The 144,179-nt window shown below is 34.3% G+C and overlaps 1 long non-coding RNA gene, 1 other non-coding gene and 1 pseudogene across 3 annotated transcripts; 1 reads left to right on the top strand and 2 right to left on the bottom strand.

Moving 5' to 3' along the window:
* The first annotated feature begins 25,819 nt into the window (after nucleotides 1–25,819).
* Nucleotides 25,820–77,163, top strand: LOC122237735. 2 transcript variants are annotated; one of them, XR_006216357.1, is made up of 3 exons: nucleotides 25,820–26,005; nucleotides 75,530–75,679; nucleotides 77,000–77,163. It is a non-coding gene; the product is annotated as an uncharacterized LOC122237735 (long non-coding RNA). The 2 variants fall into 2 exon arrangements; XR_006216356.1 differs by lacking the exon at nucleotides 25,820–26,005 and adding an exon at nucleotides 73,281–73,330.
* A 19,295-nt stretch (nucleotides 77,164–96,458) lies between these two features.
* LOC102948596 lies at nucleotides 96,459–97,108 on the bottom strand (annotated as a pseudogene).
* Nucleotides 97,109–107,571: 10,463 nt separating this feature from the next.
* LOC122238164 lies at nucleotides 107,572–107,687 on the bottom strand. Its single transcript, XR_006217126.1, has one exon. It is a non-coding gene; the product is annotated as a U5 spliceosomal RNA (small nuclear RNA).
* Between the last annotated feature and the right edge of the window lie 36,492 nt (nucleotides 107,688–144,179).

Here is a 144,179-nt window from a genome sequence, read left to right as displayed (position 1 = left end):
TTCAACACTGCTTAGAAAATCCTTTAGTTATATTATCCTGTTAATAAGGCACATTTTCTACCTTATTCGTTCCTGTAGACAAGAGGGTGGCTAAACTTTCTGATACTATCTAACAATGATACCCTTCCTCCAGTTTTTAAGATGATTTTCTTTACTTTCTGGAAAGCCCATACTGGCAAACTTATCAAAGACTATCAGGCTCCTAGTAACAATTTTTTTCAAGGTACTATAGGCTTTAACTTACACTGCTCTCACATGGCTGTCAGTTGCAAAGGGACACCAACATTTTAGTTTTAATTATGAGAACACACCAAATTTTATATCAGTTATTTATTTCTAAATTTAAAAATTACTCTACAACTTGGTGGCATAAACAACAAACATTTATCATTTTACAGTTTAAGTGGGTTAGAAATCTGGGCACAGCTTCCCTGGGCATGTTTGGCTCAAGGCCTCTCGGGTAGTAGGGCAGTAGCATTCAGAATTTTAGCTGAGACTAGTTCCATGTGAAGGGTTGACCGGGAGAGCATACTTCCAAAATCATTCATACAACTGTTTGCTGGACTTGGTCACTTGCCATAGGGGCCTCTCAGCAGACCGACTTACAACATGGGACCTGGGTTCTACTAGGGCAAAAGATTTCAAAAGAAGATGAGAACATTCAGGGTAGGAGACATGGGGTTTTTTAATAAATTAATTTCGGAAGTTACATCCATTCCCTTCTGGTATATATTATTCATAAAAGTCAGTCAATAAGCCAAGCTTTTACTCAGTGGAAGGTATTTCACCTAGTTGTGAAAAACAGGAAGGGGTATCCTTGGGAGCCATCTTAGAGACTGCCTATCACAGAACCTATCCAGTTAAACCATGGTCTAGGAAGAGGTACAAACAAGATATCCATAGTCCAATAAGGGATAAGAATGAAAAGCTGCATATTTGAAGTAGGGAGAATTTTCCTTTTTGTCTACACATATGATTTTAAAAAGTCTTTGTTTTAAACTTATGTTGTGATGATGTCTTTATTTGCATGAGACATGTAAGTAACCTAGGGATAACTACTGCAGTTAGCCATGAAAGCAATCTAATATATCCTGGGAAGTCAAATACAGAGGTGGTCTTTATAATTTTTGGTTGTGTTAGCACCTAAAAATGTAGTTTCTATTGTCATTATCATTTATTTAAGGTCAATAATGTGTATTTCTACTGCATATTTAAAGACACTTCCAAGCTTTATATCTTTACATTTTACTCTCTGGGATTTAAGACTAAATATGAAAGGTACACCTCTGACTTTTTTGCATTCTAGTAGATTTACTTTTTGTTCACAGCATGACCTATGACATTCTACCCCTTTTCTATATTGGTCCCACAGCCTGGAATTCTCTCTGTATATATCCACATCCTGTTACATGACCTGCCTGCCCCCAAACATTGTATATAAGTAACCCTACTAATCTAACTTCTGCTCATTGTTCAATCTTTATCTCAAACATGATTTACTCTGAATCCTAATCTGTGGGAACATTGCTAAAGAGCCCTATAAAATGCTTCCTTAGTGATGACTGAAAAGGCTTTGAAATGTTTTTCTCAAATGAGTTTATAAATGCATACTAGCCACTTCTTTGGAATCTACCACAACCCTGGAGAACTTGATTACTTTTTGATTGGTATCATATTTCTTTTCCCACCTTGGTGGCTCATGTATTTCCTCAACTTACAAAAAGCAATTATTCTTTGTGCTTCATTTTCTAATATTAGAAATATGGAAACACCATGTTGTTTGCTTTTATCCCATTTGAATGCCATTGTTTGTGCAAATTGTAGGCAAACAAGAAAGACTTCACTGTTAATTTGCATTCAAATAAGCTAATATCCAAATATTTGCTTATTCTGAAAATTACCAAAAATCTGTGTCAATTAAATGAAATGGAATTTCAAGAAAGCAATGAAGAAAAGAACTGCAATTTCCCATTAGACATAAATCCAGACTTAAACGTAGTATATACTCATGAAAGCACTAAACTCACCTGGACAAGCTTTTTCACACACAGTATGGATACACTGAAAGCATATGTACATATTACTATGGTTTATCTAACAAAGTCTGAGAATTTAAGCATAGTGACCATTTAGAAATATTTTCTTTTACAGAAGAATCTGTGTAGGAAGACTTCCCCAAAGTTCCAGTTATTGCAGAAACTCCTCCTCATCATGAAAACTATTACTAAATCTACATAAAGATTAAAATGTGAGAATACCATGTTTCCCAAGAAATGGATAAACATTTAACTTTTTTTTTTTTTTTTGAGAGATAGCAAGAGCACAAGTGGGGGAGGGGCAGAGGAAGAGAGAGAGAATTTTCTTTTTTTTAAGTTCCTATTTGAGAGAGATAGTGCATGAGTGAGGGAGGGGCAGAGAGAGTGGGAGAGAATCCCAAGCAGGCTGTGCACTGTCAGCATGGAGCCCGATGCGGGGCTTGAACTCATGAACCATGAGATCATGACCTGAGCCAAAACCAAGAGTCAGAGGCTTAACTGACTGAGCCACCCAGGCACCCCATAGAGAGAGAGAATGTTAAGCAGTCTCCACTCTCATTCCTGAGCCCACCATGGAGCCCATTCCATTACCCTGCAATCATGACCTGAGCCAAAATCATTGGATACTTAAATGACTGAGTTGGATACTTAAATGACTGAGCCATCCAGGTGCCTCAACATTTGACTAATTGTGAACATGGATGACCTGATGTGAATAAATGAAGTTGGATTACACCCATTCACTCATATCTACTGTTAGAAAAAGTGACAGGGAGCTGATAATCTGATAATTTATTACAACTAGTAAATGCAAGCAATAGTTCTTTACCCAACATCAAAATATATTAAAACACAGGTTGAGCTAATTAAGTATGGTGGCCATAGGGATAGAACGCATTTAAATCTTCGTCAAAGTAGGCTAGCAAATGAAGCATTCAATTATAGTAATGTGAGAGAGAAGGAATTTAATTGTCCCCAAAGTTTCATATTGTGTGAGTTCTAGGAATGAGGGCTGGGGGAAGGAGATAGGGAGGGGTTGGGATTTCTGAAAATGCTAACAACATCTGCAAATAGGCTGAAAAATAGTATAATTCTTACATTCCAAATACACTCATATACTGTGTAATTATAAGCATCTGCAGTGAATGGTCATATGCCACTCATCAATGAACTGGAATTTATTAATCATTTGCTGTGTTGTTTTCAAGAGAGCATGATTTTTTCCCCATAGTTGTACCTAAGAATATCTCAAATCATAATTTATAACACTCGAGTCTTGGGAAGCAGATTAAAATAAGTCAATATGTTGTGGATAAACTTCAGAATTATTTTAAGTTATTTATAGCCTCTAATACAATGAATTGACCAGTGCTTGTCAAAACAGGATAATTATTAAGGAAATTAAATATGATATAAGAAGACTAATGAAAACAGCAAGAATATAACTATTGGGATGAAGTAAGCAGTATCAGATTCAAGTCGTCAGCACATCACATATCTTTTTGGAAGAATACCATAAATCAGTGGTTCATACTATGATATCAGTTAAAACCAGAGACTGATGAAAAAACCACTCCCTCCAGGCCTTGTAGGCCCTGTCAGAAAATCAGAGGATGAACTCAGACAAAACCAGACAGGTAGTGCTTCAACTATTTATAAGATAATATCAATATGAATAATGAAATCAGATGTGGGATGTAGCAAGTTTCCATGATTTCAAATTCTTAATTTTTCCTTTACCTGTGTGTGTATATATGTTTTAACTTTAGTGCAAAAGTCTCTTTTTATAGGAAAATTTAAAATGATATTTAAATAGAATTTTGAAACGTTCAGTGCTTCTTTGAAAATAAGTATACTATATTATTCTCCTTCCATATCACTTTCCCATGTTATTTACTTTACATATTAGTTTGTTTAAAAATTCCTATAATTTATGTTTTATAGTTGTAATTATTGTATGTGAATACATTAAGTAATCACATAAAGTTATAAAACTGACTTTTACATTTTTAATTAAATTATTTCGTGTTTGTTTGTTTATTTATTTATTTATTTATTTATTTATTTATTTATTTATTTTAAATGTTTATTTTATTTTTGAGAGACAGAGACAGAGTGTGAGTCAGGAGGGGCAGAGAAAGAGGGAAACACAGATTCTGAAGCAGGCTCCAGGCTCTGAGCTGTCAGCACAGAGCCTGACATGGGGCTAGAACCCTTGGACTGTAAGACCATGACCTGAGCAAAAGTTGGACACTCAACTGACTAAGTCACCTCATGTTTATTTATTTTGAGAGAGAGAGAGCACAAGCAGAGGAAGAGCAGAGAGAGAGAGAGTAAAAGAAAGAATCCCAAGTAGGTTCTGTACTGTCAGCACAGAGCCTGATGCAGGGCTCGATCCCACAAACTGAGAGATCATGACCTGAGATGAAATCAAGAGGCAGACACTTAACCAACTGAGCCCCTAGGAGCCTCTAAAACTTACTTTTTAAATTTATATTAACTCTTTTTTTCCCCAGTGAATTTTATAAAAAAGTAGCTCACACTTAAACTTTACAAGTCATATATTAAAGCAAGCTAAAATGATACAACTTAAGTATTAGATGGTCATTCTGTTACAGCAATGAACACATATGACCCAGAGATAGTGGAAATTTTTTGTCATTCAATAATTAATAAGACAGCCAAGTAATACCTCTATAGTATTCCATAAATTTAGAAATAGCTGATCTTATAGAAATCTGTTGATTATATTATTGAGGAAGCACCTTCGAAGTAAATGAAAGAAATTGAGGTTGAGGGGAGATCATTGTTTTAATTAGTATGGAAAGAAATCTTTGAGATAGGAAAATGCAAAATTAAATGGAAGCAGTTGTCAGTGCTGCTTAAATTCCACAAACGTCTCTATGCTACCCATGAGTGTTCTAATTGTGATTGGGTAAAAGAATCTTAGTGTTATGGGTTAGGGGACATTTTTGGTTGGACCATGAGGTATGCCATATGTTAACTAGGTTTTCATTATCTGTTTCTTTCATATTCACCAGAAGCACTTTCTTTAAACATATTCTTGGCTTGCAAAGTATATATTTCCAGTTAGTTGTCAATTTTGTGGCTCACTGGAGTGGGAGTTTTTTCTAACTGCAGTGTGCATCAAGGCAAATTGACATGGACCAAGTGTACAAACAGAACGAATGAGCATAGATCTACACATTAGTCTTCTACCTCCATTAAAAACAAAAAGAGAGAAAAGATCATTAAACATTTCAATATTTTTTTAGTATCTTAGGAGTCTTTGGCTTATGGAAATGTATATTCTAATATAAAAACATTTTTTATTTTGCTTGATATCTTAGGAATTTTAAGCTGGTGGAAATATGTAATATGAGATAAAGAATACAAATTATTTTATGGGGTGCCTGGGTGGCTCAGTCGGTTAAGTTTCTGACTTCTGCTCAGGTCATTATCTCAGGCTCGTGGGTTTAAACCCCGCGTCGGGCTCTATGCTGACAGCTCAGAGCCTGGAGCCTGCTTCAGATTCTGTGTCACCCTCTCGCTCTCTGCCCCTCCCCCACTCATGCTCTGTCTCTCTCTGTCTCAAAAAAATAATAATAAACATTAAAAAAAGAAAAAAAAAAGAATACAAATTATTTTGCTTAACTGAAAAGTGACCATGTGGTCTTCTGACATCGGGAGAAATCCATTAATCAAAATGAAGTCATGTACAGAGAAAAAAACTTAATTTAAACATAATTTAAAATTGAGGAACATTGGAGACTAATAAGGGCATAATAATTTATACTATATGCATGAAATAATTCCATTTCAATCTATTCCAAGTACATTGAATGTGTGAAAAGGTTGAAACTAAATAAGAAATGGTTAAATTTTGCTCACTGAGATTAAATTACATTTATTTGCAGTTTAGGAAAATATTTTAAGAAATTAGTAACTTTTCAGTGATACAACAGACACTATTCATGACTTTCCCAAGAGCCATACCTCCTTGGCCCCATTTCTAAGCTTGCAGAAACTCAAGTGTTGCTCAGGTATCAGGCACAAATAAGTTCAGAGAAGATTAGATTTTTTCCCCAGCCTTGGGGAAGAAATCATAATTATCTAAGACAGTCATTTCAATATCACACCTTTTGGAGAAAGTTTCTCATCTTCCAACTCTACTTATTTGGTGTAATAGCAAGTTTGCTGGAGGGCAAGTATTATTTGAGATTCGTCTAACCAAAGTAACCACATAAAGAAATACTAAATGAGCTTGCTCACTTAGGCACATTATCTCTACCACCTCTCAGACTTATATATTACTTTTCCCATTTCAAATGCATTCTAGCTGGCTTCCCAGTATCTTTCTTATTCCACTCAAATTCATTGTCTTTACAGTTGGCAGAATAAGATATTAAAAATGCAAATCTGATCATGTCAATTCCCTGCTAGAATTCACTCAGTCATTCTCCAATTATCTACAAGATCCCATCTTTACCTTTTAAAAGGAAATCTTCTAATATCCCACCTTCTTTTTCCTCTGTATGGTTAAAACACCCATTTCCTACTATAAATATCAATGTATGTGACTTCTCAAGAAAATGAGTCTCTTGACCACTGTGCTAATTTTTTATTTCTCTGTGCTCAGTACGCAGGACAACACGTACAGCATAAAAGAAAGGTTATTAATATTTGCAGAATAGTGGAATTAATGATGTAGCTATAAATATTTAAAAGGAGCTACTAACTTCCATTGTGAAGGTTTAAATAGATCTCCAATCGAAAAGAAAAACAAATTTTGTGACACATCATTTGTCACAGCATGCAGTATCACCCATGTCTGTGGTACGGTACCTTAAAATCATTTCACACTCGATTCTGGAGACAATTTGTGTATTATCCAATCTGTTGTGAAACTGGGGAGAGATCTTGAACTTCAGAAATTTTAACTCCCTTAAGGGACATGAGAATCAGAAAGGAAATGGCTACCTTTCATTGTACTTTTTAATGCTCTCTTTGCTAACATAAATGTCTCATAAATATTAGTTTCTTAGCATATTTTTGGTCACTTTTTGTCGAATCTTTGAGCTATTTGTACAGTGCTTCATTTTATCTTGTGCACCCTAACCTGAAATATATTTTAAATTCCAAAGAAATGACATCATCTATACTACTCTTTCTCCTATCTCACAAGAAAAAATTATCTTCAAGTTCTCCATAGATTGTGCAGATCACTGAAAAAAGATGTAGAAAAATACTAACACAAGTCACTGTTTTCAGAGAATATGGTTGAAGAAACCAAAGTAATTCTCTGTCTTCAGAAAGATCAATTATTAACTGTATTACTATATTCATCTTTTAGTATCAGGTTATTCATTTTTCATGTACTTCTGCTAATTGTTTTTCAAGATTGTCTTATTGTTTCTAAGTAAAACTCAGTGATATTTTATTTTAGTCTAATTATAAGTGTAAATTTCAGTGAATTTTTACAAAGAAAACACACCAAGGAAACCACGACTATGATATAGTATTTGAATATTGATAGCTCTCAAGAAGTCCTCTTGTGTTACTGCTGAGTTATTACTACATGCAAAAGTAAATGTTTTCTTGACTTTTATCATCATGAATTAGCTCACATATTTTTGAACTATAGATAAATGGACTCCTATATTATGTCATACTTTATGTTTGATATCCATAGCATAATATTTAAAGATAGCAATATTTTTCTCATTTCTATATAGTATTAGTTGTTGGACAATAACACAACTTATTTATGCATTTCACTTTGAATGGCTATTTCAGTTGTATCTAGATTGAAGCTAATATGGATAATCTGATTATAAACATTCCAGAGCATTCTATAAACACATATGCATTTTAGCTTAAGATTTGACTTATTGGGCCATTGGGAATTCATAAATCTAGTGTAACAGAAAAAAGATAAAGAATTATCCAAAGTAGTTTATATCAATTTTAACCCCTGAAGTATATGATGTTCAATTTATTCTACGTTGTTGCCAACAATGAATAAACTTCCTCTTAAAATTGTAGCCATTCCTTTTAAGATTGTAGCACAACATGGTTTTAATTTGCATTTCCCTGGTGATAAATAAGGTTGAACAAAACGTCACATGTTTATTAGCCATTTGAATATTATTTTCAAATAGAAAGTGCCTGTTCAAACTTTTGCCCATTTTTATTGAATTCTCTTTTTGATACTGATATGTATTGGTCTCTTACGTTTTCTGTATTTGAATCATTTGTCAGATATGTTTTAGAAATTATTTTTGTGACTCTTTGACTTGCATTTTCACACTCAGTGGTATCTTCTGATAAAAACAATCATATGTTAAATATATTCCAATGTATCAATCTTTTTCTTTATAGTCAATTCTATTTTATCCTGTTTAAGAAATCTTTGCCTTCTCAAGGACAAAAGATATACACCTGTGTTATATTATCAGTTTTTTTCTTCTCAATTTATACATACTACCTATTTAATATATATGTATTTATGGTGCAAAGTAGAAGAGAGGCAATCAATATGGTATCCACAGTCACTATGCTTATTTAAATAAAAGTTAAAATGAAACATTCAGTTTTTGTGTTACATTATTCTCACGTATCAAGTGCTCAACAACCATATGTGGCTAATGGCTATAATATCGAAGACATTTGGCATATTTCCATCATCAGAAATTTTGGACTGTGTTGGTCCAGAGTCACTTTCCTCCCTCATAAATATTTAATTGACCCAACACCATTTGTTAAAAATAATATTCTTCCCAAATTCACTTAGGAAGAATATTTGTCATAAAACAAATGTCAGTACACATGTTAGTTTATTCTTGGTTTCTCTATTGTGTTGCACTAAATTATTGCTTATTCTTGTGATAAAACTACATTCTGTTTATTGTGTAACTTATATTAAATTAGATGTGTTTGTTTTCAAGCCCACTGCATTTCCACAAAAACTACACAATATATTTGCCTCTTTCTACCACCACCCATACACAAACAGCTTGGGTTTTGTTTTGAGACTACAGTTAATGTAAAGATCAGTTTGAGAATAATTAACATTTCACAGTATTTGATTTCTCCAACCTATGAACTTGGATTCATTTTGTTTATTTAGTTTTTTTTTTAATATTTATTTATTTTTGAAAGAGAGAGAGAGAGAGAGAGAGCGAGGTGAGGCAGAGAGAGAGAGACAGAGGATCCAAAGTGGGCTCCATGCTGACAGCAGAGAGCCTGATACTTGAACTCATGAACCCTGAGATCATAACCTGAGGCAGAGCTGGATGCTTAACCAACTGAGGTTTTTTTGTTTTTTTTTTTTTTTAATCTCTCAGTATTATTCTTTAATTGTCTTTATAGATGTCCTTCATATCTTTTTTAGAAATTACATTCTCAGGTAGTTGATGTTTATATATTATTTTAAATGGTATCACCCAAGATGTTGTTTATTGCTCATTTATAGAAAAGTGACTAATTTTGAAAACATTGACATTGTATTCTGCCACCTTAGACTCATATTAATTCTAAAAATGTGTAATTTAAAAATATTTCTTATTAAATAATCAGGTTATCAGCAAATAATAAAGTTTTTACTTGATCTTTTTCTGTTTTAGATTTTATTGTTGTTTTTTGGGTTTTGGTTTGGTTTCATTTATTGCTTTGTTTCCATGAAATGCACATCCAGTTCAGTGCTGAATGAAAATGTAGGTAGTGAAGATGTTTTTCTTGCTCCTGATTTTGTAAAACAGTTCAGTGTTTTTGCCATAAAACTCTGAGACCAACACTGCAAATGCTCTATTCTTACCCCACAATCCTTACCTTAGCATTGTGGTCCATTAGAATTCCAACAGCCAATATCTGTATAATTAATAGGGAGGATTTTTCTATTAAAAGTTGCCAAGCCTTGCCATTTGGTAGGCTTCCAAATGCCAGGAAATTAACACCTCAAGGAAGAAGCCCTTAACTACTTACTGAATCACAGTGGTATATAAAAACTCCTTTTCCCTCAGGCATGTGTTTTCAAGCATTTTCCAGAGTCTCCCCATTAAATTGAGTTTCAAATTCCCATGTAGTAGCCAGTTTAAAAGCCTCCCCTTTATGGAGTTCCTTTCCTGTATTAACCTTCCTCATTCTTGCAGGTGTTCCCTACAACACCTAAATAAATCCTTGCCATTTACTCTTGGATCTTTACCTTTGTGTTAGCTTCTGAAGCAATGTAAACCAGAAGTACTATTTTTTCTTCTACTTTTTACAGATGAAGAAATTTCCTTTCTTTTTTACTTGTTAAAGTTTTTTTTTCATGAATAGATGTTAAAATTAAGTGTTTTTTCTCCTTTTTTTTCCTATAAATCTTATAATTACATCAATTACTTTTCAAATAACCAGATAAATTTGTATGTCTGGAATAAATGCAAGCTGGCCATCAGGCATGCATTATTGACTTAAGTAGATCACATATCTGGTTTGCTAATGTTTTCTTAGAGACTTTTGCATCTGTGTTTAAAAGAGATCACTCTGTAACTTTTCCTTCTTGCAACGTTTGTGATTGTCAAAAATTACACCAAATGGAATTAAAAAGCAAGGAAGACTTTCTTTGTTCAAGGCCACTGTCATAGGGAAGACTGTACTCGACTCCAGGAAAACAAAAGGTGGAAGAATTTCTAAGCCCTGAGTGACTTAGTGGAAAAGTACTGGAAGCCATTAACGAAGCTGGTCAATGTGATTAGACTATCTTGTTTGCTAAATTGGTGTTGAAGACAGGCCCTTACAGAATCTGAAAGATAGGGGCATTATCTTCTCTTGATGATTTCATTTTAAAGAGATGTCTCCCAGGTCCATTGGAAAGAACTTCCAGTGCTATAAAGTGACAATAGGCTGGGAGAAGATTTGCATCTCAAAGGGACAGAGAAAGAACTAGCAATTACAAGTTTTCTAAAGTCAATTCTCTAAGGGAGAGACCTTTCAAGAAAAAAACTATCTAATATTTAGTCAGGCTGAAGGGACGACGAAAACTTGTTTAGAAACTTCTCAGATTCTTGCTCTATGCATCTCTTCTATTGGTTAGTTCTAATTTGTATCCTTTTGCTATAATAAAACCATAATTATTAGCATATCATATTCCTCTGTTCTCTGAGTCACTAGTCAATTATCAAAATGGAAACTGGTTTTGGTTCCCTCAAATTTGCAATTGGTGTCAGAAGTCTTGTTGCCTTACTTAAACTTGAGTTTGGCTAGTTCCAAATACTCAGATTAATCAAGTATTTTCATTCTACCCACCTTTATTAATATATTTATTTTCATTCTTTTACTTTTCTTTTAGTGATTATCCTAGACTTTATAATGCACATGACTATTCTTTTTATTTCAGGTCTGTTAGTGATAAGTACTTCATTTCTGCTTCACATTTGAATATATCTTCAGAATGTAGAAATATAGGTTTATCTTATTTTCTTACAGTATTTGAAACATTGATATATTGATTGTCACCTGGATTACATTTTTTTTCCGTTGAGAAATCAAATAAATTATAATTACTGCTTATTTGATCATAGTATGTTTTTACCTCTGGCTTCACTTAAATGTTGGCTCTTGTCTTTCATTTTCACATTTCATGGTTTATTAGATATGCCTCAATCCAGTTATGTACTAAAAGTGCAGTAGGTGACTGATATCAGCTTCTGTGACCATCTCAAGTGGCCTCAAGGAGATATCAAACACAGAAAGAATCAGAATATAGTTAAGCAGAGGCATGCAAGAGATATTTTTAAACAATCAGATATGATAGAAGCATAATGTATTAAGAAAATCTAGAGTCTTTCTTGAGTCTACATGCAAATCAGAAAACCTTACTTTTTACAAATATAACAAATTATACCTTGTGATGTGCCGGTATTTGGAGAACTGTTTGCAAGCATTCATACTATTTTTTCCCCTTTTGTATATGTCATCAATCCCCTGTAGCTAATAAGCTTTGGAGTAGTTTTTCAGAGCAATCTGCAATATTGTCTGCCAAGCTAGTCTTCCGTAAGACAATGAATAAAGGATTTACTAACCTACTTTGAGGTTGGCTTTCTTTCAGTCAGCACTGTTTTTCTTGTAATTTTGTTGCTCAGATTTTTAGTTCTTTTTTGAAACTGTAGGTTGATATTTTTGTCTACTCTGAACTATTATCAGCTATCACTTCAAATATTGTTAATGCCTCCTTTTTCTATTGTTCTTCCCTATTTGGGACCCCAAATACATACAAACTTTTTTTTCAAATTCCTATTTATCGCTAACATTTTCTTTTTGTGTGTGTTTCCTATGCTTTCTGCGCTCCATGGTGGAATCAGGTTTTTTCCTGATGTATCTTTCAATTCATTGATTTTCTCCAGAAAAGGTAAAATACACAGCCAATTAAGGAAATAATTTTACTCAAGCTATGAGACAGGGAGAACATTCATTAATTAGGATTATCTCAATTTAAGGAGAAGGAACTAGAGATTTTTGAGGCAAATTTACAAGGGAGTCATCAGGAAGAATAGTGGTGGGTCTTATTTGAGCCAATGAGAAAAACTGAGGTTGGGTTTTGGGATATATGAAAACACTGTTTTTGTGGTGGTGGTGGTTATTGTTGTTGCTGTTGTTTTGGTTAGGCTTTCGCAGAGCACAAAAGTGTAGTGAGATTTCTCAACTTTCATTACTTTCTGGGAACACTGGGCTTCCAAAAACTTCAACATTGTCATCTCTATTTTTAATACTTTATAAACTCATATATTAAATTGTGGACTTTACTTATTTTGTTTCCAATGCTTAGTATATGTATTTGGTTTTAAGTAGATTCTACTTCCCTAGTGAAATATGACATTTTTGTCATTTGTTTCTTGAATATTTGAAACATAGTAAATTCAAAGTGTCTGTATCATATTAAAGGAGACCAAAATTGATCACCCCAAAATATGTCTCTTTGGTATATTGATTATTTTAAGTTGTTGCTTTTAAGAAAGAGCAGACACAGGTGAAGCTCTGAAAACTGAATAGAAGTTATCTTTTTATAAGAAACATTTGTATTTACAAAATAAATCTCCATTTGCAAGGGTATCGATCTCTTTCCCTATACCAAGAAGAGAAGGATGACTCAATCCCTGTGGAGTGTTATCAACAGAGAAGACATGGGACTTAACTCTGGTTAAAAACCTTACCCTGAAAAAAAAAAAAAAAAAAAAACACTAAAAAAGGGGCGCCTGGGTGGCGCAGTCGGTTAAGCGTCCGACTTCAGCCAGGTCACGATCTCGCGGTCCGTGAGTTCGAGCCCCGCGTCGGGCTCTGGGCTGATGGCTCGGAGCCTGGAGCCTGTTTCCGATTCTGTGTCTCCCTCTCTCTCTGCCCCTCCCCCGTTCATGCTTTGTCTCTCTCTGTCCCAAAAATAAATAAAAAACATTGAAAAAAAAAAAAATTAAAAAAAAAAAAAAAAAAAAAAAAAAAAAAAAAAAAACCTTACCCTGATAACTGTACTTTTCCTGGTAACTTCCATAACTGACTCCCAATCCCCGATATCTTCTTTTGCCTTTAGCTGAAGATGGTATTTAAGGAGATGGTTTTGGCCATTTTGGAGAGGTACTCAGTTTTCCTGGGTGTCTCCCATGTGTGCAGGAGGTATACATATTTAAACTTTTGCTTTTATCCTGTTAATCTTATATCAGTCTAATTATTAGACCAAAGAACCTAGAAGGGAGAAAGGGAAATATTTTCCACCTCTACATTATCTATGGCTATCTTTCTTTACTTTCTTCTCTCTCTCTCTCTGTTTTTTTTTTTTTTTTTCCTTCATGGTAGGTACTTTCTTGGTGTAGTTGGTAATTTTTTATTGATTTTAGAAAAAAAAAACTAAAGGTCTTTAAGAAGATATTGTCATCCCTATGCTCTCTCAGGCAGCAAGTGTAGAGAAAATCACATCTAGCCCATCAGTGACTGCCTGTATCAAGAAAGGTGTGTGGTCTTTATAAGGCTCAATGTACATTTATTTTTAGTCTCTTCAAAAAGCTCCAGGTTTTTATGATGGCCCCTCTTTCTTGACCTCCTGATCAAACCAGAAGACTCCCCCAAACTTCTCAGTACATTTAATTTACTTTCTCTTCAGATCTTTCACCTTCAGTCTTTCACAGATTCTCTATTCCTGCCTTCCTTAAGCCTCCTGTCTTGCAAGGATCTTGCTTGTGATGCATTGTCATCTTACGATGCTTTCGAACCAAACCTTTTTCTAAATTAATTTATGACATTTTTTATTACTCTTGGCAGAAGCAATGCCTACCACAAGCTACTCCATCATAGCCAGCAGAGGAAATCTGCTCTCATATTTTTTGCTACTTTCCTCAAACTGAAACAAAATTGTTTTAAAAATATTTCAGAGATATATTGACCTACAGTTTGTTTTCATTGTAGTGGTGAGTAACTCTTGATGATTGTGCTTAGGCATGTCTGTTAAAAATTCAAGTTGTAGTCAATCTTAAAAAATAATCTACAGAATCACAATGAGATGACTTTTTTCATAAGATGATTTTTTAAAAAGCAAACCAACTGGGCTGAGAACAACACTGTCTTTTTATAGTATGTAGTTATTTTCGTTAGGTTAGTACTGCTTCCACCCATGAGTAGAACTATTATGTGTTTTGAATAATTAAAAAAAGATCTGTTGCTTATTGATTTTGGATTTGTTTGCCTGACATATTGAATTAAATATTCAGTTGGTGAATGACATATGGCATTTCTTCACTGAAACATGGCAAATATGGCTTTCTTTCGGTGCGCAGACCTTGTTTTCAACCAATTTTATAAGCTGTGCAGGATGAGTGAATTCAAGAATAGATTGTTCAAGATTTATAAATCATATACATTCAACGATTGTCTTAAGCCACAAAGTAAATCTAGACTCATGGATAATAAATATTTATGAAGATGAAACCTTTTCAGAATTCTAAATTTAGAAGGCATATGTTGGCTACCTCTGTCATTGTAACTTTCTTCTGTTTTTGTTAGTTTGATATTTCCAGTTTGAAACATTTTTATGGCTCCTCACTGGCTCAATTTTATCTCTTGCTGTCAACAAGACCTGACATATGAAAAATGCACACTACTGTGATATTCAACAAGGCATTAACTAATCAAATCATGCAATGTTAAATAAAATTTTGTGTGTGATTCCTATTCTTAGAAAATTTAGCATGAAACTTCATGTTGTATCACTTGGGTATTTCCCCAATTTTCAGCACCTCAAAAAAAAAGAAGAAAAATCAATAGAATCATTTAATGTCATTTCATGTAAATAGGTGGAAACTGGTTAAGAGTGATGATAATTAAAACACTTTTTACACTGGTAAGGATGAGAAACACTAGATAGAGTACAAAAATAATTCTGAGGATGGGGCAAAGATGTACATTTTAAGTTTTTTGAAGGTAAGGATTTTGGTCTACATACTTTCCTCATGTAATTTTCATGTAGTCCTATGCTTTGTGCATACCACAAACTCAAATGTATGTTTCATATTTATAAACTGGTATTTCATAAGCTTTCTTTAAAACTTAGCTATAACTGAGACACAGTAAAGACAAGTGGTCTTCCAATACTCCTCACCAAAAGGGAAATAATTTTTATGTGCTTACTTGGTTTCTGTTCTTCCTGACTTACTCATAGGAATCTTACTCCCAATGTGGTGACTTTGTATTGTGTCAATTTTGCTAATTTCATTTCTCAGATTTCCCTTTCCCATATGGTTCTGGGTAAAGTCAGCCAGAAGAGAAACTTGTATCATATCTAGAAGGTTTAAATGAGTAGATGGTTTTTCTTTTCTTTTCTTTTTTTTCTTTTCTTTTCTCTTCTTTTCTTCTCTTTTCTTTTCTTTTCTTTTCTTTTCTTTTCTTTTCTTTTCTTTTCTTTTCTTTTCTTTTCAACACTGAAAGTCCAAGGAGACTCAAGACCTTTGCAGCTTATGCAAATTTTCATCAATGCACTAGCTTACCTTGTTGGTGTGGGGAAGTAGTTGGGTTCTTAGTTTCTAAGATTCAGAAGATCTTCTGCTTCATCCTCTGCACATCATGGCCAAAGCACATGTGCAGCTCTTTGGTGAAGGGTGCCCAGATTACAGCACAGATTTCTCACATCATTAAAACTGGAGGCAATGAGAAACAGATGTGGGTTCTATTTTGTTTTTATAGGTTTCATTTTGTCTCCATGGATTCCTGTTTATCTCATAGGTTCATACTTATCAATTCCAGTTTGTTATTCCTCACAAATTAACATCCAATATTTCTTTCCATATCCTGACTCTGACTTCAAATCCAACATCACATGCAGAAGCAACAGCCTTAAATCAACTGCTTAATCTTCTCTGATAATTATGTAAGGCCTAATCCCTATAACAAGGACCTATATCACTCATTGTGGTTCTTATTCTTTGATCAACCCTGAAATAATACAGAACTGGGTACCACAAGTGATTTCAGGGTATCAGGACCTTAAGAATTGTTTCTTGGAATTGGTTCTAGGTTATATAGAATTGTTTCTTTGGTCTTATTAGTTTTGAAAACATTAATGACTATTTTCAGTAGAAATTGGGTTAGTGGTAGGTCATGGAATGTACTGACAAAAGAGTTATTTAAATTATCATCTGGACAAATCTGTAATCGAATGCTATAGAAGGCAAGTCTTTGGATGACTATATAGTTGCCGCCACAGAATCTAGTAGTGAAAATAATGGAGTGCAAGGAGGTTGGGTTGGTTGGTTTCTAAATAGGCTAGTGGCTTGGGGAAATAAACTCATAAGCTTAGTACTAAAATCTCTTCTCAATTTTGGATCCAGGTAAGAGATCATAACACTTCTATAATCTCCTAAGATGAAACCCTTGCCTCCTCTATCAATAGAATTCAGATTTTTTAAAGTCACACTTAAGTCTTATCCCACGAGTAAATAACAATGTGAATTACATTTGTAACATCATGGGTGTCTTCTGCTAAAATTAGGGCATTGATATGGAAGGATAGGGACCCTTAAAATTGTAGTGATCCTTATGAGCATAGTCTGTTAAAAGTGGGGACTTTGACCTCATAAATTATCTTGAAATGCTTTTAGCATTAAAAATGGATTTACCTTCCTTATGAAGAAGTTAGTCTTTCTTTGCTTGAATAACCTGTAATGGCCTCCTCTAAAGTATTTGGCTTATAGAGAACTGCTGATACTCCTTAATAACTATTCTATCACCTCTTATTGTTTCTGAACTTATAATTAGATTCTAGTCCTGGCAGGCCAAAAGAGGTAAACCCAAAAGTATGACACATGGGAAGATGCATCAAAAGAATTACAAGATTTTAGGTCATTTATATTAGCAGAGTTTGAGAATATGCATGGGAATGAATCCTAACAGTATTAGAACAGAGTGGAACAAATATAATGTTGGACTGGGCTGAAATCTTTCATATGATAACACTAAGCAGAGATTTTGGATTCAACACATTATCATGATAGTCTGAGGACAGCTTTAGCATTTTGCTTGGGTGCCCAAAGCACAGACCACAGACAGAGACCAATGGAGATGAAATACTACAATGTCCTTAGTAATTTATAGTTGAAGGCATCTAAAGGCTTAGGATGTCTGAAAAGCTATCATGTTTGAAAAACTTATAAGACTTACCAAAACTTCTCCAACCTTATACTAACTACATTCATGGAGAGGATAAGAGACAGTAAGAAGTAGCAATTGTAAATGTATATGTATATGTGTATATACATATGGATATATATATGCGTATATATATTTATGTATATATATATATATATGTTTATATATGTGTATACACATATATACGTCTTGATATATATATCAAGACAGTAAGATGTATATATATATATATGAAAGCAACTTCAGAATTCTTAGGTGTTCGTTGGTGTCTGTTCTTTGTAAGCAGGAGCCAGAAGAGCTGCAACTCCTCTGAAGGTTTGTCAGAGCCAGATGCTATTACAGTTCCACATATTACTGTGGTTTTGCTGGCTCACCTTGTTGCCATGGAACTGTAGCCAGGCCTGAAGTTCCTCCAGTTCCCACTGAATCACATCATTCAATTTCTCCAAATCCTGAGCCAGGTGGGCACGTCATTTCATGGTGAAGCTGTTTCTGCTGATCATTAATATTACTGAGATTTGGATTAGTCAGAAAAAGGTGTGGTTTCCAGTTTGAACTTCTGAGTTCCAAAGTGTCAGTGTTTTCCCTGGTCCTCCTCACTTTGTGTCCGTCTTTGCTGTCCAGCTGCCAGCTTGCTCAATTCAGGCCTCATACCAGACACAAAAGCATCAGTCTTACATACAGACTTTAACTAGCTTCAAAGTTTGTATTAAGATCTCATTTCTACTATAAATTTCTTATTCTACATCATTCCTAGTGGTTCTGATTCTCTGATATACCATTACCGTACCTCCTTCTATAACTCTGAAATACAGGGATTATATAACAACTCCTCTTAAACATCATTATGATGTTAAATTTTAATATTATCTAATTATTGTGCCTAAATAATCAGTGCTTTATTTGCATCTCTGTGAATGTGGTCTAATAGAAAATTTATTGTGTCTGAATACAATAGGAAAACGTGGCTGAGCCTATACCAAAAAAAGAAATATAATTAGGAGGAGTTGCTGTGCATTTTAGAGTAAAATGTCTGTTTAGGTCAAGAATAATTAATAAGATGTCTTGATCACTGTTAGTTTTATGGGCAGTGACATTACAAGTCATCTTAAAGATATAGTTGTCCATTTAATGGTTCTGTAAGTATGTATGAAGTATCATATGTAAAAGCAATTTGATAAAGATATAAACAGCATTTCCATGTTGAAAGTCTAATGAAATAACAGAAATATAACCAAGTATATATTTGGATATGGCACAATTGATGATTATTGTTCCTCGTCTTTTGCCCATATTCATATTCCAAGTGATGACAGGCTAAAGGTCTTACAACTACTGAAATTGGGAAGGCAAAGGAGGGGACTGTTAGGGTGCAGACTGGAAGGCAATGCTGTTTGGGGAATTGCAGGAAACCTATTGTCAGGAAACAGGGAAACCAAGTGTGGATTCCTGTTTCCTCAATATTCACCTAGTCAATTCTCCTTGGATAGGCTGACAAAATTGGCACCAACTAAATGGGAACTCCTAGAATTTGTTTCTACTATTTAGAAGTTCTAACTACTTACAGGACCAAAATTGTCCTCACTCCTATTGAAGCCATATAAGGTAACTACCATGAAGTGTTGCCAAAACACAGCCAGGACGAGGATAGATTTGGATTGTTCAGTTGTTCTTCCCTACTTACCTCCTAGCAAGCTACCTCACTACCTCCAGAGACTTATGCAAGTTAATTAATTAAGCACCAGTATTCTGAACCCACATTTTCAAACCACATTTGTGTGTGTGTGTGTGTGTGTGTGTGTGTGTGTGTGTGTCTGTGTGTCTGTGTTAGGACTGTGTTTCTTCCTGGTTCACTGATCTTTTCTCTTGGGCATAACACTTTGGCAATCTCTTGGGATTACCAAAGGGCTTGATCATTTAATATTTTCAGTCAAAAGAAAAAAGAACAAAATAGTGAATGCTAAAACTTCTCTCATCCCATCTCACTCCTCTCCCTGGGAAAAAGATGATATTTATATGCACAAAGGTAAAAATGGGCTTGCTCCAAAGGCACCACTGGTTACTGAATAATAATTTCAGTAAGTGGTTTCAGAACCTACTTGAAGTTTCCTGACCACAGAAGACTTTAGCTGGGGAAATAAAAAGGTTTAACATTAAATCATGTTAAATTTTTAGAATCACTTCAGGGGGCTGCACATTTTAAATTACACAATTGAGATAATGTTTTCAACTTAAAATTGCTGTTAAGACTTTCTTTTCCTTTAAAATCACAAGATAATCACTGATGCCCTCTGAGATTTTAGCCAAACGTAGGGAAAAATAATTCCCTGCAGTAAATATTTTTTAATCTCCCCCAAGCCATTCTTACTCAAAGTCCTGGTTAAATGTTAAATATAAACCCATTTTAATTTAAAAATGTATATATGTAATTATACATATATGTGTATATCTATATCTATATGCATATAGACAGAGATTTACATATTCACAAATAGATCTATCTATATGTAAATATATATATATATGGTTTCATATATATACATGTACACACACAATCTTTCTCTCTATATATATTTATATATTCTCAGTTAAATAAGTATTCCTTGAAATCTTTTCCAATTTATTTAAAACCGCATAGTGTTTAAAAGCTCAGATTCTAAATACAGAGATTCTGGATTTGCATCCTAACTGAATTGAGTGAAATCACTCAAGTTACTTAACTTCCCCATGCCTCAGTTTACTCATCTGCATATTGGGAATAATAACAGTGACTATTCCATAAAGTAATTATGTCACATATTAAACATATTAAACTCTGTATGTGCAACACTGTTTTATCTGAATTTTTGTTTTTTTTCTACAAAAATACAATCAATTGAATATACATATATATTTTTAAATCAGGGATTATAGATTTGGTTCACAAAAGAAAAATGTAATGAAACTTCTTTGCAATGTCTAATACTCACTATATCTCTACTGATCAAAATTGCAAGAAATACTTCCTAAACCGTGGGTACCTATTTGACATCCTATTCTGCAACATTGGCTATGGTAATAAACCAACTGGTCTTTCAGCTGATAGGATGTTGAGTTTGAATGACATTTTAGGAATTTGACTTTTCCCAGTGATATATCTAGATAAAGAAGTTATTTTGACAGTGTATAAATTAGAAGTAAAACAAGTACACAACTCAAAAGACAAAAGTTAAGACAAATTGCTTCTGGATGAGAAGATAGTAGCAACCTGAAAGATGTTTTATCCCTTAATAGATTTAACAGTGAATGACTATTTTGGAAAGGAAAGATACAAGTTATTAGTTCCACTTTGAATGCTTTCTGCCAAGAGGAATAAAACAAGATAGAAAAAGAATAAGTTTAAAAAATTAGAAGAAATGCCCTTTTTGGATATTGTATCTTTGAAATTAAATTACCCTTTAGTATTGGTTGCCAGTATAAATAAAGTTGCTACAAGAAAAATAATATGATGGGCGCCTGGGTGGCTCAGTCAGTTAAATGTCTGACTTTGGCTCAGGTCATGATCTCACAGTTTATGAGTTTGAGCCCCGCATCAGGCTCTGTGCTGACAGCTTAGAGCCTGGAGCCTACTTCCAATTCTGTGTCTCCCTCTCTCTCTGCTCCTCCCCCACTCATGTTCTGTCTCTCTCTCTCCTTCAAAAATAAATAAAAAACATTAAAAAAATAAAAATAACATGAATAATTTAAAAACATAGGGGCACTTGGGTGGCTCAGTCAGTTAAGCGTCAGACTTGATTTTGGCTCAGGTCATGATCCCACAATTTCATGAGTTCAGACTCCACTTGGGGCTCTGCACTGACAGCACAGGGCCTGCTTGGGATTCTCTCTATCTCTCTCTGGTCCTCTCCTGCTCACGTTTTCCCTGTCTCTCTCAAAATAAAAAAAAAAAAAAATTAAATTAAAAAATTAAACTAAAAATTAAAAAATATGGAGATATTTGTTATAGTTATATATTTGTAGATTTCTTAATATTATTTTATCTCTTCCTATATAGTCGATTAATTGAAATCCATAATATTACATTACAAAGGTAGATGCTGTTAATTACAAATTCATGTACAAACAGAACGTATCTGTTGAATCCTATTTGAGATATACACACACACATTATTAAGCTACATAGTAAGGGAAAGAAAGGATAAAAAATAATGAAGTTCTCTACATACAAGAGTGTTTTTTTTTTTTCAGAAAAAAAATGAGAAAATCAGGTCCGTATGTGTGTCTATGTGTGTGTGTGTTTCAACTACATAATCCCATACACTCTAGGTAGGAGCATTTTATTTAAAATTCCCTGTCCATATAATAAAAACTATAACACATTCTCCTCTTTCTCAGGATAAATGCAACGTGCTATGTGAAATCTCTTTTATTCACTGGAAGGAGAGAGATGTAATTTACAATATGCATCAGCCAGTTGGTTTCCATTGTAGGAAGGAGTAGACCCTCTTTTTATTTGCCAGGAAAAGTTATAGTCAAATTCTTCTCCTTCCATATTATTTGTGTTAATAAACATGATTATTTTAGAACACTTTACTCATTTTTTCTAAAGAAAAATAATTTTAAATGAGATTAAAATTGTGATTCGAAATATTACAAAAAACAATACAAAGACTGTAACCCATAGCTTCATTATGTAATACAAGGAGAACAGAAGTCAGTAAAATTAAATGACAGTTTTGTCTTAAGATTAAATGAGTTCCTGACATTAATCTTTATTACCATGGCTGATGGTAAATTATCAACTCCAAGGACTCTTTTTATTGGGCATAATTATTCAGATTTACCAAGTGTCTCTAAAGAAGATGTTATCAAATAACGTATTCAACTTCACTGTTGTAAATAATTGGGACAGGATGGTTTTCAGCCAAGGTAGTATAAAAAATAAATAGCGCACACAGGAATGTCCAACAAGGTAATATGCCCATAAAATCTATCAAGTTTCCTGAGGCCCTGAAAAAGTCTATTGTCAGCATGATATTCTCTATTATGTCTATATGTGGATACAACATTACTTTCAAAATGAATAGATCAAAACATATCTAAGATATGTTTTCTTAATAGTGGAATTAGAGCTAACAGAAGTAAAATATTTTTGAAGTAAATAGTGTTAAAATGGACAACTCAATAGAATGTAAATAGGAAAAATACATTCTTTTCTTCTCGTCTTGACCATAAAAATACATTTCAACTTTTTTTGGAAAATTCATCTTTGAAAAAAAGTTTATTGTTGAAAAGAGTTCTGGTAACAACATGCCTTCTTGCATTCATGCCTATTTACCACAACCTAAGAAAGAACAGATCTGACTTTTTGCCTACCTCTACAGAAACATCATGATCTTTAGTATAAAAGCATGAATATACACATGCAATATGAAAATTTGTGGCAGATGAAAACAAAACGACCCAAGAAAAGTTAAGAGCTTCATTCAAATTACTAAATAAAAGTGATTAATTTTGATGAGGTTAATTTTAATGATTGGATATTACTAACAAAGTACATTTTAAGACAGGATAATTGATACTCAAATCATTCATAATGTGTTGTTAACTTACACAAACAAAAGCATTCATAGACGCAAATAACTTTTCAAGGTCTTGCTGAGGATTCCTTTGAGATTCTGTTTCTCCAGTAAACTCTACCTCATCTCTAGTCAGCTGTGATTTCTTAGTCCTCTGAATTCCCAAAACACTTTTTATCTTTCCCATTCACTTGTAAATGAATCATAGATGACAGGATGGCATTTATTTAAATCATGCCACACTAATTTAATTTCCTGTGTGTTTTGTTTTGCCTACTAGATATTAAACTTCCAGATGGCAATGAGTCGTCTCTTATCTTTTCTATTAGGGTACCATAGCACATATTTTGTTGCTCATAATGTTGCAGTACTTTTTACCTCAATACCTGGGATTTCTTGTCTTGCTGCTTTGAAGAATGAAGAGGTGGACATAGACTAAAGTGAGCAGTAGGCAAAAGTTTATTAAAGTGTAAGATCAGAAAGTAAGAATAGTATGGAAGCTCTCTTTACAAAGAGGGGGGATTCAACAGTGAATACCCCTGACTATAGGCAAGGGATTTTGTTTTACAGGATTTGTTTTTAATCCACAAGGGTTTATTTTATTTTTATTTTTTAAATATAATTTATTGCCAAGTTAGCTAATACATAGTGTATACAGTGTGCTCTTGGCTTCGGGAGTAGATTCCCATGATTCATCGCTTATATACAACACCCAGTGCTCATGCCAACAAGTACTCAGTGCTTATAACCTCAATGCTTATAACCCATTTTCCCCTTCCCCCCAACCCTATCAACCCTCAGTTTGTTCTCTATATTTAAGAGTCTCTCATGGTTTGCCTCCCTCTCTGTTTGAAACTATTTTCCCCCTCCTATTCCCCCATGATCTTCCATTAAGTTTCTCAAATTCCACATAAGTGAAAACATATGATATCTGTCTTTCTCTGCCTGATTTATTTCACTTAGCATAATACCCTCCAGTTACATTCACGTTGTTGCAAATGGCAAGATTTTATTCTTTCTCAATGGAATACTATTTGGCAAAGAGAAAGAATAAAATATCGCCATTTATTTTACAGGATTTTGGTTGGCCCCCATGCCTTCCTCCTTGTTCCTTCTCAGGTTCTACCATTATTGGCTTGATAACTCTAGGTGCTCGGTTGTTCACTCCTGATTGGCCCTATTCCATTGTGTGAGGAGTCAGACTATGATCATACTGTCTGTCTCGTATAGCGTAAGTTTTATGGTTTACTTATTTTAGTTAGGCATTTTGTTTGTCAAATTCTTGAGGGGAACTGTAGGGGAGTAGGTGGCGTCTGTAAAATTCTTAAGAGGAACCTTAACCTTGAGAGAATTTGCTCTTGGTCAGCAGCTCCCAACATTATTTCAAAATACGTATTTGTCCCCACCCAGGGAACTTAGGTCCTAACCGTTCCCTCTCTTTCTACTGAGTCCTATCTTTCTCTATCATAGTAATACTTTCCTACTTTGTCATTATACACACACACTAGCTTTTTTCTGTTTTCATTCAAAGAGTAACATAAAATACAATTTGTAATTAACTACTACCTCACTAATCTCAATAAATACTAATTCATCTTAGTCCCAATTTCTTCAGAAAATAAAGCCTGTCAAATGCATATGTGTGAAAATTATTGGCCTTAAATTTTAAGACAACTTGCACACAATTGGTCTCTCCATTTAGCATCTCCTATCATACCCTATAAATGTGGGGAAGGTAGCTCAGATATTATCATCCAGAAAGCCTTTACTAGTAATCATTCCCCTTCCCCAGCCTCTCAGATACACTCCCATAGTTGCTGCCTATTTGATAGCATGCATCATTCTGTAATGTACAGTCTCTTACCTGTTCAGTCTCTTACCCACTGCGCTGGATTACTCTTCATGCAAGACTTTCATACCATGCTATCCCTGGCATGACACATAGTATTTAGCACATCAGGGACTATGACATGCACCTCAAATGTGACTAGGGATTTAATTCATTCATTCAATGGTCTTGACATGTGTCTATCTACCTGTACCCAGCACAGTGCTGGATTATTAGAATTTCTTCCATTGATGCTGAATGGTCTACTGTAATAATTTTTATATATTTCATGATGTTTAGAAAAATACCTAACACATTGTGAGATATCTAAAGCAACACATTCTGAATCAATGGGTATTTGAGGAGGTTCATTAAATAACACTATGAAAAACAATACAAGGGTTAAAACTGGGTTATAATATCAATAATAATGAGGATGCTAAAGTACTGGAGAAAGTCTTATTATGTGAGTAAATGGCTACAACAGACTACAACTATGTAAATTCACCCACAAAACCACAGGGACTGCTAGACCAGTGAAGTCTCCTGTGTGTGAGGGTAGGTGGGCAGGGCAGGTAAGGGTTTTCCTGAAAGAAGCAGAAAAGTTGTCTTCTCTGCAGACAGACTGGTTCCACAGAGAGGAAAGGAGGAAGGTAGGCTGAATGTGACCAAATTGTTTTCCCAAAGTTACTAATCTAGCACATTTTGCATTTCCTTTTGTGTAGACTGAGACAAGGTAGAGAGAGTTACTGAACTTTCTGCATATGCAAAAAGATGTCAGAAGCAGGGAAGAGACATCTTTTAGACCTATTGAATGGATATAACAAGTAAACAGTGCATTTTTATCAGACTTCTGCATCAAGAGGAAGAATCTATGGCGACATCCATGGAAATTTTCCACAATTTTTTTTCTCTCTCAAGTGAGTAAACAGTGGCAACTAAAAATGGGAACAAAGAAATAAATAAACAAAAAGTAGCTCTAGCAAGTATCAAAAGGTGGGAAAACAATAAAACCAGGAGTCATTCTTCAAATCTAATGGTGGCTTTAATACAGCCACAAATTTTCTTTTTTTATTGAATTAATGTTGACACAATATTACATTAGTTTTAGGTGTACAACATAGTGATTTGACAACTCTTTACCTTATGTTATGCTCACCACAAGTGTAGTTACCATCTGTCACCATACAACACTATTATAGTACCTTTGACTGTATTCCCTGTGCTGTACCTTTTATCTCCATGACTGATTCATTCTGTAACTGGAAGCCTCTGTCTCCCACTCCCCTTCACTCCTTTGCCCATACCCCACTTCCTTCCCCCTGGAAATCATTAATTTTTTTGTTAGATTCCACATGCAAATGAAATCATGCGGTATTTTTCTTTCTCTGTCTGACTTATTTCACTTAGCATAATACACTCAAGGTCCATACATGTTGTGACAAATGGCAAGATTCAATTCTTTTTTATGGCTGAGTAGTAGTATTCCAGTGTGTACTCAGTGTGTGTATGTGTGTGTATGTGCGTGTGTGTGTGTGTGTGTGTGTGTGTGTGTTTACCACATCTTAAATCCATTCATCCATCAATTGACATTGGTTGTTTCTGTATCTGGGGTACTGTAAATAATTCTGCAATAAGCATAGGAGTGTATATATATTTTCAAATTATTGTTTCCTTTCCTTTAGATAAATAATCAGAAGTAGAATTGCTGGATCATATGGTAGTTCTATTTTTTAATTTTTTTTTTGAGAAACATCTATTCTGTTTTTCATAGTGGCTGTACCAATTTATAGTCACACCAACAATTCAACCAGGGTTCCCTTTTTTCCACATCCTCGCCAAAATTTGTTATTTTTTACATTTTTATAGTAGCAATTCTGACTGGTGTGTGTTTATATATCATTGTAGTTTTGATTTGTATTCCCTTGATGATTAGTAACACTGAATATGTTTTTATGTGTCTGTTGACCACCTTTATGACTTCTTTGAAGAAATACCTATTATTTACTGAGTCTAGTAAAAGGTTTGTCAATTGTCTATTTTTTCAAAGAGCTAATGTCATTGATTATTATTATATTGATAATTGATCATTATATTTTTAGTCTCAATCCCATTTATTTCATTCTGATCTTTCTTCCTTCATTTAACTAACTTTGAGGTTTGTTTCTTCCTGTTTTTCTAGTTCCTTTATGTGTAAAGTTAGATTGTTTATTTGAGATTTTTCTTGTTTCTTGAGGTAGGCCTATATTGCTATGAACTTCCCTCTTAGAACTGCTTTTGCTGCATCCCATAGATTTTGGTATATTATATTTTCATTTCCATCTGTCTCAAGGCATTTTCTGATTTCTCCTTTGATTTCTTCATTGACACTTTGATTGTTTAGTAGCATGTTGTTTAACCTCACATATTATGATTTTCCAGTTTCCTTTGATGTGAATGATTTCCAATTTCATACCATTGTGGTCTGAAAATATGTTTGATATGATTTCAATATTCTTAAAGTTATTGAGACTTATTTTCTGATCTAACTAACATGTGATCTATCCTGAAGGATATTTCATGGTTACTTAAGAATGTGTATTCTGCTCCTTTGGTATGGAATGTTCTGTATAGATCTATTAAGTCCATCTGATTATTGTCTCATTTAAGGTCTATGTTTCCTTACTGATTTTCTGTCTAGATAATCTATCTATTTATGTAACAGGGAAGGGTCTTCCTACGCTGCCATCTTGAACCACCCTCCCCAGTTATGTTTTGACCTTCAATATTATTTTCATAAATATATGACACTATCTACTTTCCCTCTTCTCTAAATCCTGTTTTATGTTGAGGCAGATGTGCATATGCATATGTAATACATTTTGGACTAAGTTTCCTTGATAGTATTTTTTTCTTACAGCTCAATAACCTTATATTGCTCTATTTTATAGGAAGCAGAAAATTTTATGAGTTCAGTTTAGTTTGTATTCCAAACCAGTAAGTGAAATTGTGAATTTGCTGCATTTTCTTACAAATAAGCAATTTATGGCTTGAATGAACTCTTTGAGTGATTACAGTCTTCAGCAGGAAGACATGGTATTTAATATCTTTAAAAATAAACATACCTCTAGTAAATTTAGGGAACCATAGGATGAATAACATGAGAATATTCATGCTGCAAAAGGACAAAGTAAATTTGCATTTACACAGGAATAATTTCTACAGAAGAATGGACCAGTTGTGGTGATATTATTACCAATGACAGTATCCTGTGTTACCCAGGTACCTCCCTGAAAAAATAAGTGCACATTCTACCCAATTAATGGGAATTCTGAAATATGTGATGACAGCATGAGTAAACTCTGCTTTCAACTCTCTGTGAGAAAAGCATTATTTAAATACAGCATCACAATTTAATGTTCAAATAGAGACTAATTCCTCATTTTCTTTTTGAACATAGTAACCAGTCCTGTTTTTACTTTCTAATCATTAAGAGATATATGATTTTGGTGACCCATTGCATAATTTGTATCTTGATGCATGAGTTTAAAGAGAAACTTAAATACCACAACCTATCTATATTTTTTAGCCTTTTATTTCTTTTCTAATTGTAAGTGATGCATTTAGCCTTTAGATGTGAATTTAATATAATATCTCTTAGGTTAAAAACGTGTTTCTCTGTTTATTTAAAATATATTGGTTATTTTCTATAGTCTCAATGCAACTACAAACTGCTATTGCTTTAATATAAATTTTATAAAGTAGTTAAAATGCTTCAGAAGATTCCATAATTTTTAGTAATTTAAATTTAGTCCAGGATTCTGAAAGCCTCTACATTACTATTTTATAAATTATCAAAGAACTACAATGATTAAAAAATTCTATAATGGAATCTCCATTGACGGGATTATTTAAGTGAAATTTACTGGATGATATTGTTATTCCTAAATTAATGTTGGTGGAGATGTAGCTGATATATTGGCAATCATAAAAAATATGTAATTTACATGTTTTTGAGTTACTTGTTACACGATGCTATCAAATGTCTAAATAATTCAGTATATGGCAGAAATATGAATTAATTCATTTCTCTTTTTTTACCAGTTGGAGTACTTTAAATGTTTTAGCTTAAATGTATGTACAGCCATAAAGATAGGTCAAGAAAAAGTTGTTTTTTCCATGCAATAATTTTGAAGCACTGATGAATTTAGATATCAGATTATTTAATTGCAATATAACACCACCCTCCTCATATACCTGCACATTATTTATTTATCCACTCTAACAATATTTATGATTCTTGGTAACAGACACATTGTCACTTTATTTTTTAATTGTGGCCATTTTAAATCTAGAAACACATTACAATTAAACCCAACCTGGCATTTGTTAATGTAGATGGTTTTCTTTTCCTTCTACAGCAATAGACCTTCAGAGAACATAGGCAATCCAGGGTTCTACACTTGTCTCAACTGTATGTGTGAGTTTTGTTTCTTGTTGTTGCTGTTGTTGTTGTTGTTGTTGATGCTTTTCTTGTTTTTTTTTTGTTTTTTTTGTGTTTTTGTTTTGTTTTGTTTTGTTTTTTGTCCTACAAAAGAGTCTCTCATTTTAGCCTTGTCAGCTTTATTGGCAGTTTACTACCTTTAGAAATGGCTGAAAAGCACTCAAGATTCTGGTGCATGGATTCCTCTCACTAGTCCAGAATGGTATTAGGAACATGGAGAGGCAAGTAAAAAGATAAACAATATTTTGAATCAAGGAGAAAATCACTTAGCATTGGGGAGAGGTGTGGTTCAAGGAAAATTAAGCTGGAAACCTTAAAGCAGCATGATAGTAGTAAAAACAATGTCTTCCTCAACCACCATTGTTTATGTGAGGGCCCTAAAATATTACTCTCATTTTTGTAATAACCACCCTGTCCTTCATAATTTAGCTCTCAAAAAGAAAAGAAAAAAACAAGAAAAGAGGAAAAGAAAAGAAATGTGATCAACCACTGTTTGAAAGGCATTGTGGTAATAAATTTAAACTTACCAACAATAATACTTGATACAAGCCCTCAAGGAACTATTCATTACAATTATGTAAAGGAGATTCAGAATACACGAAGAGAAATGTAATAATTAAGACATATTTATGAAGTTAAAGATGAGCACTGTAGCAGTAAGTCGTGTCTATTTTAGGTTTCTAGCATTATTTGTGCTTGATCTCACTAACGTGTAATATAATTAATATTCGAAGTACTTGGACACTGTAAAATGATTTCTACCTACTACAGTCTTTTGTGTAGCTGAGAAAATATATACCATCAATAAAAGTAGAGTCTTAATTTATCTAATGTTAAAATAGATATAAAACTTAATTAACTTGAAGCCTATTGATATCATCTAGCAAATTTTGTGAGTTAGCATGAAGGGAAATTATGATGTAAGGACTGTAATGAGTGCTCATATTTGTCAATAATCCAAAAAAAATCACTCAACTTAGTACTGACAATGTAGAACTCAACAAATGGTAACAGACACATGTGACTCTCCTTGCACTATTGTGCTCATGAAGCTGATTGATTCATATGACTTGAAATCTTTCTTCTTTAGAGATAGCTTTATGCCATTCCCCAGTTTTATATTTTACCTGAGTACCTTAGGATCACCTAACAGTCAAATGGTCATATTCCATAATTCAAATTTTATGCTGATATGACCATTACTAATTACTCAGCCTGAAAAGGATAAATTATTTTTATTTCCCACACCCTAATACACAATAAGGCATCATCTCTCATTCAGTGAATCTATGAGTTACTTTGTCTTCCTCACTGCCAAAGACTTCTGTCATCATCTATAAGCCTACTTTAATGACTTAGTCTTGACTCCAACTTTTCCCATCCAATTCATCTATCATCCTTTTCTTATACACATTTTTTTTAAATTTTAGAATAGTTTTCTCATATCACACCCTTTTAAAAAAGTATTTTCTCTAAGACATTACTTGACTCATGTCAATTATTTAATGTATATTTGTTTGTTTATTTTAGAGAGAGAGAGGGAGAGAGCATGAGCAAGGGAGAGGGGCAGAGGGAGAGAGGGGAGAGAGAGAGTGAGAGAGAGAGAGAGAGAGAGAGAGAGAGAGAGAGAATATTAAGCAGGCTCCACACTCTGTGAGGACATGACATGGGGCTCAATCTCATAACCCTGAGATCATGACCTGAGCCTAAATCAAGAGTCAGATGCTCAACCAACTCAGCTACGCAGGTGCCCCAACTCATGTCAATCTTTGAATTAATTTTTTTCAATACATTACAAAGTATTTTTTTAATATGCATATATTTTTAATTTTCCTTATTTACCTTTCCAATCTTATCTCTCTCTATATACTACTCTGAAGTTTATTATATCAAAATTGATATTCATACTTTTGTCAGTATATACTGAGAAACAGTACATACTTGTCTTTGTGGGTTTTATCATGTCATTCTTCTAGCCTAAAATAAATTCTTCCCTGTTTTTTTTTTTTTTTACATCTCCTTTTCTAACAGAGTAGAAAAACTCATCATTGATATCACCTAGACCACCAGCATCATGGCAAGCTCATTACTGTTTTCACTTATGCTTAGCATAGGCACATCTATATGGATCATTTTGGTTTATTTAATGCACATAATCTGTTTCTTTTTGTTCATTTTTCTGCTCAGATTTTGAGAGAAGGAACCATGTGTCTCTCAAAGTTGTGTTCCTAGGGTTTAAACGCTGTGCCCCATAATATGTAGACAGTGAAAGTGGTTTTACATTAGGAATGACTATTGAAAATGAATACAGGACAGTCATCTGGACTTAATCATTGAGCATTCTGTAAATTATAAAACTCTGTAATTTACTCTGAAAATATGTGGATAATATTTTTCTCTTCTTAAGGATATGTGGGTGTACACTCTATTTAGATTAGGTATACTTTAAGGTAAACATTAAGCACAGCCTTCCATGTATGAAAGCCTGGTATTTTAATCATATTCCTTTACTGAAATATTCTGTAATTCTGGCTAAGTCATAAAACTGTTTAAACACTGCCAGTAGTAAGCTATAGATAATAACACTACACTTCCTTGCTAGCTGAAGAAAAAAAATGAGAAGAAATGTGTAATGTCCTAAATTTGTCAAAAGATAGCATACTCTGAATACATTTTTAAAAAACTATAACTATGGTTAACATTTATTTTTTCAAAACTAAATTTACTAACATAAAAGTATTTATATAAATGATGTCAACATATTACTCAATATGTTATAGCTCATTTTGTTATTTTAAAAATGTTAAATTAATTCATGTGGCTTATATGAGTTTACATTTTCTATGAAAAAAATCTGCTCAAAAATGCTGCCAATATATTTTTTTATTGAATTCAGATTTGTTTATAAATTTTGACATGAATACTTATTATCAAATGCAATAACTGCAGATGGCAACTTACATGAAAAAGCAGCAGAGTAAAGTGAAAGAATTAATGGTGGGCTGTAGAATTTAGTACACATATGAGATCCACACCTTTAAAAGGTTTCAATTCAATTCCTATTTTATTATGGATAGGAATTAATAACTGGAGAAAAAACAGTTCTGCTTACTAATACAATTCCCAAAATTTAATGAACGTCTACTGCACATATGGTATACTTATCAATATTTCAGGGTATCCAAAGCTGGATAGAACATCAATAGCAATCATGGTAAGCCCAGGAGTGGAAAGTTCAGACTGATATAATAGAACTGAAACAACACATTCTTATTTAGAAGATTATATGAGGACTTTCCTCACTGTATCTCTCCGTCCTGACCTTTTGCTTAACTTCTTTTCAGAATTAAGTATTTATTAATATGGTCTTCAATTTCAAAATTGATACTTTTTTTCTAAATTGGACCTATTCTGAATGCCATTTATCTCTTTAACTTTTTTCATCCTACCTGTCAGGATTTCTCCGGTCCTGCCTGATGGGCCTATCAATGAAGTTGCTAGTTATATGTGTTACAAAACTGCAAAGCTATGCAACTGAACTGGTTGAAGTCAGACTTTCTACCTTCAAGGTTTTTCATATCTAGTGGGGAATCTGATAAATAAACAGATAACTGCAATGGAGCATGAAAAAGGTAATTTCTGAGTGTCGTGAGAGCCTATCAGGGGACTATTTTATAAGACATGGCCAAGATACACAAGGTTGAAGTAAAACACTGGGAACTAAGAAAACAAAAAAAAAAAAAGAAAGAAAGAAAAGAAAAAGAAATGGTGTCTGGTAACTATAAATAAATATAGGCAACACTCATTTAACATTTACTATGTACACTGAGCACTATATGTTTTACATGGATTCATTTATAAAGATGTAAAGGACAGTTACAGACACTTAATAGGAGGCATAGTCAGGACCTCAACTTAAGACAATGTAACTACTGGCAATACGCTCTGAATTATTATATCACATTAGAAAATTGATGAGAATAAATTAATCTTGATTTCCCCCAAATTAAACATCTTGAAGACTAATATACAAACACATCAAATAACAAATATAGGAAATGTTTTCATTCCTTTCAAAAAACTTTGATATTGCCTGTTGCCTTTCTGTGGTACCCACAGCTTACCTATTGGATAATGGGACACTAGGTGAAAAGTATGTGAAGCATTTCTTGATACTTAGTGTACTTAGTAAAGTGAAAGTAAAGTAATGAGGTCTGAACTAAGACAATGACAGAGAGAAGGTAAGAAATGAAACATATAAGACAGTAAGAATGATGAATCAGTAAGTATTAAAGTCCTAAAATCAGAAGGTAAGTAAGGAGAGGTCATGGAACTTATGGCTTCATCAAGTGGATAGATTGTAAGTTTACAGTATATGAAGAAAAAAAAATAAGGTTGAGAAGAGTTTGGATGCATTCATTCTTTCAGCAAATATTTGCAAATAGAATGTATTTCCGTCATTGTGTATAACTCTAGATTTGTAATTAACCAGAAAAAAATTATTTTTAACTCCATGAAAACTATATTAAACTTTGAGAAAATATATACAAGAAGATTTAGAAATAGATGCAATTACAACTTAGGATAAATGTAAAGACAGAGTTTAATAAGAAAGTATGAATTTGAGTGGCAGGATATTTAAATCTGTGCTTAAAAAGGATATATTAGAAGAATGATATTTTTCATAGTCCCAAAATTTGAGAAGTCAGTCAGTCAAGTCAACTGTCATGTCAAGAGCCCTTCCAGTCATGTGGGAGTAAAACCCGGAAGTGAAAAGCCTAAAGTAGGTGAAAGAAGGGTTCATTTATCTTTGTTCAGAAATGTTTTATGATTTTTTTCAGTGCAGAGGACCTGAAAACATTTGAGTATATATTAAATAATTCCTTTATCACTTTTAAAAAAATCTCCTTTCCCTGCCTGCTAACATGAGGTATTAATAGTAGTCAACCTTATATCTGAGTATTTTTGGTACAATATATTGAAGGAGAATGCAACTCAGGTAAAAGAAGACTGATCATTACTAAATATGGATAAAAAGACTATGTGTTTATTTTGGGGAAACTGTATTTTCATTTTATTTGGGATCACTACATGACATTATGCAGAAGCAGGATTTTGCTATTTTCTTTATTTGTAAGTAAAATTAGAAGTGATGGTTATGAATTTCAGATTGCCAAGAGGTGGACGGTATTGGCTTTGTTCTGTGCCTATACTCATAAACTTGAGCTCCATTTTCCAGAATGCCCGTCCCTATAGGCTTCTGGATTAAAGTTAGCTAAGTTGACTAAGGCCATAACGCACTGAGGGTTAATATAGGGTACCAGATGCTATTGCAATTTGTACATGTTGTTGCTAATCTGCTGGCTCACTTTGTTGATGTGTAACAGCTGAGTCTGAAATTTTTTGGCTATTGTAAATAATGTTGCTATAAACAGAAGGGTGTGTATATCTTTCAGACTAGTGTTTTGTTTTGTTTGCTTCATATAAATATCCAAACGTTGAATGGCTGGATCATGTGGTACTTCTATTTTTAACTTTTTGAGGACACTCAGTATTGCTGTTCATAGTGGCTGTACCATTTTGCATTTCCACTTACAGTGAACCAAGTTTCCTTTTCTCTACATTACAATAACACATGTTATTTTCTGTATTTCTGATACTACCATTGTGATTGGCATGTGGAGATGCTTCATTGTGGTTTTGATTTGTATTTCCCTAATGATCAGTGATGTTGAGTGTCTTTCCATGTACCTCTTGGCCATCTTTATGTCTTCTTTGGAGACATGTCTATTCAGGTCCTCTGCTCATTTTAAATTAGATTGCTTATTTTCTGATATTTAGTTGTATGTGTTTTTATATATTTTAGATATAAACATCTTATTGGTTATATTATTTGCAAATATCTTCTTCCATTAAATACATTGTCTTTTGTTTTGTTAATGGCTTCTGTCATGTTATACAAAAGTTTTTGTTTTTGTTTTTGTTTTTGTTTTCAGTTTGATGTAGTCCCATTTGCTTATTTTTGCTTTTATTGCCTCACCTGAGGAGACAGATCCAAAAACTATTGCTGAAACCAATATCTAAGAGCTTACTGTCTATGTTTCCTGCTAGTAATGTCATGGTTTATGGCCTCACATGTAAGTCTTTAATCTATTTTGAGGTTTTTTTTGTATATGGTGTAAGAAAATGGTCTAGTTTCATTGTTTTTCATGCAGTTGTCCGATTTTCCCAACACCATTTGTTGAAGAGACTGTTTTTCACATTTCATGCTATGGCCTACTTTCTTGAAGATTAATTTGCATATAAGCATGGTTTATTTCTGGACTGTATTCTGTTCCATTGCTATATGCATCTGATTTTGTGTCAGTACCATACTGTTTTGATTACTGTAACTTTGTTGGAAATCAGGGAGCATGATACCTCCAGCTTTGCTCTCCTTTCTTAAGATTTCTTTGGCTATTTGGGGTTATTTTTTTTTTAAGTTTATTCGTTTTGAGAGAGAGAGAGCAAGGAAACAAGGGAGGGGCAGAGAGAGAAGGAGAGAGAGAACCCCAAGAGGGCTCTGCACTAAGAGTGCAGAACCCGATACGAGGCTCAAACTCGTAAACTGTGAGATCATGACCTGAGCTGAAATCAAGAGTCAGAAGTTTAACCGACAAAGCCACCCAGGCACCCCTATTTGGAGTCTTTTTTAGTTCCATACAAACTTTGGGATTATTTCTTCCAGTTCTGTGAAAAACACCAATAGTGTTTCGATATAAATTACATTGAACCTGTAGATTGCTTTGGGTCATTTTTTGTATTTATTTTGGCTTCATTTTTCATATATTTTCTAGCTTCTACAGGTAGAAACTTAGGTCATTGATCTTACACCTTAGTCCATTTTTTATATAGTCATTGTTTGAAGTAAAACACTTCCTTTAAGCTCTGCTTTAGCTGCATACTATAATTTTGATATATTTAATTTTTGATATTATTATTGACTTTAAAACATTTCATGCTTTCCATTGTGCTTGGGTAATTATCCCCAGGTCAAGGGCTGTGACAATATGGGTTTTACCTCATAAGTGCTATTCTCTCAGGAATCATTGTCTTACCCTGTTAGATGTTCAAAGTCTAAAAACAGAGCCCCATATGCATTTTATTCAAGATTATAGCTGTTTATGACACCATGAATAGTTTTTTTACTAGTTATCCTATCATATGAGAAAGGATTAATCCCCTGATGAATGACTTTTCACCATGAAGAAAAAAAGTATTCATAGGGCAATTTGAAAAGACAGAAGAGGCACTTTTGGCAAGTTGAGAGAATAAACAAGCAGTGAAACTTCTGCAAGATAGTTTTCAGATATATAGAGTATAAAGCTTTTTCTATTGATTTTGAAAATAGCAAGCAGTATCTTGTGATAGGTGGCTTTATTGTGCTGAGGTATGTTTCCTCTATACCCAGTTTTTTTTAGTTTCTAGCAATTTTGATCCTTGTTTTTAAAAATGCAATATAGAAAGGCAGTTTGAGGACATCAGAGAAAATTTGAATGTATTAAAACTATTAAATTATATTAAATATTAATTCTATTAAAATATTATGGAATTCTTGTTAACTTTTTAGACATTGGTATGTTGCTGAATTTTTAGGTAATGAATATGGAAAAATGAGTGACAAGTCTATCTGTAAGCTACTTTCAAAGTGATTCACATATACGTGTACATGTGTACGTATGTGTATGTATATGTGTATATAAATCAGCTGTGGAATAATGCTAACACATTTTTATTCAAGATAGAGGACAAATGAGCACTGGTTGTAATTTTGTGCACATTATAAAAAAATTAATAAAATATTGGGAAAAGCCATCATGAAAAATCTAAGACTTCAATTTTGTTTCTAATAATGACTAATCTATCTCACTGCCTACTATAGTGTCTGAAACACAGTAGGTTCTCAGTAAATATTCAATGAACAAAAAATAATTACTAAATCAATTAATAGTTATTTGCTCATATGGCTGGAAGAGTAAATTATTATGAAAATAAATTGTTTTCACCACCTAAAATTATTTAATAAGCCAAAATTTTAAGATATAAGGATATTTGCTACACATATAAAATTTATGAGTATTTTTATTATAAATTTCACTGTTGATTATTGTTACAATAACAGCTGCTTTATTTCCATCATATCATTTGGTCTCTACAAAAATTTGTAATATATTTAGATTCATTCCTTACATTTGAAGAAACTAAGGTAAAGAAAGATTAAATGACTTATGTTAATGCCCCTTAACTAATAAATGGCAAATCTAAGGCTTGATCAAAACAATTTTTACCTTGTTGATATGGACCTTTTTATCACGTCATGTTGCTTCTTTCTAATGTCTCTGGCTATTTAGCAAACCAGGTAAATGCAACTCTCAAACTTGACTTGAAACTTACAGAAAAAAAAAAGTGTCTTATTTACTCTTGATAGGGGAAATGTGTTTGAGTATTTAAGATACAAATCATTATTTAGTTGGACTCCTAAGTTACCAGTAATCATTTTTAACAGAGTCTCCATTACTTTTCCCTTTTGTCTCATGTAACTGAACAATAATTGAGTTTGCTAAAGCTTAGAAATACTGTATCACTGTAAGGGGGCGCCTCTCATTCTACTTTGCCTGAAGTCGCCACTCCTTGCCTGAAGTTAAAGGAGTTTTTATTGTTGTTGTTCTTGTTCTATCACATGTAAATTTTACTTTTGATCCATTGGAGTTTAAGGAAATTAATAGCACTTACAGGGAAACTATTATAAGTGGACCACCAACACTATAATTATTCATTTTAAATTGGTAATGAAAAATAATGTAATTCTCCAACAATTCTTATATGCATGTTGTATTACATGATATAGATTCAAGAATTGTAACTAAAAGAAAAAACAATATAGAACATCTTAAAAATGAAAAAGTCTCCTCTCACCAAGTGAGCATGACTTGTGGATTTACAGCAATAAGAATTTCAGTGTATTATAGTGCAGATTTTTTTTCTTCTGTGGACAGAGAACTGTATTTTATAGAACAGTGAATAAATTCATTTTCCATTGACACATTCATAGTTAAATGACAACTGCAAATGCTTTTTTCATGAGTTACTTTCTGTCATCAGCTTTTATACCCATCACTCCGCGAAGGGTAACACCTCAACAATGTCTACTCAAAGTTAAAGGAGTCAGACTACATCACAAGCTTAAAGGGAGCTTAGATATACTAATCCCACTACTTAAAGACCATCTAAAGGACCTTGAAATACCAAGGAGATTGGAAGTGTAACTATACATTTAAATGTGGGTATACATTTTTCCTGTCTTTTATAATTTCTCAAAATGTATGATGTAATGAGTGGTATAAAATTAGGTAATGAGTGAAGGATGTCATTCTAATGAATGGTAGCATAAATAAAACAATGGATATATCATATTGCTTCTATTTCCTAATCATTTATGCTATAGAAAAGTCTGTATACATTTCCTAATCATTTATGCTATAGAAAAGTCTGTATACAAATATAGTTTATATGAAACAAGAGCCCAGGGTTTCACATAATTATGTCATTATTAACTCACACTGATTCCTAAACTAAATAGGGCCCTTGTTACTTATTCCCATACAATTTTGTACGTCTTCATAGTTCATGAATATCAACTGTTAATAAATTATATTTGTTAATTTCTAAATGTGTATTTATATCTCCCTAGACTATTCAGCTCTATGTGGGTAGAGACTGTGAATGGGTTATTCACAGATCTCAATGTTCAACAGAGGGCTTAAAACAAATTGAAAGCTTGGTAAATGTTTGTTGAATGAATGAACAAGTGAATACATGAATCTACAGAAATCACACTCAATAAGAAAAAGAGAAAATAATTTTAGGGAAAATAACTAAAATTATGAATGCTTTTTTATGCCAAAATATTTTCCATTTATAATAAATTAAAATCTATTTTCCCCTTCATCTCATAAAAATGTTCAAAAGTAACAGATCTCTTCCAACTGGATATTCCTTTATTGGGAGCTGGCAAAATACACTCTGCTATGTTTGTATACAAAGTTTTATTGGCAAAGAACTGTGCCCATGTGTTTACTTATTATCTACAGCTGCTTTCAATGGTAGCTGCAACAGAACCTGTCTTTCCCTCAAAATCAGGAATATTTATTATATGATCTCTTACAAAAAAAGTTTTTTGACCCTTATAGTAATGCAAGCTACCTGTTGAGATACTATTTAAAAGCTAAGTTTTGCCAAACTCTCCCAGGTTCTTCCTAAGAACTATGAATTATTTAATTTTACTATTAGGTCTTTTGGAATAAACACTATTCCTAAATAACTTTCTCAATGCAGTGTTCTATATGTTAATTCATTAGGCTAATATCATAATTCTAAGCAATTTGTTAAAAGGTGTGAATCATTTGCAAGAAACTATCATTTTACTTGACTTACTTAGTTATAAAAATAACAAAACTGGAAAAAGTGACAATTACATGCATAAAGATGTTTGTTATAATAACACTAATAACCATCATATATTAAAGTATGCAGTGCATACAGCTATGATGCATTTACTTAATCAAATATTGTGTAATGAAAAATATGAAAATCACATAACCAACTGGGTGACAACGTTGAATAACCTCATAACTGAAGGGAGGAAGACAATAAATATCTATACTAACTATGCGTGCTGAGGGACGAGAATGGAAAACGTATTATAGGATGATGGATAGTTTTTTTTCTCATTGGCATTTAGTGTTTTTACTTGCCATTCTGTTTTGTTCTAATATAGTTATATTTTTTTTCCTATGGATCAAAATATACAACTTTATGTTAATGTACCTCTAAAAGGTGATATGAAAGGAAATGAAATCTACACAAAATTATTCTTATGGTGGAGCTTGAAAACTACCTGGGTATGAATTATTGGAAGATCTCAAACACAATAAAAAATCACAGAATATTAGGGCTGAAAGAGAGTTGATCCCATTCATATTATAGAAGAAAAAAATTAAAACATAAATATGGTCAAGTGACCACATGAAAATGCATTACTTATTAGTAGCTAAATTTGAACTTATATCTGAAGTTTCTTATACCCTAGTCAGGTGTTCTTAAATCTAACATTATTCGCTATTGTTCTTATTTTAGAAAATACATATAGTAGAGGGAAAATGTTTCATAACTTCTTATATAATCTTACTGATAATGTAGAAGAAACTTTTTTCGGTTTCTAAGTTTAATAGAAGAATGTGCATGCTCTTGGTTTTATATAAATTATTTAAAAAATAAGCACAGAGATTTACTCATATAAGCAAAATAAAACCATATGACCTTTTTATTTCAATTTCCATATATGACTTTCAGTTGTTTTGGCTTTGGAAGACACACATAACCTTTCAATACCTCATTTCTCCATCTACAAAACAGAAAAGAACACTTGCTCCCAAAGGACTGTATTCAAGAATGTACAGTCATATGCTATGCAATACTATCAAAACTTAATCATTTGGGGTGCCTGGAGAGCTCAGTCGGTTAATGTGTTCCACTCTTTGATTTCGGCTTGGGTCATGATCTCATGGTTTGTGAATCGGAGCCCTGAGCTGGGTTTTGCGCTGACAGTGTGGCAGAGTCAGCTTGGGATTCTCTCTTTCTCCCTCTCTCTCCGCCCCTCCCCCACTTGTGCTTTCTTTTTCTCTCTCTCTCAAAATAAACAAATAAACTTAAGAAAAATCTCAATCATTTAAATGCTTCTAAACTTTTAATTCTTTACGGCACTAACACTGAATTAGATTCCTTGAAATGAAGAATTAAGATATTGTAAAGATAAAATTTAAATATCTTATATTTTAAACATAGTCATATTTATGACTTTAATAACTCTATATTAAATATAATGAATATAGGGTACATTTAAATTTTAAATTAGTACTATTTTTGATGTCCTACATATGTATTTATTCATAATATTCATTGATCCAAAAACAGTTTAGGACAGTTTGCAAGAACATGTGCACAAAAAGGAAAAAAAAAAAACAAAAAACAAAAACATAATGTATGAAGTAAGGTAAAGGGAAAATAGAAGCCAGAAATGACATTAGAACAAAAAATATGGCAAAGAGTAATAGATCATAAATTTGGTTCTAAGTTCATGAATAGCCACTGCAAAGTAGGAAATAGTTCGGTTACATAAGCTAAAAATAAGCAGTTGTTAACAAATACAATCGTTCCTTGTGTGGATACCAGAATGATTCTTGTGAAAAATCTAATAGAAATGGTAGTCTCAATAAGCATCATTAAAATAAATATAACAAATAGTCACAAAAGGTTAATTCTTAATCAACTCCTAAGTGTAAGCCATGGTTTAATGGAAGATGCCAAAAAAGTAGATCTGATTCTAATCTTTATGACAATCTGAATTATCTATAGAGATATTTTAGACTGTCCGGAATCACAGATACTTAATTAGAAAATTGATATTGTTGGGCCACCTGGGTGGCTCAGTCATTTGAGCCTCTGTCTCTTGGTTTCCACTCAGGTCCTAATTTCATGGTTCCTGAGTTCCAACCCTGAGTCAGGCTCTGCGATGAATGTGCAGAGCCTGGCTGGGATTTTCTCTCCCTATCTCTCTGCCTTTCCCCTCCTCATACTCCCTCCCTCACGCTCTCTCAAAATAAATACATAAACTAAAAAAAAAAAAAAAAAAAAAGAAAACCAAAAAACCAAAAAACCTATATTGTTTCTCTTACTTGAAATTTCTATTGTACAAAGTGGCAGTAAATTTGAGATTGTATTCTGACAGATTCTTGAAGTTCAGATAATATCAGTTGCTAATAAATATTATTACTATGTGCCTTGAAAATGAACTAAACTGACAAAGACTTTGGCATTCTCTTACAAAATTGATCCAATGAGGGCTTGTGACTTAATCGAAGTTCACACCAACTTCTCTGAGAAGTGAATGGGTGAAATAGTCACAGGAAATCATAAGTTTATCTTGAAGAATTTTTTGTAACTTTTGTTTTTAAAATAAAAAAAATTGTTTTTAAAATTAAAAAAATAGATGACAGCACTCATTTCACACAAAAATTATATGTGTAAATACATTAATAAAATCTCTCTTGGAAAAATAAAACTTTCTAATTATTCCAGAAGGTTGTCTGGTTGTAAATGTATGTGTGGTCACAGAAAAAAATTGTTATGCAGAATTATTGGCTATTAGCAATTAAAACTTGTAGTATGTATAGGGTAGGTTGGGGAAAGGATATCATAAAACTTATGTTCAGGCAAATGAATGAATCAATACATTGTGCTTTAAATTTACAACTTTTACTCACCAAAGATTTTTTTAAAAAAACCGTAACAGAGTTCACAAAATGAAAATCACCTTTCCTGAGCCTAACTATACCAGAGAAAATTTTTGTCTACTTATTGTTAGGATTTCTTAATATTGCAAGGATTCATGTTGTTGAAATTTCTCCAGTATTTAGCAGAAAAATATATTACTCAAAACCTAGAGAGACAGGTTTGTAAAATACCTCAAGGTTAGGAAATGGATTCAGAGAGTAAAAATATCTCTCTCATAAATTAATAAGTTTTGTCCCTGATTTGAAAGCTCAAGTAAAAAATACATATGACTGAAGACGATGTATAAAAAAGTGAGATTACCTAAGTGCACAATGTTTTTCAGATCTAAAAATATCATCAATGCAATAAAAGTTTCATTTTGCAGATTCAAATTGCTGTGCCTACCTATTTGCAAACTCCTTCAGGTTAAAATTCAAAAAGAGTGACTCTGAATGGAAACTTAATGTGTGCTGAGTAGGTTCCATTATTGAGAACATAATTACCATATACAGTGCCTTGCCCAGCTAATAATGCAAGCAAACTAAGTGGCAGGGCTGTGGTGAGAGGTGGTCTCCGTTTTAATGACTACCTGCAAGAGGTTTCATAAATCTCCACTGAAATAAAAGACTAACTCCTGGAAGAAAGTGCCATTAAAGTTGGAAAGTGCTGGCAGAACTGATTATAAATGGATTGAACCAGAATATTCATGCACATCCCCTTTCAGTATTTTTTTTCCTTGATATTTAGAAAGATAGCTATTATATTATTTGGCCCATAACTCAGAAAGATGCAGATTCAATTGTCATTTTACATTAGGTATACCCATTATCTATACATCTTTAGCTCTATCAGTCTGTACATCTGTATTATATATTAAATCTATATATATTATTCTATATTATGCTACTATAGCTATATTATTCTATATTTAATTATATCAATATTTTATATATCTATATTGATAAATTGATATAAAGATGGATATATATACATATATATATCACTACATAATATATAATATGCCTTATTCCTATATACATGTATATGTATCCATTTTGTGATTTTTCTCCCCGGTATATAAACAGATGACACTTTATGCATTGTTGAATAATTATCATTTTTTCATTTAATATATTATTTAGAATGATGACAGGCATATGTATAATCCTTGCCCCAGAAATGAATATACATATTCAAATTCTAGGAAAAATTATGTTCATGAATTTATAGATGCAGATGTCTGGTAATTAAGGTGCTGTAATTGCCTTACAATTAATTATCCATTTAATAACAGAGAAGACTTCAACTTTTTGTCACAAATAACATAGCAATTTTCTATGGATACTATATCTTTAGATCTCCTGAATGGACTTTTCTACCAAAGATCCATGCAGGAAACAGAAACCACTGTAGGCAGTTTTAAACATGAAGAAATTTCATACAGGAAATTATGTGGTTACCAAAGCATTGCCAGGGCTGAAGGAACAGTTCCTAAACTGGGGTGTCCCAGAATAACTCCCGGAGCTACAGAACTGATCTACTCCTAGAGCACTAACTCTGAGGTCACAAATGAAAATATGCCAGAAACAAGAACCTTTGCCTTTTGCCAACACAGCCCAACACTCAGGAAGCTGGAAAATGTATTCCTGGGGCTGCTGTCCTGGAATGAGACACCAGATTAAGGCACTGCACCCCTCTGCTTGTTAACAAGGAAGAAAGCCAGGGTTTGGACCCTGCAACATTATTGTTGGGAACCCTCGCTTCTCCTGAGTAATAACAGTCAAAAGCCACAAAAGGAGTAGTTTCTGCTTAATTCTTGCCTTTCACATATCACTACAACTACACAGCATTCAAATGGTGGAATCTAATTTGCATTCAGAATCTTAGCTAAAAGAGTCTGGGAAATGTAGGTTTTCAATTTCAACCTTACAGTAAATGAAGGTTTACATTAAGATATTAGATTGAAAGCCTAATATGATTTACCTATAACCAGTATAATCTTTGCATAGGGAATAAAATAGATCCTAAATATAATGTAATAGGATACTATATTAATATTTACCCCATAAAAACATATATATTCCCAACCTTACAGGGTTCTGTCAGGAAGAACAATTATCCCAGTGTGTGTGTGAGGGGAGACATTTAAAAAAGAAGTTGGGGGCACCTGGGTGGCTGGGTTGGCTAAGCATCTGGTTCTTGATTTCAGGTCCAGTCATAATCTTGGTTTTCATGAGTTTGAGCCCCACATAGGGCTCTGTGGCACTAACCACACAGAGCCTGCTTGGGATTGTCTCTCTCTCTCGCCTTCTTACTCTGTCTCTCCCTGCTTGTCCTCTGTTTCTCTCAAAATAAATAAATAAACTTAAAAAAAAAAAAGAAATTTAGTAAATCTGGCAAAGAGAAGTTAAAATAGGGACGGTGAATCCTAAAGGACTGTTAAGAGTTTGATAGAGACAAATACTCAATACTCAATACTCATGTATTTTGAGACCAGCAGCAATTGGCCATGTGAAAATGAAAAGTCAAACTGAGACCACTCATTATTAAGATCATTTCCCAAAGTCCACCTTTTTAAACTTGGAAGGTAGTGACATTCATGGAGGTATGGGGAGCATATTTTTATTAGATATGTACTATATGATAATAATGGTAATAATGATAATATTTTTTCTGCTGCTGCTATAGCAATTTATCACAATTCAGTGGCTCAACATCAAATGCATCTACTGTCTTACAGTTTTTGTAAGTTAGAAGTCAAACACTGCAGATGAAGGTGAAATCAGGGCTATGTTCCTTTCTGGAGGTTTCTAACATCTAGAGAATTCCAGAATTCTTTGGTGTCATTCATGTGTTGTTGTTTTTTTTTAATGTTTAATTATGTGTATGAGAGAGAGAGAGAGAGAGAATTGGTGTGGAAGGAGCAGAGAGAGAAGGAGACACAGAACTCCAAGCAAGCTACAGGCTCTGAGCTGTCACCACAGAGTTCACCCTGGGGCCCCATCTCAAGAACAGTGACATAATGACTTAAGCCAAAGTTGGAAGCTTAACCTACTAGGCCACCCAGGTACCCCAGCATTCATCTGTCTTTAAAGCCAACAATTTTACATTTCTCTGTGACTGTTTTTTTCTACAGTCTCATCTCTGTCTATTCTGCCTCTCTCTTCCACTTTGTGTGATAACATTGGTTTCACCTATAAAATCAAGGATAATGTCCCCATCATAAAGCCCATACACATAATCTCATTTATAAAGTCCTTTGCCAAGTAAAGAAACATAATCACAAGTTCTGGAAATTAATAAATGCACATTTTTCGGTTCCTGTTATTCTACCACATCTGCTGAGAGTAAGAATAACAATGATAAAATTTCCTATGCAGAGAAAATTTCAGCTGTGATATCTTAACTTTCATATTACATGTTATATATATATATATATATATACATATTATATATGTATATACATATGTATACATATTGTATATGTATATATATATATATATATATATGATTAAAGAGACACATTTTAATAGATCTTTTGGAAATATCTGAAAGTTCATATCCTATTTGGTTGTTTTGCACCAAATATATGCAGTTTAGACCGATCTAGTTGGAATTCAGAAAAAGCAAGTTTACTTCATAGAAATAACTGCATATGAAAATAATCTTTAATTTCAAAATGATTTTATCAATATAAGATTATACATATGCTCTGAAAGTCATTTTAGAAAATATCGGAGCACCTAAATTGTTTTTTTAACATGCAACTGTAGATTAAACCTAACACTTGGATCTATTACTTACTACCTACGTTATAAAATGTCATATTTAGAAATATGCCTATTATCTATGTCAGTATTATTGTGTCCATTTGAGGATAATTATTTAGTTAAAACCAACCTGAAAGTGATTTCAATTTGGAAGAAATGAATACAAGAGGTACAATGTGCAGTTTAGAGGTTATATTTTTTGGAGTAAAAAAAAAAAAGGCTTTACTGTTGACAGAAACATAACATGGGAATGTGAAGGAAGAGATTAAACAGGTACATGGAATAAGGCCTGCTTAGTATGTGTAAACTGATAAAATACAGATGTGTGACCAAAAAAAAAAAGAAAAGAAAAATAGTTATGGATACAAAGTATCCACACACAGTGTGTAATTCTCAGAGGACGGGAAGTATATGTATCTATTCATATTTCTGTCAAAACAGATTAAGAATAGCACCACTGCCATGAATAGAGGTTCCACAGGCCTTACCAGCCTATAGGGTACCATTAACAGAAATAATTTATATTTCTCAGGCTCTTTCTGCATGGGCTAATGTAGAACATCAGCCTTCCTTCTGGTCCCTGCTCTTTCCACCTAAATTTCTTGGATTTCCCAAGTTGTCTCACTGGTGAAATAAGTCCAGACGATAGCATTCTCTGCCTGCTACTGCCACTTTCATTGGGTACTGTTACTTCTGTCACTCAGTGAGTTTCAGTTCACAGCATAGAAGCCCTCCAGAGACACTTCTGCCTGCTGAACATGCAGTTTCTTTCAGTGGACGCTACTCCATTCATAGTCTCCCAGTCCACACCATGGATGCACCAGAAGTACCCATAAGCTCTTTGGTACAACACATGAGAGAGTGAGCGTCTTACTATTTCTTCAGAGTCAGAATCTGTTCATAACCTACCAAATTGTTGTTCTCAGGTCCTGAAATGTAGCATTTTGTGGAAACACATTTCTCTATTTGCTAATGGCGGTCTTCCCTTTCTTTGGATTTAGAGGGAAGATGTCCAAATGACTAATCTCTTCAAATTCATGTTTCCTCTTTTCCCTTTGTGTATTCAGACATTCTTTTTTTTTTCCTTTTTTTCTTCTTGTAAGTTCTCTTATGAGAGCCTCAAACCTCCACAGAAATGGACTTCTGCTTATCCTTCCCCACCAACTTGCCAGCTAGGCACGGACTCTTCTTTGTGAAAAAGACAAAGCTTATATCTGAACTGAAAGCAACATGTATTCATAATATGTATGACCTTTAATATTAGATTTGTTTTAGGGTACTGGAATTTTCAAGCAGCACAGAAATGTAAAAAAAAAATAGTAAGTAAACCCCATTGATCTGAAACTGAAAATACACTACTAAATATCAAGTTGATCTCACTAGTGCTGGGGAAACTTTTAATCCAATCATATAAAAATGATAAATCTCCTTTACCCAAGTTTGGAGGTGTAAATATCTGCAACATGGTTCTAGGATATATTGGGTATATCGATGTCTGAAAGAGGAAAGAACAAATTCTAAACTTAGCCTCACTTCAACCAGACTTGAGACATGTGCTGTTTTGTGATCATCCTGTATTCTGCAGAATCTGTGGACCTATTCCCAGAGAAGTACTATAGTGTAGGGATTTTGTGGAATTCATTTATCTCTGTGAAACATTCCTGCAATGACATTTCCCACCTGACAATCTAGTCTCTCTGCTGAAGAAAATGTTCTATTCATTTAAATTGAATACAAATTTTCTCTTGCACATGAATTTAAAAATATCAAGACTTAGGGCTGACATCACCTCTCTATTCTCATAGGAAGGGGATATATTTTGAAAATAATCGAAAAGTTGATTATCTGTTTAATTTTAACATTTGACATACTAAATTTATGTGTAGTTATATACAGATATGTGAAAAGTTATATCAGTGGTGTAAAAAGTTATATCAGGTATTGAGGAAAAAATAAAAGTTATCCTAAATATCCCAGAACCTAACACCAAATTTTATATATAGTAAGGTAACTTGAAAAAAGTTTTTGTTGAGGGGAGCCTGGTTGGCTCAGTTGGTTAAGTGGCCAACTCTTGATTTCAGCTCAGGTCATGATCTCATGGTAAGATCAAGCCCCTCTTGGGTTCCATGCTGATAGCACAGAGGCTGCTTGGGATTCTCTCTTGCTCTCTCCCTGCCCCTCCCCTACTGGTGTGCACTCACTTTCTCTCAAAATAAATAAAACTAAAAAAAAAAAAGTTTTGTTTATTGTGTTGCTTTCTCTTTAAACGTTTTTCAGTACTTTTGTTAACATGTTACTTTAGTATGTTTACAGGCCAGGCCAGAAACCATTATTCACTTAAAATATAGTTAAATTGTTAAACTTTTATTGAAAATTAACAGGAAATGTTTGCTATTAACATTCTATATTTTATAATGTCTTATATGATATATTTTCACTTAATGGTACTCTAAAGCTTTAAAAAAAGGCAAATTTAACTCATGAATGTGGTGAAAGTAGATACAGATTAAAGGATCTTACCAATAAATCCTATCGCAATCTCTACATAATACAAAAAAATAAATCTCAGTTGCAGTGAAACTCATTTGTCAGTATGCCTCATTTCAATATGAAATTATTTTATTGCTTTATTTGGAGAGTTTATCAAGAATGAAGAATAGGTCAAACTGAACCCAAGTTCCATCAACATTTTGAAATAGGAAAACAGGGAAAAACAATGGAAGAATCTGTATGAAACAAAACAAATACAAAAAAGAAAAAGAAAAGAAAAATAAAGCTGCAAGTATAGGCCAAGTATATATGTTCTATATGCAATCTATAAGGCAATTATTTTTCCCACTTTGATCCATGGTTAATATAGAGTACTAGGTCATTCTATCATGACTGCAGAAAATAAAGGGAAATGTTATTTTTATACCTACTTATATAAAAATATATTCTTTTTTAACATATATTCAGGCATAACATCCATGTTCTTTGTTATTTCTCTTATGTTTTAGCTCTTTACATGGTGATATTATCAGCCTAGTCTTGGTAATTGTTAAAATAGACATCAAGCCAGTGCATAGCTTTGAAAGGTATGTAGGTGATTAGGTACAAAGTCATGGCAAATATAACATCTCTAGTATGTTCTGATGACATTTAGCTAACAAGAAAATTCAATGAAAATAAGAAATATAATACTAGATATATATTTATATCTAAATAGATATTTTAGCATTAATCCTTTTTATGAAAAAGTAAAGTAGATGTGGAAGAGAGACTATCCATACTGAAGCGTGAAAAAATCCTACATTTCAGCCAAAGAACTAGGACTTCTCACAGAACTACTGTGAAAAACCTATTCATTTCTAAATGTTGGGGCATTACTTGAAGTTTATCCATTATCTCCGTTTATTCTTTTTATTATCTGCCTTCTGGTGTGCATTGTTTCTGATTAGAAATGAGCTGTAATCTTACTGGGGTTTACTTGTGCCTGATGAATCCTGAATGAGACCTTTCAGTCTTGATAATTTCATGATTTTTCTTTTTCTCTCAACTTCATTTTGGTGTGTCTAGGGCTGAATCTCTTTGAGTCTAACTCACTGAGGTTTTCAGATGTGTAGATGACTTTTTTGTTATCAAATTTGGGGAGTTTTTGGCCATTATTTCTTCAAAGATATCATCTGCCCCCTTTTCTCTCTTTGTTTCCTTCTGGAAACAAGCATCCCAGTTTCATAGTTTCTCCTAAGTATCTGAGCCTTTATTCTGTTTTTCTTTACTTTTTCTTGTTTCTTTTTTTCCTTTCTTTCTTTTCTTTTTTTACCAAACTGAATTAGGTCTAATGATCTGGTTTCAAGATTGTTAATTCTTTCTTTCTTTTGGACTGAATCTTATACTGAACCTCTCTAGTGAATTTTTTTTTTATCATAGTTATTGTGCTTCTCCACTCCATTATTTCTATTTTCCTTTTCTTTTTTAAACTTTCTGTCTCTTTATTTATGTTTTGTGTTTGATGGGGCATTGCCACGTATGCTCTAATTCCTTAAACATAGTTTCCTTTGATTATTTGAACATATATATGGTAGCTGTTTTAAAGTTTTAATAACTCTACAGTTTTGAGTAACTGTATGCTCTTATTCTTATGATTCACTGTTTTTGTTTTTGTTTTTCCTATGTATGACCACACTCTCCTGTTTCTCTGCATGTAGTTATTTTGTTGGTGGTATTGATGATAACCAGATATTTTAGATAATATAATATAGCAACACTGGATTCTGATTTCCCCTTCCCAAAATTGTTCTTTGTTTTTTATTTGTTTAGTGACTTTTCTGAATGAATTCTGCAGAAATCATGTACTTTACAATGTACAGTCATTAATGTTTTTGCTCATTGAATTCCTTTTTTTTTTTAATGTTTAGAGTAGCTGCTTTGACTGGCTAGTGGTTAGTCGGTGACTGGTCAGTAGTTGGACTTAAACACTTTGAGCCAGCAAGTCTTGGGTTTGAAGCATGCATTTATATTTCAGACAGTTTACAAGTGTGACCCAGCTTTTACTTTCTGCTTGTGCAGGATTTCATATTCAGCTAAGGATAAGTATATAACGAGGACACTTTTCAGTGTTCCTGAATAGTACGGAGTCTTTTGAACATTCAGATGGCTATGCTGTTGGCCTTCCCCAATTACCGCTGATATTCCTATTACTTTCAGTAATGATTCTGAGCATGAGACTTTTCCTTGGAGTTCTATATCAGAAAAGTCAGCTCTTTCTGGTGGCAGTGAGGCTGCCGGTCCTTTTGGCTACTGTCACAGAATCGGTAGAGTGTGATAGGGCATGGGAAGATTTTTGTGTAAAAATGCTGTAGACACCCATTGCTCTGAGCAAGGTTTAGTAGTTTTTCTTGAATAACTGGGTTTTTTTTTAATTTATTTATTGTATAGATTAATTTCCAGAGTTGTGAACTGGTGGATTTTGATGTTTGTCCAGATTTCATCATTCCTTTTTGGTAAGAGGATTTGCTGGCTCCCCACATCACCATTCAAACACTTTCTATCACATCTATTTGCTTTTAAGTACTAGAAAATTTTATCGCATATTATATCTTTATGTCCTCACATCTCTTTTAAAAAATTGTTTAAATTAGAATACTTGTTCATTTTAAAACATTTTTAAGTTTATTTATTTATTTTGAGAGAGACGGAGAGAGCATGAAGGGGGGAGGGTCAGAGTGAGAGGGAGAGAGAGAATCTAAAGCAGGTTCTGTGCTGGCAGCACACAACCTGATTTGGGGCTTGAACTCATGAAACCTCATGACCATGACCTGAGCCAAAACCAAGAGTCGCCACTTAACTGACCGAGCCACCCAGATGCCCCATATTTGTCAATTTTAAATTAAAATGTGTAGACTTTTCACATCAAGGCACTTTATGATTAGCATTGCAAGCACATTTATTTTGTTGTTTGCTTTGTTAATCTCATATACATATCTTTGCTATATAGGTGGTTTTCATTTTATGTAGTCAGGTATTTAGTGACTGGTTAATGGATATTTAATTTTGTGATATTCTTCTTTACATTAATATCAACAATATGTCTAACTCACATTATCCTATTTTTAACTGAAACTTAAAAATATATATATCCATAATCTTGCTAGACTATCTTTTTAATGTATGACATGTAGTGAAAATTTATTCTATTGTTAAATGCCCAGTCAGTGGTACCATTATTTATTGATAATTTGAACTTATTCTAATGACATAAAATGACCTTTTTGGTCATTTTAAAAACTGGGTCTCTTTTCTTTTACATTAATTTTTTTCCTCCATTCCTCATAGTATTTTAAGATACATCACTACACTTCGCTAATTCTTTAAGATTTCTCATCTTAAAGACCTCAGAAACATATACAAAATAAATTTATTTCAATAATTCAGCCATCGTATATACATTGCAGCTTGCTCTCTTCAGTGCATATCTTTCCACATCGATAAATATATAATGATATGATTTGAATCGCTGCATAGTGCTACATTGAATGAATTGTGATAATTCAGTCAACTGTTTCCTTCTGTCAGAAATTTAGGTTGTTTTTCAAAATTTCATTCATACAAAGATCAGCGTATCAATTTTTTTTATTAAAAAAAAGTGGACACTCTTCCAGTCATCTCCTTGTCCATTTAACATAATTATCCTTTTACTTCCAAAATGTTTGAGACGTGTGGCTTTTGTAAAATTTATTTATAGGTAATCATACCTAAAATACCCATAATTGTATCTCATTTGCTATTCCAATGTTATCAAAGTGACTAAAAATGTCCCAAACAATGTAGAGTGATAATGGTTATAGCAGTCAGACATGTTTTGTTTATGAATTTTATGGAATTGATCAAATATTGCTTGATTATGGATTGATTACACTTTGGTGATTAATTTTACTAAATACACAAAGAAAACGTAGTTCTATTCTTAAGTCAAAGAGTATTTTTGTCAAGAACATCACACTTCTTTTTAAGTGTATTTATTTATTTATTTTGAGAGAGAGAGAGGCACAGAAAGAGAAGGAGAGAGAGAATCCCAAGCAGGTTTTACACTGTCAGTGCAGAGCTGGAAGCAGGGCCTGAACCCACAAACTGTGAAATCATGACCTGAGTCAAAGTCAGACGTTAACTAACTGAGCCACCTAGGAGCCCCAAGCACGTTATGCTCTTAATGATTAGTGTCTATTGGAATGGTAATTTCCTTTCTCTTCCTCTGTTTCCTATTTATCACCCTAAATATGATGTTAAATTTGAAATGATATAATTATTTACATTCAAACATTTTAAGTCACTTTGTATGGATATTCCAAGTATGAATAAGTTTGCCTGTATTTGTGTTTGTGCATGTTGGAGTGCATTCAGTTGTGCAGTTTCTGATGTTTTTAAAGTTTGTTACTGCTATTATGTTAGCTATATGAATGGGTCTAGTACAAGAGGCTTATTATACTCTTTAACAATGCTTGACTGCTTTAAAACTGATTACACTGCATATTTTTGGAAGATGATTTCTGCCATTTTTCCCATAAGAAGTTATCTACCCTTTTGTGAGTCAATGTTAATTAGATATGCTTATGAAAGCATGTATTTTGTAATCTTTCAATTTTATAGATTTAAATTGTATCTTATATTCACTATTTTTAAAAATATAACATTGTTAGTGGTATTTCTATTCATGTTATTTATGCTGTGTTTTTACATTTACTTTACTCTTTCCAAATGCTTGTATATTTGGTTGGTATTAAAAACAACTCTTCTAAGTTATTTTGTGATGCTACTCATTTTATATATTTGAAACTTAATTTGTTATATTATAGGACATTCATCAATTTTATTCTTAATGATGAGAATTGTGACAGTGATGTTTCACCCATTAAAATTAAGTCTATCATATTCATACTTAATTTCTCATTATTTAGCACTTATGTAGGACACAGCGATGACTTAAAAAATAGTTTAATCATGTATATATTTGGTCATTGGAAAACCAGGTGGGAAAATAATTGGAAGAATTTATAATGATAAGGATATTGGAAACTGATCTGGAAGTGGGGAGGACTATGTCTGTGAAAAGCATTTAAATGCTGAAATGTTTTTGTTTAATATCATATATGTGAATGTTTATGGTTAAAAGCATTAGTGTTTTGCAAAAAAAGAAAAAGATTTTGCAAGATAAAAAGTAAATAATGTTTTCAAACTCTGAAAATTCAAAGCATTACCTCACTTATTCCTTAATATGTTTCTGCTGTTCTTTACTGCAAATTTTAATTGACATAATTGGATTTTAGAAGCAGATAATTAATTTTACATTCTGTGTATCCTTGCTCAATATTTTTTTTTAGTTTATTTGCTTGTAACCATATTAAATAAAGGACATTTAAACACTTTTACTTTATTGATTTCATTTATTATTCTACTTCTTTCCTGTTGTTTAGTTATTGATTTTGATTATCCTTTGTTTATCAAGATTGCTTTTTAAATTCCTTTTGGCTTTTCAAATGTTGTTATTCTGACTCATTATATGTCTGAGACTATATTTTTGTTCTCAACAAAGACACCAATTCTGTGTCAGGTATGAAATTCCAAACAAATTTTTGCCTTTAAAATTGTGTACATATTTTGGCAAGGACTTTCACATATGTACTACAGCAAAATTTGATGTGTGATATTTTTCTTAGAGTTCCATTTATCGTGTACATATGTGTGACTAGGGAGGACTGTATTACTCATGTATATGGTTATATAACAGGGGTTGGGGGAATATCTTCAGTGGAAAGCAGAAACTGTATACTCTCTCCCAGTTATACTAAAGTTCACTGTAAGGTAAATCAGAAATCAACGCCAGCTGGGGCGCCTGGGTGACTCAGTGGGTTAAGCGTCTGATTCTTGATTTCAGCTTAAGTCGTGATCTCATGGTTTGTGAGTTTGAGCTCTGGATTGGGCCCTGCATTGATAGCATGGAGCCTGCTTGGGATTCTCTTTCTCCACCCCCCTGCCCCTCCCCCACTTGCTCTCTCTTAAAATAAATAAAAATAAACTAACTAAATAAATACATAAATAAAATAATACCAAGTTTCCTTAGTTTGAGTGGCAGGAAGAATTTGAAGATGGTTTCCGTGATTTTAGCTGCTGGTTTTCACATCTTTATTCCATCCCATTTCATACCAGCTCTCAACCATGTTTATTTCTGTTTTTTGGGTTGTTTGTTTCTTTGTTTTAGTATGCTATTGCTCAGCTTTTTTGGGAGGGGACATTTTTCTGTTTATGCAGCTTATCTCTCTGGCAGTCTAAACATTTATCATGCAAGTTATCAGCTCTGTGCCTGGGCCCAAGAGTTTCTCAAACCTTCCCCATCCCCATGCATTGTGTATCTTGTGATTCTATATTTCCTTGGGTTATATGCATAAATGCTAGCCATATTCTACTTATGACACTGCCATTCTATGGGAGTTGGTGTCTCTGAATGAATGTATTGGAAGCAGCAAGTGCAATTTGACAGGTTATATAATTCAATAATTAATAGGGCAAATCTTTCTTAATTTTCTAGATGATGTACTTCATACAATTTTGAAACATGAGGCATCTATTTGGGGTAAAATTAAGGACACTTCATTTGCTTTTAGGCAGGAATGTTGATTTGTTTCAGATTTATGGATCATCTACTAATTATACTATTCAATTTGCTTTTTAAAATCTAGTTTTCATTTGAAAATTTTCCAGATATAGTTAATATATGTCGATTTATTTTATTAATGCATTCAAAAACAATGAAAGTGTCCTCCTATGTACAAAAACTTGATATCTGGATAAGATTAATACACTCATGAAAGCCCTTCTGGCTTGGCTTCTGTGCAAAGGCCCTGCCTACTGCCAGTATCAGGAGCCTTATCTGCAATGTGTGGCTGGGAGACCCCGATGCTTAACTAGTAAGAGGTTTTGCTCCCTTCACCACTGCTGCCCCAGCTGAGAAAAAGTGGAAACAAAGAAAGGTCATCTGAGGAGTCCCCTGATGACATGGGTTTTGGTCTTTTTTTAATAAATCCCTTCTGTAAGATGTTCAATGAAAAGCTGAAACTTAAAAAAAATAAATAAGTTGAATGAGGCTTGAAGAAGTAGAGGGTGAGTGATAACATCTAGTTATAGCAAAGACTCTTTACAAAAGCTTAATGATATAAGTGAATAGGATCTATTCATATTATTACAGTTAAAGGGCACAAAAGGGAAAGACTAGAAAGACAGGGACCATATTGTAAAACTCAAATAGATTTACATGTTCTGTATATATTGTAAATGCATTACATATATGTAAAATAAGATTTTAGGATTTATAAAGAAGTTATTCATATAATTTATTTAGTTCCTGACTCCTGGTAAATACATTGAACAGTTCAATAAATCCTAATGACGTCCTATTTAGTGACCAGGCAGAGAAAAAAATTAAGTTAGTTTGGCTGAAAATTAACCAAAAAGGGATATAACTTATTAGATGAGTCAGCATTTATATGTGTGTGTGGTACATGAACGTGTTTGTGTACATATATATGTGTGGTCACACATGTATGTACATATGCCAGTGTATGTATCTCTATACATGTATCTTTATGTATATTTGCATATAGACACTTACATATAAATACATATAATTATGCATATATGTATACATATAATACAAATACATATATATCTAAATAAATATACATGTATAAATAAATTTTAGTGGACTCTTTCACCAGTGATCATGTATCGCTCACACCAATGATCATGGATAGTCGTTCTTCTGGAAACACGTTACAAATAAAAATTATCAGTTCCCACCCACATCTGATCTACTAAATCAGAAACTGTAAGGATTGGTCCAATTATCTTTTAATAAGGCTTCCAACTGATAATATGCATACTAATTTTAAGAACTACGGATCTCAAAAATAGCATTTGTAGTATATTTTTTATATAAGTGAAATATTGATAAAATCTTTCAAATGTGTTTTCAAAAGAGGACAAAATTAAGTATTTCAAGATTATGTTTCTTGCCATTTCTAGATGAGGGACACTGGAATGTGAGAGTACCTCTGTCTTTTTATTAAAAACAAAAACCAAGAACTAACTTCACTCTAAAATTATCAATGACTTGTGTTTATTTGTGTATTCTAGATTTTAAAAAAAAGCAGAATCTTCTCCACTTTTCAAAAGTAGAGAAGTTATTTCCTAAGGACTTATGTAAGATAGAAAGTTAAATGTTAGCATGAATAAAATAGAAAACTAGGATTCTGATATTTACCATCAGTGGCATCAATATATTATTTTTGGACATATATCCTATAAAGCAAATTATAATACTGTTTAAAGAATATTAGTAAATATATGCTATGAACCCATAATCTGTCTCAAGACACAAAACTGTAGAGTCATTAAAGACCCATATGCCCCTCCTGATCTGTTTTTCTTTTCCTGAGCATAGTCTTTTTTATATTATAGAAAGTGGATTTTATTATTTTTGAAAACAGATTTTAAAAACACATTTTCCAAATGTTTGCTGCTAATATACAAACATTTAACTGATTTTCATATATTGGTATTGTATTCTACAACCTTGCTACATTTATTTTTAAGGTAAATTGTATTTGGAGAAAATTATAAATTCATATGCAATTATAGGAAATAATTCAGAGAGCTTCCCTGTATGCTTTATCCAGTTTCCCCAATGGTTCCATTTTGTAAAACTGTGATAAAATATCACAACAGTATACTGACATTGATAGAGCCAAGATACACTTACATCTCCACAAGGATTCTTCATGTTGTGCTTGCCGCCCCCCGCCCCAAGTATCCTACCCCCATTTCCTTAATCCCTAGACATCACTAATTGCTTCTCCATTCTTATAATTTTGTCATTTCAACAATGTTATATTAATGGAATCATACAGTATTTAATCTTTACAGATTTCTTCTCTCAACATAAAGTTATCCAAGTTGTTGTCCATCACAATGGTTTGTTCCTTTTTATTGCTGAATAGCATGTCATGGTATGGATGTTCCAAGATTTGCTTAATCATTCACCTTTTGAAAGACATCTGAACGTGTTCCCATTTTTTGCTTATTAGGAATAAATCTGCTTTGCCTATTTGTGTACAGCTTTTGTGAACATATGTTTCCACTTATCTGGATAAATGCCCAAGAATGCAAATACTGTGACATATGGCAGTTTCAGGTGCAGTTTATAAAAAAACTGCCAAAATATTTTCCAGAGTCATTGTACCATTTTACATTCCCACCAGCAATGTATGAGTGATTCAGTTTCTCTATATTTTTACCAGAATTTTCTATTGTTACTTTCTCCCCCTATTTAAAAAAAAATAGCTATTTGGTTTTCTATAGAATGTTATCTCATTGTGGTTTTGTTTCGAATTTCTCTAGTGATTAATAATGTTGAACATTTTCTCAAATGCTTATTTACCATCTTCAGTGAAAAGTCTTCTCATGCATTTTTTTCTATTTCCTAATTGGATAGGTTTTGTTTATTGTTTAATTTTACTGTTGATTTGTGGGGAGTTTTATATATATTCTGGCTTCTACTCCTTTGTCAGGTATGTTATTTGCAAGCAAGTTTTCAAATTTGTAAGGTTTTTTTTGAGTCTATTCATAGAGCAAAATTTTTTTAATTTTAATGAAGTTCATATTGCAATTGTTTCATTTTTTGGATTGTTCTTTTGGTGTCAAGACTAAGAACTCTTTGTGTAATTCTAGATTCTGATTATTTTCTCCTTTTTTCCCCCCTAAATATTTTATTTTTTTACATGTTGTATTCAAGTCACTAATCCATTTTGAGTGACTATTTCTATAATATGTAATTTTTAAGGTCAACATTTATTTTTTTTTGTCTTTGTTGTCCAATTTCTTTAGTATCATTTATTGAGAGGATCATCCTTGACCACTTAATTGCATTTGCACCTTAATAAAAAATCAGATGGATATATATATATATATATATATACACATATATATATACATATATACACACACATATATATATACATATATACATATGTATATATATACATATATATATATACATATACATATATATGTATATACATATATACATATATATACACATATATATATGTATATATATATACACACACACACATATACACACACATATATATATACACATGTGTGTGTATATATATATATATACTTTTTATTTTTATTCTACTCTATTAGTATATAATATGTGTGTATAAAATATGAGATATATCTATCATATTGCCTTATGAAATACCATACTGTCCTCATTGTTGTAGCTTCATAGTGAATCTAAATATATTAGTGTGAATTCTCTAGCTTTATTCTTACTCAAATCTGTTTGGAATATTATAGGTTCTTTGTCTACTGACATATATTTTAGAAACAGTTGTCAATTTAAATTAAATAGCTGCTAGAATCTTGATAGGGTCTGTGTAGAATCTATAAATCTACTTATCCCCTTGGGGAGGATTGGCTCTTCAACAACATTGAGCATTTTAGTCCAGAGACATGATATATGTGTGTATGTATGTATGTATGTATGTATGTATATATGTATGTGTGAATGTACATCTATTTATTTAGATCTTGTTTTGTTTCTTTTAATGATATTTAGTAACTTTCACACATATTTTGCGAATGTTGTCCTTGATATTTCTTGGGTTTTGGTGCTATTAAAATTAGCATTTTAAATTTCTGTTTCCAGTTGTCCTTTAAAAGTACAGAGAAACAAAACTGATTTTGTATGTTGAACATTTCCCATGTGATCTTGATTAATTAACTTATTAGTGTTAGTATCATTTTTTACTGATTCTTTAGGATTTTCAATAGTCATGATCTTGTCATATAAGAGTAATTCCATTTTGACTTCTAGTCTGTTGGTCTGTAGGTTTTTATGTAATGTTACTTTGAAATTAGTTGAAACACTATGTTTGATAATTTATATTTCCATTTCAGTTTAAAATTTTTACCTTCTGTTTATTCATTAGTATGTGAAACATTTAGAAAGTTAAAAAATATATCCGTACTTTTAGTTTTAATTTATATTTATGTATATGATTTATAAATAATATATTCAGTGTTAGATACGATTGCATTTTTAAAACTTGCTTGAAGCTTGCATCATAGTTTAATACTCATTCTTTTTTTAATGCTCAGTCTACGTTCTGAAAGACGTGCAATCTCCATTCACTTGTGCACTATGTCCATTATATTGAGCAGTTTAATGTGCTTGTAAGTTTGTGATATTGTTACTGTTTTTTTAAATTGATTTGATCTAGATATCTGTGGAAAAACTTACTTAAGTCTCTTATTTTGCGGAAGCATTGGTTATTTACCTTTCCTTTGGAGAAATGACAAATTTTGCTTTATTGCACTGAAACTTTTGGTGAATAAAATTAGTTTTCACATTCTAGTTAGTTGATAAAAGCTTTTAACAGTAAGTGGTGATGTATACTATTTCTAGCTGTGTTGAAATTCTCATGTTGTTAGTATAGATAGACCAGGTATCTTTACATCATTTCCTTCCACTCTTTCTTACAATATTTAAAATGTCTTATTTTGTTTGTGCATTCTATGTGTGTAACTTTCACTCTTTAATGTCTTTGGGGTAAAGTATTGTTTTTTCTCTCCCCTCATTCCATTTATTTCTTTCTACTAGCTTACCTAATGTATATTTATTTCTATTTTACAGGTTAGGCTAGAAATTTCCCTCTATTATATAATAAGTAAGCATACAAAATACAGACCTGTGAATGCTTAAAATCCGATGACCTTCTTTTCAAAGTTTTTGGCCTTTAAAAAAAATACATAGTTTGGAGCTTTGTTTAAATGTACTCATATCTTTGCTATTTTATGTAATCATTAATATTTCTTGCAGCTTAGACCTTCCATCATGGATTACTTTCCAATTATCTAAAGCATATTCTATATGTATTCCTTCAGTAAAATTCAGTTACTAGAAACATTACTCAATTTTTTTCCTAAAGTATTTTATTTGATCACAAATTCATACTGTTATCAAAGCTTGATTTTATTCAGATATCCATGCTAATGGCCATTTTCATCCAGAAATTTAATTTAATTTTGTTTTATTTTATTATATTTTTATATAATTTTATATATATATATATATATATATATATATATATATATATATATATATATATATATAGGCTGCTGCTGTGGGTGGTGTTTTAGAAAGAATTTAGTTGATGTTCTTACTGTTCTTTGTAAATACTTGTTTGGTTTTTTTTTGTTTTGTTTTTGTTTGTTTGTTTTTGCCTAGGGTCTTTTAGAATACTTTTTTCTGTCTTAGGCACTCTATTAATTTACCTAAGTGTTCCTAGATATTAATTACCTTTTATTTCACCTGTCTAGTACATACTGTGTGTCTTCTATGTGTGGATTCATAGCTTTCATCGTATTTGGATAATTCTAGTCATTTTGTAATTAAATATTCCTTGTACTTTATGTTCTTTATATCTTTCTTGCATTTTATATATTCTTACTTTTCCCACCATTTTACTTTCTTTTCAGGTTTTGATTTCTAATGTTTTATGATACCTTCTAGATAATTTATTTAATTTAGTCTTATTTACCAATTGTCTCTTTAGTTATTACTTATCTTTCGTCTGATATATTCAATTCCAAATATTAATTAATATAGATTCCAGTTTTAGAACTATTATTTGCCTTCTTCAAATCTGACTTAATGTTTTTTAACAAGAAACTAACATAAGAATTCTCTAGCACTAACATAAGAATTCTCACTAAGTGCCTTATGTATATATCCAATGTGGTAGAATGTAGGTTTCTGTCAATTATACAGTTAGTTTTAAAGATAAAACAATTTACAGCTAACAGAGAAAAACAGGAAACATTTATATCCTTCCTCTATGTTTATAGATAAACGCATGTAAGTTGTACTTATTCTCAGAAATCTATATTTTCTAAAATCATTATTCTACAAAGTAAAAAAGAAAAAAAAAGTAGTTTGTTTCTAAAATTAAAGATAGACATTTTTTCTAATTTTTAGACAGCATTGGTTTAATGGCCAGAATGGTCACAATATAACTCTTTACCCCAGCTTTCAAAATAGAGAGCTAGCAAAATTAATGCAAAATAAGCAAATGAACAGTAAATACAGAAACGCAGTAAATGACAATTCTGTAGAGCCCTATGACTTTCTTCATAGAGACATGTGCTTTCACATTTCATATAAATGATTGCTACTTACTTGGTGGAGTCAAACCAATCCTAATTTTTGAAATTTTAGAGAATTTTAAATCATCCTGTGTGATACAGTAACAGTAATGGCCTCTATAGTGATACCAACTCATAGTATAATGAATCCTAAGTTGTTGTTGTTGTTGTTATTTTGAAACATTTAAGTATGGTTATGAACTATTTCACTGTATGGTCTCTAGAACAAATGAGTTTTGAATTTGAAATTTCGTGATACCACATACTGGCTGAATGACCTCGAACATACATAAATAGACTTAACTTTCTCTCTGCTGCTGCTCTCTCTCTCTCCCATTTCCCCTCTCTCATTTCTCTCATTTCATATATTTAAAACATATATCTAAAGTTAATTTTATTCAATTGTTATAAAAATATATTATTTAACAACATAATGCCATTTACATTAGCACCCTCTCTAATGAAATACTTAGGGATTTATCCAACAAAATATGTGCAAGATCTATATGAGATAAAGTACAACACTGTGGTGAATGAAAAAAAAAGTCCTCTATAAATGGAGAAATACTCCATGTTCATGGATAAGAAGACACAGTATTGCCAAGTTGTCAGTTCTTATCAAACTGATCTATAGAGTCAGTGCAATCCCAATCCAAATCCCATGAAGATATTTTGTGGACATTGACAAACTGATTCTGAGGTTTATATGGAGAAGAAAAAAAAAAGAGCCTGACTAGCCAACACAGTATTGAAGGAGAAGAACAAAATTGGAGGACTTCGACACTGTCTGACTTCAAAACTTATTATAAAGCTACGATAATCAGGACAGTGTGGAATTAGCAACAATAAAAAATAGACAAAAAGGTCGATGGAACCAATAGAATGACCAGAAATAGGCCCACAAAATAGAGTCAACTGATCTTTTATAAAAGAGTAAAGATAATACCAGGGAGCAAAAATAATTTTTTTCTTTTTTTTTAAATGTCTATTTTTGAGAGAGTGAGAGAGACAGAGCATGAGCGGGGGAGGTGCAGAGAGCGAGAGAGACACAGAATCTGAAGCAGGCTCCAGGCTCCAAGCTGTCCCGCAGTGAGCACAGAACCTGATGCCTGGCTTGAAGCCATGAACTGTAAGATCATGACATGAGCTAAAGTTGGATGTTCAACTGACTGAGCCACCTAGGCGCACCAGCCCACTTTTATTTAAAGATTCAATGCAGGGGACACCTGGGTGGCTCAGTTGGTTAAGCATCTGACATCAGCTCAGGTTATGATCTTGTGGTTTGTGGGTTCAAGCCCCACATCAGGCTCTGTGCTGACAGCTCAGAGCCTGAAGCCTGCTTCACATTCTCTCTCTCTCTCTCTCTCTCTCTCTCTCTCTGCCCCTACCCTGCTCATACTCTGTCTCCTGTCTCTCTCAAAAATAAATAAACATTAAAAAAAAGAGTCAATGCACACCCAACAAAAAAATCTCACCATTGTATTTTTGAACAAGTTGATTCTAAAATTTACGTGGAAAGGCCAAAGTACTATAGTAGTGAAATCAATTCTGAGAGAAAGAACAAAGTCAGAAGACTCACATTGCCTTGTTTGGAGAATTACCACGAAGATGCAGTAATCAGGACAGTGTGTTTTTGGGGAGAGGATAGACGGAGATGAATGCAATAGAATAGAGAGCCCAGGAATAGAGTCACATAAATACAGTCAATTGATTTTTGACAAAGATGCAAAGTCATTTCTGTGAAGACACATCTGATAAATAACTCATCCAAAATATATAAGAATTCTTAAAAATCATTAATAAGAAAATATCCATATTTTTTAAAACGGGCCAAAAAACACACACCTCAGTGAAAAAGATATAAATATGGCAAATAAGCATATGAAAAGATGCTCCACATCATCTGTCGTCAGGAAAATGCAAATTAAAACAATAAAAAGATAGCATTCCATACCTATTAGAATGGTTGAAATCCAAAACACTGACAACACCAAATGTTGGTCAGGATGTTGGCAAGAGGAACACTTGTTCATAGTTGGTGGGAATGGAAAATTGTACAGTCACTTTGGAAGACGTTTTGGTGCTTTCCTATAAAACTAAACATACTTTGTGCATATGTATAGCTATTTTGCTCCTTGGTATTTATCCAAAGGAGTTGAAAATGTATGTGCATACAAGAACGCACATGGGTGTATGTAGCAGCACCCAAACTTGGAAGCAATACAGATGTCTTTCACTAGAGGACTGTATAAAATATATTATGGTCCAGCCAGACAACGGAATATTATTCAGTAATAAAAAGAAATGAGGATTCAAGACATAACAAAACATGAGGGAAATTTAAGTGCATATTAAGTAAGTAAAAGAAGTCAATCTGAAAAGGATAAATAATATATAATTCCAACTATATGACATTCTGGAAAAGGCAAAACTATGAAGATCCTAAAAAGATCAGTAGTATCTAAGGGTTGGTGGAGTGGAAGATGGGGAGGTTGTAGGAAGGATGATTTTTAGGACTGTAAAAATACTCTGTATGATACAATAATGATAGATACATGTTATTTTATACATGTGTCCAAACCCATAGAAGATACAACAGTGAAACCCTAAAGTAAACTGTGAATTTAGAAGATTATGATGCGTCAATGCAAGTTCATCAATTGTGAAAAATGTACCAATCTGGTGGCGGATGTTAACAATAGGGAAGACTATGCAGGGGTGGTGGTTGAGAGTAAAAGGGAAATCTTTGTACCTCCCTCTCAATTTTACCGTAAACCTAAAACCGCTCTAAAACAATAAAGTCTTGGTTTGAAAAGTCTCTTATTAGTAAGGTGATGATACAATATAAAACAAAATAATTGGGATAGGAAATTTGTCCAAGATAGTAAATTATAAATAAAGTGAGTTAGTTTACTTTTATTAACTTTTTAATCACAAGGCTTTAGTATTGTCTACATACCTTAAGCAATGTATATATTTAAAACACAAAGTATATTGGTTTTAAGCATTTTGTATTTTGGAAAAATACTTTTGTGTGTCTAAATGCACTAATTTCTCATGTTCTATATATTTTAATAACTAAAGTATTTTAGAATTCTCTTATTATATTCAAACTAAAAATAATTTGGAAAGCTGAAGAACAATTAGGTAAGTTAATCTTACATCTGATTTTACTTATTTGAGTAATAAAGCTAGAACTTTCACAACTATGTTGCCTCAGGGTACGAATGAAAAATTAGTCTTTAATTAAAGTAAGCATAAGACAAAATTACATTATAAAACTGTGTATATTAAAATACTGACTTAAAATTTAGTGCAGGTTTGAAGTGCTTTCTATTCTCTCTCACTCCTTTACTCTTTATGAGTTGTGGAAATGATGTGTTTCACTAAAGAGTAGATTGCAGAAAATATTGCTATTCTGATTCTAAAGGAATTGGCAAACTTGATTCAAAAATAGTTTACCACTGGGACTATCCAAAATGACGAAACGGAAGAATTCCCCTAAGAAAAACGCCCAGGAAATAAAAACAGCTAACGAACTGATCAAAAATGATTTAAACAATATAAAAGAAAGTGAATTTAGAATAATAGTCATAAAATTAATCACTGGGCTTGAAAACAGTATAAAGGACAGCAGAGAATTTTTTGCTACAGAGATTAAGGGACTAAGGAACAGCCAGGAGGAGCTAAAAAATACTATCAATGAGCTGCAAAATAAAATGGAGACAACTACGGCTCGGATTGAAGAGGCAGAGGAAAGAATAGGTGAACTAGAAGATAAAATTATGGAAAAAGAAGCTGAGAAAAATGAGATAAAAAAATCCAGGAGTATGAGGGGAAAATTAGAGAACTAAGTGATGTACTAAAGAGAAATAATCTATGCATAATTGGTATTCCAGAGGAGGAAGAGAGAGGGAAAGGTGCTGAAGGTGTACTTGAAGAAATAATAGCTGAGAACTTCCTGGATCTGGGGAAGGAAAAAGGCACTGAAATCCAAGAGGCACAGAGAACTCCCTTCAGACGTAACTTGCATCGATCTTCTGCACGACATATCATAGTGAAACTGGCAAAATACAAGGATAAAGAGAAAATTCTGAAAGCAGCTAGAGATAAACGTGCTCTAACATATAAAGGGGGACCTATAAGACTCGTGACCGATCTCTCTACTAAAACTTGGCAGGCCAGAATGGAATGGCAGGAGATCTTCAATGTGATGAACAGAAAAAATATGCAGCCGAGAATGCTTTATCCAGCAAGTCTGTCATTTAGAATAGAAGGAGAGATAAAGGTCTTCCCAAACAAACAAAAACTGAAGGAATTCATCACCACTAAACCAGCCCTACAAGAGATCCTAAGGGGGATCCTGTGAGACAAAGTACCAGAGCAAGCGTGAAACCTATGGACATCACAATGAGTCTAAACCCATATCTTTCTATAATAACACTGAATGTAAATGGACTAAATGCCAACCAAAAACCAACCAAATGGACTAAATACCAACCAAAACATAGAGTATCAGAATGGATAAAAAAAACAAGACCCATCTATTTGCTGTCTACAAGAGACTCATTTTAGACCTGAGGACACCTTCAGAATGAGAGTGAGGGGATGGGGAGAGTGAGGGGATATTTATCACGCTATTGGAAGTCAAAAGGCAGCTGGAGTAGCCATACTTATATCAGACAAACTAGACTTTAAATTAAAGGCTGTAACAAGAGACGAAGAAGGGCATTATATAATAATCACAGGGTCTATCCATCAGGAAGAGCTAACAATTATAAATGTCTATGCACCGAATACGGGAGCCCCCAAATATATAAAACAATTACTCACAAACATAAGCAACCTTATTGATAAGAATGTGGTCATTGCAGGGGACTTTAACACTCCACTTACAGCAATGGACAGATCATCTAGACACACGGTCAATAAAGAAACAAGGGCCCTGAAAGATACATTGGATCAGATGGACTTGACAGATATATTTAGAACTCTGCATCCCAAAGCAACAGAATATACTTTCTTCTCGAGTGCACATGGAACATTCTCCAAGACAGATCACATACTGGGTCACAAAACAGCCCTTCATAAGTATACAAGTATTGAAATCATACCATGCATACTTTCAGACCACAATGCTCTGAAGCTTGAAATCAACCACAGGAAAAAGTCTGGAAAACCTCCAAAAGCATGGAGGTAAAAGAACACCCTACTAAAGAATGAGTGGGTCAACCAGGTAATTAGAGAAGAAATTTAAAAATATATGGAAACAAACTAAAATGAAAATACAACCATCCAAACGCTTTGGGATGCAGCGAAGGCAGTCTTGAGAGGAAAATACATTGCAATGCAGGCCTATCTCAAGAAACAAGAAAAATCCCAAATACAAAATCTAACAGCACACCTAAAGGAACTAGAAGCAGAACAGCAAAGACAGCCTAAACCCAGCAGAAGAAGAGAAATAATAAAGATCAGAGCAGAAATAAACAATATAGAATCTAAAAAAACTGTAGAGCAGATCAATGAAACCAAGAGTTGGTTTTTTGAAAAAATAAACAAAATTGATAAACCTCTAGCCAGGCTTCTCAAAAAGAAAAGGGAGATGACCCAAATAGATAAAATCATGAATGAAAATGGAATGATTACAACCAATCCCTCAGAGATACAAACAATTATCAGGGAATACTATGAAAATTTATATGCCAACAAACTGGCCAACCTGGAAGAAATGGCCAAATTCCTAAACACCCACACGCTTCCAAAACTCTATCAGGAGGAAATAGAAAGCTTGAATAGACCCATAACCAGCGAAGAAATTGAATCAGTTATCAAAAATCTCCCAACAAATCAGAGTCCAGGTCCAGATGGCTTCCTAGGGGAGTTCTACCAGACGTTTAAAGCAGAGATAATACCTATCCTTCTCAAGCTATTCCAAAAAATAGAAAGGTAAGGAAAACTTCCAGACTCATTCTATGAAGCCAGTATTACTTTGATTCCTAAACCAGACAGAGACCCAGTAAAAAAAGAGAACTACAGGCCAATATCCCTGATGAATATGGATGCAAAAATTCTCAATAAGATACTAGCAAATCGAATTCAACAGCATATAAAAAGAATTATTCACCACGATCAAGTGGGATTCATTCCTGGGATGCAGGGCTGGTTCAACATTCACAAATCAATCAATGTGATACATCACATTAATAAAAGAAAAGATAAGAACCATATGATCCTGTCAAATGATGCAGAAAAGCCTTTGACAAAATTCAGCAACGTTTCTTAAAAAAACCCTCGAGAAAGTCAGGATAGAAGGAACATACTTAAAGATCATAAAAGCCATTTATGAAATCCCACAGCTAACATCATCCTCAATGGGAAAAACAGAGCTTTTTCCCTGAGATCAGGAACACTACAGGGATGTCCACTCTCACCGCTGTTTTTTAACATAATGTTGGAAGTTCTAGCATCAGCAATCAGACAACAAAAGGAAATCAAAGGCATCAAAATTGGCAAAGATGAAGTTAAGCTTTCACTTTTTGCAGATGACATCATATTATACATGGAAAATCTGATAGACTCCACCAAAAGTCTTCTAGAACTGATACATGAATTCAGCAAAGTTGCAGGATACAAAATCAATGTACAGAAATCAGTTGCATTCTTATACACTAATAATGAAGCAACAGAAAGACAAATAAAGAAACTGATCCCATTCACAATTGCACCAAGAAGCAAAAAATACCTAGGATAAACCTAACCAAAGATGTAAAAGATCCGTATGCTGAAAACTATAGAAAGCTTATGAAGGAAATTGAAGAAGATATAAAGAAATGGAAAAACATTCCATGCTCATGGATTGGAAGAATAAATATTGTCAAAATGTCAATACTACCCAAAGCTATCTACACATTCAGTGCAATCCCAATCAAAATTGCACCAGCATTCCTCTTGAAGCTAGAACAAGCAATCCTAAAATTCATATGGAACCACAAAAGGCCCCAAATAGCTAAAGTAATTTTGAAGAAGAAGACCAAAGCAGGAGGCATCACAATCCCAGACTTTAGCCTCTACTACAAAGCTGTCATCATGAAGACAGCATGGTATTGGCACAAAAACAGACACATAGACCAATGGAATAGAATAAAAACCCCAGAATTAGACCCACAAATGTATGGCCAACTAATCTTTGACAAAGCAGGAAAGAATAGTGGAAAAAAGACAGTCTCGTTAACAAATGGTGCTGGGAGAAATGTACAGCAACATGCGGAAGATTGAAACTAGACCACTTTCTCACACCATTCACAAAAATAAACTCAAAATGGATAAAGGACCTGAATGTGAGACAGGAAACCATCAAAACCTTAGAGGAGAAAGCAGGAAAAGACCTCTCTGACCTCAGCCGTAACAATTTCTTACTTGACACATCCCCAAAGGCAAGGGAATTAAAAGCAAAAATGAACTACTGGGACCTTATGAGGATAAAAAGCTTCTGCACAGCAAAGGAAACAACCAACAAAACTAAAAGGCAACCAACGGAATGGGAAAAGATATTTGCAAATGACATATCGGACAAAGGGCTAGTATCCAAAATCTATAAAGAGCTCACCAAACTCCGCACCCAAAAAACAAATAACCCAGTGAAGAAATGGGCAGAAAACATGAATAGACACTTCTCTAAAGAAGACATCTGGATTGCCAACAGGCACATGAAAAGATGCTCAACGTCGCTCCTTATCAGGGAAATACAAATCAAAACCACACTCAGATATCACCTCACGCCAGTCAGTGTGGCCAAAATGAAGAAATCAGGAGACTATAGATGCTGGAGAGGATTTGAAGAAATGGGAACCCTCTTGCACTGTTGGTGGGAATGCAAATTGGTGCAGCCACGCTGGAAAACAATGTGGAGGTTCCTCAAAAAGTTAAAAATAGACCTACCCTATGACCCAGCAGTAGCACTGCTAGGAATTTACCCAAGGGATACAGGAGTACTGATGCATAGGGGCACTTGTACCCCAATGTTTATAGCAGCACTCTCAACAATAGCCAAATTATGGAAAGAGCCTAAATGTCCATCAACTGATGAATGGATAAAGAAATTGTGGTTTATATACACAATGGAATACTACGTGGCAATGAGAAAGAACGAAATATGGCCCTTTGTAGTAACATGGATGGAACTGGAGAGTGTGATGCTAAGTGAAATAAACCATACAGAGAAAGACAGATACCATATGTTTTCACTCTTAGGTGGATCCTGAGAAACCTAACAGAAACCATGGGGGAGGGGAAGGAAATAAAAAAAAAAGAAGTTAGAGTGGAAGAGAGCCAAAGCATAAGAGACTTAAAAACTGAGAACAAACTGAGGGTTGATGGGGGGTGGGAGGGAGGGGAGGGTGGGGGATGGGTATTGAGGAGGGCACCTTTTGGGATGAGCACTGGGTGTTGCATGGAAACCAATTTGACAATAAACTTCATATATTGAAAAAAAAATAGTTTACCACTAAGCCTATTGTGTACAGTTGGCTTACGTTTCTTGTCAGGTAACTGGTTACGTGGGTACAATTTAATTTGTAATACCTGAAGTGATAGTGCTGTTTCTCTCAACGTGATATAATTTCCAAATTTCCGCTTGTAATTTTGACTGAATAATAATTTCTTCACACAGAAGTTGTGGTTAGGCAGAATAAGATTTTGGGTTCCATTTTTAACAACAATAACATTAAGAAAGACATATGGAGAAAAAGGAAATTTATACTACTTTTTGAAAGAAATTTATACTATTAGTGGGTTGTTACCAACTAAATGGCAAATCTTTTGGGACCCAAATAATTTAATTATCTTATTCAAAAGCCAATTAGATCATGAAATATATCAGAAAGGGTTTTGGAAAACACAACTGAATTATGTAAGTGAAAAATGCTATGAGTGGCAAATATATTTTTTTCAAATACAATATTATTGTATTATTACTATTATAATATTATGAACTCTAGAAAAATATTTCACTTGATTTCAATTTTTATATAAGAATTTAAAATTCTAAATACAAACTAGTTGGATATTATTCCTTTGCAGTTATAAGCACATAGGGAAGCAGTTAATATTTTTACTTCAGGTCATAGCTGAAATTGTATAACCTTTCCAATAATTTTGATTAAAATTATAAAACAGTAATATTCTTCATTTGAAATCCAGGGCTCAAAGAATCCAGTTTAATCCCAGCAATTAGAGGTATACTTGAACCTTTTATACTCCAAACAATACAAACTGCTGTCTGGGAACGAGCATATATAGTTGAAATTGTTTTAATACAAGTGAGATGAGTCCTAAAATGGTACTTTCATGCCATTCTAAGCTTTCATAATTTATTTCTTCATGGCTGCCCAAAACAATATAATCTTGGATTAACAGTGTGTCCATTGTGACTAATAATTTTTCTCTTTGTATTTCAGTGTCATACATTCATAAAAATATTTTAACATTGTAAATTTGATTTAAATGATTAGTAGATAAATAAGCCTTCCCCTTCATACTCTTTTCTTGTTCTTTATGACTGTACTGTAAATTGTATCACTTGTCGTTAAAATGTATTATTATTTTCCTTGGAAAGAAACATCCTGTCTATTGTATTATCCCCTTTTCAGATACTCTTGGGATGTACACCAGCTGTGAAACAGAAGAATAAATTAGAAATGATTATAATTAGAAAATGAGCCTGCTTGTAATTTCCCCCTCCACTTAAGACCAAAGCTGGAACTACCATAAAATGACACCAGGAGGCCCTATTATAATCTGTATCAGATAAACAGATTCACAAAATCTTCAAATGATCTTCCAAAAATCATATTGAATTAGACATGTTTGGGTTTTTGGGTAGAGTTTGAACAAAGATGAGGAAGTGACTTCACTCAAGCAATTTCTTAAGCACCTGTATATCAGTTTCTCTTTGGGAATATCATTTCTATGACTTAGAATCCACCCAAATAATCAAGCACAGATGTTATAACACAGATAGTAGCTCATGTGTTTCTTTCAGGAAGTTACAGGATTTGTGAGGGCATATTGGTAATGCAGTCAGTTAAACCCAAGCAGACTAGGAAATAAAATCATCATCAGTCTCCTATTACACAAGCATCATTGTTTTTTTTTTTTTTTAATTCAACTAACCTAGTAGTCCTGAAGTGAAAAAAAATTCTTGATGCTTTAACTTGAATTAAAACCTTAATAGTTAAAGAGAATTTACCAATCCTAAATTTGACTGAATGGTTGTATTTATCAAGATTCTCCAGAGAAACTAAACCAATAGGATGGATAGATATGTAGGTAGATAGATGATAGATACATAGATGGATAGATAGATAGATAGATAGATAGATAGATAGATAGATAGATGATAGATAGATGATAGATAGATGGCATAGGTATAAATATAGACAGAGAGAGACAGAGATAGGGAAGAGGATAGGGAGGGAGAGGGAGGGAGGGTGAGGGAGAAGGAGAGAGAGAGAGAGAGAGAGAGAGAGAGAGAGAGAGAGAGAGAGATGGAGAAATTTGTTTCAAGGAATTTACTCATGCAGTTGTGGGTGCAACTGATTCTTAAATCTTCAGAGCAGGCTGGCAATTCCAGAAAAAAAAATTGTATTTGCTATCTTGAGTCTGAAGGTAGTCTAGAGACAGAATTTCTTTTTCTTTGGGGAACCTCCATATTTGCTCTTAAGGCTTTCCACTGAATGGAAGAGGCCCACCCATATTATTAAGAGTAATTGCTTTAATCAGAGTCTACTTATTAAAATGTTAATCACACCTAAAAAATATTTTCACAGCAACACCCTGTTTGGTGTTTGAACAAACCAATGGACATCATAGTTTAGGTAAGTTGAAACATAAAACTAACTATAATGGTTTATCAAACTGCAAAAAAATAATTCAGGGAATATGTACAAAGCCAATCACTGCAGCATTATTTGTCAGAACACTCAACTGACACTCTTACAAATATCCATCAATGAAGAGACCTGTTGATAAATTACAATACAAGCAACCAAAGAAATATCAAAGAGAAGTGAAAAGAAGGAAGCAGCTGGCTATATACAGATATGGGAAGGTCTCTAAGATGCACTGTTTTGAAAAATGACAGACAGAACAATATGTATATTAAGCAATCTTTTGTGGAACAGGGAGAGGGTGAAGTTAGATGTGTATAAAAATCTAAGGAAGAAGGCAATCAAAACATAAAAATGTTTTATTACAGTGATGAGGGGATAGGTATGTAGACACTAAGCAGCCTGACAAGAGAATCAGATAATGGATAGGGGATAGAGAGAGGATAAGGGATAGGGGATAATGCACTAACTGAAACTATCCATCACAGATCTTGGTATAATTTTGGATTTTGAAACACACGGATGTTCATTCTTTATAGAAAATTATAAATTAATAGATCGATAAAAAATGGGGACGACATCTTCAAACATATTCTGTCTTCCCACATATGTTCAGTTTCCCTTATGTTTTTTGAAATAATAAGCACTGAAAAAATAAGAAAGCCTGATTTCAGGCATAAAATTTTAAATGATGTGAAAATACCACCAGAATTGCTTTAATGGTTCTTTCATTTTTCTAAACATTAGTATTTGCTTAAAGAATAAACACTGAAATCTTAGAGACCACCAAATTCTTCATACAATGCCTTTAGAGGACTATTTTTCTGTTTTCATATATTAAAATATAAGGTAACTCGCTAATATATATATATGTATATTCGTTTGAAATTCTTATAAATGTGAACTTTAAGAATAATGTGACTTTTTGCCCTGTAATTTTTTAGTATAACTTTCACATGCTAATTTATGTAAACATATACAATTATTACCCAAGTACATGTGTATGTGTATGTGCACACATCATACCCAAATGCTGGCCAAAGCTTAGGTATACCCCCTTGGTTCATATGTTCAGAGCATGTATTAATTCTTGTGTAATAGAATAAGTAAACAAGATAAAATATTGCTTTATTGGAATGCTTTATATTTTTACACCTCTTGAAAATTCTTAAAACTTCCATTCTACATTCTACATTATAACTTCCCTGCTTCTTAATTTTACCACATTTTTGTGGAAAAATAAATATTCTTTTTATTTTATTTTTTTTTAATTTAACATTTTATTTTTTTTGAGACAGAGATAGAGCATGAGCAGGGGAGGGGCAGAGAGAGAGGGAGACACAGAATCTGAAGCAGGCTCCAGGCTCTGAGCTGTCAGCACAGAACCCGTCGCGGGTCTTGAACTCACAAATTGCGAGATCATGACCTGAGCCGAAGTCGGCCGTTTAACAGACTGAGTCACCCAGGCACCCCGAAAAATGAATATTCTTAATGCATTTGTATTCTAATAAATTCTTTTTTAAATTTCTTTTAATGTTTATTTATTTTTGAGAGAGTGAGAGAGAGAGTTCAAGCAGGAGAGGGGCAGAGAGAGGAAGACACAGATCTGAAGCAGGCTCTGCCTCCAAGCTGTCAGCATGGAGCCTAATGCAGGGCTCGAACACAGGAACCATGATCTGAGCCGAAGTTGGACGCTTAACTGACTGAGCCACCAGACACCTGATAAATTCTTAATATAAGTCACCAAGCCATTTTGTATGTGGACATATGTGAATATGCACGTGTGTAAATATAGTAAATTAAATACATTAAGTGCATTATTAAAGTTTCTTTTTATGTAAGTTATATTTCTAAAAATATCTTTAGTGGTGACTCATACAATTTTATTCTAGCAGTTGCAGTTATTGAACAATTTTATTTTGCATGAAATAATAGAATATGTAAGAGAAAGCTATACAACTAGAAGAATATTTTATCAAACCTAGATTTGCTGAAATTTGAAGATAAAGATTAGGATTCCTGGCTGCTAAGAACATACCATTATCATAGTCTCAAAATACAACCAGGGGATAAATACAAATATAAAATCTTATTTTTTTATAGAACAAGATTATGTGACCTAGGTTATATGGGACAGCAGTATGAATCTTTCCAGATTGCTTGATTTTATGTTTTATATTCACACAGGTAAATAAGGCAGAGACATTACGGTATAAAAGAAGTGGGACACACATAAAAGAAGAAATGTTCTACTATTTACATCAGATTTCAGCAAGCTGGGAGATCTGTCTTGAATGATGGTGCTCATGCAAGAGCAACAAAAAAATGGAACAAAACGTGAGTTCTATGGGAAATCTCGGACCAAAATATAGTTAATCAATTAAGACACATTTCAAGTACTGTAATGGTTTTTGAGAATATTGTTAGTACCTTCCAAAGAACATTTAATAATCCAGTAGAATTTGACACTCCTTCAGACATCAGCTTTTATTTGTAAATTCTCAATTCTTTTGTTATTATATGTGAAATGAGCGGCAGAATTTACCATTTCACATCTAAAATTGCTGGTTCTCTTAATATAAGAGATAAATATAATATTTGAAATGAAACAAAATGCCACTTTTAATTGTTAATATAAATATAATATAAGTAATAATTTCTAAATATAATAGTTATTATATTTACTTATCTAATTGTTATTTTTTGATACAATGAATTTTAATAATATTAACATGCTTACAACTACAGGTACTGATCCATAGATCGATTTTAAAATTAATTTTGAACTAGTAATTATAGAAAAAAATGCTTTTGAAACTCTGAAATGCTAGAAATGGGTAATACATAGTTTAAGACAAAGTTTTTACAATAAAAGTTTCAACGGCCTGGTGGTACTGTTTACTTGTTTCAAGTTAACCACTTAAATAAGAAACGTAAGCAGTTTTATACATTGCTATCAATTGATTTGAAGAGTTGTATGCACCTTCATGTTCGCTGCAACATCCCTCACAATAAACAAGATATGAAGACAAACTTAGTGTCTTCCAGGGAATGAAGGTATAAAGAAGGTATAAAGAAGTATATATATGAGATACATACACACTTGCAGAAATACACACTGAGATATTAGGTCCTGAAGAAGGAAGGAAATCCTGCCACTTGTATTTTAGATTAAAAGTTGAGGACATATGCGAAGTGAAATAAGTCTGACAGAGAACGACAAACACCACAAAATAACACTTACGTGCGGAATCGTTAAAAAGCCAAATTCAGAGAAAGCAAGAATAGAGAGGTGGTTCCCAGGAGTTGGGGGATGTAAAAAAATGGGTAGATATCGGTGAAAGAATACAAACTTCCAGTTATTGGATTAACAAATTCCCGAGATCTAATGTATACATTATGATTACAGCTAATAATACTGCATTAAATACTTTAAAGTTGCTAAGAGAGTAGATCTTAAGTGTTCTCATCATCCACACAAAAAAAGGTAATTATGTGACAGGATGAAGTTATTAGCGAATACTATGGTGGTAAACATTTTGTAACATATAAATTTACCAAATAAACATGATATATACTATAATTTACCCAACATTATATGCCAATGATGTATCAACAAAGCTGGGGGAAAAAAACTTTTCACAATCTCTCTTCCAGGTTTCTGGATCATGCTTTCAAAGGAATTTGTTACTTTTGCCAAGTCACAAATTACCCAACAACCAAGCTGTGTAAAATGAATTTATTATGCTAAAACATTCTGTGGAGTCATGAATTTGTACAAGGCACAGCAGGGACAGCCTCGCCTGTTTCTCACTCATAATGTCTGGAGTTTCAGGTACATGACGTGAAAATTAGGGGCTAGAATCATATAATGTCTTATCTCCTCACAGGTCTAATGGTTGATAATGGCTATGAGTTGAGAGTCATAGTTACTCTGCACATGGACATTGTCATGTGATGTCTTCACATTGGCTAATTTGGGTTTCTTCATAGCATGGTAACTGGGTTCCCAAGGCAGATGTCCCAAAGAGAGAATTGGGTGGCCAACTGGAAATTGCACTGCCTTTGTTAGACTAGCCTGAAGTAACACAGTTTCACCACAATATCTTCATTGGACAGTTACAAAGTCCTTCCTAGTTTCAAGGAGAGGAGAAATAGATTCCATTTCTTAATGAAGAATATCAATTTTCTACAAGAGGAGCCAGAAATATTGCTGTGACCCTTTTCAGAAAATACCATCTTCCACGTTGCACCCTCTGACAACAACAATGAACTCTCTTTCATATGCATGGGACACTCAGATGGACATATGTTGGCAGTTTCTAGACTAATGATCAGTCCTCTTGCCTGCAAATGATGCATCATAGCTCTTGGCTCCTTCCTCCTGGGGTTTAAGGTTTATCATCTGAGTCTTATTTCCTTTTCCATAACAAAAGAGGTCATTTTGCAACGAAGCTGTTTTCCCAACTTGTTTCTCATTCTTTGAAGTTTATTTATATAGATAAATCAAATATCTACTCCCATTGTACTCTCTTTAAAACAATTATTTAAAAAATATTTGGGATTTCTTATTAATTGATTCATAACCAGTAGGTAGAATTCCTACACCTACAAGTCTTATCAAGACAAGCTCTTTTTTATTTTGGTCTCCTCTACAGATGCTCTGGGATTTCAAACTTAAATCCTTTTTTTTTTTTCTTTTTTCTTGTAAAAACATTTAATGTTTATTTATTTTGGGTGGATGGATGGGGGAGATAAAGATCCAAAGAGGGTTCTTTGCTGACAGCAGAGAGTCTGATGTGGGGCTCCGATTCATGAACTCATGAGGTTATGACCTAAGTCGAAGTTGGACACTTAACTGACTGAGCTACCGAGGTGCCCCAAAATTCAATTCTACAGGGATTTTGTTTAACTGAGAGTCATGCCTTTAAGATTTTTAGAGGGCCTTTCTTTGCCTCAGTGAATGATATTCTGAAACACAACCTCCCAATTTCTTTCTAGGATCCTAACAAGGCTCTATCCTGAATTTGATGTTAGCACTGAAGTCTTTTCTTAATCTGGAAATACTGAAGAGACTGGGAAGGACACAGTTTTGTTTTCAAACCTATCATTTCTTGGATCCATTGTATTTAATAGATCTTTCTTTACCTTATCTGATCCCTCTCCTACTATCCTTGTCAATAGCAAGAAAAAGGCAAGCAACAGTTCTCACCTGCTGTGTCTTCTTGTTGGTTAGATTATTAGGTTTTAGGTTTTATTTAATTATTTTTTTTTTTTTTTTTACTTTCTATGTTACCACAGTTAACAGTATTGTTAAAATTTTAGCCATTACGTACAAGGAACACTTTTTCTTTATCTCCAGTGATATGTTTTTCACTTTCATTTAAGTACTCATTGACAATTTCCTCAAGGGTTAGCACATTTCACTTAATAATCTCTTCAGAAGCATGGTTTGAAAACCCCTGACATGTTTTTAGTTTTTTGTTATGGCACTGTCTCCTCTGGGAACCAAAACCTATTTAAGTTTTTCTGACTGCATAACAGTACCAAATCATCCCCAACTTACTAAAACACGCGCGCGAGTGCGCGCGTGCGCACACACACACACACACACACACACACACCTTTTTGTTGTTTCAATAACTTCTGTGATCCAGGAATTAAGACAAGAAACAGCAAGAATGACTTGGATTCATAATCTGTGGGCCTCAGAAAGAAGGATTGAAACCCGTGGGCTAAATTCAACTGCAGCTTTGTTCACTCAAAATGATAGTAGACGCTGGTTGTAAGCTGGCCATCTGTTTTCTGTAGGACTCTGTATAGACTAAGTGGGGCATGGGTTCCTTACAGCATGGCGACTGGGTTTCAAGACCAATATTCAAGAAACACAGTGAACACCAGCTGGAAGCCATCCCACTTTTTCCGACCTAAATCCAGAATTATATAGTGTCACCTCCACTACATTGTAGTCATTGAGGCAGCCATCAAGCCTTGTTTATTTTCAAGGGAATGGGAAATTAATTCTACTACTTTTGGGGGAGTGGAGTTGTTTGGGACTAGAACTATTGCTGTGGCTGCTTTCTGAAAATAACAATCTGCCACAGAATCAGATGTCAAAGTAAAATATTTAAAAACAGTCTGTTTCTTAGTTTGTGGATATAAACATTTTATTGGTATATTGCAATAAATTAGACAAAGGAGACATAACTAGCATTTTTATCTAGACTCATGATATCAGTTTTACATATATCAAAACAGCTTTATCATTCTCAATGCATGATGTTAAATAATCATTGTATTATGTTTTCACTCATAATAGTGTAGAATACAATAGTGATTTTTATATATTTGTAGTTCATAAGATGTTATTTTAAATACAAAGGATTCTTTGGCTAAAATATTTGACAACCACTGTTAGAGAAAAAGGGCTTCAAATAACTATATGTAAAAAGAATTGAAACTTTCAATTTGAGTCTTAACATATTTTGTGTTGACCACTGTCAAGAAAATGGCTTAGCAGTGATACTAAAGGGCTAGGAAATCTAACATTCTAATCATATGTCAAAGTAGACAAGGGGATGTGTTGTATGCTTGGAAGCTATATTTTTTGAATCAATGTTTTCTTACAAAGACCTAAAATTCATAAATTATTATGGTTTTAAATATAACCAGTAGGGACCAATATACTAAGAAAGATCTCAGAACATTGTCTTACGAATCTGATGGTCCATTCTGAAGACAAATGGAATGGATGATAGGGAGTCACATGTACTAATGACATGAAACTCTCTAGAATCATAAATTTGTATCTTAATAGCTTAAAATATATAATGATAAGAAAACAATTATATAGTGTGGGCCTTTAATGTAGGTAGATTATATAGTAACGATAGCACAAAGATCAGGAGTGTGGAACAATATTGTTATAAGGTCCTTAGATTTTAAGTGAGGAAATAAACCAGTGACTAGAAGTAGAATATGACAGTTAAGGATATGTGGTGTAATTCTAAAGAAACTAGAAAAATTAATGCAAAGACGTATAGATAAAAAGTGAATATAAGAATTAAAATGGGAGTAGGAAAAAAAAATCCCCAAATACCTAAAAGTTCTGGAGACAAGTAAAAGGAACAAAAGGAAGACAAGTAAAAAGGAACAAAAGCCAACAAAACAAAGAGAAAACATCTTGAAAAATGATCAACATACCCAAACATATTTAAATGAAATATAAATGGAATGAGTTAATTGTAATGAAGTAATTTTTAACAGGATAAAATTAAAAAACAAACCCTATTAATTTTCTCCTAGTAGCATACTTTAAATATAAAAAACACAGACAGTATAAAGTAAGAGAATAGAAAGAGAAATACTATACCAACATTACAAAGAAGTGTTCTGGAATGGCTATACTAAGAGCAGGCAAAAAATCTTTGAGGATGAAGAGTATATAATAGCTAAAGACTAATATTTCATAATGACAGAAGGGCAGTTCTTAAGATATATACAGAAATCATAAATGTGATCACTATACTTCACTTAAAAATTACCATTAAAAAAGTAAATATATATATATATATATATATATTAAGCAATAATTGACAGAAGGGTGAAGTAGACAAATTCAATAATATTATTTTGAAACTCTAAAGACTATTCTCTCATCAAATGATAGACAACCCAGAAACCAATGTGTAAGGATGTGGGAAATTATTAAATATGAAGAAAAAATAAGTTTACATTGGAAGTTACAGTGGAAAAATAAGAAAAAAATAAGTTTCCTAGCATTTATTACTTTACGTGTGGGCTATTTAACACCACCAATGTTGGGATGTCATCAGCATGTACATACTGATATCATGCACTGAGAGATACACATCAATTTTGTAGTATTTCTGATAAAAATGCAAAGCTCAAATCTAACAATGAAGAAACACAAGACAAAGGCAAGTTGCAGGGCATTCCACAAAACAACTTTGTAAGACTAATTGGACACAGTCTTTAAAGTCTATGAAACAAAAATGTTTCAGATTAAAGGAGAATAAAGATGAACAATCGGTAAACACATTATGTCACCCTAGAGTACATGTGGGACAAAGGTAAAACAGACTGTAAATTATAGTGTTTACATAACTGATAATTTATAGTTCATTTGAGTAAGTCATGGATAGAAAACAGAATTCTATAAATATTAAATCTTTAAATTTACATAAGAAAATACACTTGTTATTAGAAAATGTGCTCTGTGGTTTTAAGTGGTAAAGGAAAATAATATCTCCAGGTATCCAGCAGTGCATAACTGATTTCTGTGTATTCAAATTATAATATAATTAAAGGTTGAAAAATAGTATAAAAATCATGAAATGCTAGTTTTGAACTACTTTTAGTTCCTAACTTAAAGATTTTACTTAAGTATATAAAATATACTTTATCTTAGAAAATTCTGTAGGCACAATGAAAATAGATTAACAGTGGCTTCTACTGATTTAAAGTGTTAATTATTCAGGGTGCCTAGGTGGCTCAGTCGGTTAAGCCTCCATCTTTGGCTCAGGTCATGATCTCGTGGTTTACAAATTCAAGCCCCGTGTCGTGCTCTGTGCTGACAGCTCAGAACCTGGAGCCTCCTTCAGATTCTGTGTCTCCCTCTCTCTCTGCCCCTCCCCACTCATGCTCTGTCTCTCTCTCCTTCAAAAAAAATTTTAAATAAACTGTTAATTACTCGTAACCTATTTTGGTATTATTGAATCAGGTTAAGTTATATGTATCGATTTTTGTCTTATTTGAATATTTATGTTAACATTCCAGATACAGTTGTATTATTTTTATCATTTTATTTCTTTTAGAGAGAGAAGAGTAGGGGATAGGAGGAGAGGGGCAAAGGGAGAGAGAGAGAACCTTAGGCAGGCTCCATGCTCAACACAGATCCCCATGAACCTAGATCATGACATGAGCCAAAATCAAGAGTCAGACACTCAACCAACTGAGACACCCATATGCCGCTAGAAAAGTTATTTTTTAAAAACAGAATAATCCAATCTATCACATCTATTGTTTTTATTACCTAACTGCTTAGTTAAAATAATCATAATAATTTCATTTTTAATTCAGTTGTGTAGATCTTCTAATCTTAGATATTTCTGTGTTCCTCTACTACATTTTACTGGCTGTTTGGCTTTGGAATGTTCTTTGTTCTCTCCCTGCATCAGTTTTATTGATACAGTAATAACTCCTATATCATATGGATACTGTGATTAACCAGAAACACAACTGAATACATAAGAAGTTACTGCTAATTGTTATTAAATAGAGGCAGTATTTGTCATTTTCTAGAAATGAGTCTGGTTGCTTGAGTTCAAGTCCAGTTTTGTCACTTAATGAATGAGTTAACCTTTCTTTGCATCAGTTTCCCTTTCTATAAAACGCAAAAAGTAATACTATCTACCTCATGGGGTATTATTGTCTGAATAAAATCACATGGAAAATAGTATGTAGTTCTTACATTAAATAGTAATAGTAATAACAGTAATAATAAAATCATTAATCACAGGCCAATATATGCTTTTGTATTCCTTTCCTGACCTGTGGCCAGCTCAGCTAACTGTATTAACAGTCACTCAGCAGAACCCATGTTACTTTAGAGTAAGCTATCTGAAAATAGTCCTTCTAAATTCACATAAACCACAAGTTTAGTCCTCGAGGCTTTTAGACATCCTTATTTCCATAGTTTTTGCAATCTAAGAAGAAAATTAAAAATAACTATTTCATTTATTTTCCTTTGCTAGAGACAGTTTCTTAGTTTAAAGAACTTTGTACAACTGCTAATATATTATTTTTCTGAAAAAAATTCTATACTAAATTCATTTCGGATGTAAATTTCACCCAAAATATTTAATTTAATTTCAATGACTCTTTCAATAACAATCTCAATGATGAAGTAGGATTATTTTAATGTCTACAAATGCTATGAAAATGATCAACATGTAAAAGAAAATCAATAAACTAAATATATATTATGGTAGCTAGATTTCAAAAATGGTCCTCAGTGATGCCCACCTCTTGATATTCACCCATTTGTGTACTACACTCTCCTTAAGTGTGGGTCAGACATAGCTACTTCTAACAAATAGACTACCACTATTGCTATAAGCCATAACTTTCATGATTAGTTTAGGTATGATTGTGGCTTTTATCTCTTGCTAGCAGACCCGCTCTATTGGCTTCTCGGCTTACATGCTTTAATGAGTAAACTGCCATATTGGAGAGGCCCACTTGGCAAAAAGCTGAGAGCTGAATCAGTCCACAAGATTGCTAGGAACTGATTTCTGCGAATATTCTGTCCAGTTAAACATTGAGATGACTTTGGCTAGCCAATGTTTTTATTGCAATCCATAAGAATCCCTGAAGAAGAGAATTCAGTTAAGGTGTGCCTAAAAATTTGATCCCAGAAACTGTGAAATAATATACGTGTGTTTTTTAAGCTGATAAATTTTTGGGGTAAGTTGTTATACAGAAATAGAAAGTGAATACATTAGTTTATCCATCAATCAACAAAAGGACCATGTTAGAACGCATTTGACTCTTTTAGGATAAATTATCGTCAACAAATTAATAAATATGCATATTGTTTGTTTTTACTAGAAGAAATAATTTCTCAAAAAGAGATCCCCTACTGGAGTGCAGCAACTCAAAGGTAATTTCAAGAGATACTAAATCCTGTTTCATTAGATAATTCCCATTCACATAATACAAAGTCAAAGAACTAATACTTAGTTTGAAACTAGCATTTTTATGCTGTATATTAGCTGAAGAACTTAATTGCCTATAAACTAGAATCTCTATTTCTCAAGACTATAAATACACTTTTCCAAATACATTAGATAACACCTAGAATAAAAACTTGTCCTTTCTAATAATTACAGGCCTTTGTGGCTAGATCAGTCCTGAACCTGAAGCTACCTTTGGATGTTACTGGACCACTGAGTACTACTGGATTTGTACCTTTTAGGCAATCCGTAATTACAGTGGATTACTATATGGATCCTACTTCCCTAAAGGGCTACTTTGTAACTTTCACACTGATCAGATCATACTGTTTATCAAAATTATTATAAAGATCAAAGTTTGAATATGTGGAGTACACAATGGCTATATCTAATTTCTAATTTCCTAAGTTGTTCTTACACTTTTTTTCCCCCACTCTTGTTTCCCTTATATTGCTGCCATTGAGAAGGGAAACTCATCTGGTAAAGTTTTTTAATCTATGTCTTAAAGATTAATCAATTTCATGGCTACCATATTTCCAGCAAGATATCACATATAAGCCAATCATTAAAAATATGCTTAACTCATGCATTATTTTGGGAAAAAAATATTTCTTCCCTGATGTTTAAATTGGTATTTTAATATAAAAATAAATTTATGTTAAATAAATAAATACATAAATATTCCCTAATTATTTCTAAATAGGAATTTAGGTTATATTTATAGGTTCAATTAAATTGATGCCTTACTTCAATGTAAGTTTCAGAAAAATTCTATATTTGAGTTCCTTCTTTATCTTTTTTAATTTACTTTTTAAAATATAATTTATTGCCAAATTGGCTAGCATACAGTGTGTACAGTGTGCTCTTGGTTTTGGGGGTAGATTTCCGTGGTTCATCACTTACATACAACACCCAGTGCTCATCCCAGCAAGTGCCCTCGTCAATGCCTATCACCCATATTCCCCTCCCCTTCTCCACCCCCATCAACCCTCAGTTTGTTCTCTGTATTTAAGAGTTTCTTATGGTTTGCCTCCCTCCCTCTCTGTTTGTAACTATCTTTTTCCCATCCCTTCCCCCATGGTTTTCTGTTAAGTTTCTCAAGTTCCACATGTGAGGGAAAATATATGATATCTGTCTTTCTCTGACTTACTTATTTCACACAGCATAATACCTTCCATTTCCTTCCATGTTGCTGCAAAGTGGCATGATTTCATTCTTTCCCATTGGCAAGTAGTATTCCATTGTATATATAAACCACATCTTCTTTATCCATTCATCAGTCGATGGGCATTTAGGCTCTTTCCAAAATTTGGCTATTGTTGAAAGTGCTGCTATAAACATTGGGGTACATGTGCCCTTACAAATCAGCACTCCTGTATCCTTTGGATAAATTCCTAAGAGTGCTATGTTGGGTCGTAGGGTAGTTGTATTTTTAATTTTTTGAGGAACCTCCACACTCTTTTCCAGAGCAGCTGCACCAGTTTGCATTCCCACCAACAGTGCAAGAGGGTTCCTATTTCTCCACATCCTCACCAGATCTGTTGTTTCCTGAGTTGTTTATTTTAGCCATTCTGACTAGTGTGAAGTGGTATCTCAGTGTGGTTTTGATTTGTATTTCCCTGGTGATGAGTGACATTGAGCATCTTTTCATGCATATGTTGGCCATCTGGATATCTTCTTTAGAAAACTGTCTATTCATGTATTTTGCCCATTTCTTCACTGGATTGTTTTTTGGGTGTTGAGTTTAATAAGTTCTTTACAGATTTTGTATACTAATCCTTTATCTGATATGTCATTTGCAAATATGTTTTCCCATTCCATCAGTTGCGTTTTAGTTTTATTGATTGTTTCCTTTGCAGCACAGAAGTTTTTTATCTTGATGAGATTTGCTTTTAATTCCCTTGCCTTTGGATATGTGTAGAGCAAGAAATTGCTGTGATTGAGGTCAAAGAGGTTGTTGCCTGCTTTCTCCTCTAGGATTTTGATTGTTTCTTGTCTCACATTTAGGTCTTTCATCCATTTTGATTTTATTTTTGTGTATGGTGTAAGAAAGTGGTCAAGTTTCACCCTTCTGCATGTTGCTGTCCAGTTCTCCCAGCACCATTTGCTAGACTGTTTTTCCCCCCATTGGATACTCTTTCCTGCTTTGTCAAAGATTAGTTGGTCATACATTTGTGGGTCCAATTCTGGGTTCTCTATTGTATTCCATTGGTCTGTGTGCAATCCAGCCCTATCTCAAGAAATAAGAAAAATCCCGAATACAAAATCTAACAGTACACCTAAAGGAACTAGAAGCATAACAGCAAAGAAACCTGAAGGTCAGCAGAAGAATAGAAATAATAAATGTCAGAGCAGAAATACACAATATAGAATCCAAAAAAAGAGTAGAACAGATCAATGAAACTAAAACCGTTTTTTCTTAATAAACAAAATTGGTAAACCCCTAGCCAGACTTCTCAAAAAGAAAATAGAGAGGACCCAAAAAAATAAAATCACAAATGAAAATGGACTTATCACAACCAATCCCTCAGAAATACAAACAATTACCAGAGAATACTGTGAAAAATTATATGCCAACAAACTGGACAATCTGGAAGAAATGGACAAATTCCTCAACACCCACACACTACCAAAACTCAAATAGAACAAAATAGATTTTAACAGACCCATAACTAGTGAAGAACTTGAATCAGTTATCAAAACTCTCCCAACAAATAAGAGTCCTTGGTCAGATAGCTTCCCAGGGCAGTTCTACCAGACATTTAAAGCAGAGTTAATGCCTATCCTTCTCAATCTGTTCCAAAAAATAGAAATGGAAGGAAAGCTTCCAGACTCATTCTATGAAGCCACATTACCTTGATTCCCAAACCAGACAGAGACCCAAAACAAAGGAGAATTACAGGCCAACATCCCTGATGAACATGGATGCAAAAATCCTCAATAAGATACTAGTAAATTGAATTCAATAGCGTATTAAAAGAATTATCCACCATGATCAAGAGGGATTCATTCCTGGGCTAAAGGACTGGCTCAATATTCATAAATCAATCAGTGTGATACATCACATTAATAAAAGGATAAGAACCATTTGATCCTGTAAATAGATGAAGAAAAAGCATTTCACAAAATACAGCATCCTTTTTTAATAAAAACCCTCCAGAAAGTCGGGATAGAAGGAACATAACTAAACATTATAAAAGCCATATGTGAAAGGCCCACAGCTAATATCCTCAGTGGGAAAAACAGAGCTTTCCCCCTAAGATTAGGAACACGACAGGTATGTCCACTTTCAACACTGTTGTTTAACATAGTGTTAGAAGTTCTAACATCAGCAATCAGACAACAAAATTAAATAAAAGGCATCAAAATTGGCAAAGAAGAAGTCAAACTTTCACTTTTGGCTGAGGACATTATACTCTATATGGAAAACCCAAAAGATGCCACCAAAGACTGCCAGAACTGATACATGAATTCAGTAAAGTCGCAGGGTACAAAATCAATGTACAGAAAGTTGCATTTCTATGTACCAACAATGAAGCACAGAAAGAGAGATCAAGAAATTGATCCCATTTGCAATTGCACCAAGAACCATAAAATACGTAGGAATAAACCTAACCAAAGAGGCAAAATGTCTGTATGCTGAAAACTATAGAAAACTTATGAAGGAAATTGAAGACACAAAGAAATGAAAAAGCATTCCATGCTCATGGATTAGAAGAATAAATATTGTTAAAATGTCACTACTACCCAAAGCAATGTACACATTCAATACAATCCCAATCAAAATTGCACTGGCATTCTTCTCAAAGCTAGAACAAGCAACCTTAAAATTTGTGTGGAACCACAAAGACCCCGTATATAATATTGAAAAAGAAAACCAAAGTGGGAGGCATCACAATCCCAGACTTTAGCCTTTACTACAAAGCGGTCATCATCAAGACAGTATAGTATTAAATTGCTTCTTTAAAGATATGAATACAAAGATAATCTGTATTATAAGTTCATACAAACTCAATATGATCAGAATTTTCTATTTCAATACATATTTTGAAATTTTACTCAGAGTCTTATCTTTGCTAGGCTGTGACATAAACTTATTGTGTGCAAGAGTGTGTGTGTGTGGGGGGGGGGGGGGGGCGATGGAAGGCACAGGGGAATGCAAAAGGAGGATACTTCCCTAAAGCCACTGACTGGTAAAATGACGGGAGCTGATTTTTGTGAGTTTTGGCAACCAGTGGTGGTCAAAGGTAGGTGTGTGATTCTAGGACAGAGCCCTGAGGGTACTGCCCTACTCCTGGAAAGAAGACAGGCAAGCAATCCTGAGGCAGATAAGTATCCTTAAGTATCACTTAAGGCACACAGGGAGAGACTGTTCCCTATTCCTGGAGAGGTGGCATTTTCAGAGATGCCTCTCCAGCGATAAGAGAGGCTGCAGGTGCCATTTCCCTCCCCTGCCCATCAGCATAGGCACAGAAACACCTGCTCAGGGCAGCTAACCTGGACACTGGTTGTTTAGCCTGTTTTGCTCCAAATCCCATGCCTTTGCACTCTGGCACAACTGCCATTTTCAGTCAAACCTTCATCAGTCTCAGTGCGGTGAGACCCTCCTCCAGAGGACTTTTGCAGGTCCTGCCACAGCAGTTCCCTAAAGTTTTGAGTTTTAGAAGTCAGCAGGTTTGGCCCAAAGTACACAGTGCTGCTCCAGGCCTCCAAGGAACCCAGAGGCAGACAGGATGAAAAAAGTGATCTGAAAAATGTCTGGGACACACAAGGGATAATTATTCACTCTTCTGAGACTCCTTCCCTGAGAGCAGCAAGCATGGAGACCCCTCTCCAGGGACAAAGGAGCTGGCTGGCACCACTTCCCTCCCATCTCTTGGTAGAAACCAACTTCCGTAAACAGTACAGTACCAACACTGGTTGACTAAACTGCTTACAACAAGTCCTGCCCCCCTGCCTTCTACTGGTACTGCTTCTCTTGGGCAAGTGTGCCTAAGGAACAGTGCAGTGGGCCCCTACCTCAGAAAATCATAACAAACGCTCATACACTACATCTATTGACCAGAGAGTTCTGCAAGGCTTCATTTCTAGTGGAAGTAGCATCAGGTCTCATTTAACAAGCAGACCAGAGCACACCTAGTTAAAACTTGCCACACTCTGGCCAAGGTGCAAACACTGCCCATTACAGGCAAGGAGAGATTCTGCATATGACTGGTCTGAGAGTTAGAGTAGTCAAAACACAGCAGCGGAGTGTACACAGAAAACAGCAGAGGCACTCCCTGAAGTGCCAGAACCTGGACAATATCTGACCTCTTCTTCATACGCTGTTGCTCTTTGGAGCAGAAAACATAACAGGATTTTCTAATCCATAGAAGAAGAGGCTCAGACAGAATGCTATAATGGAGCAATGCATCCCAAAAGAAAGAACAAGAAAAGGTCACAGCCAGAGATCTAATCAAAGCATATATAAGTTATGTGCCTGATGGAAAATTTAAAGCAACAATCAAGGATAATCACTGGGCTTGAGAAAAACATAGCAGACATCAGGGAGACCCTCACCACAGAGTTAAAAAAAACAGTCAGAAATGAAAAATGCAATAACTGAGATTCAAAACTGACTGAATATAATTACCACAGGGATGAAAGAGGAACAAATTGGTGATACATAAGCTAGAATAATGGAAAATAATGAAGCTGAACAAAAAAGAGAAAGAATAATTATGGATCATGAGAGTAGACTTAAGGAGTTCAGTGACTTCATGAAACACCATAACATTTGTATCATAGGAGTCCTACAAGGAGAGAAAGAGGGTAGAAGGTTTATTTGAGGAAACAATAGCTGAAAATGTCCCTAATCTGGGGAAGGAAATAGATATAAAAATCCAGGAGGCACAGAGAACACCCATCAAAACCAACAAAAGCAGTCCAACACCAAGGCATATTGTAGTTAAGTTTGCAAACTATAGTGATAAACAACAACAACAACAACAACAACAACAACACAAAAACAGCAAGACAAGGGAAGTCTCTAACTTATAAGGGAAGACCCATAAGGCTAGCTCTCCACAGAAACTTGTCAAGCCAAAAGGGTGCTATATGTGATAGATTCAACATACCCAATGGGAAAAATCTGCAGCCAAGAATACTCTTTCTAGCAAGATTATCATTCAGAACAGAAAGAGAGAAAAAGTCTCCCAAACAAACAAAAACTAAACGTGTCCATAACCACTAAATCAAACCTGTAAAAAAGATTAAAGGTGATTCTTTGAGGGAGAAAAAATACCATAACTGACAAACACTAGAAAGGAACAGAAAAAATTTCCAGACACAACGACAAAATAAATAATAATGACATAAAATACATATGTATCAAAAATTACTTTGAATGTAAATGAACTAAATACTCCAATCCAAAGACATAAAGTATCAAAGACATTAGGTGTCATAATAGATAAAAACAAACAAACAAAGACCCATGTGTATGCTGCCTACTAGAGACTTATTTTATACCTAAAGACACTTGCATATTCAAAGAGAGAGGATGGAAAAATATTTATCATGCAGGTGGAAATCAAAAGACAGCCAGAGTGGCCATACTTATGTCAGACAAACTAGATTTTAAACCAAAGTCTACAACAAGAGATCAAAAGGGCACCATGTCAAGATAAAGGGGACTATCCAATAGGAAGATCTGTTACAAATATTTATTCCCCCAAAACAGAGCACCAAAAATATATATAAAAAAAAATGACCAGCATAAAGGAATTCATTGATAACAATACAATAATAGTAGGGAATTTTAATACCCCACTTACAGCAATAGACAGATCATCTAAGCAGAAAATGAACAAGAAAAAAAATGACTTGAATGACACACTGGACCAGATGAGCTTAACAGATATATTCAGAACATTTCATCCTAAAACAGCAGAATACACATTCTTTTCAAATGCACATGGGACATTCTCCAGCATATATCACAAACTAGGTCAAAAATCATACTTAACAAGTACATACCATGCATATTTCCAGAACACAATGCTATGAAACCTGAAGTCAACTATAAGAAAAAAACTTGAAAAGACCACAAATACATGCAGGTTAAACAACATACTGCTAAAAAATGAATGAGTCAACCAAGATATTAAAGAAGAAATTTTTTAAAAATACATGAAAACAGATGAAAATTATAACACAAGGGTCCAAAATTTGGGGGAAACAGCCAGAGCACTCATAGAAGAAAGTATACAGAAAAATAGGCCTATCTCAAGAAGTAAGAAAAATCTCAAATAAGCAACCTAACCTTACACCTAAAGGAGCTAGAAAAAGAACAAAAAGCAAATCTAAAGCCAGCAGGAGAAGGGAAATTATAAACATTAGAATAGAAACAAACAAACAAATAAACTAGAAACTAAAAACAGATCAATGAAACCAGAAGCTTATTCTTTGAAAAAATTAATAAACCTTTAAATTCATAAGTTAATAAACCCCTAAAATTGATTATCCCCTAACCAGACTTGAAAAGAGACCCAAATAAATAAAATCACAAATGAGAGAGGAAAAATAACAACCAACACCACAGAAATATAAGCAACTATAAGAGAATATTATGAAAAATTATAGGCCAACAAACTGGACAGCTTGGAAGAAATGGATAAATTTCTGGAAACATATAAAATACCAAATTGAAACAGTAAGAAATAGAAAATTTGAATAGATCAATAACCAGTAAAGAAATGCAACCAGCAATCAAAAATCTCCCAACAAACAAAAGTCCAGGGCCAGATGGTTTCACAAGGGAATTCTACCAAACATTTACAGAAGAGTTAATACCTATATGTTCCAAACTATTCCAAAAGATAGAAATGTAAGGAAACTTCCAAATTCATTGAAGTCAACATTACTCTGATTCCAAAAACAAAGACTCCACTAAAAAAGAGAACTAGAGACCAATATTTCTGATGAACATGGATGCAAAACTTCTCAACAAAATACTAGCAAATCGAATCCAACAGTACATTAAAAGAACCGTTCATTGTGATCAAGTGGGATTTATTCCTGGGCTGGAAGCATGGTTCAACATTCGCAAATCAATCAATGTGATACACAACGTTAATAAAATGAAGGATAAGAATTTTATCCTTCATCATATGGATATGATCCATATGATCCTTCCAACAGATAAAAAAAAAAAAAAAAAAAAAAAAAACATTTGCAAAGTACAGCCTCAATTCATGATAAAAACCCTCAACAAAGTACGGACAGAGGGAACATACTTCAACATAATAAAGGCCATACAGGGAAATCACACAGCTAATATCATCCTCAATGGGGAAAAAACAAGAGCTTGCCTTCTATGGTCAGGAATGAGACAGGGACGTACACTCCACCATTGTTATTTAACATAGTACTGTAAGTCCTACCTTCAGCGATCAGACAACAAAAAGAAATAAAAGGCATCCAAACCATCAAGGAAGTCAAACGTTCACTATGTGAAGACAACATGGTACTCTATGTAGAAAACCCAAGTTTCCACCAAAAATTTGCTAGGACCAATACATAATTCAACAAAATTATAAGATACAAAATCAACGTAGAGAAATCTGTTGCATTTCTGTACACAAATAATAATAAATCAGCAGAAAGAGAAATCAAGGAATCGATTCCATTTACAATTGCACCAAAAATAATAAGATACCTAGGAATAAACCCACCAAAGGGGTAAAAAATCTGTACTCTGAAAATCATAGAACACTTATGAAAGATAATGAAGAGAACACAAACAAATGGGAAAACATTCCATGCTCATGGATTGGAAGAATACATACTATTAAAATGTCTGTTACCCAAAGCACTCTACACATTTAAAGCAAACTCTATCAAAATACCACCAACAATTTGCACAGATTTAGAACAATCCAACTTGTATGGAACCAAAAAAGACCCCAAATAGCCAAACCAATCTTAAAAATCTTGAAAAAGAAAAGCAAACCTGGAGGCATCACAATTCCAGACTTTCTAGCTTTATTGCAAAGCTGTAGTGATCAAAAAACAGTATGGTGCTAGCACAAAAACATACATCAATAAAACAGGATAGAAAACCTAGAAATGAACCCACAACAGGGCTTCGGGATGTCTCAGATGGCTAAGCATCCAACTTCAGGTCAGGTCATGATCTCATGGCTCATGAGTTCTAGCCCCTCATCAGGCTCTGTGCTGACAGGTCAAAGCCTGGAGCCTGCTTCCCATTTTGTGCCTCCTCCCTTCTCTCTCTGCTCCTCCCCCACTAGCACTCTCTCCCTCCCTCAAAAATAAATATTAAAAAATAAAAAAAAAAGAAATGGACCCACCACTATATGGTCAACTAATCTTCATCAAAGCAGGAAAGAATATCCAATGAAAAAAGTCTCTTCAACAAATGGTACTGGGAAAATTGGACAGCAACATGCAGAAGAATGAAACTGGAACACTTTCTTACACCGTACACAAAAATAAATTCTAACTGGTTGAAAGACCTATGTGTGAGACAGGAAACCATCACAATCCTAGAGAACACAGGCAGCAACCTTTTTGACACAGTTTGTAGTAACTTCTTACTAGATATGCCCCCTGAGGCAAGGTAAACAAAAGTAAATATCAACTATTGGAACTTCATCAAGATAAAAAGCTTCTGCACAGCAAAAAGAAAACACTCAACAAAACTAAAAGGCAACCTACAGAGTGGGAGAATATATTTGAAAATGACATGTCTGATAAAGGACTAGTATCCCAGATCTAAAAAGAACTTATTAAACTCAATACCCCCCCAAAATCAAATAATCCAGTTAAAAAATGGGCAGAAGACATGAATAGATATTTTTCCAAACGACTTAGAGATGGCTAACAGACACATGAGAAGAGCTCAACATCACTCATCATCAGGGCACTACAAATCAAAACTACAATGGGATCTCACCTTACACCTGCGAGAAGGGCTAAAATAACAGCACAGGAAACAACAAGTATTGGCAAGGACGTAGACTAAAAGGAACTCGTTTACACTTTGGTGGGATTGCAACCTGGTACAGTCACTCTGGAAAACAGGATGGAGTTCCTCCTCCTCCTCCTTCTTCTTTTAATGTTTATTTATTTTTGAGAGAGAGTGCAAGCAGGGGAGGGGCAGAGAGACGGGGGGCAGATGATCCAAAGCGGGCTGTGCACTGACAGCAGAGAGCTCAGTGTGGGGCTCGAACTTAAGAACTATGAAACAATGACCTGAGCTAAAGTTGGATGCTTAACCTACTCAGCCACCCAGGCACCCCAAGTTCTTCTAAAAGTTAAAAATAGAACTACTCTATGGCCTAGAAATTATACTACCAGGTATTTACCCCAAGGGTAAAAAAAATACTGATTCAAAGTGACACATGCATCCAACATTTATAGGGGCATTATCAACAATAGCCAATTTATGGAAAAAGCCCAAATGTCAGATGTCAGATAAACAAGATGTGGTATGTATGTGTATGTATAGATATGTACACACACACACACACACACACACACACACACACACACACAGGAATATTACTCAGCCATCAAAAAGTACGAATTCTTGCGATTTGTAACAAAGTGGATTTAGTCAGAAAGTATTATGGGAAGAGAAATAGTCAAGAGAAAAACAAATACCATACGATTTCACCCACTTGTGGACTTTAAGAAACAAAACAAATGAACACAGAGGGAATAAAAAAAGAGAAAGAAATCAAGAAACAGACTCTTATATACAGAGAATAAACTGAAGGCTACTGGATGGAAAGTGGGCAGGTGATAGGTATTAAGGAGGGCATTTGTGATGAATACTGGGTGCTCTAATGTAATAGATGAATCATTAAATTCTACTCTTGAAACTAATATTACACTGTATGTTAACTAACTGGAGTCGAAATAAAAATTTGGGAAAAGAAAAAAAAAGTGGGTGCATGCATGAGTGTGTTTACTTTGATCTAAAGTAGTTCTGTTATAAGTTCTTTGGTGTAAATAAATACTTAACAAACATTTGGGACAACCATTATTCTGATGTTGTTGTAAGTAAATTATTTCTTCTTTCTCCTGCTTCCCTTCCCCTTCCCTAGCCTTTTTTCTTTCCTCCTCCTCCTCCTCCTCTCCTCCTCCTCCTCCTCCCCTCCTCCTCCTTCTTTTCTTTTTCCTTCACGGTAGTTAATTTCTTAGTCAGAAAAGAAGCAGGATCAGGCTCCTGAGCATTATAGACAAGTAGAGGCAAGTGGAGGGAAGAAGGGGGGAGGGGAGGGGAGAAGTGGGAAGGAGAGGGGAGGCACAGGGGACGGCTCTGGCTGTGCTTGCTTGGTCCCATAGTTGCCCTGGCTGGATCTGAGGAGTGCCTGCCAGAGAAGACAGACTCAAGCCTGAGGGCAGAGGTGGCAGGCCAGGGGGCCCAGAGACTGCACTTATGGAGGCAATTAACACTGACAGGGCAGGCACACGTTCCAAGCCGGCAGGCCCAGATGAAACAAATAAGGCTCAGCTGCGGGCTTCAAGGGAAGGGGGCTGTCTGCCGGGGCGGGGTGGGGGAGGGTCGTGGGCTCCAGCGCTGCCCACTGGGACAAAGAAGGCAAAGGAATGAGGACACGTGGCCTCCCAGGTGGGAAGGGAGGCTACTTCAGTTTTGGCAATTTTGGCAATTTGGCTTTTCCCAAGCCCCTGGGGCCTTCCCCACAGCCCTGGCCTGGGGAGGGGGCTTGTTACACACACGTACCTGGGCCACGGGGATTACATATGGGGCAGGGATCCAGAGAGAGACCATGTGCTCATGCAGACATGGGGGGGTGGAAAGGAGGGGTTAAAGGTTAGTGATGGCCCCACACCACACGTTCCACACATGAAGACATCACAGTTAGGTAGTTACTGGCAGCGATGGACTAACTGACCAGAGACAGGTGGCTGGTCCTCGAATCATGCATCCTTCCCCACCCCCACCCCAGGAAAAGAGAAGAAACAAGATTCAAGGCAACTGCAAAGGCACACAGAGGGCTAAGCACCCCATCAGATTTCCTTGGAAAAGCCAGAGCCTTAGGACGGGTGGTGGACCCCGATGGGGTACAGCAGGGGAGGTTGGAGGCATGAGCTAGAGTCTCCCTCTTCCCCTCTACCCAGTAAAGGCAGAAGCAGCAAGGCCAGACCACCAAGGAAGCTGGAGCCTGCAGGCAGGGCTGGGAGGGATGGCTAGAGCTGGCCAGGGGCAGACCCATCAGCACTTTGGTGAGGGTGTGGGATGGGTAGTGGTGGTGGGAGAGGAGGGATACATCCGACAGGTCCATCCTTCTGTCGAAGGCCTGCCTGCCTCCTGGCCCAGAGGCCAGGGCTCAGTCCTTCTGTTCCTTTCTGATGGTAAGATTCCACTCCCAGGACAGGTGGTCAGTCTTGTCATTGTCTGTGAAGCAGGACTTGATGTTGTAGATGCCACGAGCCAGCCTACCCTTGGGCATCCTCTCCACTGGGGACTGGAACTTGTACTCCTCTGCCTAGGCCTGTAGTTCCCCACCAGGTATTGGTCTTGTTAATCTTGATGCCTTCTTTTTACATGTGCTGGATGTACTTCATGCTGGACATAATCTCCCGGTTGATTGGGAAAGAGATTTTTATCTGGTATTCCATGCCCTATTCCACACAGAGGACTGCTTCTTGAAAGTTCTCCAGGTCCAGGTCCAGGGGGCCTAGGGCCAGGCTACACACCAGGGTCAGGCAGGTCACAACAACGTTGGGGATGGCAGGGTCAGCAGACAGAGCTACACAGCCCCACAGTGCCTCCTTGTTCTTTCACAGATTCTCATTATCTTGTCCTGCTCCTGGATCTCCTGGATGCTCTTCTGGGCCACTGGCTTACAGGTGACCCAGGGCTCATCCTTCTCATTTTCGGCTACAGTTTGCACGAGCTGCTCAGCTGTGGGCTCCTGCTCCACCATGCTCACCTCTAGCTGAATCTGGGACACTGGAATCTCCACTGACCACTATTGTGCTCTCTTCCTCTGGGGATAGCAAGTAAGTTCTTAACTGAACATATAATTGTCTTCATTATTGTGTTAGTCTACTTTTTGTCTAGTATGCTGTATGTCTTAGTCTGCTAAGGCTGCCATAACAAAATACCATAGGCTGGGTGTCTTAACAACAGAAATGTATTTTCTGGAAGTTCTGAAAGCTGGAAGTCTACCATCAGGTGTCAGTGTGGTGCATTTTTACCCCCAAAATCCCATGTATCAATAGATACTACTTGGAAAACACATACAGTAGTTATTCTTGGTCAAGATTTAGGTAGGCAGCATACTACCCCTTAAGGTTTCTCTGCCCTCTTCAGGAAAATCCAGCATAATTCATTTTAATGACCTCTTCACATGTATTCCAAGAAGAGGAAGTTGCTACTGACACTTTTTTAGCTAAAGTAAATGAGGTATAACAAAGACTGTTGTGCCTTAACTCAAGTCAGCTTCTCCACAAGAATGTGTATTTGTATTGTTATTAACTTAATCTTTGGAAACTCATTTTCCTTATTTGGTGTTTCCTTTTAACTAAGAAGTCTAAAACAAACAAAAATCTTGTGTATTATCCTGATATAGTTGAGTAAACAATTATGTGTAGTTGTTCTTATATGGATAGTAATATGATTGTGGCATGTACAAATTGTCTTATAATTTTCAGGTAAGTGTAAGGAAAATTTGTATGATAAATATTAAAGTGGACATTTTATTAAAAAAAAAAAAGAATGTGGTTGCATCAGAGAGGAATCGCTTACGGCACGTAGGGACAATAAATTTCTTTTTTTTTTTTTTTTTTTTTTTTTTTTAATTTTTTTAACGTTTATTTATTTTTGAGACAGAGAGAGACAGAGCATGAACAGGGGAGGGTCAGAGAGAGAGGGAGACACAGAATCCGAAACGGGCTCCGGGCTCTGAGCTGTCAGCACAGAGCCCGATGCGGGGCTCGAACTCACAGACCGTGAGATCATGACCTGAGCCGAAGTCGGCCGCTTAACCGACTGAGCCACCCAGGCGCCCCGGGACAATAAATTTCTTAACAACAGAAAAAAGCTGCCTTGTTTTTCACCCCAGGAAAATAGTATTTGAAGCTATTGCCTTTAAGTAACACAATATTTAGAACTGATTCATGTTGACTTTTTTTATGTTGATTTTTTAAATAGCATAGCATTTTTCCAAAAATAAAGGAATTGTCATTTTGATGTCTGAAAAATTCTCATCTAATTTTAGAGCAACATATTCCACAATAAATATTGTTTAGATTTAAATTCTTTAAGAGATTTCAAATAGTAAGAGAAGTAAATAAAAAAATCCCTGGGAATACAGGACCACACGTTCATATCAAACCAGTTGTATTTAAGTTTTGTAGTTCGGAGGACAAAGAAGGAAAAAGATCTATGCTTACCAAGTTAGAATTCACATTGCTAATGTACACCAGATATAAAGAGAAGAAAGCAACTTTATCATATCCTATGATTTGAGAGATCTCTAAATATTTCCTCATAGATTTTATCTTTTGTAATATTCTATTTCAATGCCTCTTTTATAACCCCAAATAATCACTATAGTTATAAACTCTGAAATCCATTAAAAAATTCCTGCTGAATATGTATGTGTATGCATAATTATTCTTTCTAAATTGTTAATGCCTTTCTCTTGTGTCTCTGCCTTATTTATATATATGTAAATATGCATGTGAATACTTAAATTATTGATTTTAATGGTAGTCAATTCAACAGTACTAAATATAAAGATGTTACTTTTATTTCACATAATTTTTATAAATAAGTTTTCACTGATATAATATAGAAACATATTACTAAGTATATTACCCACAGCCACCTATCATTATGTATCTGGGAATTTCTAAGATTAAGAATTAAAAAAAAAGAAAAAGAGTATTTCTTTGGCTATATGTGTACATGCATGTGTATGTTTGTCTACTTTTACTATAATGACGAAAATTAAAGGAATACCTCTCATATAATTCAGCTGTCCCACTTCTAGATATATATCTGATGGAAGTGAAATCACTCTCAAAGAATATCTGCCCTCCCATGTCTATTGCAGCATTTTTCACAATAGCCAAGAAATGGAAACAACCTGTTTATCAAAGTACTAATGGATGAAAAAAATGCACGCGTGCGCGTGTGTGTGTGTGTGTGCGTGTGTGTGTGTGTGTGTAATATTATTCAGCCACGAGGAAGAAGAAAATTCTGCCATTTGTGAAAACATAGAACGATCTTGAGGACATATGCTAAGGGGGATAAATCAGACAAAGACAGATACTGCATGGTATCAGTTAAGTGCGGAATCTAAAAAAGCCAAACTTGTAAAACACAGAGCAAAATGGCTACCAGGAGCTTGGGGGTGGAAGAATAGGAGAGATGTTGTTTCAGGGTACAAACTTGCAACTAGTAGACGAATCCTGGAGATCTAAGGTCCAGTACAGTGAATACAGACAATAGTATTGTATTCTAGTAATCAAACCTGCTAAGAGATTAGTTCTGAATTATTTCCACTAAAAAAAAAAGAAATGATAATTGTGTGCCATGATAGAGTGCTAATGCTGCAACTACATTTGTATTACAATATGTAAAGAAATCAAATCAAATGTTACACAAGTTTTATGTCAGATATATTTCAGTAAAAGAAAAAAATTGCTTTTATTCTAAAATGTGAAGGTAACAGGAAATTAATTTTCTAATTTGGAATATCTCCAGATAGTGTTTATGGTTTTGAATTATTGACATTTATTTATATATGTTTATATATGCTTATATTTATATATGTATACCACACCATATTGTTTAATATAGGTCAAACACTACTTTCAAAAAATCAATACTTTACATTTGACTTTCATAAAACTTTCTGGATCATGTGTATTATACAAACTATAAAAACTTTCATTATTCTGGCTGTCACTAGTGTAGTTTCTACCACGTGATCGATTCAGTTTCTTTTATGTTATTTGTATGCTTAGTGTTACCAAAGAGCTGTTAGGTAGAAATACGTTCTTTTACACATTTTATATTGAATAATGAATAATGCATAAAGGTATATATTGAATAATGTCAGTAAACACCTACAAGATAAGTTACAAAATGATACTCTGTTAGTAATCCCAAATTGCAGACAGAAGGAAAAGAACTAATTGTGTGTAGCATGGCATGTACCAATACAAAATAAAAATCCAGGAAAAAGGTTTATTTTCTATTAGGGTGTAATGTGTATTGGTTATTGGTTTACAAAGAAATCTCACCACTAAAATAAAGCCACATTTTTAAAGTTTCCTGGATATTGAGGAATGGTAGCTAACACTTAAGAGAGAGTATCACTATCTACTCAGTGTAAAATAGTTATTGCCTTCAAGACTTCAAAGAATTAATACCATCCTTAAGTTCAAGAGCAGAGTTTTAGCATCATCAACTTGATGAAAGTATAGTCTGACAATGAATGATTTTTCTTGTTCTTTGCTATTTATTTTGTTACTGACCTGTGAAGCCAACATATTTTCTTCTGAATTATCAAAATAGAGTATATCTGTGTTTATAGTGAATGAGCAATCAATAATTTTTTTTAACTGGCACAATATTCTAAAACATTTTCACATCTTATCTTTTTTTCTGAATGCATACAGCAATTGAATCTTTATTGAAATTAGAAATAGATGAAATCATCATAAAAAAAGAATAAAATATTAGAACAGTTCTCACTTTGTTCCCAAATTCCGATACAGAGTTCTACCTCTACAGGCTAGCATGCAGTCTCACACTTTACACACCCATACTTTGTGGCAGTAGTTTGCAAATTGTGCCCTGGCTGTTGCAAAGAGCCAGCTCCCTCTGAGTGCCTCCTGGGAGAAAGGTTGTAAGGGAAGAGCCAGAAAGATGACATTGGATCATGCCATCTCTTTTTTCTAAGTAGCTCTGCTTTCAACTGTGTTAAATATTAGACTTCTGACTAAATTTTCTTTAAATAAAATGTTCTCTGATTAAAACATTTTAATGGAGTTGGAAAAATAATGCCACTATAGTATCCATTGAGCTTTAATGTTTTTGTTGTTGTTGTTTATTTATTTTGACAGAGAGAGAGACAGAGAGAGAGAGGAGCAAAGAGGGAGAGAGAGAATCCCAAACATGCTCTATGCTGCCAGTATAAAGCCCAACACAGGGTTTAATCTCATGAATCACGAGATTATGATCTGAGCCAAAATCAAGAGTCAAATGCTTACCTGACTAAACGACCCAGGCACCCCCACTTTTACTTTTAACTTTAAAAGGTGACTTTTCACCTTATAGTATAATTACTTTATAGGTTCAAGAATTCTCTTAAAATCATGGGGAATACAATATGTAGGGTGTTGGGAAATACGATTTAGGCATACAGATGTATGGTTCATACACACACACACACACACACACACACACACCAGCTGAGAAAAGAAGTTAAAAAGAAGTTAAGTCCACTCATGGCAGCACGTGTGAATCTTCCCTGAGAAGGTCGAGGAGTCTTTAGTACTAACCTGTTACCATTTCTGTTACATCCCTCAAAGTGGTATCTGTTACTATTTCCTTTATATAAATGATTACATAATACAAACTGACTTTTTGTCTCCGTAATTCAACTCCAAACATCTGCTGTTTTCTATTTTTTTTTTAATTTTCTAACATTTTATTCTTAGTATTAAATATCTGGGTAGTTCTCCTGAATGCTCATTTACTCTATTTGATATGTTTCTATATGAACGAATAATTTGTGGCATGGAGAAACCAGAAAAAAAAAAAAGGAAAATAAAACTGATGTCACCATTAACTACTTGGGTAAACTGTGTATTTTCTACTTCAGCAAATCCATCAATTGCAAGACACATCATTAATTCACGTGTCCCTAAGAAAGAAAAACATTACCAATTAAACTATGGCATGCTACCTATGCTAGAACTGATTCTAATTTTAGAGATATCATAATGTTAAATGTATGTACCTAGAACAAATGTAGAAATCAGTCATTTAATTTCTACAAAAATATCATATGGAATGAATTTTTAGTTCCATTCCTCAAATGGGGAAAATTAGTACAGAACTCTAAGGAACAACCATAAGAGGACACAACTCACATATAGCACAGAGTTCAGAATCAAATTTGTCTAGCTTTATGGACCATCTTCTCCCTACAGATTTCCACTTCTTATGAATTCATTGTAACTTGTAATGTAGTATAATGATGATGTCCTACTGCTGTTTCACTTCTAGAATTGGCTCTCGTGACTCTTATTTAATAGCCTGTTTGCCATAATAGATGGAGACCCTGGTGTAACCAAATAATAGATTTTAACATATCCTTAACTCATGATTACTAAGAAAAAGATACTGATTCTCTACTCCTAAATCTCAATAAATGTTTTTGAAATGTTCCACCTCATGATATTTATGGCAAGTATAGTACTTTGTACTCAATAGCCTTACAATGTTTTGATCATTTGGATAAACTGTCAAAGCACCTGTGGGATTGAGCAAAGCTGTTTTAACCAATAAACCACATAATCCAGTGTAATATGACTTTGGCTACAGCTATCCATATAATGAGCTTTAGGGAATTAATGAATCAGTGAATTAGTCTTTAAGTCATTAAAGCCTCATAAATACTTAGTATCTTATACACTTAAACAGCTAATAATATTAATATATGCAAGCATTTATTGAATGCGTATTCTAAACCAAGAACATATTTAAGTGACTTTTTGTCACTAGTTCATTTACATCTCACAAAAACATGAGGAAATCATTGTTACTATGCCCCCATTTTTTAGATGAGAATCTAAGGGGTCAACAAATAACTCACTTACACAGTTAAAACTGGAACACAGGAAATATAGCAGTTTCACATTTGAAGCCTTAAACCTACCTACGTATATGTCTTTCCAGAGAGGAAGGAGAAATGGGCTGGAATTCTAGAAACCTGCACTGAATTTCAGGTAACAAACTGAGTTCTGGAACTTAATCAAATCACTTTTCCTGACTCATAGTGACCTTTTTGAAAGATACGCCTTTCTCTGATTATTCCAGCTTCACTTATACCTTAAAATGGGTTTTCCTTTGCCTGTATGTTGTCCTCCCTGCCCAATCCAAACTTGTTGGTCTGAGTTTTCCTACTGACTCTGCATGAACACGCTTCTTTAGTTCCAAGGTCTCAAATCCTAATCTTCATGGAGAGTGTGGTGTTCTTACTGTTATGGCCCTACAGCACCCTGTACATACAGCATTTAGTGCATTGTTAATTCAAGATATTTCCCCCAAAGTCTCTGAACTTCTTTAAATGTTGTCTCATTCCCAATACATAAACAGAGAGCATAGCCTCACATACACAAAGCATTTAGCAAATGAATGCTAAATGGAAGAAAGAATAAATGAATAAATGGACATCAATTTCTTCATTTATATAATAAAGAATTTGGTTTAGTTGAATGTAAGATTCTTTCTAGCCCTAAAGCTAATCACTTCTGCCTCTATTGATATATTAAAGCATTTAATCAATACTTACTATTGATCTTCTTAACCTCAATCTCCATTACACACTTTTGTTGTTTTCTTACTTGCCCAAACTGGCAGAGATTATGACGGTACCAAAAGATGTATTGCTTTTCATTTATCAGATTCTCTTGCAAAATTTGGGCCCTGTGACTAACACCTCGCCAAGAGAACTTTGGGGAAAGGATTATATTACTTTCAGGCCCGGCCCTTAAAACATCCTGAAGGGCCTAGCAGATCTCTTTGGCTCTCCAGTCACCCTGAAGTAGGGAATCACTGAGAGTATGGCTTGAAGACCCTAGGGAGCAATGGAGTAACTAAATGAAAAACCACTGGCTTTCTAAATCACTGCTTATGTAGGAATGGCCCAGGAAAGCCACATGGCTTGTGTCAGGCTGTGTAATTAGCATCTCTTCCTTCTTTTTTTTTTTCCCCCTTTATTTATGCTTGTTTTAGTCTAAAAAGAAGAAAGTATGTAGAATTGATTCATGGTATCTTCATCTGAATTTTTCCCATAAGAATTTCTGAGTTATAAATCTGTAGAGTCTTAGACATAGCAGAGCCATTGTTAATGGAAGAGTAGAAACAGGAGTTTCAGACTGACAATAGATCCTTCAATCATCAACTAAGGCCCAACATATATACCAGGCACTTGGTAGACATGCCAACTGAGCACAAAATTAGCATTTAGGGTCTTTATGCCTCAATGGGTGGTAAATAAATGTATATCTACACACACTCCTTTTCTTTCCCTGCAGTTTCAGTTTTGCTTTGTTTTGAATGGATGATATAACACTGAGAAGAGAATATGTAGTACATAAGGAGACCACACTTATAATTTATTATCTCTAAGAGAAAATATCCTACAAAGCTTGGCATATTTTATTTTACAGCTTAAGATTTAACTTCCTAAACTCTAATAAGAAATCCCTCCAGGAGAGAGAAAAAAAAAATGTATGGTTCATTATTATAATTTCCCAAAAGAGTCCTTAAAACCAGGGTTACTTTAGGTGAAGTATATTTTAAATCATTTGCTAAAATATTTAATGTCGACTCCTAAATATCTAAAATATTTCATTGAACTGGCTTTACAAGAATGTTCCTTTCAATGTTTCCTTTCAGATAGGATTATAACAAAAGAAGAAAGTTGTGCCATACTTATTTAATTCTTTAGTAATCTCAATAAGTAATATTATTAACATCTAATTTCTGATCTCAAATTTATTTATTCCCTTATCTTCTTCCTGATATTTCACAGGCCTCTTGATTTGTCTGTTACAATGTATAGAGACAGAAAAGGAAGAAAGAACCAGAGAGAAAGGGAGAGAGAGAAAGGAAGGGAGGAAAGAAGGAAGGATGGAGGAAGGTAGACATGTGACTTGTGTACAGGAAAGGTTTGGAAAGCCATTTTTCCATTCAGAAAAAGCAAATGAGAGAGGAAAACCCACAGGTTTAATACAGTGGTTAAATTTGAAAACATGCAAAATATTGGAAGAAATTAAAAATGACAGAAAGCTGGACATACACTGCATGATGGGACATTTTTCCTTGGTCATAGAGATCACTGTCTGAACACGAACTGAATCAATTACATATTTAAAACATTAAATTCAGCAAAGGAATAATAAGTGAAACAAAGTTAAAAAAGAAAAAAATAAATATTACCTAAGCAAGAATGAAAAAACCTAAGTAATATTACCCTAAGTAAGAATGAAAAAACCTGAAAGCAATACTATTGTACTTTGTGTTTATTCCTTTTGTTTAAAAAATTGCAACCAATGATCATGCTGTCCAATCTTTGGAAGCTAGGAAAAATTAGATTAATAAACCTTGAAAACAATTATTGGTAGTGTAAATGGCCTGTCCCCAAAAAGCCATTTAAGTAACTTCCCTAATTATTAAGATCTTATTTATTTGAAGATTATTCGTTTATTTTGAGAGAGAGAGAGAGAGCATGAGAGGGGAAGGGGCAGAGAGAGAGAGAGAGGGAGAGAGACTCAAGCAGGTTCAGTGCTGTCAGCTCAGAGCCCATCAGGGGGCTTGATGCCATGAACCATGAGATCATGACCCTAGCGAAATCAATAGTTGGATGCATAACTGACTGAGCCACCCAGTAGCCCCAAGATCTTCTTCTAATGAATAGTAGACACAAATGTCTGTGCTCAAATAAGAAACCCACCCCCAATTTTTTCCAAATCATTTAGTGGCATTTAGTTATACTTTTTAAAAATATGATTGTGAGTGCACACAACTCTGCTAATTAGTGCCCGTATTTGCACTGAAGCATAGTTCTGAAGCTCAATCTCAGCACCGTCACTGCTCTTCTCACTCTACTGCTCTGACCCTTGGGATGTATACCTTTCCCTGAAGGAGAAGCATTTTGAGTTGCCTAACATCTAAAAAACACTTAAAAAAAATCCTGTTATGGGCTAAATTGTGTCTCCTCAAAGCTCACCTGTTGAATTAAGGCCTAACATCTAGTACCTCAGAATGTTAACTATGTTTGGAGATAAGGTCTTTAAAGACATGATTAAAATAAAATGGCATGTTTTGCTTTGTTTTGTGGTGGGCCTTAATCCAGTATGACTGGTATCTGTATAAGAGGAAGCAATCTGTGGACGCACACAGAGACACTAGGCACGGGCACACAGGGATGCCCGTGTCAAGCCACAGCATGAAGGTGGCCATTTGCAAGCCAAGAAGGGAAGCCCCAGAAGAAACCAACTCTGCCAGTCCCTTGATCTTGGACCTCCAGCCTTCAGAACTGTGAAAAATGAAATCTTTGTTTTTTAAGTCCCCCTAGCTGTAGTATTTTGTTATGGAAGCCTGAGCAGGCTAATACAGATCCTAAGATTTCTGTCTTAATAGTTACTAAATGTTGTGGGGAAACATACACAATTTTATCTCATTTGCCTGGAAGGACTGATGTGAACATTTCTGAAATCCTGATTATTAAAAACTTAGGGAACATTTATGAGATAACGATTATTTAAAAATTAAAGGTTAATATTAGAATATTAATAGCTATAAACACATATTTTCTAAGTGTTCACATTTTAATTGATCCATTATATAGTTTTCAAATTAAGAGAGTACAGCAGATTAGAACACTGTTTAAATATACCATTATTCTTCTCACCTTCATAGAAGTGCGCTTCCTTGCGCTGTTATGTTGGTTTGGCCACATGGCTGGCATTAGCCAGGGGATACTAACAAATGTAATTCAAATTAATGTTCAAACTATGTTTGTGCAGTGGGGCCCTTGTGACTCTGTCCTGGCCCTGGGAAAACTTTCCCCTTCAACTTGGGGCTCAAAATGTCCTCCCACAGAGCAGACCTGAGGCTAACGCAGAGGGAGGAGCCAAGGCCAGTTGCCCCCCAGGTTAAGCAAGGCCCCCACGTAAGTCTAGCCAAGATGACCAGATGCACAGGTGAACTGCAGATGTATGAAAGAGAACAAATGACAGCTATTTTAAGTCACTCAGTTTGGAGGTGTTCTGCCATGTAGCTATTGAGCCATAATTGACTGATGCATAAAGCATGATTGCAATCAATAAAATAAAGCAAGTTGATTACAATGTAGGCAGAACTTTTCAAAAATTTTCAATAGAGTATTTAGGAAATCAGTATTCTTGTTGAAAATTGAAAATATTATTGTTTATTTTCAATACCAGAAATAGAAGCTAATGCTGACATTCTACCATTTCTTGAGCACTTATTATGTTCTAGGCACAGTGATGACCTCTGATTATTTTATTTCATCTCAGTAATGACCCCAAGGTTAAGTATAATGATTACCATATTTTACAGATATTTAGTGATTTTCACAGTATCATACAGCTAATAGGTTGTGGAGTTGGAATTTGAATCCAGACAATCAGCTTCTAGTGCCTGGGCTATTTATTTATTTATTTGGCCCTAGTAAAACGAAGCCTCAAATAATTGATTTAAGACATAGAATTGTTCCTCTCAATGGAAATTTTTAGTAAAAGGTTAAAGATGTAATCAGTTTGAAGAGAAACCAGAATATATTGAGCTCTTAATTTTTATAGCATATCCAGATATCACAAATTCTCTATTATTTCATGATTATTTTATAAACTTAATTGCAACTATAATAAATAGTATTTTGTATACAAATATGTCTTCTCCAGGGGTGTCTGGATGGCTCAGTTGGTTGAGCTTCCGACTCTTGATTTTAGCTCAGGTCAGGCTCCCAGTGTCATGAGATCAAGCCCCAGTGGGCTCAGCATGGATCCTGCTTGATATTCTCTCTCTCTTTTTGCCCCTCTTCCCCATTCATGCTCTCTCACTTTCTAATACAACAACAAAGGTGTCTTCTGCACACTATATATACTAAAGATTATGCTTTCATTATATATCCTACCATATATGAAGAATCTTACCTATTTAAAAGCCTCTTTTGTTCTATGCCTAAGTCTGTTATACATAAATATCCATATTAATTTATGTCTAAATAAGTTGTGTGTGTGTGTGTGTGTGTGTGTGTGTGTGTGTGTGTGTGGACAGATAGATAGATAGATAGATAGATAGATAGATAGATAGATAGATAGATAGATGTGGATTAGTTTCTTATCATTAAACACAGCTTCTTTCACTTTGACACAATAGGAAACAGAACTGATGGGGAATTGCCAGGCTAAACAGCTACACTAAAGCCAATTGACCTAGCCAGAGCTTTGTTTTAATGATAATATCAAGCTGATGGGAATTAAGTAAAAATATCACTTCTCTGTAACCTTCTCCATAACTCGTAGGTGACCTATTCAAGAGTTATTATGGGACAAAGAAAGACGAAAGGCATGCATGTTAATGGAAATTATCAGAACACTGAAGTTACTTTTGGAAAAAAAATGGGTGATTAAAGAACTTTTATAACATTTGAGAATGTCTTTGTAACTAGGTCGAAGAGAATCCAGAATCCTCTCAGGTCATTTGAAAGCATGGGGAAGCTCTAAAATATAACCTTTTGGATTAGTCCTCTATAAATTCTCCCCACTGCCCATTCCTATCCCTTGCCACCTCCAAATGTCCAGGTCCCCGTAAAGAAAATACAGTTTCTAGTGAATTGGTAGAGTGTACCCCAGCATACACAGAGATCTTAAAATATGAACATGAGGAAGAAGTTCTCATACAGAATGCTAACAAAACGTTAGCCAATTACAAGGCATGCCTGAAATTAAAGTTGATGCTAAAAGCAGCCAAATCAAATTAGTTTATCCTAACAGACCAGACTTGTACATTCAAAGTGAAAGAACTTCGTTTATTTTTATTGATCAGTAGTGTTCACCAGAATCTGAAATCAAATATCGGCTTGGCCTGAATACAAAGGCACTAGCTAGTGAATGATTTGAATGTTTCTCATTTCTCTCTATCATTTAACTTGCATTATACACATTCATGTTCTTATCCATGATATTGCTCAAAAGGATATTAATTTTTTCACAGTTGTATTTTTCCAGCCCTGCAACATTATGGCCTCTCAGCAGCTATTGATTTACAGAAATATTTGGATAAACTAGATGGTTTTACACTGTTTCCATACCTCCTTACAAAACATGGTCTAGCATCTCTTTGAATTAAATCATTTTAGCCATGGTTCTTTGAGTTCTAGTTAGAGACATTCCATACAAATACTAAGCCTCATCATTTACTTTAATATTGGTCAGCTGGCTGTTTTCCCAGATCATTTAGAATTCTTATAGTATTAAATTTAAAAGACTATTGATTTTAAACTTCTATAGATCAGGTGACTTTTCAACTCTGTGATTCTAAAACAGTGTCAATACATATAGTATATTACTAAGGAACTTCTAAGGCTAAAAATAATATGCAACATTAAATAGGATTAATTGATATGAAATTTGGTAAGGTTTTTTATTTGATTATAATGGAGTAAATATCAAATGCATTATGTTATTTTAACTGTGTAGTTATTATCACATTGTTAAACGATCTACCCTTTTACTTTCTCTTTTTACTCCCTTGAAATAATTATATATTAAACTACTCTACACTACGGCATTTTGGATCATGTAAAAGAAAAAAGAAACAACATTCATCCTTACCCCATATGTAAAGGAACTAAGATCCTACTCAGGTATTTGGAATCTCTCCAAAACATAAAACTCTTCATTAGAGTCAAAATAGTTAAAACATATGTAAAAAGTGCATTATCTGCTGATCATTGAACAGTCCCTTACGCTGGCAGAAACTGCCTCTGTGGATCTTGAGTCAACAGCTATAGGTGTGTGTCACAGAGTTCAAGAGGCCATTCTTCCCTTATTTTCAGGTAAACTCTAGCACATTCATGCATATTCGTAGGCTGTAATGCACTTCTCATTCACTTACCATTTTTTGGTCTCTGAGATTTTTCTTTTAATATATAAAAGGAACAGCATGACCCTGTCTTAAAAATTGAAATATTCACTGATCTATGGTTATTCCTGTAATATCACAAGTGTTGGTGAATAATTCAAATTAAATAGTTTCCTATATATTCCATTTTAAAAGGGACTTCATTTACTTTCTTTCAATGGTTTCCTCCTGTGCTGTTCTCACCCTGCATTATTCATATGCAACCTCACAAATTGCTATGAGTTCGAGCAGTGCTGATATAAATCATAAGGCTATTTTCTCTGGAGGACTTCAGCCTTAAGCTCTACAACTTGTTTTAAAATGAAAACTGTGTTCAATTAAGGTGATTTGTTTGCTTCAAAAAATTAACTATCTTATATTGCCATTTGCAAGAGAGAAGACTGAAGTTACATTTCTGGGTTTGAATAATTTTAGAAGTAATTTACTTTCTCTCTCTGGCTGTATCCTTGCATCTAGTTTATCCTGTCCATTTATTTGTGTTTAGGTCATATTCTTCAGGATATAAATATAGCTATCAAAGATTCCTTTCCCAACTGTTTTGCATTTTGACTTTTGACTAGTTGCTCTGTAAACAGACTAAAATAATGTGTTCTTCTCTGCTGTCAGGTCCTTCACTGAAGGAGAGGAACACAGAGAGAGAGAGGAAACAAATGGAAATGCAAGGAAACTGAGAAATTAGATTCAGGGTGGAGTACTGCTATCAAAGTAGTATTTTAAGAGTGACATCACTAAAAATGGTGGAGTAGGGAATCTCATCCATCTCTCCCCAATGCAACTAATAAGATGAAAGGCAACATATGGAGTGGGAGATAATACTTGCAAATCATGTATCTAATAAGATGTTAATATCCAAGTATGTAAGGAACTCCTACAACCAAATAGCAAACAAACCACTATGATTACAAAATGGGTAGAGGACCTGAATATACATTTTTTTTCCAAAAAAGACATACAAATGGCCAACAGATGCATGAAAAAGTATTCAACATTACTTAATCATCAGGGGAATGTAAGCCAAGAACACAATGAGGTATCATCTCACACCTGTTAGAATGGTTCTCATCCAAAAGACAAAAGATAACAAGTACTGGCAAAGATGTGGAGAGAAGGCAACACTTGAGCACCCTTGGTGGGGATGTAAATTGGTGTAGCCACCATGGGAATCAGAATTCAGATTCCTCAAAAATTTAAAAATCAGTAGCTGCACTTGTCATGCAAATTGGTAGAACTAGAAAAAGCAATTTGGACTTTATTCTCAAAGAAATGTGTTTATGAGTCTCCATTCATCTGGCACCTTTCTCAATGACCAGTACAAAACATTTGTTTCACCTGACTTGAAGCACTTCCAGGACAGGGATGACTTCCCCAGTGGCTTTTGCCAGAAGCGTTTAATGAAACACATATTGGGTACAGCAGACTGGGGCAAAGAATAACACTTGGAATAAGCTTAGGTTACACTTGAGACTCAATCTTAACTAACGGGTCAAAGGAGAAATCACAAGGGAGATAAGAAAATTCATTAAGACCAATAAAAAAAAAATACAGCACACAAAATTTTGGGATACAGTGAAAGCAGTGTTCATTTGGGGATGTAAAGCTATAAACATTTATACTGGAAAAAAAATAGAAAAGGATTTCAAATCAATAGCCTAACTGTACAGTTTAAGGAACTATAAAGAGAAAGGCAAGGTAAATCCAAAGCTAGCAAAAGAATGAAGTCTGACCCCTACCTCATATCACATACCAAAATTATTTTAAAATGGATCCAAGACATAACTATGAGAGCTAAAACTATACAATCTTTAGAAGAAAATACACAAGTATACCTTTATGATCTAGAATTTAGTAAAGTGTTCTTATATGAGACCAAAATCACAAGCAGGAAAAGAGAAATAAAAACAAGACAATGAAATGATTATTGAAAACAAAACTGCTTTTCAAATGACACTAAAGACAGTGAAAAGACAACCCAATGAGTGGGAGAAAATGTTAGCAAATCATTAATCTAATAAAGGTCTAATATCCAAACCATATAAAGAAGTCTTACAACTCAATAACAAAAAAAAATGTCCCATGTGGGTAAATGACTTGAATAGACAATACCCCAAAGAAGATCTACAAATTGCCAATAAGCACATGAAAGATGTTCACAGCTTAGTCATTAAGGAAAAGCAAATCAAAACCTCAGTGAGATACCAATGTCAAGGATGGCTATAATTTTTTTAAAGGAACATAAATATTGGTCAGGATGTGGAGAAACTGTAACTTTTGTACATTGTTTTTGAGTATGTAAAATAGTATAGCCATTGTGGACAGCAATTTGGCATTTTTTTTCTTAAGTTAAACATATAATTACCATATGACCCAATAATTCCACTCCTAAGTTTCCATTCAAGGAATTGAAAACAAATGTTAAAATAAATACTTATACACAAATGTTTATAACAGCACTATTTGCAATAGCCAAAAAGTGGAAACAACCCAAATATCATTGACAGATGAATGGGTGGAAAAAATGTTGTAAATCCATACGATGGAATATTCTTGAGCCATATAACAGAAAGAAGTACAGATACATGCTGCAATGTCAATGAACTTTGAAAACATTAAAGTCAGTGAAGGAAATCAGACCTAAAAGTTCACATATTGTATAGTTTCATTTATATTAAGTATTCTGAGTAGGTAAATTGATAGAGATAGAAAGCTGATTAGTGTTTGCTAATGGCTGGGAGGGGTGCAGGGGTAGGGGAAGGAAGGAGGAATAATAAATCTGCTTAATTGGTATGGGGTTTCTTTGCGGGGTGAGAAAAATATCCTGGAACTATATAAAAGTGGTGGTTGCAAACATAGTGAATGCACGCAACGACTCTGAATCATGTACTTTAAAATGCTTAATGGTTGGTCAGTTGGTTAAGCGTCTGACTCTTGGTTTCTGCTCAAGTAGTGATCTCAAGGTTTCATGAGTTGCAGCCCCACGTTGGGCTCTGCACTGACAGCATGGAGCCTGCTTGGGATTCTCTCATTCTCCTTCTCTCGTGGGCCCTTCCCCAGTCATGCTGTCTCTGTCTCTCTCAAAATAAGTAAATAAATTTATTTTAAAAATGTTTAATGGTTAATTTTATGTTGTATTAATTTTATTAAACAAAAGGCAAATAAATAGAAGCAACATTTTATCAATACCAAGTTAAAGACTGGTCCAAGAAGGTCCAGAACTAGTTTGGTGAGTTCAAATTGTTAATTTAAGGCTGAGGAAATTTGAACAATCACTCTTTACTGATTTATTATATAAGGCTAGAGGCAGAAAAAGACGATAAAATTAGACATGAAGAGAAGGCTCATTTTTCCATTGAGAACTTTAAGCAGAATGCTTAGGAAATGTTTACTTGGATTCTGGAAAAAATAAAAATAAAACAAAATAAATAAAATAAAATAATAAAATAAAATATAGAACAAACAAAATAAAATATTGATCTAAACTCACACACACACACACACACACACACACACACAAATCCAATAGTCTTATACATTTGTTTGATGGATCAGGTGGGGTACTAGAGCCAGCTTAAAAAAGTGAATTGTTATATTTTTTTCAGGCAATTTGAAAGGTGGTAGTTATAACACAATCATTAGAAATCCAATCATGTAAACCTATAGTTAAATAAATTACATTAAGATATTAAATACTCAAAACTCCTCACTTCTGTATTTTTAATATATTTTATTACTATCTATGTTCTCGAGATTACACCTATTTTACAAGAATGGTTTAAATGTTGTATGATGCTGTGTTACTACTCATGTTTTCCCAGTTCTGCACGAAGGATGTCTCTTTGGCCATGGTAGAAGTATTTAAACCATGGAAATAAGCAAATGTCATAAATTTTAAAATTCAGTTTAACGTTTTGTTGTTCAGACCAGGAAATGATGAAATATATTAACGAGCGTAAGCTAAACTTAAAAATATGTTGTTTAAGGGCACCTGGGTGACTCAGTTAAGCGTCTGACTTGGGTATGGGTCATGATCTCATGGTTTGGTTTGTGAGTTTGAGCCCTTCATCTCATTGAGCTCTCTACTGTCAGCACAGAACTCACTTCAGATTCTCTGTCTCCCTCTCTCTGCCCCTCTACCAGACTCTCTCTTTCTCTCTCAAATATAAATAAAAACATAAAAAAATGTATGTTGTTTGCAGTTATTACTTTGTGAATAGCCAAAAAAAAAGAACACCCAAGAAGTATATTTCCAGTATAATTCCAACTAAACTAAGCACTCACTGCAGTAGCAAATGAGGGAAGTTCCAACATATGCCGTTGTTGTTTTACTCTTGTCATTTTTGCTTGTGTAAACACAAATATCAACAAACATTCATGTCAGAACTAAACTTACTCATCATATGCAACCACAGGCCAGCTGTGGATAGAAGATTATTGCAAAGAATCAACAAAAGTGTTCTACGGTACTTTTTATTTTTTAAATGTTTACTTATTTTTGAGAGAGAGTGCGAATGGTAGAGGGGCAGAGAGAGAGGGAGACACAGAATCTGAAGCAGACTCCAGACTCTGAGCTGTCAGCACAGAGCCTGATGCAGAGCTTGAACTCAAGAACCGTGAGATTATGACCTGAGCCAAAGTCCAAGGCTTAACCAACTGAGTCACCCAGGCACTCTTCTATGACACTGTTATATGTATGTCCATTGGCTATGTGAAATTACAAGAGTGTTACATATTTTAGTTTTATTTGTAAACTTAGTTTCACATAGTCTTGATATTAGTAAAATTTATATGCACTGTTTTCCCTTGAGGAGCCACTTGTGAAGCATTTACCAGCAAAACACTTTCTTAAATTTAGAATGCTTTAACTTTCATCTTAGAACTAGTTCCTATGGGGAGTTAAGAGCTGAGAACTCTCAGTGTTCCCTGGAGGTTTCCTCTGCTAAGCTAGAGGCTAAAACTTTCCTTATGTGGGAATCCTTAGGAAGCTTCTCATTTGAGTTTGCTTCTGTACCTAACACTTGACCCAATTCTCTGACCCAGGAGACTATACTTCATAGAGAACTCATATTATCTAATTTGAGGGCAAAATAGCTATATACATTTTTTGGAATTCTTTTGCACATGAGATTTCTTTATTTCCCCCCATTTAATTACTCAAGCATTTATATCAGTTTGGACTCATGGATATTTATTTTAAATTTTAAGTTATGATTTAATACTGCTTTATTCACTTTGATGCTCAGATTGATCCAGCTCTGGCACGGGGGCTCTTGCAGTTGCCTTTTGTTTCCCTTTGACATAACCCACATCAACGTAGTGGGGTTTTTGTTGTTGTTGGGTATTATCCTGCTTTGTGGCAGTATAAGATACTCCAAGCTCATCGTGTGTATTTTCTGCTTTAGTCCTAAAACCAGTCATTTTCCCAAAGGGTCCTGCTCCCTCTCATTGAAGACTGATGTCAGAAATGAAGTGCTGGGCTCTAGGTGTGTTTGTTGCTACTGCAGTGCTGTGGCATCCAGGCCCTTTCAGGTGACAGAACAAGGAAATGTATGTGCATGTACTTCCCTGTGTGCGTGCACACGTGTACAATATTTCGATATATAACCACCTGTATCTTTATTAGATTAAACATGGTTTCCCTCTGATACCGCCAACTCTATTTCATCATGCTAGCCTCCTCTCTTTCCTTATCTGCAAACTCCGCATCCAACAGGGAGAAACCTGACTCCCACCATCTGCCATTCATGTCTTACTTGTTCAACTTCAGTACACGTGTCCCGTATATGGAAATAGCAGTATCAGAACCAATATGTCATAGGAAATCGCTTTATCAGCTAGATAAAAAAAAAAACAAAAAAACAAAAAAACAAAAAAAAAAACCTCACTCATTTCTAAAGTTATCTAGTGTAGCATCCCTGTCCCCACCCTCTTCAGTGTGGCTCAGCATTTAAAATAGATTGCTGTCCCCTTCTTCATGACAAACAGGGATACCCCAAATCTGAATTTATTATTTTTTTAAATTTACATACATTAAGGTTCACTATGCTCTAAACTTCTATAAGTTTTAACAAATAGAGTGTCACTTATTGACTATTACAGTATCATTCAGAATAATTTTATTACCCTAAAGGTTCTGTGTGTCACATATTTAACCCTTACCTATTTCCACTGTCAACCGCTAACGTGTTCACCATCTCTGTAGTTTTGCCATTATCAGAATGCCCATATAAATGGGATCAAACAGTATATAGTCATGTCAGATTGGTTTATTTTATTTATAAATATACATTTAAGATGCATCTATGTCTCCTGTAGCTTAAAAGCTCATTTGTATTTATTAAGGAATAATATTCTATTGTACAGATATACCACAGATGTTCTTATCCATCTACTTACTGAAGGGCTTATTGATTGCTCCAATTTGGGGTAACTATGAATAAAGCTGAAAATGACATTCATGTGAAGGTTTTCGTGTGCACATACATTTTTAAATGGTTAAATATATAGGAAAGCAATTAATTTTAGTTTTGTAAGAAACTTCTAATGTCTTTCAAAATGGCTTTACTATTTAGAACTACCACAATCAATGGATAAAGATTTCTGTCACTCTGAATTCTCACCAGAAATTGGTATTATCCGTTTGTTCAGTATGAGCCATTTTATTAGTATGTCACATTGCTTTGATTTGTGAGTCTCTATAAATGATGTTGGGTATCTTTTTATAGGCTTATTTTCTATTTGTATATCTTCTTTGGTAATATGTTCAGATATTTTTACACATTTTTCTAATTGTGCTCTTCTGCATCATTGAGTAATAAAAGTTCTTCATATATCGTGGATGTAAGTATTAACTGTGTGCTTTTCAAATATTTTCTCCCATTTTATGGCTTAACTTTTGTTTCTCTAAACCATGTCTTTCACATAGAACTTTTAAATTTTAATAAGTACAACGTTTTTTGGATAGTGCCTTAGTGTTGTAGCAAAAAGTATGTTACAAAAACAGAAGATTACCTATAGATGAACAAAGATAAGAATTATAGTATATTTCTCATCAGAAAGTATACAGGCAAGAAGAAAGTAGAGTGAAATATTAAAAGTGCTGAAAAACACTACTGACCTAGAATCCTATTTACAACAGGATTTTTCTTTAACACTGAAGGAGAAATACTTTCTCAGAGAAATAAAAGCTGAATTACGCTTCACCAGTAGATGTTCCCTGCAATCAGTGATAAAATATGTTTTAAAGAAGAAGTTATATAAATCAGAAACTTTATTTATATTAAGAAAGGAATAATATTAGAGAAGAAATAAAAGTAAATGAAATGAAAGTAAAATAAAGTCTATTTTGTCTGTTGGTAATTTACCTAAAATACAAAGGTTTATTTAAGGTAATAATAATAACAATGTGTTAGGTTATGATAGCATATGGACAAGTGGCATAAATGATGTGATTGTCATAATGGATGGGAGGGAAGAATCGGGAATGCTTTGTTAGAAGTCACCTGCACTCAAGTGAAGCAGTATAGTGCTTTTGTAGGTAAATTTAGATTACTTAAAAAAATATATTTTAAACTCCAGAGCAACTATTAACTTGTTTTAAAAGAACAATTTATATCTAAGTAGGGGAGAAAATTAAACATAATATGCTCGCAATAGGCTGAATTATGCACCATCGCCCAAATTTATATGCTGAAGTCTACACCACAGTAACTCAGAATGTGACTGCATTTGGAGAAAGGGCCTTTAAAGAGATGAATAAGTTAAAATGACACTGTTAGGATAGGCTCTCTTCCAATATGAATGGTGTCCTTATAAGAAAAAAGAATTTGGACACAGACAAAGACACCAGGGATGCATGTGCACAGAAGAAAGAACATGAGAACACAGCAAAAAGTGGTTTTAAAAAGGAGAGAGCCCTCTCCTTTAAACAGGAGAGACTAAACCAACCCTACCCATATCTTGATCTTGACATTTCTAGCCTCTAGAACTGTGAGAAAACAAATCTGTTGCTTAAGCCACCCAGTTTGTGGTATTTTATTATGGTAGTCCAAGCAAGTTAGTACAACACTCAATTAAAACTAGAGAAGAGAAAGAAACAAACAAAAAAAATGGTCTACGTATACCAAATAAAGACAAACTGTCACAGTGGATTAAAAAATAAAAAAGACTTAACCGGGTGTTGTCTAAAAGCAATCACTTTAATTATCGAGATACAGATGGAATGAAAGAAAAGAGATAAAAGAAGGTATATCATGCTAACATTAATCAAAAATGACTTACAATAAGTTATATTTGTTTCAAACAAAGCAGACTTCAGAAAAAAAAATTTTCAGGAACAAATGTGGGTTTTAAAAAAATCAATTATTCAAAGCGTGACAATCCTAAATGTGTATGCACCTAACAACAGTGTCCAAATCTATGAGGTGAAACTGATAGAACTTCAAGGAGAAATATATGAATCCATTATTATAAATGAGACTTCTGCCCCCTTCTTTCAGTAATTGATAGATCAAGTAGGAAGAATATCAATAAGGATAAAGTTGACTTGAACATCACTATCAATCACCATGACCTATTTATTCCACATTTCATCCCAAAGTTTGGACTTCCTTTTTAAAATACACATTTTCATGTATCAGAAGACTTATGTACCCTCATTTCATTAACATATTACTTATTTGTACTTCCAGATTGTCTATTAAGCTTATGAGATGATTTATAATTTCTTCTGAAATCATTCTTCACAGACTACCTTGATATCCTGTTCTAATTTCATTTTATTGCTTTCTAGCTCTTGTATTTTTACCTTTACTATTCCTGGTTTATTTTACAAGAAGGTGTATCTGATTAATTTATGTTTGGAAGAATACATAGAAAATGTAGTAGTAAATTGCAGTAAAACTTGCGAGTCAGAAATTTTGTAATTAAAGTTTGATTGGTTGTACATTCTAGGTTCAGAATCACTCAGCAGAACTTGATTAACATTGCTTTATGGACTTCTAGCATCTGTGTTGATGGTATCTGAGTCATATTAGCTTCCCTTTTATCTCTATTAATTTTTAAGACTTTTTTTGATTTTTATAACATTAAGTGTTTAGTTTAATATGAGTTTTTACAACATTCATTGCTTAGTATTTCACAGAAGCTTTTGAAGCAAAAAAGCAAAGATTTTATTCCAGCCAGGGGATTTTTTTTTTATTTGGTTCTCCTTACCATGAGCTTGATTCAGTCCTCTTTGAACTCCTATTACATGTATATTGGACCTTGTTCATCTTATCCTTACATATATTAAAGGATAAAAGTTTGGAGTGTTTGTTTTCCTCTCCAGTTGTGCAGTTCTAGATATGTTTCCTGCATTTGGATACTCTAAAAAATATCAGGACATGTCAACCTGAAGTCATCTCTTCAAGGAGTTGTCAGGTAGTAATTCAGGGTTGGCTATCATAGCTGTGAAGGTAATTATTAATGCCTGGGTGAAGCTTAGTATTCAACTGTCTTTCCTCCTCTTCTTTAATTTCCCCTTTTTCTCTGTCCATTTCCTTCTTCTTTCCACCTTGTTTCTTAATATTTTCCTTGCTGTCACCATTCTTGTTTAAGAGAGCTATTAAACAAGTGCTCCAGTGCCCACCTTGAATCAGAGGCCCTCACCATCTTATTTTAAGCAGTGCATTTGGGGCCCCTTATGAGAGAATTTTAAGGTATTTTGCATATCTACTTCACATTTTTGTTGAAGTTCTCTTGGGCCAATCCTCTAGATTCTCAGAATGAATCAATATGTTCTACTATAGTGTCTAGGCACATGATTGATCATGACAATATAAAACCAGCAATTGTCAGGGCACCTGAGTGGCTCAGTTGTTTAAGCATCCAATTTCAGATCAGGTCATGGTCTTGCAGTCCATGACCATGTGCCCCATGTCAGGGGCTGGCTGGCTGTCATCTCAGAGCCTGGAGCCTCCTTCAGATTCTGTGTCTCCCTCTCTGTCTGCCTCTCCCCCATTCACACTCTGTCGCTCTCTAAAATACATAAACATTAAAAAAAATTAAAACCAGCAATTGTGCTTTGCACAGCATGCAAGGTCTCATAATGTTAGCACTATAACATACCGACTGTATTGTGTAGGGTAGTGGTTGTTTTTGTCAATTAATGTTGTACATCTTGCTTTTCATGATATTCACTAGGATTAACATTTATGATCTCTATATCCTACCATAAAAATCAACTTATATTTTATCTGATGCAATTCAGATAAATAGGCAATAGTTTTTTTGTTTGTTTTGTTTTGTTTTTGTTTTTTTCTGTTTTTCGGAAGGTAAGAAAACTGGTCTACCAAAGATGAATACAAAATTCGTGTCCTACCAATGACAGTAGTCTACTGCCCCTTCATATCTAAGTCATTACAATGAAGCCAAAATACATTCAAGACCACCAGTGGGAAGGGTTAATTAGTCAACCTAAATAAACTATTAGTTTGTCTTTTTTTTAAATGACTAAATGAAGAAATTATATGTCCCCCCCCCACCCCAGGTTTTACTATCCTTCTTTCTAAATGATGGATGAAAGTAGCATTGAATAAAACAATGAAATTAGAAGGCAAAAACAAGATCATGCATTGGGATTTTCACCAGTTTTTAACACCACGTTTTTAAGTGTTGAGTGAAAGAATGGTTGAATGAAAAATGAGTTAATAAGTTAGGGGTAAATACACAATTATACAATTGCAGGAAATGCCAGCAGTCCTGGGTCTTAAGGAGGACATAGAAGTTAAAACAATTTGCTTGTATAAATAAACAACCGTCATTAAAACATCCCAACAATGAAAAATCATTACTTCAAATTAAAGGTATGTAAGTTATATCTGTAATGCTGTGAGAGTATGAAACAAAATTTTATGATTGCAACAGCATTTGCCTAAATGATATTAAAACGTTATATTTCATCACACCTGAATCTAACCAGTTGTATGTGATAGACTAAACTCTGAGTTAACTCAGTATATAATACTGTTACTGGACATATCTGGAGATATTTTCCTGTTCAATAAATAATGGAATTAGCTTTAATCAAATAAACACAGACCTGTGCACCCATTTTATCCTATCTTAATGTGAGTTTCCAATCCTTAATTAGCATTACAACTTGACTATAGTGTCCTTTTCTAGCACTTAAGAAAAAAAACTGCCTTTTTCTATCAATAAACTCTCAAAGAATTACTTCACTCAAGATGAGTTATTAAACTTTGTATTTTTTCCTTGTGCTTTCTTTTCATTCTTTGACATCAGAAGTAATAGGAATAATTGAGTGTGTCTTACTTGATATAAGCCACATTTTTAACTCCACTGCTCCATTTGTTTTTTAAGAATTTATGTAGTAAGTCAATCCTTGATTTTTTTTTTTTTTTTTTTTTTTTTTGAGAGTCAGAGAGAGAGAAAGCGTGAGCTGGGGAGATGGGCAGAGGGAGAGGCAGGGTGAGGGAGAGAGAGAGAAAGCGAGCGAGCGAGCGAGAGAGGATCCTAACCAGGCTCCATGCTCAGCATACAGCCGGATGCATGACTTGATCCCAACACCCTGGGATCATGACCTGAGCTGAAATCAACAGATACTCAACCAAGGGAGCCACCCAGGAGCCAGGAGCCGCAGGTCTTCGATTATTTTTTTTTTTTATCATTGAAATATATTTTCAAGGTTGTGACGTATGTTTTTGTCAGTTCTTACTCTGTGTGTGTGTACAGTGACAGCCCATTGTAGTAGATTGGTGTAAAATTCTAAATAGTAGACCAAGGCTTTTGACTGAATTCTAAGGACTTAATAGAATATAGCATAGTTTATGACCTCCGTGTCTGAAGCCAAACTGACAGCTTCTGAATCCCAGTTCTGACACTTTCCATATAAGCAGGCAAGTTATTTAAACTCTGTTTCAGTCAACTGATATAGCTATTATAAGAATGAAATAGGTTAATAGATGTTAAGCCTAATAATCATGCGGAGCACATAGTAAGCACTTAACAAAAGAGCTAGCTGTTGTTATTATCTTCTTGTATTAACGCAGCTTAATATATTCCCCAGTGCTTATCACATTGCCTATTGGATAAGATTGGCTTCTTTTCATGAACTGTTAAGGTTCCAGAACAATGAGAAATGTAGACAGAGCATAGTACTTGGCACATCCTTAAGCATGTAGTACATATTTGAGGAAACAAATAATATAAGATTAACCTGAAGAAATTTGCAATTGTTCAGTGTTAGAATAATCTCAGAGATGATCGAAATGCGATGTCCCTTTCAAAGACTGAGGTCCTAAAGTGCATCTCAAAGAATATTCTGTTCATAAATCCATTGTCAGCTAGTTTCTGTTACAAGGTGACTGACAGTGGTGTTAGGTTGTGATATGATGGATGATATAATTTACTTTAAGCAACAACTACTTGGAGTATGGAAAATTAACACCCAAAATATATACCACATTATGCTTACTAGAATTATACAAGGAAATATAACTTTGTATTTATTATAAGTAAAATAGAAACTAACAAATTCACTTTCAAATTTGTATAAACCCCCTAATATAAAGCAAGGCAAAGAATGAAACCAAAATAAATGTAAATGATATACTAAACATATATTAATTTTTAGGGTTTTTTTTTTTTGTGGATTTTGACAAGGTTAGAAGCTCCATTATAACTCCTATTTCAGAACAAAAGTGATAAAAATTTCATTGTTGAAATGTAGAAATGACTTTACTGCCTGAGAAACCTCTATCCTAAGCAAGGCACCTGTAATGCACATGGCCCCATACTTTCTTGTTTTCATAACAACTGTCCCTTCTCTATTTAAAATTAAGCTATCCTTTCTGGAATTCTCTTTCTGTTTTGGATCAACCACTTTTTTGAACTAATCTCCTCATTTGTCTCCTTCTCTAGTGGTGGCATATGATGAGTCTGTGTCTACCCCAGCTGTTTCTAATTTAATGACTGGTTGTCTTTGGGAAATGACTTGGCAACTTCACTCTTTTGTTTAAATGGAGGCAGAATGTTTTACTATGTAATCACTATATGTTAAACAAAGTTTCTTCATCCTCCATTCTGTGGATAAGACAAACACATGTTTTCACAGTTGGATAATAAGAGAGAAGAAAGCAATGCAATTTAAAACTCTGTGTCTATTCTTGTGAAACAAGAGAGTAGGTTTTACAATTCATAAAAAAAATACACACTTACACTGGAAACATAGGAGATTTTTCCCTCTATAAATATTTTTTTTTAGTTTTATCTATAATGACTCTAATAAATAATATCAAATATCAAATGTTAAAAAAAAGTGTGCTATAATGATGGATGACTTTTTATCCTTTTTAAAAAAAATATTCTAGAGCCAATGAATAAACTGGAGTTAGATTTTATTTAATGAAGGAGTTGAGGCCTTCTCAGTATTTATCCCTAAAATTACCATGGACTGTAGAACTAGCATCTGTTTTGTAAGAAGATTGAATCCATGGATCCACTTAAATATGACATATATTACCAAAGTCAGGATTTTGATTTCCAACCATAAATTGAAATGCTACCTTTTTTCGTCTTACCTTCATCTTCTGAACTCCCACCTTTTGCACTGCTTCTTTCCCTTTAGGCATATGACTGGTGCACACATACAAACTGCAAGGATGACTCTCTTTATCCTACACAGCTATAGGGAATATTTAACCTGTGAATGCATTACTAAAAGCATTGTAGAGAAAGGATTGAGTGGAATTGACTCTAGTAAGTAGGTCTCACCTGAGGAGTTATATCTTTCTTTTCTGTTTTTTGTTTCCTGTCTTCAGGGAGTGTATCCTTTAATAAAGGAGGCTAAGAAAAAAATACATAGTTAGGATAAGGGTAAAATGGAAGATAGAGAAGGAATAATAAATGGGGCTTAGGCGAGAAGCCAGAGAAAGTTTCCCTGAAGAGGTAGTACTTTAGCTTAATATTTTCTTCCAAGGGGAATTAGATGAACAGAAGGAAGAAAGTATCTAAACTGACACAACACCCTAAATAAGCAGAAAATATGGTATTTGTTCTATTATCCTTTTTAAAATTTTTTAAGTTTATTTGAGAGAGAGAGAGAGAGAGAGAGAGAGCGTGCGCGCGCATACACAAGGGGTGGAGAATCAGAGAGCAAAGGAGAGAATCCCAAGCAGGCTCCACACTGTCAGTACAGAGCCTGATGCAGGACTTGATCCCATGAATCCACAAGACCATGACCTGAAGCAGAAATCAAGAGTCAGACACCTAACCTACTGAGCCACTAAGGCACCCCATTTGTTGTGTAATTCTTGTAGTTGATGTGGGAATTTTCTTCTTTATGAAAGAATTTTATCTAATAAATGCAAAACAAATTTTTAAAATTTCACCATTTTGTAATCACTAATGGAATAACGGATCTGGCATTAATAGCTGCACAACTCATTAGGTCAAACACTGTAAGAACAATCAAGCTGACCGTACTCACACACGCTGGTCAGACATCAATAAGAGGAGACCACCAGACGTGTTGTGTCTCCCAATGTGTTTCCAAAACACAGTATCACCTATCACAAATTCTTAAAAAAAAAATCTAGAAGACACTTTATCCAATGAAGCTCTAGATGTTATATTAATACAATTTTATAACAGATACAAAGATTCTGATGCCCAACAGATTTGAATTCCATTTCACCACTTGTATGTATGTACTTGAAAAAATGTCTTTTTGTTTTGTACTTTTTTGCTTACCTTTTTGTGCTTTAGTTTTCTTGTGAATAAAAGGGAATAGCAATAACAACTCAAATGTACAGTGCCTTCTAGGTTGCTCATGAAAAGTCAAGTAAATGTCTTACCAAAACTATTCTCCAAAAGTAAACCTCATGATCAATAATTATTATTGTTATTGCATTATCATTATTAAATATCAGCTAACCTCAGAGAATTTAGAGTCTAATTGGAGAAAGAGGACTACACTGACAATTGTAATAGAACAGGAAGTCTCCTCTGAGAACAGTAAAAGAACAAAAGATAAATATACAGTGTATTTTCATTATCCTTCTCTGAATCCCCAGTTATGAGCTTGAAGATAAACAAAATTCACTATAGCATGAGAGTAATCACTAAGGAACTGACAGTTTATGAAATTATTCTCTAGAAAATACCTCCCTCTTTCCCTTGCCAGCCACTTAACATTACTGAGTATCACTGCTCCTCTCCTCAAATTCTTTATCAATAACTCTGTTCACTTATTACAATGTTCTGTAAACATTAGTCCATGCAATGCAAATGCAATGCAAATTAATTAGAAAGTGAAAGTGCATATCCTGCAAGAATTACATTTTCATTATGTCAATAAAATTATGTTTGTGGACTATTCCAGTCACGTATAAAGCCACTGCCAAGTAAAAGGTAGCGCAGTTAACAAATGAAGAAGGAAATATTGATAAAGCTGTATGTTAGTTATTTTTTAAGAATGTTTTAGAAATCAAGATTTAAGGTAGCTCTTTGGGGAAACCAATGAAAACTTCCTACGTTTTAGTTAAAAAGACATTCTTTATTATCCTTTTGTAAAACTGAAATCATGATGAAGGATATAATTTCACACTATTACAAGATGGTGTTAGAAAAATTCTATGCACAAAAAGTAACACTTTTAAAGTGCATTTAAGAATCAGAATACAGTTTCCCTATATGCAGTCTTGTTAAAATAAACAAGGAGTAAGCTGTGTTTTCATTTCTTAGTTATTGTAATGCAAATTCTCTATTAGCCACCCCCACCATCCCACTCCACCACTGCCACTACTGACACTATTCCTTATACAATTTGATTCCAGTTTTAAATGAATTTACTTTAAGTGTCTTTTCCCTGTACTAAGCATCCTTTGATAATAAGGAGCTCCTGCATGTGTTTATATTTCAGATACTATAATAGACACAGCATCACTTAAGAAGAAAGTTGACTCAGATTTGGAAGACATATACAGCTTCCCAGAGAATATTTGGGTGCTACGCTAAGGAACTTAATGTTTAGGAAGCCATGCAAATGTATGAGCATGGGCACTGCATAATCAGATTTATGTCATAGAAAGAGCATTAACATAAGACCCTGTCTATGGCTGCTTCTCAGCTCACCTCTAGTTATTGATACAGTAAACAAATTTGATTAGGTTTAATGGACAGTACCTTGTCTCAGTTTCACTATACCACTTGCTTTATATTCTAGGGTAATTTTTTTTAATGTTTATTTATTTTTGAGAGACACAGAGAGAGAAAGAGTATGAGCAGGGGAGGGGCAGAGAGACAGGGAGACGCAGAATCTGAAACAGGATCCAGGCTCTGAGACGTCAGCACAGAGCCCGATGCAGGGCTTGAACACACGAACCATGAGATCATGACCTGAGCCAAAGTCGGATGCTTGATCAACTGAGCCACCCACATGCCCCAATCCTAGGCTCTTTCTGAAGCCATGTCTTTGGACATCTGACAAACCACTCAGTACTCTTGCATGCATACACCTGGAAATTTAAGAGAATAAATACTCCATGCAGTAACATTTGGCCAGAGGATAAGGACCAGTGGATAGACACTGTCTTTCTATATTCCTAGCAGATAATTCTGAGGCCCTCAGGGGATCCCATGGTGGTGACCAGCTGGGTAACTCACCTGTGCATTTGTTTTTCCCCTCCCCTTTTCATTCTTTTTACTTGAAATCATGCCACCAAATCAACTTCTTTTATCTGAGATCCTATACCTGAAGGGAACACGTGGAGAGGGATAGGTCTTAACTTACAGAATTCTAATAGAAGAGAGAAGAAAAGGTAAATGGTGATTTTCATAATCCAAGAACAAATGATACAAGCCTGAAAAAAGGCTGTAGAGCACCTATGGAAAGATGGAGTGAATTTTAGGAGGTGTTAAGGAGCTGGAATCTGGGCAACTTATTAACTGATTAGATTTAAGGAGCAAGGAGAAGTATGGAATCTAAGTGGTCTTAAAGAACGTTGGGCTGTTGGGGTACATTATGAAAAATAGTAAAGAGTACTCTGGGGAAAAGACGATGAATTAAATCTGAACAAGTTAATTTTGTGGTCACTGTGTGTTATCTATGCAAAAACATATGGACAGTAATTGGATATGAAAGTTTGGAACTCAAATTTCTGGATTAGAGATTTATTCAGGACACCAACATACACAGTAGTTGGACCCACTTGTGCATTAGGTATTCCATAAAATATATAGACTAAGGTGAGCACAGAGTTGAAGAATGAAATCTGGGTGATAAAATCAGGATAGAAGAGGAAGAGGAGTTGAACATTAAAATGGGAGGATACTACTAGGAGTTAGATTCTTCTTCAACCAAACCAAGTGTCAAAAAAAAAAAAAACAAAAACTGAAAAATAGTTTACAAACCTAAAGCAAAATTATTTCAAATGAGTCAAGAAAACTAAGTTTGTATTCATATAATAGATGATTTAAATAAATCCACCTGACAAAATATATTTTTGTTTTTGTGAGCGAATCGTATTTGAGTTTAGATAAAATATATTGTTATACTTTTTCAGCAACAGTGATGGTGAAATACTTTATTTGATGATATAGTCACTGATATGGGTTTATCATATACTTTTGGAGTTTTTTTGGTGGGTTTTGGAAGGGCTTGTTGAGAATAAAGGTGAATTATATAGTTATGATCATGAGAAAGCCACAGAATAACAATTATAATTATAATCACCGATGCAACCAACCTTCATCAGCGACATGTTTGATTCCCATTTGCAGTGCACTAGAACAAGTATTTTAATTAATCTTGAAGCAATACAATTGAAAAACCAATCTTTGCTATTATGCAACAGTTGTTCTGCAAGAAAATTAGCATTAGAAAAGGAGATTGTGTAATTGGACTGTATAATTTCATTTTAATCTTGATAACTGTTTAGGCATAATTTTTAAAGTATAAATACTGCATTGTTTTACAATTCCAAACTTATCATGCATAGTTATTGAATGTTTTGATAGCACAAATTTGGGAAAGGTATCACTGAGGTACAGAAAGAAGAGCAAAATAAGTCAAGGTTTTGATCATGATATATTGCCTTTTGTGAATAATTTGTTTTTGTCCAATATCAAAAGTGTGCCAAAACTTTAATAGTAATGCTACTGTTTCTTTTTAATGTGTTATTTTATATTAGCAGTAATAGACTAATTGTTAAAATCCATTTTATATATATTTAGGTTTCATAGCTTGGGTCATAGCCAGGAACGTATTTATCATCCACAAAAATAAATCTTTTTTTTTTTTTTTTAATTCAGAGTTTTCAGTATTTAAATGATGAAGGGGCCAATTCTCTACTTTGGAAAAAATGTGGAGTTAAACACTAAAATTTGTGTCACTTCAACATCTTAGTAAGAGTTTCTAATTACTTAAAAATATAGCTCAACTGCTGTCTTTAGCATGTACTAACAAGTTCCAAATTTATTCTATATACTCAACTTCATCAATAATATCTAAAGTATTATTTAGTGTTTTATATTTTATAAATTTAAAATCATTGGTTTATATTAATATGAACTGTCAATAATCTCATAAAGTGTGACTCAGTTTTGAAAATCTGAATAATAAAACTTCCCTACCTCCTAGAGAGGAAATGAATCTTACCCATTTCTATGTCTCTGGTAATAGCCAGCATAGTGCTTCAAGCACAGTGACTATCTTGAATTTTCTACTGAATATATGGAGATAAATCTGAAGTGAGAGAAATAAGACTGTGTAACAGTGCTAAGCATCAACACTAAATATTCAATGAAAAACATGCCATACAGCCTGATAAGAAGATATTTTACAAGGTTGTGCTGACTTTAATTTTACTTTTTGTGTAGACAAAGTCAACAGTGGGAAATTTCATAAAGCACTACATAGGCCTTTAATTCCTTTCTGTGTTCTGAATTTTCATCCAAGTGATTTGCTCTAGGATGTTCATGATGACGGTACCTTCAGTGTCTCACTAACAGCGTTCTTTATGGAGAGTACCCCCATTCTCTGGGTTGTCTTCTGACTCTAGAGTAAAAACTGCCTTAGTTTATGTTGATTTTGCTTAGGGATTTGAATTTCTTCGAAAACGTTAACCTAGTAAACTAATATATACTAAGGGTAAATGTAATTTTCTCTAGCCGGGAACAGATGTTTTAACAGGTGCATTCTAGAGCCAATAACATAATCCAAAAAGTGTTTTTGATGGTGCTAATTTTCAGAATTCATATTCTAATAATGGGGAAATCCCTGGAAAGGAAAAGCCTAAGTAATAAATGATGGCTGTCTTTAAATATTAAATGAATCTTTGATAGTAGAAAATGGATAGATCTGTTCTGAATTGCGATAAAGACATGGTTATTGGGTACATTTACATGCAAAATGTCTCTTCAAGAGTTTTATTTCAATTAGATCTTTTCATAAATGGTGCTGTTGCCTTATATGAAGTATATTTCTTTAATGTTTCTTCATTTCTGAAGATCTCATCCATGATCTTCTATTATGAATTCTTCACAGAAGATGACCTGTCTTCTAAGTCATTAAACCAACTACATTTTGGTGCAGGACTCCTCGTGTTGTCAGGTGTATACATTGAATTTTCTATCATTTACATCTTTTTTTTTTAAATTTGTTTAATGTTTATTTACTTTTGAGAGACAGAAAGAGGCAGAGCTTGAGCAGGGGAGGGGCAGAGAGAAAGCCACAGAATCCGAAGCAGGCTCCAGGCTCTAAGCTGTCAGCACAGAGCCCAACATGGGGCTCAAACCCACGAACCGTGAGATCATGACCTGAGCTGAAGTCAGCTGCTTAACCTACCGAGCCACCCAGGTGCCCTGATGGCAATTATTTAAAAGATTATCTTTAACTTTGCTTAATAACAGCTTGGCTGCATTTTTTGCCTATATACAAAAAGTTCAAATTATCACAGAGACTGCTGACTCTAATGAGCTAAGAAGACCGGTTTCATGTTGAAATGCTTACAGCATAGCTATGAGTTCATAAATATGAAAAAAGGAAAGGCTAGCCACACGGTTTTTAATGCATCAAAAATTCAAATAAGAGTTAAATGTTTAAAATGTTTTGTAAGGTTCAGTTTTCCAGATCTGTATTTGTGAGCTATAAAATTAGGAAAGAAATCGAAACGGTGGTTTCTAAATGAAAACTTCAATGAAGGTTGACCAAATTTTTTGAAGATTAGACCCTTTTAGTATTGAATATGTACATAAAGGTAACAGTAAATTAAAACAGAGATGCAGTTAGTTAGTAATTATAAATTGTCATTCTTTTTTTTTTAATTTTTTTTAACGTTTCATTTTTGAGACAGAGAGAGACAGAGCATGAATGGGGGAGGGTCAGAGAGAGAGGGAGACACAGAATCTGAAACAGGCTCCAGGCTCTGAGGTGTCAGCACAGAGCCCCACGCGCGGGGCTTGAACTCACGGACCGCGAGATCTTGACCTGAGCCGAAGTCGGAAGCCCAACCGACTGAGCCACCCAGGCACCCCAACTGTCATTCTTAAGTCTATCACTCATATCTTATCGTCAAACTCAGCATATCTTAAACTGAACTATCTTTCCACCTCCATTTCTTTAAAAATAAATCTTTATTCTAACGAATGACACTTTTATCCATCTCATTGCCCCATGTAACATTCTAGCATAGGTTTCCTTTCAGTATATCAGCGATTTAAAGAGGCTGGTGTTTGAAGTCAGATTACGTGAACTTGAAGATCTACTAGTTGGGGGCCCTGGGCAAGTGAGTTAAGCGCTCTGGGTATTTTTTCCCATATACAAAATTAGAATATAATTACAGTGCTCTTACAGCTATTTTAAGGACTCAGGAGACAATCTGCATAAAGCATAACATTACCATTTACATCATTTCTCATATCTATTCTTTTAGTCATCTCTTATCAGTTATAATTTATAGACTTCCTTTTTAAACAATGATTTTGTCTTTCCTGTATCGTACTTTCCTTTACCTTAGATTTTCCAACACTCACAAAGTTTAATACGGAAGCTTCCTAACTCTCCACAGTTTTCCTCTTCCATATGCTCCAAAACTATGACCAGATTATCTTTCCAGAATATACATTTACTATCATCTCCTTATGAGAAGTGCATCAATGATGACTTTCCAGGGGCGCCTGGGTGGCTCAGTAGGTTGAGAGTCCCAGCTCAGGTCCTGATCTCACTGTCCAGTGAGTTCGAGCCCCATGTCGGGCTCTGTGCTGACAGCTCAGAGCCTGGAGCCTGTTACCGATTCTGTGTCTCCCTCTCTCTCTGCCCCTCCCCCACTCATATTCTCTCTCTCTCTCTCTCTCTCTCTCTCTCTCTCTCTCTCTCTCTCTGTCAAAAATAAACATTAAAAAAATTTTTAAAAATGATGACCTTCCACCTTGAGATTAAATTCTAAACCCCTTAGAGAAGCATCAAATTTTTATTTCTACTTCATCTTCTGTCGGTCCTCCCACATATATTTTGTAACTCATCATTCCAAACCACTTGTACTTATTTGAATATACCAGATTTTTTTCACATCCTATAGTTTAGACATACTTTTACCTTTTTATTATATTATTTGCCTTATAACAGTAACAAAAACCTGTAAGCTTCCAAAAACTGTTCTCTTGTCTCCAAGAGAGATGAGGTACTTTTCTCTATATCCCCATAACTTTGTGTGAAAATATCTTCTGTTGTTTATGATGTCCTGGTGTTGTTACTATAATGTGTTATTATGTGTTATTATAATGTGCTATTGTTCGATAGTTCCTCCATCAAATTGAGAAGAATGTCAGAGCAGAGAATGGACATTCAAAGCATCCATCATAGTCCCTGACACTTACTAAGGGTGCAATAGAGTTTTGTCAAAGTGATTTTGCATTTATTCTCTTCAATTATTCAGCCTAGCATTATGGAGTTTTAAAGAAAAACACTGCTGGACTGCTAGGTCCACAAACCTGTTATTGTTAAATCTATTGTGCCCCTTTAAGTTAAAATTATAATACACTGGCGATACTATGATAAAACTTAAAAAAACTGAATATTACATAGGAGATCAATCTTTCTCTCACTACATGTGAACATCTCAGACTGTCTGCTGACTCCCCAAAAATGTGCAAGGTAGATTGATCCTGTTATCAACATCTCCATAATCACTTCCTTTAACAGTACACTTCAGAAGCTGCAGACATTTTCATAGTTTGCACCATTTTAGATTTTCACTGTTGAGACTGCTATATGTCTATAATATATATGTGTATATATACTATATAGTATGTACTATATAGATATATGTATATATATCTATGTATAATATATGTGTATATATATATATATTATATAGATATAGCCCAAAATGTGATAAAATGTCTATATAGTGGCCCATAATTTGTTGAATTGTTCTTATGAGGGGATACAGAAAATCATAAGCAGAAAAGTCATATATTTATTCTTTCATTTCCAACTCAAGAAATTATAAACATAACTCTGTAAATCTATTTCACTGCTATGTCCACTAGAGAAATTTAAACTGTAAATCTGATTGTAAAGCTGAAGAAGACAAAATTGTAAATTCAAGGAACATATTTATGTTCAGCATTTCCTTGGAGAAAATTAAGATTATAATCTTATGTATGAAAAATGACAGCTAGTGTAGTATCTACATTTATTCAAAAGAGATAACATTATTTAAGTGACTCATCTGATTAAATTAAACATAAATTTATTAGAAATTTATTTTGGGGGCACCTACGTGACTCAGGTGAGTGTGTGACTTTTGATTTCAGCTCAGGTCATGAATTCAAGGTTTGTGAGCTTGAGCCTCATGTCAGTCTATGCACTGACAATACAGAACCTTCTTGGGATTCTCTCTGTCCCTTCTCTCTGCTCCTTTCTTGCTCACTCGTTCTGTCTCTCCTCTTTTTTAGTGGGTCTTTGGTTTTGAAATCAAGATAATGCTGGCTTCATGGAATGAGTTTGGAAGCTTTCCTTCCATTTCTTTTTCTTTCTCTCTTTCTTTCTTTTTTTGTAACAGTTTGAGAAGAATAGGTATTAACTCTTCTTTAAATGTTTGGTAGAATTCCACCGGGAAGCGTATGGCCCTGGACTTTTGTTTGTTGGGAGATTTTTGATCACTGATTCAATTTCTTTGCTGGATAGCAGTGTTCAAATGTTCTAATTATTCCTGTTTTAGTTTTGATAGTTTATGTGTTTCCAGGAATTTAACCAGTTCTCCCACATTGCCCAATTTATTGGTATAATTTTTCATAATATTCTCTTATAGTTGTTTGTATTTCTGTGGTGTTGGTTGTAATCTCTCTCTTTCATTCATGATTTTATTTATTTGGGTCCTTTCTCTTTTATTTTTGAGAAGTCTGGCTAGGGCAGTGTTCTATTAATTCTTTCAAAGAACCAGCTTCTAGTTTCATTGATTTGTTCTACTTTTGTTTGTTGTTGGTTGTTGTTGTTGTACTGTTGTTGTTGTTGTTTCTATATCATTTATTTCTGTTCTAATCTTTATTATTTTCCTTCTTCTACTGGTATTAGGCTTTATTTGCTGTTCCTTTTCTAACTCCATTAGGTATAAGGGCAGGTTTTATATCTGAGACTTTTTTGTTTCATAATGTAGGCTTGATTGCTGTATAATTCCCTCTTAAGACTGCTTTTGTTGCACCCCAAATGTTTGGAGTGTCTGGTTTTCTCTTTCATTTGCTTCCATATACTTTTTTTTTTATTTCTTCTTCAATTTTCTGGTTGACCCATTTATTCTCTAGTGGAATGTTCTTTAGTCTCCATGTATTTGTGGTTTTTCCAAATTTTTTCTTTTGGTTGACTTCAAGTTTCATAGCATTATGGTCTGAAAATATGCATGGTATGATCCCAACTTTTTGTACTTATTGAGAACTGATTCATGAGCCAGTATGTAATCTATTCTGGAGAATGTCCCATGTGCACTTGAAAAAAATGTGTATTCTATTGCTTAAGGATGAAATGTTCTCAATATACCTGTTAAGTCCATCTGACTCAGTATGTCACTCTAAGGCATTGTTTCCTTGTTGATTTTCTGCTTAGATGTTGTGTCCATTGATGTAAGTGGGGTGTTAAAGTCCCCTACTATGGTTTTGTTATTATCAATGAGTTTCTTTATGTTTGCTATTATTTTATAAATTGGATAGACTCTTTAATTAAGATATAGTGCCCTTCTTTATCGCTTGTTATAGTCTATGTTTTAAAACCTAGTTGGTCGAAATACAGCTTTCTTCTGACATCCATCTGCATGATAAATGGTTCTCCATGCCCTCACTTTCAATCTGCAGGTATCTTTAGTTCTAAAATGTGTCTCTTGGGGTGCCTGGCTGGCTCAGTCGGTTAAGCTTCAGCTCAGGTCATGATCTCACTATTCATGAGTTTAAGACCCACATAGGGCTCTGTGCTGACGGCTCGGAGCCTGGAGCCTGCTTCAGATTCTATATCTCCCTCTCTCTCTCTGCTCTTCCCCTACTTGTGCTCTGTCTCTGTTTCTCTCTCAAAAGTAAATAAACATTAAAAAACTATTTAAAAAATAATAAATGAGTCTCCTGTAGGCTGCATATGTATGGATCTTTTAAAATCAATTTTGATACCCTATGCCTTTTGATTTGAGCACTTAGTCCATTTACATTCAGAGTGATTATTGATAGATATAAATTTAGTGCCACTGCATTACCCATAGAATTGCTATTTCTGAAGATTTTTCTCTGTTTCTTTACAGATTTTTGTTGCTTTTAGTTTTTTGTTCCCATTTAAAGAGTCTGGTTTAATACTTCTTGCAAGGTTGGTTTAGTGGTCATGAACTCCTTCAGTTTTTCTCTGGAGAACTCTTCTCTCTCCTTTTCTGAATGACAGCCTTGCTGAAGAGAATTTTCTTGGCTGCATATTTTTCCTATTCAGCACATTGAATATATCATGTCACTCCTTTCTGACCTGCCAAATTTCTATAGAGACATCTGCTGCTAACCTTATTTGTCTTCCCTTGTAGGTCAGAGATTTATTTTCTCTTGCTGTTTTCAGGATTCTTTCCTTATCTTTGTGTTTTGCAAATTTTACTATGATATGTCTTGGTATTGCCCTGCTTTTGTTGATTTTGATAAAGGTCCTCTGTGCCTCCTGGATTTTGATATTGGTTTCCCTCCCCAGATTAGAGAAGTTTTCAACTATACTTTGCTCAAATAGAGTTTCTTCCCCCTTTTCTCTCTCTTCTCCTGGGACTCCTATTATACAAATGTTATTATGCTTTATAGAGTTCCTGTGTTCCTTAAGTTTACATTTATGATCTAATATTTTTATTTCCTTCTTTTCATCTTCATTATTTTCCATAATTTTATCTTCTATATCACTTATTTGTTTCTCTGCCTCTTCTATCCTTGTGGTACATCCAGTCAGTTTTGTATCTCAGTTGTAACATTTTTTTTTATTTCGGCCTGATTTCTATGTCTTTTGTCTTTGGGATAAGGGACTCCCTGATGTCTTCTATGCTTTTCTCAAGACCAGCTAGTATCCTTATGATTGTTGTGTTAAAAATTCTTGTTCAGGCACATTATTTATATCTGTTTTGAATAGATCGCTAGTTGTGACCTCTTCTTGTTCTTTCTTTTAGGATGAATTTCCCCTCCATGTTGGCATTCTGTGTAGGTCTTTGTCTTCTCTGTGTTAGGAAAGTCTGTTATTTTTCTGCTCCTGGAGTAATGACTATAATAGAAGAGATCATATAATGTCCAGGGCCTGATGCTTTGAGATGTGTTTCTGGTGTATGCTGTGTGTAGTTTGCTATTATGTTTTGGCTGGTCTTTCCCTCAGGTCAGTCCTTTGCAATGTTTCTCCTTGCCTGTAGTGAGGCGTGTTTGGACCTTGAGCAACATGTGGCAATCTTTAAATAGGTGTGTTTTGGTAGGCTTGATGAAAGAGGCTACATTCTATGTCCCCTAGAGCCAAAGCTTTGTAGGACTTTATGGTCTGTAGATTTGGTGGTTGTGAAGGGTATGTGCTAGTCTTCTGGACGAGGGGACCACTGCTACTCTGACTTTCAGGCACACTTGCTCTGGTAAAACAACAACAACAGCAACAACAACAACACTTGCAGAGTGCAGCGGGGTAGGGCTTCATGTAAGAAGCTCAGGCCTCAACTGAGGGTGCTGTGCTACTCACTGAAGTATGTCTGTGTTGATGGGCAAGGGTACAATGGCATCAGCTCCCTCTTCCCTCCCTGGACAGAGAAGTTCGCTCCCACTACTGTTCAGAAAATCCTCACTTAAAAGTGAACAATCAATCTCTCATTTGTCCCAGCCTTCTCTCAGATCCCTGCCTTCACTTCGTCTGTGTCTAAGCCATCTGCCCACTCAGTGGTGCAGTTCTCCTGTGTTTTATCTCAAGTGTGACACCTAGTTTCAAAATTCCAAATTTTAGCAAGCCACTGCAGCATGGACATGTGCTGATTCTCTGGGGAAGGGTCTCGCTGTGCTGTGGCTGGTGTTGGTTTGTGCCAGAAGGGCAGTTGCATGAACATGTAGGGGCTTGGAGTTTATGGTAAAGTGATGCAAAAAGCCAGGATCCAGTTGAGCTGCCCCCAGCATGGGCCTCTGCTTCTATGTTAATGAATGGACTGTTCAATGGTGCCCACTGGCTGTTTTGGTCCCAGAAAGGCAGTGCCACATCTACCAAATAGATTCCAGGAAAAGCAACTGTCTCTCCCGATGTAACCGAGGGATCCTCAGACCACACTGTTTGCTCTGGGGCTCTTCCCTCCTTCTGCACAGGACCACGTCTATACCTACCAAGCTCCATCTTGGTGATGATACAGACTTCTAACACTTCAGATTTTGAGCTCTGCTGCTTGTAAAAATTCTCAATTATCAGGCCCTCTCATTTTCCCTGCCAATGGTTTTGGGGAAGTTTTTCTTGTGCAATGCCCTGTGCATCTTCTCTCTCTTTTCTCCCTGATCAGAGCTCCCTCCCCTCCGCAGCACTGGCAATTCTTTTCTCCCCCAAATCATAGCTCTGCACCTACTTTCTGGGATGTGGTCTTTTTTCTCCAATTATGTAGTCTGTTCTCTCAGTCCTCAGATCAATGTCATCGGTGCTCAGAATGATTTGATATTTATCTAACTGTGTTTCAAGGGATGAGGCAAGAGTAAGATCCTCCTAGTACTCTGCCATCTTAACTTCCCAAAACCTATTTTTTTTTATCAAACTGTTATTCAATGTTTTGTTTCACACATTTTTGTCTGTGAAGAGGTAGAAAATGCAGAATATGCTACAATTATTTGAGAGCTCATAAGATAAAGTTATAACCATATTTAACATTATGACAAATGGGAAGATAACATAGGCTTGAATCACAACAAATATTATCTCTAGAACATTGATGGTGTGTCCCTTAGATATATGTCTAGACATAATTTTAATGTACTGCCATATAGTCAATGTTATTCTATTGGTTAATTTTATTATAGTAATAAAATTCAATTACTAACATCTTTCACTTGGAATTTATTTTTTCTGATTCATATTATCTTTTCTTAGTTCAAGTACATAAAATAATTTTACTAACATAAATTATAAATGTTATCCTTTAATTCATAAGTTCTTAGTGTATCTTAGCTCAGGCTGTCATAACAAAATACCATAGACAAGTGGCTTAAACAAGATAAATTCACTTTTCTCATAGTTCTGGAGGATAGAAGTCTGAAACATCGGTTTGCCCACATGGCTGGGTTTTGGTAAGAACATCTTGCTGGCTTTTTCTCACATGGAAAAGAGAAAGAAAGCAAGTTCTCTAGTGTCTTTCTTTCTTCTTTTTTCTTTCTTAATTTATATTCAAGTTAGTTAACATACAGTGTAGGCTTGGCTCCAGGAGTAGAATCCAGTGATTTTATCTCTTACATATGACACCCAGTGCTCATCCTGAAAAGTGCTCTCCTTGATGCCCATCACCCATTTAGCCCATCTACCTACCCATCTCCCCTCTAGCAACCTTCAGTCTGTTCTCTGTACTTAAGAGGCTCTTATGGTTTGCCTCCTTCTCTGTTTTTATCTTATTTTTCCTTCCCTTCTCCTATGTTCATCTGTTGAGTTTCTCAAACTCCACATGAGTGAAGTCATATGATATCTTTCTCTGACTGACATTTTGCTTAGGGTAATACCCTCTAGTTACATCCACATTGTTGCAATTGACAAAATTTCATTCTTTTTCATTGCCACATAGTATTCCATTGTGTGTATACACTATATATATTTATATATTGTATAAATATTGTATATACTATATATGTATATAGTATGTAGCATATATGTTGTATAAACATTCTATGTATTGTATGTATATATTATGTGTATACACACACAAACACCACATCTTCTTTATCCATTCATCAATGGACATTTGTGCTCTTTCCATAATTTGGCTACTATTGATAGTACTATTATAAACATTGGGGTGCATGTGCCTTTCAAATCAGCATTTTTGCATCCTTTGGATAGATAAATGTCTAGTAGTGCAATGGCTCGGTCATATGGTAGTTGTATTTTTAATATTTGAGGAACCTCCACACTATTTTCCAGAGTGACTGCTCCAGGTCGCTTTCCCACCAACATTGCAAAAGGGTCCCCCTTTCTCCACATCCTCAACATCTGTTGTTGCCTGAATTGTTAACTTTAGCCATTCTGACAGGTGTAAGATGAGTTGGTATCCCATTGTGGTTTTGATTTGTACTTCCCTGATGATGAGTGATGTGGAGCATCTTCTCATGCCTCTGTTGGTCATCTGGATGTCTTCTTTGGAAAAGTGTCTCTTCATGTATTCTGCCCATTTCTTCATTGGATTATTTGTGTTTTGGGAGTTTGATAAGTTCTTTACAGATTTTGGACACTAACCATTTATCTGATATGTCATTGGTAAATATGTTCTCCCATTCTGTCAGTTGTCTTTTAATTTTGTTGATTGTTTCTTTTGTAGTGTAGAAGCTTTTTATCTTGATGAGGTCCAAATAATTCATTTTTGCTTTTATTTCCCTTGCCTCTGGAGCCATGTCAAGTAAGAAGCTGCTGCAGCCTAGGTCAAAGAGATTGCTGCCTGTTTTCTCCTGTAGGATTTTGATGCTGTTCTATCTGATATTTAGATTTTTTTTCCATTTTAAATTTATTTTTGTCTATGATGGTCCAGTCTCATTCTTCTGCACATCGCTGCCAGGTCCTCCCAGAAACATCTGTTAAAGAGACTATCTTTTTTCCATTAGATACTCTTCCTGCTTTGTCAAAGACTAGTTGGCCGTATACTTGTGGGTTCATTTCTGGGTTCTCTATTCTATTCCATTGATCTATGTGTCTTTTTTGTGTGCCAGTACCATACTGTCTGAATGACTACAACTTTGTAATACAGCTTAAAGTCCAGAATTGTGATGCTTCCAGCTTTGGTTTTCTTTTTCAACATTACTTTGGCTATTCTGGGTCTTCTGTGGCTCCACACAAATTTTAGGATTGTTCTAGCTCTGTGAAGAATGCTAGTGATATTTTGATTAGGACTGCATTGAATGTGTAGATTGCTTTGGGTAGTATTGACATTTTAAGAATATTTTTTCTTGTAATCCATGAGCATGGAATATTTTTCCATTTCTTTCTGTCTTCTTCAATTTCTTTCATAAGTTTTCTACTGTTTTCAGCATACAAATTTTTTACCTCTTTTGTTAGGTTTATTCCTAGGTATTTTATGCTTTTTGATGCAATTGTAAATGGGATCAATTCTTTGATAACTTTTTCTGTTGCTTGATTTTTGGTGCATAGAAATACAACTGACTTCCATACATTGATATTATATCCTGTGACTGCTGAATTGATGTATCAGCTTTAGTAGTTTTTTGGTGGCATCTTTCAGGTTTTCCATATAGAGTATCATGTCATCTGTGAAGTGTGAAAGTTTGGTATATATTTTCAAAAGAGCACTATTCTCATTGAGAGGGTCCACCCTTATGACCTCATCTAAATCCCAAAGGCCACCTCTCAATCACATTGGGATGGGGCTTCAATAACATGAATTTCAAGGGGACTCAATTCAGTCCTAAGCTCATGTATTTTTTTAATTTATTCAACAAATATTTATCTAGTACCTATGCACTATGTACTCCTTTATGCTTAAACTCACTCTTTTCTCTAAAATAGTCCTATTTTCAAAGCACACAGGCTCTTTTTACACCTGACTACATTTCAATAAAGCACAGATTGAGTAAAGAGAAACTTCATATTTCCTCTTCCTCACATTAGAAAAAACAATATATGTGGTTGTCTACACTTATTTAATATACACCATGAGCAATGTGTTACACTAGAAATTTTAAAATCTGTATATATTTGTATTTATATAAATGTTAAAAACCGGCACTTTGAATATATTCAGCTCAACTCTGAAGTTATTGAACTTGTATATTAATATTATATTTTGTAAACTATGTCAGGAATTTATAAATATTTTTTCTACTGAAGTATGATAAGCATATCTAATACAATAACATATCCATAAACATGCTATGGTCTTTGATCTATTTTAACATTAATTCTACTTGCCAGAAATGGACCTACAAGTTAGAGCTCAGAATTTAATTCACAATTCTTTTTGATTTCTTGGAATTAAAACTGTTTATTTGATATATGAATGGATTATTTCACTATAATGAATGGTTTTAAAAACCGCAGGAAAAGTTGAACTGTGTTTTGATTTTTTTTTATAGTGTAACAAGCATTAAAAATTTTAACATAGTAGTTACAAGAACAGGATAGTTTGGAATTGAGAAAATCTGGGTTCATAATCTCACTCTAAAATGTACAGTATGACTTTGCAATATTAAGTCTCTTTTGTTCATTTTCTGTGTCTTTAAATTTAAATTATAAGATGTGGGGCACCTGGGTGGCTCAGTCGGTTGAGAGACCGACTTCGGCTCAGGTCACGATCTCATGGTTTGTGAGTTCGAGCCCCGCGTCGGGCTCTGTGCTGACAGCTCAGAGCCTGGAGCCTGCTTCTGATTCTGTGTCTCCCTCTCTCTCTGCCCCTCCCTCACTCATGCTCTGTCTCTCCCTGTCTCAGAAATAAACATTAAAAAAAAATTAAAAAATAAATAAATAAATAAATAAATAAATTATAAGATGTAATACTTATTATACTCTGTATTTGTTTCCTATTGCTGCTCAAGAAATTACCACTCATTTGGTAGCTTAAAGACAAATTTATCTTAAGATTCTAAAGATCAGAAGCCTGAAAGAAATCTCACTGGATAGAATCAAGCTGTCAGCAGGTCTGTTTCTTTCTGGAAGCTCTAAGAACTAATCCCTTTTCTTAAGCTCTCCTAGTTTCTAGGGGCTCCTGGCCTGGGGCCTCTTGTACCTTTTAAGCTAGGAATGCCAGGGTGAGTCCTTACATGACATCACTCCACATTTCCTTCCCACCACATTCCTCCACCTGCCTCCATCTTACAAGTTTAAAGAACACTTGTGATTATGTTGGGTTCACCCGGGTTATCCAGTGTAATCTACTTATCTTCTGATTAACAGCTTTATTTTAAGTTTATTTATTTATTTATTTATTTATTTATTTATTTAGTGTGTGTGTGTGTGTGTGTGTGTGAGAGAGAGAGAGAGAGAGAGAGAGACAGAGAGAGACAGAGAGAGAATCCTAAGCAAGATCCGTGCTGTCAGTGCAGAGCCTGACAGGTAACTCAATCCCACGAATTTGTGAGATCATAACATGAGCTGAAATCGAGTTGGACTCTTAACTGACTGAGCCACTCAGGTGCCCCCAAATAGCCTTAATTTTGTCTGCAATGTAACGTAAAATATTTACAATTTTCTGGAGGATTAGGATGTGCACATCTTGGGTGGTGAAGGCATGTTATTTTGCCAACCACATATGCATTCTACATGCCAGCCACTATTCCATATCCTTTTATGAATTCAAACTCACAAATATAAGTTCTAGATTATCTTCACAAGAACCTATATGTTTAGTATTATTATCTACACATTACAGCTCATTCAACTGAATATAATAATAACTGTAATAGTAATGATAATAATAATAGCCTCAGAATAATCACATCTACAGAATAGTGATGGTGTCAGGATTAAATGATATATACAAAATTCTTAAATAGAGTTTAGCACTCAGTACATTTTAATCATTATATATATTATCTTGATCTTTATCATTCTTCTTCCATGTTCCTTACAACACTCTTCTTAAATAGGAATACTCTACAGAAATAAGCCATTGTGGCTTCTATATAACAGATTAAATCACAGGTTTACAACCTCTCCCTCTGAAAGCACTCTGAAAGTAAAATGGATAAAAAGAACAAAACCACGTAAAATATACAAGAATAAAGAAAATAGAGCATGATAGTAATGATTCTACAACTGGAAATCAGGTAAGTCATAAGCAACTTAGAAAAGCAGAGAAAATTAAACCATAAGCCAGCAATGGGGAATTCCATGTGTAAGGTGAATCACACTACAGAATCCTAAAAAGACTAAGAAATTTGAGGCACGGGATTCTTAAAAAGACGCGGCTGCATTTAACACATATTGATATAAAAAAGCTAGGATTATTGGTTTAAAATGTAAAAGACATAATTTAAACCCTAGAACATTCCTTACCCAGTTCACTCCCTGAAGATACTGAACCAGAAAGAATTTGCACACTAGGACGCAATCATGTGGGAATCCCAGACAGCCAGGTCCTTTTCCTTAGCAATGCTCTCATCCCACAGAGACAGTGATAGCTTTTGCCTATGCCCTTCTCTGGAGAATTTCCCTAGTCTTGCCCAAAGATGCCTGGGAGTTATATTGCCCCCACACCCACCCCAAAGAAGAAATGCAAAGTATTACTGATAAAAAGGTACAGAATTATCCTATGGTGTCCCAGATAACCCCCATTTCTCTCCCATGGATCAGGCCTAGGCTATAATTTATCTGAGACCTTAGTAATTTTGCTTCCTTATTCACCTCCCTCACTTTATTTATGTTTCTCCGGAAGATAACCTTCCCGACTAAGTCATAAGCATCTATATTCCTGTATTAGGCTCTGTTTTATTAGTACGTAACCTAAGGTTATAGGACACTCTACTCAATATCTGAATGTGGAATGAAATCTCACAAACTGAAAATTAAGATCAGGGGCCTATTCTCACTCAGCTCTAGAATGCTGGGCTGTTAGTCTTTAACACACCATTTAGGGGATTAGAAAATTTCTTTCTAGGGAAACACCAATCCAAGAGAAAAGAACTATAGCTATTGAGAGTCGAGGTTATCCAAACAAAAGGGCAAAGCTAGATTGCCCTCAAGTCAAACTAGGCAAACATACTCCTCCCCCATATACAGATCACAGATTTCAATAAAATGTTTATTACTTCTCTCTTACTTGGTCATCATGAATCACCAGATATTTGCAGAAAATCTCTTGTGTGTGTATGTGTGTGGGGGGCATGTATGTAGGCATATATATGTATATCTATCTACATAGATGCATATATCTATGTATGTATCTATCTATATCTATCTATCTATCTACCTACCTACCTACCTACCTACCTATCATCTATCATCTATCTAGACAGAGAAACACAGAAAGGGAGGAAGAGAGAAAAGAGAAAAAAGGAAATGCAATTCCAAGGAAATAAAAACACACAAAATATCAGGCCACTTTGGAGATATTTTGGTAGCATCTTATGGTACTAAATATATGATTTATATTTAGTATACCTAAATATACCATGTGATCCAGCAATCTTACCATGTGATCCAGCAATCATCATTCTTGGTATTAACCTAAAGGAGTTGAAAATTTAGGTCCACACAAAAACATACAAATGGATGCTTATAGCAGCTTTCTTCGTATTTACCAAAACTTGAAAGCAACCAAGATTTCCTCCAGCAGGTGAATGAATAAACAAACTGGCACATCAAGACAATGGAATATTACCCAGTGCTAAAAAGAAATGAGTTATTGAGCCATGAATAGACAAAGGAACTTTAAATGCATATTGGTAAGTGAAAGAAGCCAATTTGAAAAGCTACTTAATG

Source organism: Panthera tigris, chromosome B1 (assembly GCF_018350195.1).
Source record: "Panthera tigris isolate Pti1 chromosome B1, P.tigris_Pti1_mat1.1, whole genome shotgun sequence".
Lineage (NCBI taxonomy): Eukaryota > Metazoa > Chordata > Mammalia > Carnivora > Felidae > Panthera > Panthera tigris.
This window is presented reverse-complemented; position numbering and strand designations above follow the sequence as displayed.